This window comes from Lepus europaeus, chromosome 21 (genome assembly GCF_033115175.1).
Source record: "Lepus europaeus isolate LE1 chromosome 21, mLepTim1.pri, whole genome shotgun sequence".
Taxonomy (NCBI): Eukaryota; Metazoa; Chordata; class Mammalia; order Lagomorpha; family Leporidae; genus Lepus; species Lepus europaeus.
In genome coordinates this window covers 60143731-60283421 of record NC_084847.1, presented here as the reverse complement: position 1 = coordinate 60283421, position 139691 = coordinate 60143731, and the positions used below count along the sequence as shown (strand labels likewise).

General features: G+C 45.5%; 1 protein-coding gene across 7 annotated transcripts; it reads right to left on the bottom strand.

Moving 5' to 3' along the window:
• Positions 1-43537: 43537 nt before the first annotated feature.
• On the bottom strand, positions 43538-117928 carry LOC133750580 (zinc finger protein 345-like). 7 transcript variants are annotated; one of them, XM_062180154.1, is made up of 5 exons: positions 117841-117928; positions 116668-116769; positions 51314-51440; positions 50979-51071; positions 43538-47536 (listed from the first exon to the last, which is right to left on the bottom strand). In XM_062180154.1, exons 3-5 carry the CDS (start codon positions 51435-51437, stop codon positions 45312-45314), a joined length of 2442 nt encoding a protein of 813 aa, XP_062036138.1. In that variant the 5' UTR covers positions 51438-51440; positions 116668-116769; positions 117841-117928; the 3' UTR covers positions 43538-45311. The 7 variants fall into 7 exon arrangements, 5 of the variants coding, with proteins under 5 accessions (XP_062036138.1, XP_062036137.1, XP_062036140.1 ...); XM_062180153.1 differs by lacking the exons at positions 116668-116769; positions 117841-117928 and adding exons at positions 99737-99871; positions 100043-100372; XM_062180156.1 differs by lacking the exons at positions 116668-116769; positions 117841-117928 and adding an exon at positions 100043-100370.
• Positions 117929-139691: the final 21763 nt, after the last annotated feature.

Genomic DNA, 139691 nt, shown 5'->3' with positions numbered 1-139691 from the left:
TTGTTTTAGGTCATTTTGCTTTTTTAATGATTTGAAAAATATTTAAAGATACTCTATAGAAGTTTTCTAGTCTGTATTTTGTCCTTTAAAATGGCTTTCTATTTTTTCCTGCTGCTACATGGAAAGCCACTTGATATATATTGATCTTATACTCACTAATATCACTTAATTCTCTTGTCAGTTGATAGTTTGTTTTGGATTACCTCTGTAGATTGTAGAGTCCACCACATATATTGAAAATTTTGTTGTTTAATTGGATGTAGAAGGGACATTCCTCAAGACAATCAAGGCAATTTATGAAAAAGCCACAGGCAGCATCATAGCGAATGGGGAAAGGTTGGAAGCATTTCCACTTGTGAGAGGCCAGGGCCACGCCGTGACAGGCTTCTCACAAGACAAAAAAACTGACTAGGCCCAGGATGCCCCTGGTATGAGAAGATGAAACCTGACACCGGTCAGTCCTTGGTCCTGTCCACAGGACCAGGTGGAGGCAACCAATAAGGTGGGCCATCCTTGCTCCTGCAGGGCCAGGGGAAGGAAGGAATGCAGGTGTAATACTTGTTTGCCTGGGAACTATAAAAACCCTGAGAACAAAGAGAAGGGCCCTTGGTCTCCCAGCACTGCATTGCATGGGAGGCTGGGGCCCCAGCATGCTGGACCTACAAATAAAGTCCCTTCCTTCTTTGCATTACGGTGAGTCTCACTGGTTCTTTCTGTCTGGGCAATCTGGAACACAACACACTGAGATCTGGTACCAGACAGAAATGCCCACTCTCACCATTGTTATTCAATATTGTACTGGAAGTTTTTGCCAGAGCCATTTGGCAAGAAAAAGCAATTACAGGAATACAAATTGGGAAGGAAGAACTCAAACTATCCCTCTTTGCAGACAATATGATTCTTTATTTAGGGAATCCAAAGAACTCCACTAAGAGACTATTTGGAACTCATAGAAGAGTTTGGCAAAGTAGCAGGATATAAAATCAGTGCAAAAAATCAACAGCCTTTGTATACACAGGCAATGCCATGGCTGTGAAAGAACTTGTAAGATCAATACTCTTCACAATAGCCACAAAAACAATCAAATACCTTGGAATAAACTTAACCACGGATGTCAAAGATCTCTAGGATGAGAATTACAAACGTTTAAAGAAAGAAATAGAAGAGGATACCAAAAAATGAAAAAAATCTCCCATTTTCATGGATTAGAAGAATCAATATCTTCAAAATGTCCATTCTCCCAAAAGCAATTTATACATTCAATATGATGCCAATCAAAATACCAAAGACATTGTTCTCAGACCTGGAAAAAAATGATGCTGAAATTTATATGGAGGCGCAGGAAACCTCGAATAGCTAAAGCAATCTTGTACACAAAAACAGAGCTGGAGGCATCACAATACCAGCTTTCAAGACATACTGCAGGGCAGTTGTAATCAAAACAGCATGGTACTGGTACAGAAACACATGGATAGACTAGTGGAACAGAATAGAAACACCAGAATTCAATCCAAACATGTACAGCCAATTTATATTTGATCAAGGAGCTAAAACCAATTCCTGGAACAAGAACAGTTTGTTTAACAAATTGTGCTAGGAAAACTGGATTTCCACATGCAGAAGTATGAAGCAAAACCCCTACCTTACACCTTACACAAAAATCCACTCAACTTGGATTAAAGATCTAAGCTTACTACCTACCACCATCAAATTATTAGAGAACGTGGGAGGCACAGGCAGACTTCTTGGGAAAAATCCTAGAGGCACAGGGAGTTAATGCTAAAGTTAACAATTGGGATTACAGCAAGTTGAGAAGTTTCTGTACTGCAAAAGAAACAGTCAGAAAATTAAAGAGGCAACCAACAGAATGGGAAAAAATGTTTGCAAAATATACAACTGATAAAGGATTAATAACCAGAATCTATAAAGAGATCAAAAAACTCCACAACAACAAAACAAACAACCCACTTAAGAGATGGGCCAAGGACCTAAACAGACATTTTTCAAAAGAGGAAATCCAAATGGCCAACAGACACATGAAAAAATGTTCAGGATCACTAGCCATCAAGGAAATGCAAATCAAAACCACAATGAGGTTTCTTTTTGCCCCAGTTAGAAAGGCTTTCATACAGACATCAACGAACAACAGATGCTGGCGAGGATGTGGGGGGAAAGGCACACTAATCTATGGTTGGTGGGAATGCAAACTGGTAAAGCCATTAGTAAGACAGTTTGGAGATTCCTCAGAAATCTGAATATAGCCCTACCACACGACCCAGCCATCACACTCCTTGGAATTTACCCAAGGGAAATTAAATTGGTAAATAAAAGAGCTATCTGTACCTCAGTGTTTATTGCAGCTCAATTCACAATAGCTAAGACATGGAATCAACCTAAATGCCCATCAGCAGAAGACTGGATAAATAAATGATGGGATATGCACTCTATAGAATACTACACAGCAATTAAAAAAAAATCTGGTCATTTGCAAAAAAATGGAGGAATCTGGAAAACATCATGCTGAGTTTAATAAGCCAGTCCCAAAGGGACAAATATCATTTGTTCTCCCTGATCTGTGACAACTAACTGAGCACCTAAAAGGAAGCCTGTAGAAGTGAAACTGACACAATGAGAAACAATGACTTGATCAGCCCTTGTCCTGACTGTTGAGGAATAGCTTACTGTTTTATTCTTTTTAGTATTTCATTTTTCTACTTAATACCATTGATTGAACTCTTTAATTAACATAGGTGTTTAAATTCAACTGAAAATGATCCCTGTTAAAAACAAGAGTGGGAATAAGAGAGGGAGGAGAGGTACAGTTTGGCACATGCTCACTCGGACTTACCTCTAATGGTAGAGCTAGAAACATGCCATGGGGCTCCAAATCCCATTAAGTTGGCAAGTACCAATGCCATCTTACTAGTCATAATGACCAGTTTAAGTTCATAACTGATCATAAAGATAGGATTAGTTGTTAAAGGGATCACATAAATAAGATCAGTGCCTGCTAATAATATTTGAAAAAATTAAAAAGGAGAGAATGATCCAATATGGGAAGCAGGATACACAGAAGACTCATAGAACCACAAATGCCCTAAACAGCACTCTGGCCTCAGAATCAGCCCTTAAGGCATTCAGATCTGGCTAAAAAGCCCATGAGAGTTTCTCAGGCATGGAAAGCCAAGAGACTGTGGCAAAAAATGACCTAAATGAACGATCTCTGTGAGTGAGATTCCTGTGGAAAGAAGGGGCCATCAAAAAAGGAGGTACCATTCTCTGAAGGGAGGAGGAAACTTTCACTTTGATTATGGCCTTGTCTAAATAAGGTCAGAGTTTGTGAACTCAAGAGCCTTCCATAGCCTTGGCAGCTCATGACAAGAGCCTCGGGTGATAACTGACATCAGAAATAAGAGTGTCAATTGTTAAATCAACAACAGGAATCACCCTGCACTTACTTCCCATGTAAGATCTGTGTCAATGTTTTGTACTATGTGAATTAATGGTAAAACTAGTATTCAAACAATACTTTACACTTTGTGTGTCTGTGCAGGTGCAATATATTTAAATCTTTCCTTAGTATATACTAAGTTGACCTTCTGTGTATAAAGATAATTAAAAATTAATCTTAATGAAGAATGGGATAGGAGAAGGAGTAGGAGATGGGATGTTTTGCAGGTGGGAGGGTGGTTATGGGGAGAAAAACTGCTATAATCCAAAAGTTGTATTTTCAAAATTTGTATTTATTAAATAAAATTTTTCTAAAAACAAAATAAAATTTTGTTGTTTAAATTTTGATCCATTTATCTAATGCTTCCATTTTGCTGTTTCCTTTTCCTGACTATACTTCTAGTACAGTGTTGCAGAAATAGAATGGAAGGAGGTAGCTTTGTCAGGGCAAACTCCCAGGAAAAGAGTTTTCATTGTCTTATCTTAATGGTCTTATCTAACTGGTTGTTATAGGCTCCTCAAAGACAATTTTAATTATAATAAAAATTCTGATATTTTACTTCTCTGCTAACAATTTCTTTAAAGCTTAGATGCTGAATTTAACCAAATGCTTTCTAGCATTAAGCTTAAATATTTATGCATTTTATTCTTTTATTTTTAATGATTTATTTGAAAGGCATACTGATAGAGAACTTTCATCCATTGGTTCACATCTCATATGATGACAACAACCAAGCTGGACTTAGCTGAAGCCATCAGACAGGAATACTAACTGGATCTCACACATGAGTGTCAGGGACTCAAGTATTTGGGCCATTTTCTGCTGCTTTCCCAGGTGGAACAGCAGGGAACTGGGCAAAATGTCAATCATTCAGAATTTCATCTAGCACTGTGATATGGGACTCCAGCATCACAGCTGGTGGGTTAACCCACTGTGCCACAAAGGTAGCCACTGATTTTGAGTGTTTTTCTTTTACTTTTTTTTTTAGGCAGTAGCTTGATGTACTATATATATATACATACATACATATATATATTTGAAAGGCAGAGTTACAAACATACACACATACACACACACACAGAATCTATCAGTGATGGCTAGGTCTGGGACAGATTGAAGCAGGAGGCTTGAACTCCATCTGGGTCTTCCACAAGGGTGCAGAGGTCCAAAGCTTTGTGTCATCTTTCACTGCATTCTTAGGCCTATTAGCAGGGAACTAGATCAGAAGTGCAGAAGGGGCTGGCGCTGTGGTGCAGCAGGTAAAGCCACCACCTACAGTGCCAGCATCCCATATGGATGCCAGTTTGAGTCCTGGTTGCTCCACTTCTGATCCCGCTCTCTGACTGGGAAAGCAGTAGAAGATGGCCCAAGTCATCAGGCAGCTAGCCTTGAGTGGGAGATCCAGAGAGAGTTCCTAGCTCCTGGCTTTGGATCAGCTCAGCTCCATCCATTGCAGCCATCTGGAGAGTGAATCAATGGGTGGAAGACCTCTTTTTCTCTCTGTTTCTACCTCTCTGTAGCTCTGCCTTTCAAATAAGTAAATAAATCTTTAAAAAAAAGAAAGAAGTGTAGCAGTTAGTACATGAAGCAGTCCCTATATAGGGTGTCACCATTGCAGACAGTGGACCCGAGACATTTTTAATAATTGTAATGCTTGATCTCTTGGGGACATTTGAATAGGCAAGCACACACATAAATGGCATATATCCCAGGGTTCATCCTTACCTTTTGGGTAGGGCTAAACATCAATGGCTCCTCAGCACTCCAATTCAGAACCACTCTCAGAGGGCTTATACACTGCACTGATGAGTAAACTTGCTTCGAGTGTTCCACAAAGAGAAATTACTGAAATGTGTCAACTGGACTCTCTAGGGAGCAATAGTTATGTTAAGTAAAACTCCAAATCCAGTGAATTGTTGGCACCTGTCTGTTGGGTCTTGCGCCTACTCATGTGGGTTAAGGGAGCCACAGGAAGGCTGCAAAGACTGCAGCTGACAAACCTGTCATTTGGAGGTTCAGAAAAGGGAGCAGCAGCATCTTTCTGTAACTTGGGGTCCCAGCAGGGAAATCTTGTGATGTTTCCTCCCAGTAGCACAGAGGCTGCTTCGCTCCTCCGGGGTCAGGCCCCAGATTTCAGGTCTCTACAAAATTTAAATGTTCATTTGCACCCCCAGCCAGTGCTGAAGTCTTCTATGACCCCTTGCTAGCTGACAGCTGCTGTCATCTCAGCATCCCTGGTGACCTGGAGGATGGATGGGCTCTTGTGGCAACAGTGTCCTGTTCAGAAACTCAATCTCAGAGGAAACAGGTTTGGAGGAGTGGTGACACGGTTTCAGAATATGAGGGAGACTCGTAACATGTTGAGGTACTGTAGTGTCTGACACATACAAACCCCTTGACAAACACTTGCCATCCCAGAACACTCTCAAAACATTGGGGGAAGGACACTGTTGTGGCATAGTGGCTTAAGCCACTTCCAGTGATTCTAGCACCCCATATGGGTGCCAGTTTGAGACTTGGCTACTCCATTTCTGATCCAGGTCATTACTAGTGTGCCTTGGAAAGCATCAGAAGATGGCCCAGGGGCCAGTGCTGTGGCATAGCAGGTGAAGCCACAGCCTGTAGTGCTGGCATCCCACATACGCACCAGTTCGAGTCCTGGAAGCTCCACTTCTGCTCCAGCTCTTTGCTATGGCCCGGAAAAGCAGTGGAAAATGACTTAAGTCCTTGGGCTCCTGAACTCACATGGGAAGACCTGCAGGAAGCTCCTGGCTCCTGGCTTCAGATGTGTGCAGCTCCAGCCATTGTGGCCAACTGGGGAGTGAACCAGTGGATGGAAGACATTTTTCTTTTCTCTCTCTCTCTGCCTCTCCTTTTCTCTCTGTGTAGCCCTGACTTCCAAATAAGCAAAATAAATCTTAAAAAAAAGAATATGGCCCAAGGACTTGGGCCCCTGCCTGCCATGTGGGAGACCGGGATGAAGCTCCCAGCTTCTGGCTTCAGCTCAGCCCATCCCTGGATATTGCAGGCATTTGTGGAGTGAACCAGTGGAAGGAAGGTCTCTCTCTCTCTCTCTCTCTGTCTCTCTCTTCTCTCTCTCTCTCTCTGCAGCTCTATTTCAAATAAATAGATTTTTTAAAAGACTTAGAAAAAAACCTACCAAACATTCTACATGCTGGGCACAGGATCAGTTCCCAGTGTCTGGGTCCCTGTTCATTGTAGTGTTGTTATCACACCATTGCATTCATTGGCTAGATGATGTCACAGACACAACCAGGAAAATACTCAAAGATTTATTTTTTAAAAATAGATTTATTTATTTATTTGAAAGGCAGAAGGGCTGGCTTTGAGCGGTAATGGGTAAAGTTAGCACCTACGATGCTGACATCTTATATGTTTATGTTCTGGCTGCTCCATTTCCAGTCCAGCTCCCTGCTAATGGCCTGGGAAAGAGAGCAACAGAGGATGGCACAAGTGTTTGAGCTCCAGCCACTCACATGGAGACTGGAAGAATCTCCTGACTCGTGGCTTTAGCCTGAACCAACACCAGCCAATGTAGCCATCTGGAGGGAGTGAACAAGCAGATGGAAGATTTCTCCCTCTGTCTCTGTCTCTTCCTCTCTCTGTGTAACTCTGGCTTTCAAAAGAAACAAATAGGCTGGCGCCCTGGCTCACTAGGCTAATCCTCTGCCTTGCGGCGCCGGCACACAGGGTTCTAGTCCTGGTTAGGGTGCTGGATTCTGTCCCAGTAGCCCCTCTTCCAGGCCAGCTCTCTGCTGTGGCCAGGGAGTGCAGTGGAGGATGGCCCAAGTCCTTGGGCCCTGCACCCCATGGGAGTCCAGGAGAAGCACCTGGCTCCTGCCATTGGATCAGCGCAGTGCACCGGCAGCAGTGCACCAGCCGCAGCAGCCATTGGAGGGTGAACCAACTGCAAAGACAGACCTTTTTCTCTGTCTCTCTCTCTCACTGTCCACTCTGCCTGTCAAAAAAAAATTTTTTTTAAAGAGTTTTAAAAAAGAAACAAATCTTTTACATGTAGAAGGCTGAGTGACAGAGAAGGAGAAAGATAGATAGTTGAAAGATTGAGAGAGAGAGAGAGAGAGATCTTCCATCTATTAGTCTACTCTCCAAATGGCCACAATAGCTGAGGCTGAACCAGAACAAATCCAGGAGCCGGGAACTCCGTTCAGGTCTCCATGTGGGTGTAGGGGCCCAAGTAGTTGGGTGATGACTCCACTGCTTTCCAACATGTATTTATAGGGTGTTGGATTGGAAGAGGAGCAGTGAGGACTTAAATGAATGCTCATACAAGATGGTGGCATGCAGGTTGAGGCCTCATATTTGCACCATAGTGCTGGCCCTGACTTTCACAGATTTCTATTGGTCATGATGGATGTCACATAGAATGCTTGTTTTCTTGGAAATAAGCAGTTAGACATCACTCCAGAGACACCATGCTAATCTGTCATACAGATCTAGATGTACTAGAAATCTCACATCAAGTATGCCCACTGTCACAGAATTTCAGACAATAGTAACATTTACTATGACACTACAATGGATGTTAAGCAATTTAGAGTGTAAACCAAGCTTTGAAAAGTTGATGAATGTTGGTGAAGAATGAAGACCTGGATAGTAGAAATTCCTGTAATTATAGTATTTGTCTAAGAAAGATGCATGCTTTCAACAGCTTGAATTAGAGCACAACATTAGTCTTTTTTTTTTTTTTTTTTGACAGGCAGAATGGACAGTGAGAGAGAGAGACAGAGAGAAAGGTCTTCCTTTTGCCATTGGTTCACCCTCCAATGGCCACCGTGGCCAGCGCGTGTGGCCGGCGCACTGCGCTGATCTGAAGCCAGGAGCCAGGTGCTTATCCTGGTCTTCCATGGGGTGCAGGGCCCAAGCACCTGGGCCATCCTCCACTGTACTCCCGGGCCATTGCAGAGAGCTGGCCTGGAAGAGGGGCAGCTGGGACAGAATCTGGCGCCCCAACCGGGACTAGAACCCGGTGTGCTGGTGCCACAAGGCAGAGGATTAGCCTGTTGAGCCACAGGCTGGCCCTCCCTTAGTCTTATCTTTCTGTTGAAAGGATTCTGGGATGCAACAGTGACATCACTGCTGAGGGTTTGTGATATACTTAGAGTCTTGATCCACAAATCTGCACATCTCAGCTGGATGGTGTGTGACTTGTCTGTGGGCTTTTTGTTGGGTCAGTCCATGTTGGGCTGTTTTGTGGCACTGGAGCTTACCCATGTCATGCAAAAGCTGGAAGTGATAAGTGATATCACATGGAGACTGCTCAGGTAGCATGTGTGGCACTTTTCCTGCACCAAGCCAAAAGCCTATGCCTTCATTTACACAATGAGGAGAGTTAGAGACAGTGGGAGGATGTTAATAGGTGAGGAAACAAGAGCCCTTGGAACACACAATCCAGAGAGGGGAGCACAAGGAGACTAATACATCAAAGACCCTGAGACACTGGAACATCTAGAAGAGAAGTCAACCAAAGAAACAACCTGAGATGTGTTAAATATCCTCCAGGAACAAGTCTGAGTGAAACCTACATTTGTTCTAGGAAAATAAACTTTTCTCTGCCTTCCACTGCAGTTTAGTTCACAGGTTCAACACAAAAATGGAATAGGAAATAATCATCAAGAACATGAACATAAAACTCAGTTGCTGGGACTGGCATTGTGGCACAGCACATTAAACTATCACTTACGATGCCTGCATCCCCTATCAGAGTGCCAACTTGAATCCTAGCTGTGTCCTTTCTGATCCAATCCTCTAAACCTGTGCCTAGGAATTAGCAGATAATGGCTCAATTACTTGACTCCTTGCCACCCACATGAAATACTCAGATGCGGTTCCTGACTGCTAGCTTCAGTCTGGCCCAGGCCCAACTGTTGCAGCCATTTAGGGGAGGGAACCAGTGAATGAATGGAAGTCTCTCTCTCTCTCTCTCTCTCTCTCTCTCTCTCTCTCTCTCTCTCTTTCTGTGTTCCTCCTTCATGTATGTGAATCTCCTTCCCTGTCACTCTGCCTTTCAGCAAAATAAAATCTCCCATCATGATCAAGCATCTGGGGATACTGCACTTTAGGAGGAAATGATTGATTTGCTCAGAGTACTCACAGCAGCTCTTTTATATCCCACACCTATGTTTTTATAGCACTTATTATGGCATCAGTGTGTTTTATTCATTTTCTTGTATCTAGTCTGTGACCTATTAAAAAGCAGCCTTCCTGATAGTGTGTCTTTTTGCTGCTCCATCCCAAATACTTAGAATAGTGTCTAGTGCCTGACATGTAAAGAACATTTGTTGAATGAGAAAACTGAGCTGTTTACTAAATGTTATGGAAGAGCTCATATAAAATATATGTGACTTCACAGTCTGCCTTTGAACTTGGTCATAAACATCAGCATCCTGGTCTCCTAAATTTGTTGTGGGCAGTAAGAAGATTTCTGTCAGCTCTGTTTAAAGATCCCCATGGTTCTCAGTGTTTAAAGAGCTTTTCTGCTGGTGACCTTCCATGTCCACCTGGTTTCTGTTTGTACCCAAGCCTGGAGCTGAATTAAGCACCAACCAAAAATAAAGTTTATATTCATTAAATCCTGAAAAAAAACAGGTTTTTTTAGAGGGGCAGAATCTGACTCACAGAAGAAAAAATAACTCACAGACATTCCATGGGGCTCACAGATACTGCAAGCACCTAACCAGCGACTCATTCGCATACTGAGTGGGAAGAGTGTTTCACTTGTGGCTAATACAGCTCTATGCAACCCTCCCCCCCAGACATAGAATTTTCACTGAGGAGACGTGGGGGGAGTGTTCTGTCCTCTGTGAAGACACTTTCCAACAGCTGGGGGTGAGGGCCAATGCCCAGGCTGCTTCCCCTGGTCTTTGGGGACTCCGGGAGTGGACTTGAGGGCAGGGGCTCCCTCTATTTCTCCACGGGCACAGCGAGCTTCTCTTCCTCCTTCCTACAACTGTGGGGGTTTGACTTTTGTTCTTTTGAGGTTTGCAGCAGGGTCTTGAAGCGGTGCACATAAGTGACGCTGACACTTCAGGCCAGGGCATTAACCCACTGCCTGATATTAAAATTGTGCACTCAGAGAATTTCATCATGACAGCCTCCATTTTAGACTACACCTTCAGCACTGAAAGTTTCTACAGCACCAGCAGCAGTGTGGGCCATTAAGGATTCTTGCTGGGAGAGATAAGAGGAAACTTTCAGCATCAGTGATTCATCCATTAGCAAGACAGAATTTCTTCAAATAATTTAAATCCATAACCATCAGCTTTGTTCAAAACTTCATTTTCCATAACTGTGAAAGTGAAATTAAGGGAGAGATTTGAGATAGAATTCTTAAAGATACATGAGAGAAGGTTACTGAGTGGCATATAAAAATTGGCAAACCTGCAGCAGCAGGTTTTATATAAGGAACAGATCACCCATAAACAGCTTGCTCACACCATCAGAGTGCCAAATCTGTCTTCCTTCTCATCAGCTTCACCCCCCCATCAGCAATTTTATTCCTGTTTTAGATTTTAGGCTCTCTTTAGTTCAATTTGAAGCTATAATCAGAGGATATCACTATTCCCAATCTAGGTAATAGTAGCAAGCAAAAACACAGTGTTTTCAGTGTCAAACACCTTTCAGTAGTATGCCAAACTCATTAAAGAACATGATACAGGAATTTTTACAATTATGAAATAATAAAAATCATTAGAGCAATTTATCAGGTTTATAGTGCACACAAAAAGAAAGTGCTGTCAGTCTGTCAAAAGTAGAGCACAGTGTGCAAATTGTTGAATATTGTCAGGGAGAAGTGAAAAAATTAAGACAAATCATGCTGGGTAAAAGTATATGGGAACAAGATTTCAGCAGGCAATGTTAAGCAGAGAAGCACCACATGGAAGTATGGAATCATTGTTTATTTGTTGGATGCCCTATTCTGTGTTCACAGCTGGGAGGTAGAAATACACTTGGAGATGCAGAGGTGCCTGATCCTCTTCATGAGTTTTACCCAATCAAGACAGTATTCTCAGTCATTCTCACATGGAAGCAAGGGTCTTTATGCCATGATCTCAGCTGTGGGCTCTTTCAGTTATGCTTCCTCCACTGCTGCACTTAAGGATCCTGCAAGTGGAGCAGATTTTCTTCCCCAGCAGAGCAGCTGGAGACAACAGTGGGGAATCAGATGTCAATGACTGTGAAAATGTAATTGACCCTACAGAACCCTCTAGTGGTGAATAGTCACATTCAAATGATTCATGACCCATTATTATAGCCCAATGAGGACACCAGCAACACTCAGACCTCCCAGAGTTAATTAAACCAAAGATGCTCTCCAGTTAGCACACCTTCTCTCACTTGTTATTGAGAGAGGTGCTTGAAGACTTAATCTAGGAGAGCTTCCTTGTCAGATGCTTTGACCCCCAAGAGGAGAGTTCTTGCACACAGTAATCATAAGCCTCTCTCCCTGGTCCATGTCTTTGGATGCAATGTGCAAGCTTCATGACACAGAAAAATTAACAAAAAGAAAGGAAAAGAATGAAGAAAAGAAAAAGAAATAAAGAGGAAGAAGAAAAAGAGAGAGAGAGAAAGAAAGGAAGGAAGGAAAAAGGAAGGAAGGAAGGAAGGGAAGGAAGGAAGAAAAAATTGTGTTGTGGTGCAACTCATGGGTTTACCATAAATTTAGATAAGTGGGGGCCGGTGCGTGCCATAGTCATTAAGCCTCTGCCTGAGGCACTGGTATCCCATACAGGTGCCAGTTCATGTCTCAGCTGCTCCATTTCTAATCCAGCGCTGTGCTAATGACCTGGGAAAGCAGTGGATGGTGGCCCAAGTGCTTGGACCCCTGCACCCATGTGAGAGACCCAGAAAAATCTCCTAGCTCCTGGCTTTGGATTGGCCCAGCTCTGACCATTGTGGCCATTGGGGAGTGAACTAGCAAAGGGAAGACCTCTCTGTCTCTCTCCTGACTGCCTGTCAAATAAGTAAGTAAATATTTTTTAAAAAATAAAGTGAAATTTTTCTGTATAATTTCTGTTCTATAAAGTAAATCAGAAATTAGAGACTAAGTATAATTGGTTTTCCAATGTTCTATAAATCAAAAATGTACCTCTTATAGATTCATGTAGTAAAGAGGGACAATTTTAACAAGAGCCTTCAAAGAATTTTCTATGATGAGCCAAATTTGCTATTGTCAGAAAAAAATTGTAAATTTTAGGAAGGCCTATTAGAATAAATCAGATATGCCTTCTATTCACATGACTTTGTGAGATTGAGAGTGCTTTGTTTCAACCTTTTTTTTTTTTTGACAGGCAGAGTTAGAGAGAGAGAGAGAGACAGAGAGAAAGGTCTTCCTTCCATTGGTTCACCCCCCAAATGGCTGCTATGGCCGGCGTTGCACCAATCCGAAGCTAGGAGCCAGGTGCTTCCTCCTGGTCTCCCATGCAGGTGCAGGGCCTAAGGACTTGGGCCATCCTCCACTGCCTTCCCGGGCCACAGCAGAGAGCTGGACTGGAAGAGGAGCAACTGGGACAGAACCAGCACCCCAACCAGGACTGGAACCCAGAGTGCCAGAGCCACAGGTGGAGGATTAGCATAATGAGCCGTGGCACTGGCCTGCTTCAACATTTTTCTACTAGGCTGATAAATATTGTCACTTGAAATGTTTTCATTTAAAACTAAATTCTAATTACCAATAATCAATCATTCAAATTAGTACATGATAATACATATTATTTTTCTTTTAGTACATCATAGTGACAAAACTGCAGTAGTAGCACATTTATAGTCTGTTCTGGAGTCCTTATTAAAATTTTTTTTCTTGAATCTGTTCTGCTTTCTTAGTTTCTTTTTAAAAAATTATTGATTTACTTATCTGAAAGTCAGACTTTTCAGAAGAGAGAGAAGGAGAAGGCGAGAGAGAGGGAGAGAGGGAGAGTATAAAGTACTGTTTGAAGATTACTTTTACAGTTAATTCTCATAGTACAACACATTAAGGACAGAGGTCCTACATGGGGAGCAAGTGCACAGTGATTCCTGTTGTTGATTTAACAATTGACACTCTTATTTCTGATGCCAGTAACCACCTGAGGCTCTTGTTATGAGCTGCCAAGGCTATGGAAGTCTCTTGAGTTCACAAACTCTGACCTTATTTAGACAAGGCCATAATCAAAGTGGAAGTTCTCTCTTCCCTTCAGAGAAAGGTACCTCCTTTTTTGATGGCCCATTCTTTCCACCGGGATCTCACTCACAGAGATTTTTCATTTAGGTCATTTTTTGCCACAGTCTCTTGGCTTCCCATGCCTGAGAAACTCTCATGGGCTTTTTAGCCAGATCTGAATGCCTTAAGGGCTGATTCTGAGGCCAGAGTGCTGTTTAGGGCATTTGTAATTCTATGAGTCTGCTGTGTATCCTACTTCCCCTGGTGGATCATTCTCTGCTTTTTAATTCTATCAATTATTACTAGCAGGCACTGATCTTTTTTATATAATCCCTTTGACACTTAATCCTATCTTTATGATCAATTATGAACTTAAACTGATCACTTTAACTAGTAAGATGGCATTGGTAAATGTCAACTTAATAGGATTTGGAGTCCCATGACCTATGGCAAGAGAACAAGTTTTTCAAATGCTGTTTAATTAAAAGCATATCCATGGGGTCTTGTATATTTTTTCTTATTTAATCTTTGAAGTATACCTCTACCTATGGATTGAATTCTTGATTCCGTGTGAGAAGAAATATAGGTCAAAGTTTTAGTAATATAACAAAATTGCCTTGCAAAATATAACATGGCAAGAATTTGCATTCATGTGTACTTCTTTTCAAAGCTCAGAATCCTACACATGTACATCTTTAGGGGTACGTATCAGATGCAAATTTTATCTGGAATATCACCTTCTAGCTTATTCACACTATTGTTCTATATGACTCATTTGTAGTACTGCAAGGGGATTCCCCCTCTATTGGACCCACTTCCAATAACACCAACCTCTTATTCATATTTTCCAGTTCACTGTAGTTATTCATTTAATCATACATTAAAAAAGACTCTAAACTCTCATTCACCACGTCTTCTGGTTAAGGATGTAAACTTGGTAACTCCAAACATTTGCAGATCCTGTGGCTGCATCTGACAGAGCATATGACTAGTGTATTTATACTGGTCTAACTAAACTCATCTTTACAAAATCACTTAATATGTGTATCTGTCTATATCTAAAAGTTACACAATTTTTTGTCTATGAATATGTCATATCATCATGCATGGATTGAATATTTTCACATATTCACATCACCATTCCCTGTTCATGTGGAATGGATAATATGATATAATGTCTCTACTGATGCCATAAGATTTATACGTAGGGGCTGGCACTGTGGCATAGTGGGTAAAGCCACTGCCTGCAGTGCCAGCATCCCATATGGGAACCAGTTCAAGTCCTGGCTACTCCACTTCCAATTCATTTCAATAATAATTTTATTTTGCACATTGGAATCGAAGGGTGAACCCAACCACAACTCTCTCCGTTCATCTTCTCTTCCAGTTATGATCATGAGAACATCTATATATTTCCAAGATCAGAGAAAATTAATTTTTCTCCAGTAAGGTGATTACTTAATTATTCTTCAGCTTATTTTCAATCTTCTCATATTTGTAATTCAACTTTCTGCAAACTTTTTGAAGTATGCTTCTTATGTTGATTGCTAAATAATATGGGCCTGGCACTGTGGTATAGTGGGTAAAGCCACTGCCTGCAGTGCTGGAATCCCATATAGATGCTGGTTCAAGTCCTGCCTGCTTCACTTCCTACTCAGCTTTCTGCTATGGCCTTGGAAAGCAGTGGAAGATGACCCTAGTCTTTGAGACCCTGCAATCATGTGGGAGGCCCAGGAGAAGCTCTGGATCCTGGCTTCAGATTTTCTCAGCTCTGGCTGTTCGTAGCCATTTGGGCAGTGAACAAGTGGATGGAAGACTTCTCTCTCTCTCTTTCTCTCTCTCTCCCTCCCTGCCTCCCTCTCCTTCTGCCTCTCTGTAAATCTTCCATTCAAATAAAAAAAAATAAATATTAAAAAAATCCTTTCCTATTCTCATTAGAGAACAGACATGAACTAAATTTAAAAAAATGGGGCCGGTGCTGTGCCATAACCAGTAAGCCTGTTGCTGGCAGTGCTGGCATCTATATGGGCACCGGTTCAAGTCCCAGCTGCTCCACTTCCAATTCAGCTCTCTATGGCCTAGGAAAGCAGTAGAAGATGGCCCAAGCCCTTGAGCTTCTGCACCTGCTTGGGAAACCTGGAAGAAGCTCCTGGCTCCTGGCTCCTGGCTTCAAATCAGTGCAGCTCCAGCTGTTGCAGCCAGATGGGGAGTGAACTAGTGTGTAGAAGACCACCGCCCCCTTCTGCTCCTTCTTTCTCTGTGTAACTCTGACTTTCATATAAATAAATAAATCTTTAAAGAATTTTAAAAATAAAAAATTAATAGTCTCATGGCTTTCTAAAGTTCTGTGCATTTTCCTTCTCTTTTTTAAATTAACAAGATATCCTCCAGCAGATAGTGTTCTGTTTTGTTTTAAAGATTTATTTATTTAATAGGCAATATTACAGAGAGAGGGGAAGAGACAAGGAGAGAGAGAGGGAAAAAGAGAGAGAGAGAGAGAGAGAGAGAGAGAGTATTCCATCCATTGGTTCACTCACCAATGGCTGCTATGTCCAGGGCTGGGTCAAGCTGAAGCCAGGAGTCAGGATCTTCATCCAATTCTCCCTCATGAGTGCACACTCTCAAGTACTTAGGGCATCTTTTGTTGCTTTTCCAGGCATATTAATAAGGAGTTATCAGAAGTAAAGCAAGCCAGGGCTAGAATCAGTGCCCACATAGGATGCCAGCACTCCAGGCAGCAGTTTAACCTGCTAAGCCAAATGCTGCCTCTCCATTTTCCTTCTCTCCTAAAGATGAGAAAATATGTATTGATCTATTTTCAGTCTTAGTCTATTTTGTATTGTTACAAAACCGGTGTACAATGTGTAATTTATAAAGAAAAAGTGTATCTTGCAGTCATATGAGAAGTCAATGATCAAGAGGCCCCATCAGGAGAGGGCCATATTCCTGTAACTTAACTTGGCAGAAGTCATTACATGGTGAGAGAGAGTGTAAGAGATAAAACTTATCACCTCAAGGTCCTTTCAAAATTGGTGTCAATCTATTCCTGAGGGTTGAAACTATTGTCTTGGGGATTTTTTTTAAGATTTTGTTTATTTGAGAGGTAGAGCTACAGACAGAGGGAGAGACAGAGAGAAGGGTCTTCCATCTGATGGTTCACTCCTCAAATGGCAACAATGGCTGGAGCTTGGCCAGTCTGAACCTAGGAGCTAGGAGCTTCCTCCAGGTCTCCTATATCAATGTAGGGGTCAAAGCACTTGGGTCATTCTCCACTGCTTTCTCAAGTGGCAGAGAGCTGGATTGGAAGAGGATCATCCAGGACATGAACTGGTAACCATATGGGATGCTGGCACCACAGGCAGAGGCTCAGCCCACAGTGCCACAGCACCAGTCCCAGGTATTAGGTTTTCAATACATCATCTGGGATGATACATGTTAAAGTCAGACCTTTTTTAAAATTATATTCCATTTTTATTACTATTCCAATTTATTTGGCCTGCAAGTAGAATTTTTTATTGTAGTTATTCTATTTCACAGTTATTGAAGTTAAATGTCAGTTTTTAATTTTTTAATTTAAGGTAAACAGATTTCACATATTTCATATATACAGATTTAGGAACATAGTGATACTTCCCACCCTATCCTCTCTCCCACCCACACATCCCCTCTCATCCTTTCTCTCTAATTCCCTGTCTTAGTTTTCCTTAAAGATCCATTCATTTTTTTATTTGAAAGGCAAAGTTACAAAGACAAAGGAAGGAAGAGACAGAGAGAGATCTTCCATCCACTGGTTTACTCCCCACATGGCTGCAATGGCTAGAGATGGGCTGGTCCAAAGCCAGGAGCCAGGAGCTTCTTCCTAGTTTCCATTGTGGTTGCAGAGGCCCAAGCCCCTGAGTGAGCTGATCTTTTCCAGACACATTAGCAGGGAGCTGGATTGGAAGTGGAGCCTCTAATCATGGGTAAAACACTATTCTTGTATAGGGAGGTTTATTGTTTTTGTTCTTTCAGCTTACATATCCGTTATTCTGTATACATTTCTATCATAATCTTGTTTTGCACAGTGGAATGTAGGTACAATCCTGACCAGTTCTCTCAATACCACCTTCTTTCACTTTCTCTTCCAGATATAGTTCTATTGACTTCTACATGTCTACATGTTTCTAAGACCAGAGCAATTAATATATCTCAGTAACTTGCTTACTTCATCATTCCTCAGCTCATTTTACATTGTGCTTTAGGACCTTTATGAAAATTTGTTAATTAAAATGGAACAGCAAACACAACATTCAGCATTAGAGAATGCACATGAACAAGATAAAGTTGGCATGGTTATAAGATAATAGAGCCATGTAAACTGAGAGCAAATTAATATCTTGTCTTTCTCCCATCCATGTACCAACCAGGCCTGACCCATCTTAGTTTCCAAGATCAGATGAGATTGGGGGTGGGAGGTTCAGGGTTGTATGGCTTTAGACAGCCTCTTGTCTTTCTGATGCTATAGAAAAAGGTATATTTGTTACATTTCATTTAAAAATAATTTAAAAATTAAGAGGATTTTGCTAAATACCTATGAGATGTATTCTGAAACAGAACCTTTATGAGTCATAAAGATGATCTTGTGCATAGTGTTTTAGTTCAAGGCTGGAAATAAACACTCAATATGCTGCAGAGCCAAGAATTACCTTGTGTTAAAATATAAACAGGGGCCAGCTCCATGGCTTAGTTGGTTAATCCTCCGCCTTGGTGCCAGTATCACATATGGGCACTGGAACCCATATGGGTTCTAGTCCTGGTTTCTCTTCTTCCAGGCCACCTTTCTGCTGTGGCCCAGGAAGGCAGTGGAGGATGACCCAAGTGCTTGGGCCCCTGCACCTGCATGGGAGACCAGGAGGGAGCACCTGGCTCCTGGTTTCAGATCAGCACAGCACCATCCATAGCTGCCATTTGGGGGCTGAAACAACAGAAGGAAGACCTCTCTCTCTCTCTCTCACTGTCTAACTCTACCTGTCAAATTTTAAAAAAATAAATAAACAGGTTATTTAGCTTATTTTGGAATTGCTAAAACAGTATGATCTTTGAGAGCTTTTTGGAGCCTGTACAGCCAGATCCAAATGCCTTAAGGGCTGATTCTGAGGCCAGAGTGCTATTTAGGACATCTGTCATTCTATGAGTCTGCTGTGTCTCCCCCTTCCCATGTTGGATCCTTCTCTCCCTTTTTTTGGTTTTATCAGTTAGTATTAGCAGACATTAATCTTGTTTATGTGATCCCTTTGACTCTTAGGTCTATCAGTGTGATCAATTGTGAACTGAAATTGATCACCTGGACTGGTGAGATGGCATTGGTACATGCCACCTTGATGGGATTGTATTGGAATCCTCTGGCACTTTTCTAACTCCATCATTTGGGGCAAGTCCGATTGAGCATGTCCCCAATTGTACATCTCCTCCCTCTCTTTTTCTCATTCTTATATTTAACCGGGATCACTTTTCAGTTAAGATTTAGACACCTAAGAATAATTGTGTGTTAATTACAGAGTTCACAAAAAAATACTAAAAAGGATAAAGTATTACATTGTACATCAACAGTCAGCACCATAGCTGATCAAGTCACTATTTCTCATAGTGTCCATTACTCTTCCACAGGTTTCCCTTTGGTGCTCAGTTAGTTGTCACCAATAAGGGAAAACAAATGATATTTGTCTCTTTGGGACTGGCTTAATTCACTCAGCATGTTGTTTTCCAGATTGCTCCATCTTGTTGCAAATGACCGGGTTTCATTGTTTTTGACTGCTGTATAGTATTCTATAGAGTACATATCCCATAGTTTATTTATCCAGTCTACTGTTGATGGGCATTTGGGTTGGTTCCAAGTCTTAGCTATTGTGAATTGAGCTGCAATAAACATTAAGGTGCAGATGGCTTTTTTATTAGCCAAATTAATTTCCTTTGGGTAAATTCCAAGGAGTGGGATGGCTGGGTTGAATGGTAGGGTTATATTGAGGTTTCTGAGGAATCTCCAGACTGACTTCCATAGTGGCTTAACCAGTTTGCATTCCCACCAACAGTGGGTTAGTGTCCCTTTTTCCCCACATCCTCTACAGCATCTACTATTGGTAGATTTCTGAATGTGAGCCATTCTAACCAGGTGAAACCTCATTGTGGTTTTCATTTGCATTTCCCTGATGGCTAGTGATCCTGAATATTTTTTCATGTGTCTGTTGGCCATTTGGATTTCCTCTTTGGAAAGATGTCTGTTGAGGTCTTTGGCCCATCTCCTAAGTGGATTGTTTGTTTTGATGTTGTGGAGTTTCTGGATTTCTTTGTAGATTCTGGTTATCAACCCTTTATCTGTTGCATAGTTTGCAAATATTTTTTCCCATTCTGTCGGTTGCCTCTTCACTTTCCTGACTGTTTCTTTTGAAGTACAGAAACTTCTCAATTTGATGCAATCCCAATAGTTGATTTTGGCTTTGACTGCCTGTGCTCCTGGAGTATTTTCCAAGAAGTCTTTACCTGTGCCTATATCTTGCAGGGTTTCTACAATGCTCTCTAATAATTTGATGGTGTCGGGTCATAGATTTAAGTTTTTGTCCATGTTGAGTGAATTTTTGTATAAGGTGAAAGATAGGGATCTTGCTTCATGATTCTGCATGTGGAAAGGTAGGGATCTTGCTTCATGATTCTACACTTCATGGTTTTCCAGCACCATTTATTGAATAGACTGTCCTTACTCCAGGGATTGCTTTTGGATCCTTGATCAAATATGAGTTGGCTGTAGATGTTTGGGTTGATTTCTGGTGTTTCTATTCTGTTCCATTGTCTATCTACCTGTTTCTGTACCAGTACCATGCTGTTTTGATAACAACTGCCCTGTAGTATGTCCTGAAATCTGGTATTGTGATGCCTCTGGCTTTGTTTTTGTTGTACAAGATTGCTTTAGCTATTCGAGGTCTTCTGTGTCTCCATATGAATTTCAGCATCATTTTTTCCAGATCTGAGAAGAATGCCTTTGGTATTTTGATTGGTATTGCATTGAATCTGTAAATTGCTTTTGGGAGAATGGACATTTTGATGATGTTGATTCTTCCAATCCATGAGCATGGAAGATTTCTCCATTTTTTGGTATCCTCTTCTATTTCTTTCTTTAAGGTTTTGTAGTTTTCATCATAGAGATCTTTAATGTCCTCAGTTAAGTTTATTCCAAGGTATTTGATTGCTTTGTAGCTATTGTGAATGGGATTGAACTTAGAAGTTCTTCCTCAGCCATGGCATTATCTGTGTATACAAAAGCTGTTGATTTTTGTGCATTGATTTTATATCCTGCTACTTTGCCAAACTCTTCTATGAGTTCCAGTAGTCTCTTAGTAGAGTTCTTTGGATCCCCTAAATAAAGAATCATATCATCTGCAAAAAGGGATAGTTTGAGTTCTTCCTTCCCAATTTGTATCCCTTTAATTTCTTTTTCTTGCCTAATACCTCTGGCCAAAACTTCCAGAACTATATTGAATAGCAGTGGTGAGAGTGGGCATCCCTGTCTGGTACCCGATCTCAGCGGAAATGCTTCCAACTTTTCCCCATTCAATAGGATGTTGGCCGTGGGTTTTTCATAAATTGCTTTGATTGTATTGAGGAATGTTCCTTCCATACCCAGTTTGCTTAGAGTTTTCATCATGAAAGGGTGTTGTATTTTTATCAAATGCTTTCTCTGTGTCTATTGAGAGAATCATACGGATTTTCTTCTGCAGTCCGTTAATGTAGTGTATTACGTTGATTGTTTTGCGAACGTTGAACCATCCCTGCATACCAGGGACAAATCCCACTTGGTCTGGGTGGATAATCTTTCTGATGTGTTGTTGCATTCTATTGGCCAGAATTTTATTGAGGATTTTTGCATCTATATTCATCAGGGATATTGGTCTGTAATTCTCTTTCATTGCTGCATCTTTTTCTGGCTTAGGAATAAGGTGATGCTGGCTTCATAGAAAGAATTTGGGAGGATTCCCTCTTTTTCAATTGCTCTGAATAGTTTGAGGAGAATTGGAGTTAATTCTTTAAATGCCTGGTAGAATTCAGCAGTGAATCCATCTGGTCCTGGGCTTTTCTTTGTTGGGAGGGCCTTTATTACTGTTTCAATTTCTGTGTCAGTTATGGGTCTGTTTAGGTTTTCTATGTCTTCCTGGCTCAATTTAGGTAGGTTGCATGTGTCCAGGAATCTATCCATTTCTGATAGATTTCCCTGTTTGCTGGCATACAAGTCCTTGTAGTAATTTCTGATGATTCTTTTTATTGCTGTGGTGTCTGTTATTATGTTTCCATTTTCATCTCTGATTATATTGATTTGAGTCTTTTCTCTTCTTTTTTTAGTTAGTTGGGCCAATGGTGTGTCAATTTTGTTTATTTTTTCAAAAAACCAGCTCCTTGTTTGGCTGATTTTTAATTTTTTTATTCAATCCTGTTGATTTCTTCTCTGATTTTAATTATTTCTCTTCTCCTACTAGCTTTGGGTCTGGTTTGCTGCTGATTTTCTAGATCCTTGAGATGACTTGAAAGCTCATCTATTTGGTGCCTTTCCAATTACTTGATGTAGGCATCTATTGATATAAACTTTCCTCTTAACACTGCTTTTATTGTATCCCATAGGTTTTTGTATGTTGTGCTTTTATCCTCACTTACTTCCAGAAAATTTTTGATTTCTCTTTTGATTTCCTCTATGACCCATTGTTCATTCAGGAGCATGTTGTTCAATCTCCATGTGTTTGCACGTGCTCTAGGGATTCCCAAGTTGCTAATTTCCAACTTCATTCCTTTATGGTCTGAGAAGCTGCATGGTATGATTCTAATTCTTTTGAATTTGCTGAGACTTGCTTTATGGCCTAGTATGTGGTCAATCCTAGAGAAGGTTCCATGTACTGCTGAGAAGAATGTAAATTCTTTCTGAGTAGGATTATTAGTTCTGTAGATATCTGTTAGGTCCATTTGAGCTATAGCATCATTAAATCTACTGTCTCCTTGTTGGTCTTTTGTCCTGTTGATCTGTCTATCTCTGAGAGTGGAGTATTGAAGTCCCCCAGTACTATTGTATTGGGTCTAAGTCTCCCTTTAAGTCCCTTAACAAGTCTTTTAAATAAACTGGTGCCCTGTAATTAGGTGCATATACATTGATAATCGTTATATCTTCCTGTTGAATGGATCCCTTAATCCTTATATAGTGCCCCTCTTTGTCTCTCCTAATAGTTTTTGTGGTAAAATTTATGTTATCTGATATTAAGAAGGCTACGCCTGCTCTTTTTTCTTTTCTGTTGGCATGGTATATCTTTTTCCAGCCTTTCACTTTCAGTCTGTATGCATCTTTATTAGAAAGATGAGTTTCTTGTAAGCAGCAAATAGATGGGTTTTGTTCCTTAACCCAATCAGCCAATTGGTGTCTTCTAACTGGATTGTTCAGGCCTTTAATGTTTAATGTGACTATTGAGAAGGAGTAACTTTGTCCTACCATTTTTGGGTTTCCTTTGATCTTTTGCTGTGAGGTTTCCTTCCTTTACCTTCTTTCATATTGGTTACCATGTTTCTGTGTTTCTGAGTGTATCACATCTTTAAGCATCTTTTGCAGGGCTGGACGAGTGGTGACAAATTCTTTCAATTTCTGTTTGCTGTGAAAGGTCTTTATTTCACCTTCATTCACAAATGAGAGCTTTGCAGGATACAATATTCTGGGCTGGCAATTTTTCTCTCTTAGTACCTGGGCTATATCTCGCCATTCTCTCCTAGCTTGTAGGGTTTCTGATGAGAAGTCAGCTGTGAGTCTAATTGGGGATCCTCTGAGAGTGGTCTGATGGTTCTCTCTTGCATATTTTAGGATCTTTTCTTTATGTTTCACTGTGGTGAGTTTGATTACGTCGTGTCATGGTGAGGATCTTTTTTGGTCATGTTTATTATGGGTTCTATGAGCTTCCTGTACTAGGATGTCTCTGTCCTTCTCCAAACCCAGGAAGTTCTCTGCTAGTATCTCACTAAAAAGGCCTTCTAATCCTTTATCCCTCTCCATGCCTTCAAGAACTCCTAGGACCCGAATGTTCAGTTTTTTAATAGTATCCTGCAGATTCCTGACAATAGTTTTTAGTTTTCTAATTTCCTCTTCTTTTCTTTGGTTTGCCTGTTTCCTTTCCTGTTCTCTGTCTTCTAATTCCGATATTCTCTCTTCTGCTTCACCCATTCTGTTTTTAAGGGTCTCTAATGTGTTTGTCATTTGATCTATTGAGTTCTTCATTTCATTATGGTTTCTCGTCACTATCACAGTTTCTTGTTCTACTAGTTGTTTCATTTCATTTTGGTTCCTCCTTAATATTTCATTTTCATGAGAGAGATTTTCTATCTTGTCCATTAAGGATTTCTGTAGTTCAAGAATTTGTTTTTGAGAGCTTTGGCTATGCTTTTACACAGAAAATATTAGTCACTCCTTTCATAAGATCTAAAAATCAAACTACACCTTGAGGAATCCCTCAGGACAGAGTCAGTGTCCCATCTTAAAGAGAATAGAGAAATGTGGGAGCAAGTCAGGCTTGCCAGAATGCCCACTGACAATGTCAAATGGAATCTTAGCGAGTGGTTTTAACCATTAAATAATAGCTTATAAAATATTTACTGTAGGTCCAATGCCTTCTATAAATTTTAAGAATACATGTATTTAAATATATCTTAAATATCTAACATGATGTGGCAAGTTTAAACAGCAAACAGAAACATAAAACATTTTTTAGTTCCTTTCTATCAACAAATTTAAAACATCTGACAAAGAGATTAGGTCACATGAATCAAATGTATCTTCAATTGATTTAACTATTAAATTTATGAGCAATCTTTCCTTGGTAAACCAATTAAGACAGAGCTCAAAATATATTTTCCCATGTAGACATACATTATGAACACACACATAACACAACATACAAGATAGAACAATAAAGCAGTTTTAGTAATAGTTTCCTAAAATCTATAGCTATTTTTTTTATTACCAACCAATTAAAATTACTTTCTGTTCTTGGTAACCTTGATTAACCATACTTTCTTCCAGTTGGAACCTGTAGTGCATTATTGACTTCATCTGTTTACAGAACAATTCAAAACTACTGAATTCAGTAGAAGTGGCTGGAAAAAGTCCATCCGAACCTATAGGAGGGCAGCTAAACACAGAAGCAACAATGTTTTAGTTTAGAGCAGCAAATCTGATATACAAAACAGTGGATGAGGAAAGACTTTAAATAGCTATGTTTAAAATGATAAACTCATTAACCAACAAGAGGCATTTGCTTACTTCACACAGTATTTTCAAAAGCACCTGTAGGATTTTACAAAACATTTAATTCTTTTAGGCCTCTGGGCTTTTCTCATTAAGAGTAACACAAGATTGTCTAGTAACACAAGATCATTAAACTTCTTAACTTTCAGACATTTGTATCAGTGGCATTTTATATTATCAAAACTGAAAATTTAGCATGACTTCACATTTTAACAATACCTGTAATATAACCCAAATAGCCTGATTGATTAGCTGGTGTCTCTCCAAGATGAGAGACATATATCCTTTGACATTTCCAGGAACCCAACTGGAAATATCAAAGTCCAAATTCTTTGGAACTTTGATTTTTTTGAATGCCTGTAAAAGATGACAAGAAGGCTTAAAATATCTGGTTGAGAGAGGACCAAGATGGAAGAATAGGAAGGGAGCACATTGATAGTCCAGGGAGAGACAGTTTAATAAAAGTGGAGTTACTGCAGGTTCAAGGAAGAGTAGGGGAAGAATCAGCAGAGGAAACTCTTCTGGAACTAGTGATTCACAGTGGACCTGTGTGGAGAGCGTGGGAGCCCAAGTTTGGGACACCAGCGGCAGACTCAACACACCAGCGCTGGAACGCGAGGTGAGCCAAACCTCAATAGCCTGAGATACAAGCAGGCAAGCGGAAAGAGGAGACTAGAGGGAATGAGGATTGAAACCCCGTGGGGGAAAGTTCATCAAGCTAACTAGAAGAGAGAGAGGGGAAAAAAAGTGACCGATTCAGACACGAGTTTCTCTCTGCTCACCTCTCAAAGGCGAGCAAGACAAAGGGCAGGCGCCTTTTTGGACATACATCATAAGCAGGGTGACCTCAGGTCTGCACCGGCCCTGAGCCTAGCAGAAAAACCTGGCTCTGGGGGAGCTGTGTGTGTGTGAAATAACAGGAGATTAGGATCTAATGAATGTGTGGTGCTAGTGAACTGAGACTGAGAAAAAAGAGACGGTGGGGGAGAGAACTCACCGAATTCATGTGAGTACTCTCCAGAGATGCTACAATTCGGTAACCTTGGCAACCCAGTGGGTGACTGCAAGAGAATTGGAGCCCACACTGAGGGCAGCACAGATTCCCTGTGTAGTCCTTGGGAAAGAGCTTCTGATCTCTGGCTCCTGTGGGTATATCATTCACCTGCTAACTACCTCCAATTCCATTCAGCTGTGTGGAATTACTTCCCTTTTGAATAAAAAAAAGAAAGAAAGAAAGAAAGAGGGAGATTTACCACACCTAACCTGGGAGTGTCACCTTTGGCACACCCTCAAACCTGAGGAACCAAACAGAGCTCTCAGGCCACACCCATCTCAAGCCTCTAAGGCTCCATCAAAAGCAGACAGTCACTTAATCTAGACTCATAGTATAAAAAGAAAAAACACCACAGTGAAGAAACAAAAGAATATCTCCAACATGCCAAACAACAAACACAAAAAATGAGGTAACAAGAACAAGGAAGACACTATGACACCCCCAAATGAACAAGACACCCCAATTCAAGATTATGAAGATGATGAGATAGAAGAAATGCAAGAAGTGGATCTCAAAAAATTTATAAGAACATTAAGAAGTTCTCAAAAACAAATTCTTGAACTACAGAAATCCTTAATGGACAAGATAGAAAATCTCTCTCATGAAAATGAAATATTAAGGAGGAATCAAAATGAAATGAAACAACTAGTAGAACAAGAAACTGTGATAGTGACGAGAAATCATAATGAAATGAAGAATTCAATAGATCAAATGACAAACACATTAGAGAGCCTTAAAAACAGAATGGGTGAAGCAGAAGAGAGAATATCGGAATTAGAAGACAGAGAACAGGAAAGGAAACAGGCAAACCAAAGAAAAGAAGAGGAAATTAGAAATCTAAAAAATATGGTTGAGAATCTACAAGATACTATTAAAAAACCTAACATTCAGGTTCTAGGCATTCCTGAAGGCATGGAGAGGGATAAAGGATTAGAAGGCCTTTTTAGTGAGATACTAGCAGAGAACTTCCTGGGTTTGGAGAAGGACAGAGACATCCTAGTACAGGAAGCTCATAGAACCCATAATAAACATGACCAAAAAAGATCCTCACCATGACACGACGTAATCAAACTCACCACAGTGAAACATAAAGAAAAGATCCTAAAATGTGCAAGAGAGAAATTTCAGATTACTCTCACAGGATCTCCAATTAGACTCATAGCAGACTTCTCATCAGAAACCCTACAAGCTAGAAGGGAATGGTGAGACATAGCCCAGGTACTAAAAGAGAAAAACTGCCAGCCCAGAATATTATATCCTGCAAAGCTCTCATTTGTGAATGAAGGTGAAAAAAAGACCTTTCACAGCAAACAGAAATTGAAAGAATTTGTTGCCACTCGTCCTGCCCTACAAAAGATGCTTAAAGATGTGTTACACACAGAAACACAGAAACATGATCATCAATATGAAAGAAGGTAAAGGAAGGAAACCTCACAGCAAAAGATCACAGGAAGCTCAATTTCTCTTTGACATAGAATTTAAATCTGATTCTCTGTTAAAGCAATGTGTTAAAGTTCTCTTGATGTCTGTTAAATTCTAATTGTTCAAAAACAGCTGAATTTTTATTAAGAGCTATGGGTTATTTAAATATGTGCTTATTTTCAAAGATTCGAATAATCACCTTGGAACAATGATCAGATTTGGTCTATATTATGTCATGATTTTAAGGAATCTTATTTCAACCAGATATTTTGGATTTTGAGCCTTCTTGGCATTCTTGACAGGCATTCAAAAAAATCAAAGTTTCAAACAATCTGGACTCTAAAATTTCCAGTAAATCTTGGACTTTGGTTTTTCCAGTTTGGGCCCAACTGAAAAAATCGAAGGACCTATGTCTCTCATCTTATAGAGACACCAGCTAATCGGGCTATTTGGATTATATTAGAAGTACTGTCAAGATGTGACGTGGTACTAAATTTTAAGTTTCTATAATGGAAAATGCTATTAATACAAACGTTTGAGAATTAAAAAGTCTAATGATCTTGTGTTACTAGACATGATAGTTATCTTAATGAGAAAGCCCCAGAGGCCTAAAGGGTTAAATACTTGTAAAATCCTACAGGTGCTTTCAAAAATACTGTGAAGTAAGCAACTGCCTCCTGTTGGTTGATGAGTTTATAATTTTAAACATGGCAACTTAAAGTCTTTTGTCATCCACAGTTATATATGATTTGCTGCTCATAAAACTAAAGCATTGATCTCTCAAGACCCCTGTGTCCTAGTCGCGTCCAGACTACAGCGGGAAGAGCATCCCCACGGTGGCTCGGCCTTCTCTGCTCTGAGAAGAGGAAGCTGGAGGCTTCGCGAGCGGGAAGTGGTCCAGAAACTGCTCAGGTGTGGATGTAGGTGGTTGAGCAACAGACAGTCCTGCCTTCTTGATTCTCCACAAAGATACAGCCTCAGAAAAGATTCAAGAAAAAACTGCAGAGGAAACGCTTCCGGATCTAGTGGATGTGACACAGAGGACCTACAGGGAGCCCACCGCATGGAAGCCCAGCCACGGGGGCCCAGCCGCAGAATCTCGCCAGCGTGGGAATGAGCAGGAGGTAAGACAAAGGCGTCAGAAACCCGAGACATTGGGGGGGAAAGGCAGAGGCCTCTCTATTCACTCACCGAGCAAAACAAAGAGCAGGCACCATTTTACATATGTAAAGCGCCAACAACGAGTTCACAAACTCAGTAACTTTGGAACTTTGGTGAAACTTGAGAACACATTGAGGGCTGCATAAACTCTTTGTGTGGTCCCAGGGGTAGATCAAACGAATACTCACAGAGGCCAGATTTCAACTACCCTCAATTCCATTCATCTGTGCCGAATAACTTCCCAACTGAGTCAAAAAAAAAAGAGAGAGAGAGAGAGCAATCCAGCAAGGAGCAAGGGAGAGAACAATCTGGGTGAGTCACTTTTTGCACAGCCTTAAACCTGAAGAATCAAGCAGAGATCTCTGGCCACACCCATCACAGCCTCTAAGGATCCATCAAAGCAGACAGCCCACTTAGAGGCATAGTATAATGAGAAAAAAACACCCCAGCCAAAAAAAACAACAACAACAACAACAACAACAAAACCATAAATTATCTCCAACATACCAAACAACAAACGTAGAAACCGAGGTAACAAGAGCAAGGAAGACACTATGATGCACCCAAATGAACAAGACACCACAATCCAAGATTATGACGATGAAGAGATAGAGGAAATGCAAGAAGCGGATCTCAAAAAATTGATAAGAACATTAAGAAGTTCTCAAAAACAAATTCTTGAACTACAGAAATCCTTAATGGACAAGATAGAAAATCTCTCTCGTGAAAAGGAAATATTAAGGAGGAACCAAAATGAAACGAAACAACTAGTAGAACATGAAACTGATAGTGACAAAAAACCACATGAAATGAAGAACTCAATAGATCAAATGACAAACACATTAGAGAGTCTTAAAAACAGAATGGGTGAAGCAGAAGAGAGAATATCGGAATTAGAAGACAGAGAACAGGAAAGGAAACAGGCAAAGAAAAGAAGAAGAAATCAGAAACCTAAAAAATATTGTCAGGAATCTGCAGGATACTATTAAAAAACCGAACATTTGGGTCCTAGGAGTTCCTGAAGGCATGGAGAGGAAGAAAGGATTAGAAGGCCTTTTTAGTGAGATACTAGCAGAGAACTTCCTGGGTTTGGAGAAGGACAGAGACATCCTAGTACAGGAAGCTCATAGAACCCATAATAAACATGACCAAAAAAGATCCTCACCATGACACGACGTAATCAAACTCACCACAGTGAAACATAAAGAAAAGATCCTAAAATATGCAAGAGAGAACCATCAGACCACTCTCAGAGGATCCCCAATTAGACTCACAGCTGACTTCTCATCAGAAACCCTACAAGCTAGGAGAGAATGGCGAGATATAGCCCAGGTACTAAGAGAGAAAAATTGCCAGCCCAGAATATTGTATCCTGCAAAGCTCTCATTTGTGAATGAAGGTGAAAAAAAGACCTTTCACAGCAAACAGAAATTGAAAGAATTTGTCACCACTCGTCCAGCCCTGCAAAAGATGCTTAAAGATGTGATACACTCAGAAACACAGAAACACGGTAACCAATATGAAAGAAGATAAAGGAAGGAAAACTCACAGCAAAAGATCACAGGACACTAAAGCATATATTAGAAAAAATCTGTGCCAAATGGTAGGGCAAAGTTACTCCTTCTCAATAGTCACATTAAACATTAAAGGCCTGAACAGTCCAGTAAAAAGACACCTATTGGCTGATTGGGTTAAGGAACAAAACCCATCTTTTTGCTGCTTACAAGAAACTCATCTTTCTAATAAAGATGCATACAGACTGAAAGTGAAAGGCTGGAAAAAGATACACCATGCCAACAGAAATGAAAAAAGAGCGGGCATAGCCATCTTAATATGGGACATCATAAACTTTACCACAAACACTGTTAGGAGAGACAAAGAGGGGCACTATATAAGGATTAAGGGATCCATTCAACAGGAAGATATAACGATTATCAATGTATATGCACCTAATCACAGGGCACCAGCTTATTTAAAAGACTTGTTAAGGGACTTAAAGGGAGACTTAGACCCAATACAATAGTACTGGGGGACTTCAATACTCCACTCTCAGAAATAGACAGATCAACAAGACAGCAGATCAACAAGGATACAGTAGATTTAAATGACACTATAGCCCAAATGGATCTAACAGATATCTACAGAACATTTCACCCAACATCTAAAGACTTTACATTCTTCTCAGCAGTACATGGAACCTTCTCTAGGATTGACCACATACTAGGCCATAAAGCAAGTCTCAGCAAATTCAAAAGAATTAGAATCATACCATGCAGCTTCTCAGACCACAAAGGAATGAAATTGGAAATTAGCAACTCGGGAATCCCTAGAGCACGTGCAAACACATGGAGATTGAACAACATGCTCCTGAATGAACAATGGGTCATAGAAGAAATTAAAAGAGAAATCAAAAACTTTCTGGAAGTAAATGAGGATAAAAGCACAACATACAAAAACCTATGGGATACAATAAAAGCAGTGTTAAGAGGAAAGTTTATATCAATAGGTGCCTACATCAAGAAATTGGAAAGGCACCAAATAGATGAGCTTTCAAGTCATCTCAAGGATCTAGAAAATCAGCAGCAAACCAGACCCAAAGCTAGTAGGAGAAGAGAAATAATTAAAATCAAAGAAGAAATCAACAGGATTGAATCCAAAAAAAACATTACAAAAAATCAGCCAAACAAGGAGCTGGTTTTTTGAAAAAATAAACAAAATTGACACACCATTGGCCCAACTAACTAAAAAAAAGGAGAGAAAAGACCCAAATCAAGAGGATCAGAGATGAAAAAGGAAACGTAACAACAGACGCCACAGAAATAAAAAGAATCATCAGAAATTACTACAAGGACTTGTATGCCAGCAAACAGGGAAATCTTTCAGAAATGGACAGATTCTTGGACACATACAACCTACGTAAATTGAACCAGGAAGACATAGAAAACCTAAACAGACCCATAACTGACACAGAAATTGAAACAGTAATAAAGGCCCTCCCAACAAAGAAAAGCCCAGGACCAGATGGATTCACTGCTGAGTTCTACCAGACATTTAGAGAAGAACTAACTCCAATTCTTCTCAAACTATCCAAAACAATCGAAAAAGAGGGAATCCTCCCAAATTCTTTCTATGAAGCCAGCATCACCTTAATTCCTTAAGCCGGAAAAAGATGCAGCATTGAAAGAGAATTACAGACCAATATCCCTGATGAACATAGATGCAAAAATCCTCAATAAAATTCTGGCCAATAGAATGCAACAACACATCAGAAAGATCATCCACCCAGACCAAGTGGGATTTATCCCTGGTATGCAGGGATGGTTCAACGTTCGCAAAACAATCAACGTAATACACTACATTAACTGACTGCAGAAGAAAAACCATATGATTCTCTCAATAGACGCAGAGAAAGCATTTGATAAAAATACAACACCCTTTCATGATGAAAACTCTAAGCAAACTGTGTATGGAAGGAACATTCCTCAATACAATCAAAGCAATTTATGAAAAACCCACGGCCAACATCCTATTGAATGGGGAAAAGTTGGAAGCATTTCCGCTGAGATCGGGTACCAGACAGGGATGCCCACTCTCACCACTGCTATTCAATATAGTTCTGGAAATTTTAGCCAGAGGTATTAGGCAAGAAAAAGAAATTAAAGGGATACAAATTGGGAAGGAAGAACTCAAACTATCCCTCTTTGCAGATGATATGATTCTTTATTTAGGGGACCCAAAGAACTCTACTAAGAGACTACTGGAACTCATAGAAGAGTTTGGCAAAGTAGCAGGATATAAAATCAATGCACAAAAATCAACAGCCTTTCTATACACAGGCAATGCCACGGCTGAGGAAGAACTTCTAAGATCAATCCCATTCACAATAGCTACCAAAACAATCAAATGCCTTGGAATAAACTTAATCAAGGACGTTAAAGATCTCTACTATGAAAACTACAAAACCTTAAAGAAAGAAATAGAAGAGGATACCAAAAAATGGAGAAATCTTCCATGCTCATGGATTGGAAGAATGAATATCATCAAAATGTCTATTCTCCCAAAAGCAATTTATACATTCAATGCAATACCAATCAAGATACCGAAGACATTCTTCTCAGATCTGGAAAAAATGATGCTGAAATTCATATGGAGACACAGAAGACCTCGAATAGCTAAAGCAATCTTGTACAACAAAAACAAAGCCAGAGGCATCACAATACCAGATTTCAGGACATACTACAGGGCAGTTGTTATCAAAACAGCATGGTACTGGTACAGAAACAGATGGATAGACCAATGGAACAGAATAGAAACACCAGAAATCAACCCAAACATCTACAGCCAACTTATATTTGATCAAAGATCCAAAACTAATCCCTGGAATAAGGACAGCCTATTCAATAAAGGGTGCTGGGAAAATTGGATTTCCACGTGCAGAAGCTTGAAGCAAGACTCCTACATTTCACCTTACACAAAAATTCACTCAACATGGATTAAAGACTTAAATCTATGACCTGAAACCATCAAATTATTAGAGAGCATTGTAGAAACCCTGCAAGATATAGGTACAGGCAGAGACTTCTTGGAAAAGACCCCAGAAGCACAGGCAGTCAAAGCCAAAATTAACATTTGGGATTGCATCAAATTGAGAAGTTTCTGTACTTCAAAAGAAACAGTCAGGAAAGTGAAGAGGCAACCGACAGAATGGGAAAAAATATTTGCAAACTATACTACAGATAAAGGGTTGATAACCAGAATCTACAAAGAAATCAAGAAAATCCACAACAACAGAACAAACAACCCACTTAAGAGATGGGCCAAGGACCTCAATAGACATTTTTTGAAAGAGGAAATCCAAATGGCCAACAGACACATGAAAAAATGTTCAAGATCACTAGCAATCAGAGAAATGCAAATCAAAACCACAATGAGGTTTCACCTCACCCCGGTGAGAATGGCTCACATTCAGAAATCTACCAACAATAGATGCTGGTAAGGATGTGGGGAAAAAGGGACACTAACCCACTGTTGGTGGGAATGCAAACTGGTAAAGCCACTATGGAAGTCAGTCTGGAGATTCCTCAGAAACCTGAACATAACCCTACCATACAACCCAGCCATCCCACTCCTTGGAATTTACCCAAAGGAAATTAATTTGGCTAATAAAAAAGCCATCTGCACCTTAATGTTTATTGCAGCTCAATTCACAATAGCTAAGACCTGGAACCAACCCAAATGCCCATCAACACTAGACTGGATAAAGAAATTATGGGATATGTACTCCATAGAATACTATACAGCAGTAAGGAACGATGAAACCCAGTCATTTGCAACAAGATGGAGGAATCTGGAAAACATCATGCTGAGTGAATTAAGCCAGTCCCAAAGAGACAAATATCATTTATTTTCCCTGATCGGTGACAACTGAGCACCAAAGGGGAAACCTGTTGAAGTGAAATGGACACTATAAGCAACAATGACCTGATCAGCTCTTGTCCTGACTCTAGATGTACAATGTAATACTTCATCCTTTTTAGTATTTGTTGTTGTTTTTGTTGTTGGTGTTCTAGTACTAGTGGTTGAACTCTGTAATTAACACACAATTATTCTTAGGTGTTTACATTTTAACTGAAAAGTGATCCCTGTTAAATTTAAGAGTGGAAAAAGAGGGGGAGGAGATGTACAATTTGGGACATGCACAATCAGACTTGCCCCAAATGATGGAGTTAGAAATGTGCCAGGGGATTCCAATACAATCCCATCAGGGTGGCATGTACCAATGCCATCTCACTAGTCCAAGTGATCAATTTCAGTTTACATTCGATGGCTCTAATAGGTGTAAGTATCAAAGGGATCACACAAACAAGACTAGTGTCTGCTAATACTAACTGATAGAATCAAAAAGGGAGAGAAAGATCCAACATGGGAAGTGGGATACACAGCAGACTCATAGAATGACAGACGTCCTAAACAACACTCTGGCCTCAGAATCAGCCCTTAAGGCATTTGGATCTGGCTGAAGAGCCCATGAGAGCATTGTAGGCATGGAAAGCCAAGATACCATGGAAAAGAAAAAAAGAAGATGACCTAAATGAATGATCTCTGTGAGTGAGATCCCAGTGGAAAGAACGGGGCCATCAAAGAAGGAGGTACCTTTCTCCGAAGGGAGGAGAGAACTTCCACTTTGACTATGACCCTATCGGAATAAGATCAAAGTCAGCGAACTCTAAAGGCTTCCATAGCCCTGACAACTCATGACTAGAGCCTAGGGAGATTACTGACGCCATGAACAGGAGTGTCAAATTGTTAAGTCAGCAACAGGAGTCACTGTGTACTTACACCCCATGTGGGATCTGTCCTTAATGTGTTGTCTAATGTGCAGTGATGCTATAACTAGTACTGAAACAGTATTTTTATACTTTGTGTTTCTGTGTGGGTACAAACTGATGAGATCTTTACTAATTATATACTGAATCGATCTTCTGTATATAAAGATAATTGGAAATGAAAAAAAAAAAAACAACCTGGTGTTAAATTGGAAATGGCACAGAAAATTAATTAATTTTTTAAAAAAATATTATGTAGGATCTCTGTCTTTAATGTGCTGTACACTCTTATTTAATGCTATAACTAGTACTCCAACAGTATTTTTTTTCACTTTGTGTTGCTATATGGGGGCAAACTGTTGAAATTGTTACCTAATATATACTAAACTGATCTTCTGTATATAAAGAGAATTGAAAATGAATCATGATGTGATTGGAAGGGGAGAGGGAGCGGGAAAGGGGAGGGTTGTGAATGGGAGGGAAGTTTTGGGAAGGGGAAGCCATTGTAACCCATAAGCTGTACTTTGGAAATTTATATTCATTAAATAAAAGTTTAATAAAAAAAAAAGTTAGCCAAAAAAAAAAAAAAAGAAAAACTAAAGCATTGTTGGTTCTGTGTTTAGCTGTCCTCCTAGAGGTTCCTATGGACTTTTTCCAGCCACTTCTATTGTATTCAGCACTTTGGGATGGCTCTGTAAACAGATGAAGCGAATAATGTATTAACAGTACCAACTGAGAGAAAGTATGGTTAACTGAGGTTACTAAAAACAAAAAGCAATTCAAATCAATGGGCAATTTACAAAAAGAGTTAAAGATTTTAAAAGCTATTATTAAAATTGCTATATTTGTCTATTATGTTATATGTGTGTACATATTGTATGTCCACATGGGAAAATTTTATTAAGAATTTTATTTTAATTGGCTTATAGATAAGATTGTCCATGAATTTAAGCTGCTAAAATCAATCAAAGATACATTTTAATTTGTGTGACCTGAATCTCTATATCATATGTTTTAAACTTGTTGGTAGAAACTAAAAACATTTTATATGGTTGTGCTTAAGTTAACTGGTTAAACAAACTACACCATGTTAGATATTTAAGAGGTGTTTCCAAATACATGATTCTTAAAATTTATAGAAGGCATTGGACCTTCTGGTAAATGTTTTCTTAAGTTGTTATCTAATGGTTGAAACTGTTTGCTAAATATTCATATGATATTGCTATTGTCAGCAAGCGATCTAGGACTTGCTCCCTCATCTCTCTATCCTAAGCCCAACTTGTTCTTTCATTTCTCTATTCTCCTCAAGGTAGGAAACTAATTCTATTATGAAGGAATCTGTAGGATGCACAATTTAATCTTTAGACATTATAAAAGAGATGCCTAACATTTTTCTGTAATAACATAGCCAAAATAAGAGCTTAAATTATAATCTCACAGCTAGATTTACTTCACCATCAGCGAAGTAAACAGTAAGTAAAAAAAACCTCTCTTTCAGACCAAAGGGAAAGAAGGTTTAAAAGGATAATATAATTTTCCTCATGGGCATTGTCTACTTGAGAAAAAATACTACAGAACATGCCTGTGACTATAGACTTGTAGTTCAGGCCACCAAAGATTAGAGATAGGACTTGGGCATTCCCTTGACTTGCATCCTCTGGTCTGCTTTAACAAAAACCAGGAGGAAAAGAAAGCTAGGTATCAGAAGCAATGGGTGGCAGGCCTGTTAATGGCTGATCTGTACAGTGATCTGCCCTCAAGGAGACCCAACAGACCAGTCCACTGCAGTGGCTTTCAATGTGGTAAGCCTGGGCTTCAGCAGAGGTCAGCTTATGAAGAGCCCTGGCAGCTCTGCCAGCCAAGAATTGGATCACTGGAAATGGACCTGCCCTGAGTCGAAGGATGCCCAGGTCAGAGCCACAGATCTTATTGGCTCTAAGCTGAAAAGCACTTCACTTGGCCCAGCTTCCAAAGTGACCACCACAGCTGAGGTGACAGCCAAGTAGGGTCAGCAACATTGCAGGCAGAACTATAAATTTCTTGTTAGAGATGCCACCTGCCTTTACCTGGCCAGTTCTCCTCCCAGGCCAGCCAAGTAATGAAAGTCAACAGGGTGCCTTCCCCCAGGAGGTTCACACCTCCCTTAGGATGTACCCTATGTGAAGAGATAGGTCTGGGCCTCTTAACTTACAAGGCCCAAAGCCCAACAGATTATTATCAAGCCCCTTCTGTCAGGTTCTATTTGCCTCTCAATCAGAAAACTTAATTGTAGCTTAGACTGCACCTTTCTTAGCTCCTCTTACAATGATTCTGTCCTTTGTTCTAGACCCTGTCTAGCGCACTTGGGCCTCATTCCTTCGTAATCATAACCTCTACTCTACCACCAATGGCTCTACTCCCAACTTGTGTGTACTGATGGTCCTCTTCCCCACTTAATGCTGTATAATTGTTCAGACCTGGTTAATGCCACTCTTAGGATCATTGGTTACTATCCTCACCCTGTCTTTTATGACCTTGTCTAAATATGATCAGAGTCAGCGAACTTGGAAGGCTTCCATAGCCTTGGCAACTCATGATGACAGCCTAGGGTGGTTACTGGTGCCATAAACTAGAGTGTCAATTTGTTGGGTCAACAACAGGAGTCACTGTGCACTTGCTCCTCATGTGGGATCTCTGTCCTTAATGTGCTGTCCATTTTGATTTAATGCTATAACTAGTACTCAAACAGTATGTTTCACTTTGTGTTTCTATGTGGGTGCAAACTGTTGAAATCTTTACTTAATATATACTAAATTGATTCTGTATATAAAGAGAATTGAAAATGAACCTTGATGTGAATGCAAGGGGAAAGGGAGCGGGGAAGGGGAGGGTGCGGGTGGGAGGGAAGTTATGGGAGGGGGAAGCCACTGTAATCCATAAGCTGTACTTTGGAAATTTATATTCATTAAATAAAAGTTAAAAAATCAACATCAAGAGTCACTGTTTACTAACTTCTCATGCAGGGCTTCTGTCCTTAATGAGTTATGAGAGTTAACTGTAAAGCTAATTCTCAAACAGTCCTTTATATTTTATTTGTGTTTGTGTCGGTGCAAATTGTGGAAATCTGTACTTAATATAGAGTTGGTCTTCTGTATATGAAGTTAATTAAAAATGAATCTTAATAAAGAATGGGATGGGGGAGGGAGTAGGAGGTGGGACAGGAGTGGGCTCAGGAGGGTGGTTATGGGGGGAAAGAACCACTATATTCCTGAAGTTGTACCTATGAAATTTGTATTCATTAAATAAAAAGTTTTTTTTAAAAAAAATCTGGTTGAAATAAGATTCCTTAACATCATGACAAAATATAGACCAGATTTGATCAAATCATAACTTCTTTAAAACTTAGTTGTTTTAAACAATTAGAACTTAAAAGGCATTAAGAGAACATAATAATTACTTTATTATTATTTTTTTTTGACAGGCAGAGTGGACAATGAGAGAGAGAGACAGAGAGAAAGGTCTTCCTTTGCCATTGGTTCACCCTCCAGTGGCTGCCGCGGCCAGCGTGCTATGGCTAGTGCACAGTGCTGATCCTAAGGCAGGAGCCAGGTGCTTCTCCTGGTCTCCCATGGGGTGCAGGGACCAAGCACTTGGGCCATCCTCCACTGCACTCCCGGGCCACAGCAGAGAGCTGGCCTGGAAGAGGGGCAACTGGGACAGAATCCGGTGCCCGGACCAGGACTAGAACCTGGTGTGCCGGCACCGCAAGGCGGAGGATTAGCCTAGTGAGCTGCGGCGCCGGCCTAGATTACTTTAAAATAACACAAAATCTGTCTCTTTGGTTCTTCAAAAGTCAGAAATAAAACGTTAAATTTAAGACCTGGTACATTGAATCAAATCCCATAATTTGGAACAGCTTTAAGAGTCAGAACTAGGAGGCTGGTGCTGTGGCTCAATAGGCTAATCTTCCGCCTTGCGGCGCCGGCACACCAGGTTCTAGTCCCAGTCGGGGTGCCGGATTCTGTCCTGGTTGCCCCTCTTCCAGGCCAGCTCTCTGCTATGGCCCAGGAAGGCAGTGGAGGATGGCCCAAGTCCTTGGGCCCTGCACCCGCATGGGAGACCAGGAAAAAGCACCTGGCTCCTGGCTTCAGATCAGCACGATGCGCTGGCCGTAGCAGCCATTGGAGGGTGAACCAATGGCAAAAAGGAAGACCTTGCCGGCGCCGCGGCTCAGTAGGCTAATCCTCCGCCTTGCGGCGCCGGCACACCGGGTTCTAGTCCCGGTCGGGGCACCGATCCTGTCCTGGTTGCCCCTCTTCCAGGCCAGCTCTCTGCTGTGGCCAGGGAGTGCAGCGGAGGATGGCCCAAGTGCTTGGGCCCTGCACCCCATGGGAGACCAGGAGAAGCACCTGGCTCCTGCCATCGGATCAGCGCGGTGCGCCGGCCACAGCGCGCCAACCGCGGTGGCCATTGGTGGGTGAACCAATGGCAAAAGGAAGACCTTTCTGTCTGTCTCTCACTGTCCACTCTGCCTGTCAAAAATAAAAAAAATAAAATAAAATAAAAAATAAAAAAAAGGAAGACCTTTCTCTTTGTCTCTCTCTCTCACTATCCACTCTGCCTGTCAAAAAAAAAAAAAAAAAAGAGAGTCAGAACTAGGGAAGAAAGAATTGCACCCACAAGGGAGACCAGGAAGAAGCACCTGGCTCCTGGCTTCAGATCAGCACAGTGCACTGGCTGCAGCGCACCAGCCATGGTGGCCATCTGGGGGGTGGACCAATGGAAGAAAGACTTTCTGTCTCTCTCTCTCTCTCACTGCCTAACTTTGCCTGTCAAAAAAAAAATCAAGAAATGACAAAATTGATGAGGATGTGGAAAAACGTTACCTTGGTCCACTGTTGGTGGGAATGTAAACTGGTGTAAGCCACTGTGGAAGACCGTATGGAGATATCTTACAAATCTGATTATAGACCTACCATATGATCCAGCCATCCCACTCCTTGGAATTTACCCAAACCAAAAGAAATTAGCATATACAAGAGTTATCTATAACCCCATGTTCACTGCAGCACAATTCACAATAGCTGAGGTCTGGGAACAATCCAGATATCAATCAATTGTTGACTTGATAAGAAAATTATGGTATAGCTGGTGCTGTGGCTCACTAGGCCAATCCTCCGCCTTGCGGCGCTGGCACACTGGGTTCTAATCCCGGTCAGGGTGCCGGATTCTGTCCCGGTTGCCCCTCTTCCAGGCCAGCTCTCTGCTGTGGCCCAGGAGTGCAGTGGAGAATGGCCCAAGTGCTTGGGCCCTGCACCCCATGGGAGACCAGGAGAAGCACCTAGCTCCTGCCATCAGATCAGCACTGTGCGCTGGCTGCAGCACGCTCGCTGTGTCGGCCATTGCAGAGTGAACCAAAGGCAAAGGAAGACCTTTCTCTCTGTCTCTCTCTCACTATCCACTCTGCTTGTCAAAAAATAAAAAAATAAATTAAAAATAAATTTTAGAAAAAGAAAATTATGGTGTATACACACTATGGCTTACTACTCAGTTCTGAAAAAAAGAAAAGAAAAAGAAACCCTGTCTTTTGCAACAAATTAGATGAAACTGGAAACCATTACACTTAGTGAAATAAACCAGTCCTCAAAGACAGATATCATATGTTTTCCTTGAGCTGAGGTAGCTAATAGAGTACCTAAAATGTAATGTATTGGAGTTAGATACACATTTTGAGATTTGATGGTTGTTTAGAACCCTTGTCTCTTCCATTGAGCAACAGTGATTTTTTTTTATTTCTTTATTTTTTTCTTCATACTATTTGCTGACTTGTTGAACTCTTAATGTAGGGTTAACTATACAACCATTAAGTAAACTGAAAACAGATTTTGTAAAAGTTAAATGAGAATGTGAGAGGGAAGAGGAGAAAGGGTTGGAGTGTGTGTGGGAGGGAGGGTATGGGGGAAGTGTCACTTACATTCATTATTAGTCTGTATATATGAAATATATCAAACTTACATTACTTAAATAAAATTTTAAAAGGAAGTATTTAAAATTCAAAAAATTTTTACCAATAACCAGAATTTTAAAGGTGTTTATATATATAATATATATGTGTGTGTTTAATTTATGACATTACAATATAAATGTACATATATATAATTTGTAATATGAATATAGAGAGCAACATTTTGAAATTTTTATAATGTATTTATCTTCAGAAAAGAATAGCTCAGATTTCTGTAATAATCCAGTTTCTGAAAATTACAAGAATGAAGAGTAAGCCACCAAGTTGTAGCTCATAATCTCTGTTTCTCTGTGTTTCCAAGTCTACCAAACTCTAAAATTAAATAAACATACATAATACTGGATAAAAATAACATTAAGATCCCACTATTTTCCCCCATAATTTTCAGGAAATAGACTAGTATCTAGACACATAGTGGCAAATTTATCTATGCATAAAATATATGTATATTATATATGTTAATATATTCATATATATATATTACATTGAGGAGAAAGAATTATTAAGGAGAGATAAGACTTAACATGCCAAACTTAGGTGTGTTACCTAAGGCACACCCTTAACCCTGGAGACTGAACAGAGCTCTCTGGCCACACCCACTACAAGCCTCCAGAGATTCAGTGAAAGCAGAAAGTCCACTTATCTACAGAGTCATAGTACAAAGATAAAATTCACCACAGTGGAAAAAAAATTTAAAAGAAGAAATCTTCCTGGTCTGGACAAGTGGTGGCAAATTCTTTCAATTTGTTTGTTATGAAAGGTCTTTATTTCACCTTCACTCACAAATGAGAGCTTTGCAGGATATAATAATCTGGAATGACAGTTTTATTCTTAAGACTTGGGCTAGATTTTGCCATTTTCTCTTAGCCTGCAGGGTTTCTGATGAGAAGTCTGCTGTGAGTCTAATTGGAGATCCTTTGAAAGTAATCTGGCATTTTTCTTACACATTTTAGAATCTTGTCTTTTTGTTTCACTGTGGCAGTTTGATTACAATGTGTCATGGCAAGGATGTTTTCTGGTCATGTCTATTCAAAGTTCTGTGTGCTTCCTGTACTTGGATGTCTCTTTTCCCAAACCCGGAAAGTTTTCTGCTACTATTTCACTAAAAATGCCTTTTAATCCTTTCTCTCTCTCCATGCCTGCAGGAACTCCTAGAACCAGAATGTTGGTTTTATTTTTTTATATAGTATCCTCTAGATTCCGAACAGTCTTTTTTAGATTTCTAATCTCCTGTTCTTGTGTTTGGTTTTACTGTATACTTTCCTGTACTCTGTCTACTTAGTCTGATATTCTCTCTTCTGCCTGATTCTATTCTTAAGGCTCTCCACTGCCTTTTTTATTTGTTCTATTGAATACTTCATTCATTTTGATTTCTTTTTAATATCTGTTTCATGTTCTGTTGAATTCTTCATTTCATCTCGATTCCTCCTGATAATTTTTATTTTATGGGAGAGATTCTCTTTCATGTCCTTCATGGATTTCAGTAGTTTGTGCATTTGCTTTTGATTACTTCTATGTAATCTTATGACCAAATTTTTGAGTTCTATTTCTTGCATTTCTTCTACCTCATCATCTTCATGATCTAGTATTGAAGTGTCATGTTCTTTTGGGAGCATGATGATGTTTTCCTTATTCTTGCTTCTTGGATTCTTGCATTTGTGAAGATACTCGTCTTCCCCCCCCCCCCCCCCGGCAGTTTTTATCATTGTATTATGACTGTAGGTAAATGGACTTTCTGCTTTCAGTCAATCTCTAGAAGCTTGCAGTGGGTGTGGCCAGAGAGCTCTGTTCAGTTTTCAAGGGTAAAGGGTATGCCTAGGGTGACACACCCAGGTTTGGCATGGTAAATCTATCTTTTTTTAATCAGAAGGGAGTTATATTCTCTTCAGCTGAGTTCTTCTCTTCAATGGAGACCAGTGCCTGACTACTAAATCAAGTGGGTATAATATTCCCTATGTCCCAAGGACCACATAAGGATCTGTGCTCTCCATGTGGGACCTCTGTCCTTAGTGACAATTAACAGTAAATCTTCAAACACCTGTTTACTGGGAGGCTAGGAAAAAGTGCTCAGGTAAGCAATATTGTAAAAAATTAGTTCTAAGTAATATGAAACATAACCCAGACAAAACAGCAGTCTAGCAAACCATTCAACCTCACTGAAACTACCAGCAGCTACATCATTCATTTTCTATTAAATATGTTTATAATAAGATTGAATTTGATGAACACTTCTAAGAAGCTTTGGGGACTTAAACAGGGATGAAGAGCTATTTCTCATGGGTAGTAATGGAGGTGGAATGGATTAGTTGCACAGCTATTACATAGATGGGAAATAAAAGAGCTACTGAAGCTAGATGCATCATAAAATTTGTAGCCCTGTTATCCTGGGAAGGCCAAGCAACCTAAGAAAAGTGTTCCTCCTGAGGGTATCCTGAGGAATTAACTGAATGTAAATCAGATTTATATAAATCCAGAAAGGACTTTGTAAATTAGAAGGAATAAAAACACACATTTTCAATAAAAATGAGGGCCACCTGCAGGAGCAGGGAATAATACAACAAAAAAAGGTTTTAAAAATTATAAGTTAAATTAATACAAAAGTGTACTACAGGGGCCAGCACTGTGTCACAGCAGGTTAATGCCCTGACCTGAAGTGCTGGCATCCCATATGGGTGCTGGTTCAAGACCCAGCTGCTCCACTTCCAATCTAGCTCTCTTCTATGGCCTGAGAAATAGTAGAAGGCCCAAGTGCTTGGGCCCCTGCACCTACATGGGAGATCTGGAGAAAGCTCCTGGCTTTGGATCAGCACAGTCTGGCCATTGTGGCCAATTGTGGAGTGAACCATTGGATGAAAGATTCTCTCTCTCTCTGCTTCTGCTCTTTCTGTGTAACTCTTTCAAATAAATTAATCCTTTTTTAAAAAAGTATACATTTATGCTCCTGCTTCTCTGTTGCAATGGGTACCACCTGGATAGACTTCATTCCATGTTGTTATCTCAAGGCAATTAGGAATAGGATGAAAAAGTGTAGAAAAGGGGCATCATGAATGAAAAAGGCATTATGCACTCAGTAATATAGGAAAATTCAGATGAGTGTTGCAACTTATAGGGTTTGAAGTTGTCCCTTTAAAGAATGAGGGTAATGTGTGTGACAACATCTACTTCCATATTCAAATAGACCTTAGGTAGTGGAGCCTAATCCAGATGTGCACACAGATAAGTTGAAATTTCTCATGGGTATATAGGTCACCACAAACTCATTCCCTTGTGTTGCACAGAACACTTATGATCCAGGGCTGGGGTACACTATTATGGCTGGAACATGTGTCACTTGATATGCCTATGGTCACATCACTGGTTTGCACTGCAATAATGTGGGGAAAGAATCCTGGGTGGCCAACAAAGCAGCTATAAAACAAATAACTTTGTAATTGATGAAGATGGTATTCCAAATAACTGTTGAAATAACTGTTACTCAACTTTTAAATATTTATTAACAAAATTTACACAAGAGAGCACAGTTCAGTTCAGATACTTGATCCCACTCACAATAATGAGAAACCAAAAGTTCAGGTTGTATAAGAGAAAAATTTGTGAAGAACGGTTAACCACTCTGTCATAATTCATCATGGAAACTTCCCAATACTCACTAAGGTGTGATTCCACCAAAGAATTCTTCCAAACAAATTATATTTCAGGGACTTCTCTCTGTAATCTTCACATGTTTTGTGGAAGTTTGCCTAATAACAAAGGTATTTCCCATTATAATCCAGTCATAGGATTTTCTCTTTCTGTGAGTTGTCAGGTAACCATTGAGAGGTGACGTATGGTACATGACTTTTCTATGCATGTATGTTTTCTCATTTCTGAGTCTCTTCATGTGAATTGATTAATGGCAGAAGAATTTTTTCACATTCATTAAATTGACACTTTGCTATATGAATGCTCTGGTGTTAGTTGATGTTTAATTTCTTGTTTTTTAAGATTTTTATTTGACAGGTAGAGTTACACAGTGAGAAAGACAGAGAGAAAGGCATTCCTTCTGTTGGTTCACTCCTCAAATGGCCACAATGGCCAGAGCTGCACTGATCTGAAGCCAGGAGTCAGGTGCTTCTTCCTGGTCTCCCATGTGGGTGCAGAGGCCCAAGCACATGGGCTGTCTTCTACTGTGATATGAGTTTTGTCTTTTGTCCAAAGGCTTTTCCAAAGTCATTACATCCATGAAGTTTCCTCCCTGTGTGAATTCTCTGATGTTTCCAAAGGATTGACTTTTATCCAGAGGCTTTCCCTTGGTCATTACATCCATGGGGATTCTCCCCTGTGTGAATTCTCTGGTACACGATGAGGTATGACTTTTGTGTAAAGGTTTTTCCATAGTAATATTCATGAGGTTTCTGCCCTGTGGGAATTTGCTGGTGTATCATGATGTCTGACTTTCATCCAAAGGTTTTTCCACAGTCATTACATTCATGAGGTTTCTGCCCTGTGTGAATTCGCTGATGTATGATGAGGTCTGACATTCGTCCAAAGGCTTTTCCACAGTCATTACATTCATGAGTTTCTTCACTGTGTAAATTCTCTGGTGCACCATGAGGTGTGACTTTTGTGTAAAGGCTTTTCCACAGTCATTACATTTATGAGGTTTCTCTCCTGTGTGAATTCGCTGGTGTATGATGAGGTGTGACTTTCCTCCAAAGGCTTTTCCACAGTCATTACATTTATGAAGATTCTCCCCTGTGTGAATTCGCTGGTGTATGATGAGGCTTGACTTTCGTCCAAATGCTTTTCCACAGTCATTACATTTATGAGGTTTCTCCCCTGTGTGAATTTGCTGGTGTACGATGAGGCCTGACTTTCGTCCAAAGGTTTTTCCACAGTCATTACATTCATGAGGTTTCTCCCCTGTGTGAATCCTCTGGTGTACAATGAGGCCTGACTTTTGTCGAAAGGCTTTTCCACAGTCATTACATTCATAGTGTTTCTCCCCTGTGTGAATTCTCTGGTGTAATATGAGGTTTGACTTTCTTCCAAATGCTTTTCCACAGTCATTACATTTATGAGGTTTCTCCCCTGTGTGAATTCGCTGGTGTACAATGAGGCCTGACATTCGTCCAAAGGTTTTTCCACAATCATTACATTTATGAGGTTTCTCCCCTGTGTGAATTCTCTGGTGTAGCATGAGGCCTGACTTTTGTCCAAAGGTTTTTCCACAGTCATTACATTCATGAGGTTTCTCCCCTGTGTGAATTCTCTGGTGTAGCATGAAGCCTGACTTGTGTCGAAAGGCTTTTCCACAGTCATTACATTCATAGGGTTTCTCCCCTGTGTGAATTCTCTGGTGCGCGATGAGGTTTGACTGTCTTCCAAATGCTTTTCCACAGTCATTACATTTATGAGGTTTCTCCCCTGTGTGAATTCGCTGGTGTACAATGAGGCCTGACATTCGTCCAAAGGTTTTTCCACAATCATTACATTTATGAGGTTTCTCCCCTGTGTGAATTCTCTGGTGTAGCATGAGGCCTGACTTTCGTCCAAATGCTTTTCCACAGTCATTACATTTATGAGGTTTCTCCCCTGTGTGAATTCTCTGGTGTAGCATGAGGGCTGACTTGTATCCAAAGCCTTTTCCACATTCATTACATTCATAGTGTTTCTCCCCTGTGTGAATTCTCTGGTGCAGTACGAGGCCTGACTTTTGTCGAAAGGCTTTTCCACAGTCATTACATTCATAGGGTTTCTCCCCTGTGTGAATTCTCTGGTGTAATATGAGGTGTGACTTCCACTGAAAGCCTCTTCCACAATGAAGGCATTTATGAGGTTTCTCCCCTGTGTGAATTTGCTGATGGTTTATAAGGTATGACTTTTCTGTAAAGGCTTTTCCACAGTCACTACATTCATGAGCTTTCTCCCCTGTGTGAATTTGCTGATGTTTCCTGAGGACTGACTTTTGTCCAAAGGCTTTTCCACAGTCATTACATTCATAAGGTGAATTAATACTGACTGATTTTCCACAAGAGTTCCATGTGTAAAGTTTTTCCCTAGTATTTAGTCTCTGATTTATTGCAAGATGTGACTGGTGAATGACAGGTTCAACATACCTAATGTACTTATAAAATTTCTTTCTTGTGTGAGCTTGTTGATGCATATTGAGGCTAGAATTTTCATAGATAGCTTTTTCTATTTGAGTTGCTTTTCCAAAAGTGACAGTTGATTTATTACAGTTTTCTGCCATGTGAACCCTCTCAGATTTACAGAACATCTTTCTTGTGAAGACTTTTGCTTGTCCAGTGGGTCCAAATGGCTGCTTCATGATGTGAATATTGTCATGCTGACCAAGAGGTTCACAGAACTGGAGAGATTTTCCAGGTATCTTAGTATTATCAAATTTCTCTTCAGCCTGTAGTTGACCAGGCCCACTGGGGGGATACACAGTGTGACATTTATTGCATTCCTCAGGATTCAATCGTGAATAGGTTCCCTTTTTAATAATCAGTGTTGGCATATGGCTTGAATTTAAACTAAGGGTTTTTCTTAATTCAACTCTCTTGTGAGCTGATGTCTTGTTATTTTTCATAAAATCCTGATTCAGATTTTTGTCCTTACTTTTCTGGTTGATCCTAATCAGGTCATCCCTTTTCATGACCACTGAAATGAGAAAAAAGCAATCATGTCATGGAATCACGTGTATCTGTTTCTCCTGGCATGCTCATGTAAAGGGAATGAAGTTATTTGTTATCCAAGTGGCATAAGATTTTCACAAAATCAGTATGAGGTACTTATTTGTGACCATTATATGGTTTTTCTCCTTAATATATTAATATACCATGAGGTTTCCCAATGTTCAAACTTTTTACTTCCTTTTTACTATGGGAATTTGTCAAGGATGGTAGAATGACATCTGTGCTATGATGTGTGGACGCCTGCATCTCAAAACAGTGTCAGTTTGAGCCCTGGCTACTCTGCTTTCAGTACAGCTCTCTGCCTTTGTAAACTGGAAGGAAGCAGATAATGGTTCATGTGCCTGGGAACCTGTGAGACACCAGGAAGACTAGAGGAATTCTAAGGGTTTTGGCTTCAGACTAGTTAGACCTAAGTGTTCCAGACATCTGGGAAGTGAGCTAATAGAGGACCTCTTTCTCTCTCTTTCTTCTCTCACTATCACTCTACCTTTCACAAAGATGAAATAACTATAAAATATTTTAAAGAATGGACAAATATTTAATAAAAATATTCACCCACTACCTAGCAACCATTTTTTCCCCTGTCCTTTTTTTTCCAGTTTATTTTTATAAAAATTGTGTGCTTTTTGCTTCTCTGATATTTCAACCATAAACATGAAAAAGTTTTACTGATCATTTACTTGCAGGTGGAAAAGAGTGAAATGTGCCTGTACTTTAAGCAGGACAACATTTAAGGAGTATCATTTGAATCTCTGATTGTCTCATGTCAGTCTTTCTAGGTAAACATCATTTGTGGGATTTTTCAAATGAAAAACTACTTTGTCTCTACTCTATGACAGCTTCCCCAAATTCCTAAGGACACCCAACACCTTCAGCTTCTCAGAAGTACAATAGGTAGAGAAAAGTCCCAATATACCACTTTAGTTAAACACTCCCAATCAGTTTGAAGAATTTGTTTCTGCAAACTGGGATGTGCTCACCTTCTTTGAAAAGTGTTTTCTAGCTCATTCAGAAATCATCAGTGCTGGTTACCTCCTCTCAATTCTTTCTATAAACATTCCTGTGTGATAATTAGAATATCTGGAGACTTTTGATCAGTTGTCTCCTATTTTCACTGCAAGCTTCATTTCCTATGTTTTTCTTATCTTTTTATTTGCTTATTTTGCAATGATACTGAAAAATAAGAGAGAAATCATACTTCAAACTCCACCCTTAGAGAAATCTGAGCCACTCAACATAAACCCATGAGGCTACTTGACCTTGGGTCTCAAAAGCTCATTACTTTCTTGGTGAGTCTAGGATCACTTATTTTCATGTTTTATATAAGTTCATGCTTGGTTTATGATTTCTTTTTTTTCAAAGATTTACTTTATTTACTTGAAAGCTAGAATTATAGAGAGAGAGAGAGACAGAGAGAAGTCTTCCATCTGCTGGTTCACTTCCCATATGGGCACAACAACCAATGCTAGGCCAAGATGAAGTTAGGAGGCAGGAGTGTCTTTCTTCTCTCCCACATGGGTACAGGGGACAAAGGACTTGGGCCAACCTCTGCTCCTTTCTCAGGTGCATAAGCAGAGAACTGGATTAGAAGAGGACCAGCTGGGACTTGAACTGGCACCCATATGCGATGCTAGTGCTGCAGGCTGGAGCTTTAACACACCGCACCACAGTGTCATTCCTAGCTTCATAATTTCTGATGTCACAGCACAGAGGCTTACTCATGACCATCTTTTATTTTTAAAGATTTACTTATTTATTTGAAAGTCAGAGTTACACAGAGAGAGGAGAGGCAAAGAGAGTAAGGTCTTCCATTCAATGGTTCACTCCCCAATTGGCCACAATGGCCAGAACTGTGCTGATCTGAAGCCAGGAGCCAGGAGCTTCTTCTGGGTCTCCCACAGAAGCAGGGGTCCAAGGACTTGGATCATCTTCTACTGCTTTCCCAGGGCATAGCAGAGATCTGGATTGGAAGTGGAGCAACTGCTCTTGACTGGTGCCCATATGGGATGCTGGTACTTCACGCGAGGGTGTTCATTCACTGCACCACAGTGCCGGCCACATGACCATCTTTTAGCATTTACTTATTTACTTACTTGAGAGTCAGAGAGACAGAATGAAAGATAAAGACAGACTGATACAGGGGTTTGCCAACTATAGACTCACTCCTCAAATGTTTCCAACAGACTATAATTTTCTTATTTCTTTGAGAGGCACAGAGGAAAAAAAAGAAAGAGACTAAAAAAGAGAGAGTTCACATTTATTGATTCAGTCCTGAGCAAGTTCTATGCCTGGGCAAAATCATGAGTGGGAACTCAATCTGAGCAATGAGTTAGAAATAAGTTTCCAGGGGCTGGCATTGTGGCATGACAGGTAAAGCCACCACCTGCAATGCCAACATCACTTATGGGTACCAGTTTAAGTCCTAGCTACTCCACTTCTGATCCAGCTCTCTGCTATGGCCTGGGAAAGCAGCAGAAGATGGCCCAAGTCCTTGGACCCCTGTACACATGACAGAGACCTGGAAGAAGCTCCTGGCTCCTGGCTTCAGATCAGTACAGCTCCAGCCATGACAGCCAATTGGTAAGTGAACCAGTGGATGGAAGACCTCTCTTTCTCTCTCTGCCTCTCCTTCTCTCTCTCTGACTTTCAAATAAATAAACAAATCTTTAAAAAAAAAATAGAAACAGGCTGGCGCCACAGCTCAATAGGCTAATCCTCTGCCAGTGGCACTGGCACACCTGGTTCTAGTCCCAGTTGGGCCACCAGATTCTATACCGGTTGCCCCTCTTCCAGGTCAGCTCTCTGAGTGGCCCGGGAGTGCAGTAGAGGATGGCCCAAGTCCTTGGGCCCTACACCCGCATGGGAGACCAGGAGAAACACCTAGCTCTTGGCTTCAGATCACCGCGGTGTGCCAGCCACAGTGCGCTGGCCGTGGCGGCCATTGAAGGGTGAACCAATGGTAAAGGAAGACCTTTCTCTCTGTCTCTCTCACTGTCCACTCTGCCTGTCAAAAATGAAAAAAAAAAAAAAAAAAAAAACCAGAAACAATAAGATTAAAAAAAATAAGTTTCTGTATGTTGCCTAATTAACAAGCACTGAAGGAACTAATAAGTGCATGAAGGAAAAGGTATGAAAGTGTAGAGAAGGACAAGTTAGAATTTGGGCAATGTATCAACCTAGATAAAAGCCTTAGTAACATCAGAAAATGACTGGATTTTGTTTAATCAAAGAACATCTTCACTAAGAACAAAAGTTAGAAAGATACTGGTATCTCTAAATGCCTGTGTCTGATGCACAAAACGAGCTGTCAACAGGAGTAAGACTTGGGAAAAATTCATGGAAACAGCACCAGTCAACATCTGCACACTTTCTGCCTTGGCCTCCCTGTCTCTTATGTGCAGACTGACCTGAAAGGCTCTGATTCAAGCATTCATCCACCATCCATGGCTCTTCTCCTTGCTCCAACTTGAAGATCAAGTCAGGTTTGGTAGTGCAGTGCCCTATTAATGGAAACAATGTAAGACTGTGAAATCACTATCTTGGGTTATTTAAAGGACTACAGCTTGGTCCAGGAGCTATGAAACAAATGTTCCAATTTGAATCTTTTGTTAGATGGTAGATATTCAGATTATTCATGGACTCAAATTCTAATCCTGCCCAATATTAAACATTATAAAGTGTTCCCTTGTTTGTCAAATAGCAAGAAAATGTTATCACTGGGCATGAGATGGGTGTCACTCACCCAAGGAGAAGAGGCTGCTGTAGGTCTCCAGCATCACATCTCTGTACAGGGTTTTCTGAGTGTTGTTCATTTTCTGCCATTCCTCCCACGTAAAGTACACAGCCAGGTCTTCAAATGCTATCATCACCTATAACATTACACTTCCAGTCAACATGTTAACTCTGTCACAAAACAAACACTGACAGTTGTGTGTGGATATGAAGAAAAAGGAAGGCTATGGTTTCACATTAGACTTGTTGAGTGTTTAGAAAGCCACACAGAGCATTCAACAGAGCCAAACCCATGGTCTACAGGCTGTGAGAAATGCCCAAGCTGGAGGGAAACAGGAGGTTCAAATCACAAAGGCCACATCTGTCAAGGGGAATTGCACAGCAGGCTAAAAGAGGGGTAATATTGACTCTTGAATGGGCAATGTTAAGGAGAAGTATGTAGAAGCATTGAGAAAAAAAGGCAAGAAACCATCAGAGAAACTACGATGGGAATGAACAGAAAAGAATTTCCAGGAAAACACCATGCATATCATTTCCAATATGTCAGAGAAAAAATACATTAAAAAACAGGGCAGACATTTAGCTTAGTGCTTATGATGCCACCTCAGAGTGCCTATGTTTGATTTCCAATGCCAGCTCTGGTTCTTAGCTCCCAGATAATGCAGACCTGGGGAAGCAGTGGTGATGTCACCAATGAAGGAGGCCTAGATTCCATTCCTCAGTCCTGGCTTCAGTCCTGCCCCACCTCTGTTTGGTGTGGTTATCTAGGAAGTGAATTAATGTGTCAAAGCTCTCTATCTCAGTCCATCAACTTCTTTCTCTATCAAGCTAATAAATATTTTTAAGTAAGAGAGAAAATACAGGTAAGAAAAAGAATACAAATTAGCTTTTACCCTTGTCCATGATTATTCTACTGATAAACAATTGAAATCACATTATACCTAATTACAGTGAAAGCAATGGAAATACTTGCCCAAAACATTCAAATGATAAACATTTGAAAGAACATTATACATAATTAAAGTGAAAGTAATGGAATTATTTGCCCAAAAAGAGAACCTGGGAATGTCTGCAGTACAATCTGCATTTGTGACTCACTGAGAAAAATGCTTAGAGATTTGTTTAAGAACCTGCAATAGTCACCAGAAGTGTGATCCAGCAGGCTAAGCCTCCACCATCAATGCTGGCATCCCATGAAAACAGAGGACTTGAGTCCTTGCTGCTCCACTTCCAACCTAGTTCCCTGCTAATCTGATTGAAAGAGCAGTGAAAATGACCTGAGTATTTGGACCCTTCCATCAATATGGGAGACCCATGGAGTCCCAGGCTCCTGGCTTTGGCCTGGCCCAGTCCCAGCCATTGTGGGCATTTGGGGAATGAACAATAGATAGAAGATAAATCCTTTTGTCTCCCTGTCTCTCCCAATCTCTGTGAGTCTGCCTTTCAAATAAATAATCTTAAAAAATAATGAGCCTCCAGTAGATTCTTTTCTCCACACATTCCTTATCCTATTCCAGAATCCAATTCAGCTTCTCAAAGGTATTAAGGACTCCATTACTCTAACAATTCAAAAACAAACTTAACTGACTTGTGTTTTAGCACTAGGTAACTCTTCCTCTTGCAGAATGCTAAGTGTTTACTTCATAGGTAGCACTAAAACACTGCTCAGTACATCATCTATGTTTAGACTGTTTCAGACAACATGACCCCAAAAATGTAGCATATTGTGCTTAGTTTCAACTCAATTCATGTAACAAATATATATTTTGCTATAGCAACAGAAAGACAAGAGACCAAACTGCATTATTATAGATGACAGTAATGTTTCATAATCATGCCAGATTCATCATTCATTTCTGTATATACCATGAGAACAAATTTTATGTTCATTTTTCTATTTTAAAATTTTTAAAGATTATTTATTTATTTGAAAGTCAGAGTTACACAGAGCGAGGAGAGGCAGAGAGAGAGAGAGAGAGAGAGGTCTTCCATCTGCTGGTTCAGTCCCCAATTGGCTGCAATGGCTGGAACTGCACCAATCTGAAGCCAGGAACCAGGAGCTTCTTCTGGGCCTCCCACATGGGTGAAGGGGCCCAAGGACCTGGGCCATCTTACACTGCTTTCACAAGCCATAGTAGAGAGCTGGAGCAGAAGTGGAACAGCAGGATCTCAAACCGGTGCCCATGTGGGATGCCAAAGCTTTAGACCAGGGCATTAACCCACTGAGCCACAGAGCCGGCCCCATATTTTCCATTTTAAATAACTAGTATCCTGGGACCAGCACTGTGGAGTAGCAGGTAAAGCCACTGCCTTCAGTGCTGGCATCCCATATTGGTGCCAGTTCAAGTCCCGGTGGCTTTCCTTCCAATCCAGCTCTCTGCTGAGGCCTGGGAAATCAGTAGAAGATGGCCTAAGTCCTTGGGCCCCTGAACCCATGTGGGAGACCCAGAAGAAGCTCTTCACATTTAGCTTTGGATCAGTGCAACTCCAGCCATTGTGGCAAACTGGGGAGTGAACCAGTGGATGCAAGACTCTCTCTCTCTCTCCCCCTCTGCCTCTCTGTAACTCTGGCTTAAAAAAAAAAAAATCTAAAAAATAATAAATAAATAACCTGGCATTAAACACCTAAAATGAGTACTGACAAGCTGGGGAATAATTTTAAAAAATCACTTACAGGTGATACATTAATTTTCTTTCCTCTTAGAAACATGTGGAGGACCCAGAATCATACCTGGGAGAGAAGGTGAATGGCAAGAGTTCAAAGAAAACTCTGGAGGCCAACACTGTGGCATAATGGGTAAAGCTGCTGCCTGCAGTGCCAGCATTCCATACGGGTGCTGGCTTGAGTCCTGGCTGCTCAACGTACAATCTAGCTCTCTGCTATGTCCTGAGAAAGCAGTGGAACATGGTCCAAGTCCTTGGGCCAGTGCACCTGCATGGGAGACCCAGAAGCCCTTGGGTCTTGGCTTTGGACCAGCTCAGCTCTGGCCTTTGCAGTGATTTGGAGGGTGAGCCAGCAGACAGAAGACTTTCTCTCTGTCTCTGCAACTCTTTCAATAAATAAATGAAATCTTAAAAAAAAAAAAAAAACCTCTGCTTTCCTTCTGCACTGAACAGTGGGGAAAAAAAGAATATGATAGAATGAATAAATAACAATAAATACATTAACAAGAAAACATCAGCTTTAATGTGGAGGAATAAACCTGTAAAAATGGAAATACATAGGAAAATGCACCCACCTATATTAAGTGGCATTGGTTTAATGAAAGCATTATCTACAAATTTTGTAAAATAATAATGTAAAAGTAAAAAGAAATGTTAAGAGTGTTCAAATAAATGAGGTTATCAGAGATAAACATTACATTGTTATTAAAGTTTATACTAAAGAAAGTTAACAAATACACATAATGTATATCTAATGCAGTGAAATTTACCAAATAATGATTCTAAATAGACCTTTTCCCTTCACAAATCCCTGCATTGGGGCTGACACTGTGGCCTAGCGGGTAAATCTGCCACCTGCAGACTGGCATCCCATATAGGCAATGGTTCAATTCCCAGCTGCTCCACTTGTGATCCAGCTTTCTGCTATGGCCTGGGAAAGCAGTAGAAGATGGCCCAAGTCCTTGGGCCGCTGTACCCGTGTGGGAGCCCCAGAAGCTCCTAGATCCTGGTTTTGGATTGGCACAACTCTGGCCATTGCAGCCAACTGGGGAGTGAACCAGCAGATGGAAGATCTCTCTCTCTCTCTCTCTCTGCCTCTCCCTCTGTGTGTAACTTTCAAAAAAATAAATAAATCTTTTTTAAAAAGACCCTGAATTTCACTTGACTTACCCCATGAGATACCAGTAAATGTGATAGAAATAGACAACTTGTTAGAAGATTTATTTATTTGAAAGTGTTACACAAAGAGAGAAGCAGAGGCAGAGAAAAACAGAGAGAGAGAGAGAGAGAGGAAGGGAGGGAGGGAAGCAGAAAGAGAGGTCTTTGAACTGCAGGTTCACTCCCCAGATGGCTGCAACAGCTGGAGCTGAGTAGATCCAAATATATGAGCCAGGAGCTTCTTCCAGGTCTCCCACAAGGGAGCAGGGGCCAAAGGACTTGGGCCATCTTCTACTGTTTTCCCAGGCCGTAACAAAGAGCTGGTTCAGAAGTGGAGCAGCCTAGTCTCAAACTGATACCCATATGAGATGCTGGCACTGCAGGTGGTGGCTTTACTTGCTATGCCACAGAACCAGCCCCAGAAATAGACAATTTTTAAAGTATTTGCCTTCTCAGATTTTCTTTTTCTGACAGTTATCTTCTGAAAAACCCTGGGGCCTGCCTGTTGAAGAGATAGTATGTAGGCTGGTGCCACAGCTCACTAGGCTAATCCTCCACCTGCAGCACTGGTACTGCAGGTTCTAGTCCAGGTTGGGGCACTGATTCTGTCCCAGTTGCTCCTCTTCCAGTCCAGCTCTCAGCTGTGGCCTGGGAAGGCAGTGGAGGATGGCCCAAGTGCTTGGGCCCTGCACCCACATGGGAGACCAGGAGGAAGCACCTGGATCCTAGCTTTGGATGGGCACAGCATGCCAGCCATAGTGGCCATTTGGAAGTGAACTAATAGAAGGAAGACCTTTCTGTCTCTCTCTCTAACTATGCCTGTCAAAAAAAAAAAAAAAAGAGAGAGAGAGAGAGATAATATGTAGCCAAGATTCACCACAAACCCCAGACACTTAAGTGAAGCCTCAATCAGTTTCCCAAATGACTAAACTCTCATTTCTGCTCCTGGACTGATCATAGGAACTGCCCAGCTGAGCCAAGCCCATAAATCAGAGTCAGAACTGCAAATCAAATGGCTATTTGCTAAGCCATTGTGTTTTCTGACTTGTCCTACATCAAATGCTGATATGTACCAGAAATATGGCAGAAAGTTGAATTACATGCAAACTACAATGCATACAACTTCAAAATTTCATTTAGAAGTTCCCATAAAACAGGGCCAGCATTGGCACATAGCAAGAAAACCTGCCATCTGCAATGCAAGCACCCATGTGGGCACTGGTTCATGTTCTGGCTGTTCTGCTTTTGACCTAGCTTCCCACTGATGGCCTGAAAAAAGCAATGGAAGATGATTCACTCTCAGAAATAGAAAGATCAACCGGACAGAAGATCAACAAGGAAACAGCAGATTTGATCGACACTACAGCCCAATTGGATCTAACAGATATCTACAGAACTTTCAATCCTACACTTAAAGAATTTACATTAATCTCAGCAGTGCATGGAACCTACTACAGGATTGACCACATGCTAGGCCATAAAGCAAGTCTCAGCAAATTCAAAAGAATTAGAATCATACCATGCAGCTTCTCAGACCACAAAGGAATGAAATTGGAAATTAGCAACTCGGGAATCCCTAGAGCACGTGCAAACACATGGAGATTGAACAACATGCTCCTGAATGAACACTGGGTCATAGAGGAAATCAAAAGAGAAATCAAAAATTTTCTGGAAGTAAATGAGGATAACAATACAACATATCAAAAATATGGGACACAGCAAAAGCAGTGTTAAAAGGAAAGTTAATAGCAACAGGTGACTACATCAAGAAATTGGAAAGGCACCAAATAGATGAGCTTTCAGTTCATCTCAAGCATCTAGAAAAACTGCAGCAAACTAGACCCAAAACTAGTGGGAGAAGAAAAATAATTAAAATCAGAGAAGAAATCAACAGGATTAAATCCAAAAAAAAAAATTACAAAATATCAACCAAAAAAGGAGCTGGTTTTTTGAAAATATAAACAAAATTGACACACCATTGGCCCAACTAACTAAAAAAAGAAAAGACCCAAATCAATAAAATCAGAGATGAAAAAGGAAACGTAACAACAGACGCCACAGAAATAAAAAGAATCATCAGAAATTACTACAAGGACTTGTATGCCAGCAAACAGGGAAATCTATCAGAAATGGATAGATTCCTGGACACATACAACCTACCTAAATTGAGCCAGGAAGACATAGAAAACCTAAACAGACCCATAACTGACACAGAAATTGAAACAGTAATAAAGGCCCTCCCAACAAAGAAAAGCCCAGGACCAGATGGATTCACTGCTGAGTTCTACCAGACATTTAGAGAAGAACTAACTCCAATTCTTCTCAAACTATTCAAAACAATCGAAAAGAGGGAATCCTCGCACATTCTTTCTATGAAGCCAGCATCACATGAATCCCTAAGCCAGAGAAAGATGCAGCATTGAAAGAGAATTACAGACCAATATCCCTGATGAATACAGATGCAAAATCCTCAACAAAATTCTCACTAATAGAATGCAACAACACATCAGAAATATCATCCACCCAGACCAAGTGGGATTTATCCCTGGTATGCAAGGATGGTTCAAAGTTTGCAAATCAGGGGGGCGGAGCCAAGATGGCGGATAGTGAGGACGTGCGCCGTAGTTTGGGAAAATAAAGTTTCATAAAAGTGGAATTACTGTAGCCTCAGGAAAAGATTCAAGAAAAAAACTGCAGAGGAAATGCTTCTGGATCTAGTGGATGTGACATAAGGACCTACAGGGAGCCCACCACGTGGAAACCCAACCACGGGAGACCAGCCGCAGAATCTCCCCAGTGCAGGAACGAACGGGAGGTAAGACAAAGGCGGCAGAAACCGGAGACATTGGGGGGGGAAAGCAGAGGCCTCTCTATTCACTCACCGAGCAAAACAAAGAGCAGGTGTCATTTTACATATGTAAAGCGCCAACAAGAGTTCACAAACTCAGTAACTTTGGAACTGTGGTGAAACTTGAGAACACGTTCAGGGCTGCATAAACTCTTTGTGTGGTCCCAGGGGTAGATCAAAGGAATACTTACGGAGGCCAGATTTCAACTACCCTAAATTCCACTCACCTGTGCAGAATAACTTCCGAACTGAGTCAAAAAAAAAGAGAGAGAGCAATCCAACAAGGAGCAAGGGAGAGAACAATCTGGGTGAGTCGCTTTTTGCACAGCCTTAAACCTGAAGAATCAAGCAGAGCTCTCTGGCCACACCTATCACAGCCTCTAAGGATCCATCAAAGCAGACAGCCCACTTAGAGGCATAGTATAACGAGAAAAAAACCCCACAGCCAAAAAAAAAAAAAAAAAAACACCATAAATTATCTCCAACATGCCAAACAACAAACATAGAAACTGAGGTAACAAGAGCAAGGAAGACACTATGATGCCCCCAAATGAACAAGACACCCCAATCCAAGATTATGAAGATGAAGAGATAGAGGAAATGCAAGAAGCAGATCTCAAAAAAATGATAAGAACATTAAGAAGTTCTCAAAAACAAATTCTTGAACTACAGAAATCCTTAATGGACAAGATAGAAAATCTCTCTCGTGAAAAGGAAATATTAAGGAGGAATCAAAATGAAATGAAACAACTAGTAGAACATGAAACTGTGATAGTGACAAAAAACCACAATGAAATGAAGAACTCAATAGATCAAATGACAAACACATTAGAGAGCCTTAAAAACAGAATGGGTGAAGCAGAAGAGAGAATATCGGAATTAGAAGACAGAGAACAGGAAAGGAAACAGTCAAATCCAAGAAAAGAAGAAGAAATCAGAAATCTAAAAAATACTGTCAGGAATCTACAGGATACTATTAAAAAACCCAACATTCGGGTCCTAGGAGTTCCTGAAGGCATGGAGAGGGATAAAGGATTAGAAGGCCTTTTTAGTGAGATACTAGCAGAAAATTTCCCAGGTTTGGAGAAGGACAGAGACATCCTAGTACAGGAAGCTCATAGAACCCCTAATAAACATGATCAAAAGAGATCCTCACCACGACACATCATAATCAAACTCACCACAGTGAAACATAAAGAAAAGATCCTAAAATATGCAAGAGAGAAACGCCAGATTACTCTCACAGGATCTCCAATTAGACTCACAGCTGACTTCTCATCAGAAACCCTACAAGCTAGGAGAGAATGGCGAGATATAGCCCAGGTACTAAGAGAGAAAAACTGCCAGCCCAGAATATTATATCCTGCAAAGCTCTCATTTGTGAATGAAGGTGAAATAAAGACCTTTCAGAGCAAACAGAAATTGAAAGAATTTGTCGCCACTCGTCCAGCCCTGCAAAAGATGCTTAAAGATGTGTTACATACAGAAACACAGAAACACGGTCACCAATATGAAAGAAGATAAAGGAAGGAAACCTCACAGCAAAAGATCACAGGAGTCTCAAACCATATATTGGAAAAAATCTTTGGCAAAGGGTAGGGCAAAGTTACTCCTTCTCAATAGTCACATTGAATGTTAATGGCTTGAACTGTCCAGTTAAAAGACACCGATTGGCTGATTGGGTTAAGGAACAAAACCCATCTTTTTGTTACTTACAAGAAACTCATCTTTCCAACAATGTTCCATACAGGCTGAAAGTGAAAGGCTGGAAAAAGATATACCATGCCAACAGAAATGAAAAAAGAGCGGGCATAGCCATCTTAATATCGGACAACATAAACTTTACCACAAAAACTGTTAGGAGAGACAAAGAGGGGCACTATATAAGGATTAAGGGATCCATTCAACAGGAAGATATAATGATTATCAATGTATACACACCTAATCACAGGGCACCAGCTTATTTAAAAGACTTGTTAAGGGACTTAAAGGGAGACTTAGACCCCAATACAATAGTACTGGGGGACTTCAATAATCCACTCTAAGAGATAGACAGATCAACAGGACAGAAGATCAACAAGGAGACAGTAGATTTAAATGACACTATAGCCCAAATGGATCTAACAGATATCAACAGAACATTTCACCCTACATCTAAGGACTTTACATTCTTCTCAGCAGTACATGGAACCTTCTCTAGGATTGACCACATACTAGGCCATAAAGCAAGTCTCAGCAAATTCAAAAGAATTAGAATCATACCATGCAGCTTCTCAGACCACAAAGGAATGAAATTGGAAATTAGCAACTCGGGAATCCCTAGAGCATGTGCAAACACATGGAGATTGAACAACATGCTCCTGAATGAACAATGGGTCATAGAGGAAATCAAAAGAGAAATCAAAAACTTTCTGGAAGTAAATGAGGATAAAAGCACAACATACCAAAACCTATGGGATACAGCAAAAGCAGTGTTAAGAGGAAAGTTTATATCAATAGGTACCGACATCAAGAAATTGGAAAGGCACCAAATAGGTGAGCTTTCAAGTCATCTCAAGGATCTAGAAAATCTGCAGCAAACCAAACCCAAACCCAGTAGGAGAAGAGAAATAATTAAAATCAAAGAAGAAATCAACGGGATTATATCCTAAAAACATTACAAAAAATCAGCCAAACAAGGAGCTGGTTTTTTGAAAATATAAACAAAATTGACACACCATTGGCCCAACTAACTAAAAAAAAGGAGAGAAAGACCCAAATCAATAAAATCAGAGATGAAAAAGGAAACGTAACAACAGAAACCACAGAAATAAAAAGAATCATCAGAAATTACTACAAGGACTTGTATGCCAGCAAACAGGGAAATCTATCAGAAATGGATAGATTCCTGGACACATACAACCTACCTAAATTGAGCCAGGAAGACATAGAAAACCTAAACAGACCCATAACTGACACAGAAATTGAAACAGTAATAAAGGCCCTCCCAACAAAGAAAAGCCCAGGACCAGATGGATTCACTGCTGAGTTCTACCAGACAGCTGGAGGCATCACAATACCAGATTTCAGGACATACTACAGGGCAGTTGTTATCAAAACAGCATGGTACTAGTACAGAAACAGATGGATAGACCAATGGAACAGAATAGAAACACCAGAAATCAATCCAAACATCTACAGCCAACTTATATTTGATCAAAGATCCAAAACTAATCCCTGGAATAAGGACAGCCTATTCAATAAATGGTGCTGGGAAAATTGGATTTCCACGTGCAGAAGCTTGAAGCAAGACTCCTACATTTCACCTTACACAAAAATTCACTCAACGTGGATTAAAGACTTAAATCTACGACCCGAAACCATCAAATTATTAGAGAGCATTGTAGAAACCCTGCAAGATATAGGTACAGGCAGAGACTTCTTGGAAAAGACCCCAGAAGCACAGGCAGTCAAAGCCAAAATTAACATTTGGGATTGCATCAAATTGAGAAGTTTCTGTACTTCAAAAGAAACAGTCAGGAAAGTGAAGAGGCAACCGACAGAATGGGAAAAAATATTTGCAAACTATACTACAGATAAAGGGTTGATAACCAGAATCTACAAAGAAATCAAGAAAATCCACAACAACAGAACAAACAACCCACTTAAGAGATGGGCCAAGGACCTCAATAGACATTTTTTGAAAGAGGAAATCCAAATGGCCAACAGACACATGAAAAAATGTTCAAGATCACTAGCAATCAGGGAAATGCAAATCAAAACCACAATGAGGTTTCACCTCACCCCGGTGAGAATGGCTCACATTCAGAAATCTACCAACAATAGATGCTGGTAAGGATGTGGGGAAAAAGGGACACTAACCCACTGTTGGTGGGAATGCAAACTGGTAAAGCCACTATGGAAGTCAGTCTGGAGATTCCTCAGAAACCTGAACATAACCCTACCATACAACCCAGCCATCCCACTCCTTGGAATTTACCCAAAGGAAATTAATTTGGCTAATAAAAAAGCCATCTGCACCTTAATGTTTATTGCAGCTCAATTCACAATAGCTAAGACCTGGAACCAACCCAAATGCCCATCAACACTAGACTGGATAAAGAAATTATGGGATATGTACTCCATAGAATACTATACAGCAGTAAGCAACAATGAAACCCAGTCATTTGCAACAAGATGGAGGAATCTGGAAAACATCATGCTGAGTGAATTAAGCCAGTCCCAAAGAGACAAATATCATTTGTTTTCCCTGATCGGTGACAACTGAGCACCAAAGGGGAAACCTGTTGAAGTGAAATGGACACTATAAGCAACAATGACCTGATCAGCTCTTGTCCTGACTCTAGATGTACAATGTAATACTTCATCCTTTTTAGTATTTGTTGTTGTTTTTGTTGTTGGTGTTCTAGTACTAGTGGTTGAACTCTGTAATTAACACACAATTATTCTTAGGTGTTTACATTTTAACTGAAAAGTGATCCCTGTTAAATTTAAGAGTGGAAAAAGAGGGGGAGGAGATGTACAATTTGGGACATGCACAATCAGACTTGCCCCAAATGATGGAGTTAGAAATGTGCCAGGGGATTCCAATACAATCCCATCAGGGTGGCATGTACCAATGCCATCTCACTAGTCCAAGTGATCAATTTCAGTTCACATTCGATGGCTCTAATAGGTGTAAGTATCAAAGGGATCACACAAACAAGACTAGTGTCTGCTAATACTAACTGATAGAATCAAAAAGGGAGGGAAAGATCCAACATGGGAAGTGGGATACACAGCAGACTCATAGAATGACAGACGTCCTAAACAACACTCTGGCCTCAGAATCAGCCCTTAAGGCATTTGGATCTGGCTGAAGAGCCCATGAGAGTATTGTAGCCATGGAAAGCCAAGATACCATGGAAAAGAAAAAAAAAGAAGACCTAAATGAAAGATCTCTGTGAGTGAGATCCCAGTGGAAAGAACGGGGCCATCAAAGAAGGAGGCACCTTTCTCTGAAGGGAGGAGAGAACTTCCACTTTGACTATGACCCTATCGGAATAAGATCAAAGTCAGCGAACTCTAAAGGCTTCCATAGCCCTGGCAACTCATGACTAGAGCCTAGGGAGATTACTGACGCCATGAACAGGAGTGTCAAATTGTTAAGTCAGCAACAGGAGTCACTGTGTACTTACATCTCATGTGGGATCTGTCCTTAATGTGTTGTCTAATGTGCAGTGATGTTATAACTAGTACTGAAACAGTACTTTTACACTTTGTGTTTTTGCATGGGTACAAACTGATGAGATCTTTACTAATTATATACTGAATCGATCTTCTGTATATAAAGATAATTGGAAATGGAAAAAAAACCTGGTGTTAAATTTAAATGGCATAGAAAATTAATTAATTTTTTTAAAAAAATATTATGCAGGATCTCTGTCTTTAATGTGCTGTACACTCTTATTTAATGCTATAACTAGTACTCCAACAGTATTTTTTTTCACTTTGTGTTGCTATATGGGGGCAAACTGTTGAAATTGTTACCTAATATATACTAAACTGATCTTCTGTATATAAAGAGAATTGAAAATGAATCATGATGTGATTGGAAGGGGAGAGGGAGCGGGAAAGGGGAGGGTTGTGAATGGGAGGGAAGTTTTGGGAAGGGGAAGCCATTGTAACCCATAAGCTGTACTTTGGAAATTCATATTCATTAAATAAAAGTTTAATTAAAAAAAAAAACCAAGGTTTTCAAATCAATCAATGTGATACACCACAATAACAAACTGCCGAAGAAAAACCATATGATTCTCTCAATAGATGCAGAGAAAGCATTTGATAAAATACAACACCCTTTCTTGATGAAAACCCTAAGCAAACTGGGTTTAGAAGGACATTCCTCAATACAATCAAAGCAATTTATGAAAAACCCACGACCAGCATCCTATTGAATGGGGAAAAGTTGGAAGCATTTCCACTGAGATTTGGTACCAGACAGAGATGCCCACTCTCACCACTGCTACTCAATATAGTTCTGGAAGTTTTAGCCAGAGCCATTAGGCAAGAAAAAGAAATTAAAGGGATACAAATTGGAAGGAAGAAGTCAAACTATCCCTCTTTGTAGATGATATGATTCTTTATTTAAGGGATCCAAAGGACTCTACTAAGAGTCTATTGGAACTCATAGAGGAGTTTGGCAAAGTAGCAGGATATAAAATCAATGCACAAAAATCAACAGCCTTTCTATACACAGGCAATGCCACAGCTGAGAAAGAACTGCTAAGATCAATCCCATTCACGATAGCTACAAAAACAATCAAATAGCTTGGAATAAACTTAACCAAGGATGTTTAAGATCTCTACAATGAGAATTACAAAATCTTAAAGAAAGAAATAGAAGAGGATACCAAAAAAATGGAAAAAATCTTCCATGCCATGGATTAGAAGAATCAACATCATCAAAATGTCCATTCTTCCAAAAGCAATTTATAGATTCAATGCAATATCAATCAAGATACCGAAGACATTCTTCTCAGATCTGGAAAAAATGATGCTGAACTTCATATGGAAACACAGGAGACCTGGAATAGCTAAAGCAATCTTGTACAACAAAAACAAAGCTGGAGGCATCACAATACCAGATTTGAAGACATACTACTGCGCAGTTATAATCAAAACAGCCTGGTACTGGTACAGAAACAGATGGATAGACCAATGGAACAGAATAGAAACACCAGAAATCAATCCAAACATCTACAGCCAACTTATATTTGATCAAGGATCCAAAACCAATCCCTGGAGTAAGGACAGTCTATTCAATAAATGGTGCTAGGAAAACTGGACTTCCACATGCAGAAGCATGAAGCAAGGCCCCTACTTTACACCTTACACAAAAATCCACAACATGGATTAAAGACTTAAATCTATGACCCGACAACATCAAATTATTAGAGAACATTGGAGAAATCCTGCAAGATATAGGCACAGACAAGGACTTCTTGGAAAAGATCCCGGAGGCACAGTTAATGAAAGCCAAAACTAACATTTGGGATTGCATCAAATTGAGAAGTTTCTGTACTGCAAAAGAAACAGTCAGGAAAGTGAAGAGGCAACCGACAGAATGGGAAAAAATATTTGCAAACTATGCAACAGATAAGGGGCTAATAACCAGAATCTACAAAGAGATGAAGAAACTCCAAAAGAACAAAACAAACAACCCACTCAAGAGATGGGCCAAGGACCACAATAGACATTTTTCAGAAGAGGAAATCCAAATGGCCAAGACACATGAAAAAATGTTCAAGATCACTAGCCATCTAGGAAATGCAAATCAAAGCCACAATGAGGTTTCACCTCACCCGGGTTAGAATGGCTCACATTCAGAAATCTACCAACAATAGATGCTGGTAAGGATGTGGGGAAAAAGGGACACTAACCCACTGTTGGTGGGAATGCAAACTGGTAAAGCCACTATGGAAGTCAGTCTGGAGATTCCTCATAAACCTGAACATAACCCTACCATTCAACCCAGCCATCCCACTCCTTGGAATTTACCCAAAGGAAATTAAATTGGCAAATAATAAAGCTGTCTGCACCTTAATGTTTATTGCAGCTCAATTCACAATAGCTAAGACCTGGAACCAACCCAAATGCCCACCAACAGTAGACTGGATAAAGAAACTATGGGGGGCCGGCGCCGCGGCTCAGTAGGCTAATCCTCCGCCTTGCGGCGCCGGCACACCGGGTTCTAGTCCCGGTCGGGGCACCGATCCTGTCCCGGTTGCCCCTCTTCCAGGCCAGCTCTCTGCTGTGGCCAGGGAGTGCAGTGGAGGATGGCCCAAGTCCTTGGGCCCTGCACCCCAATGGAGACCAGGAGAAGCACCTGGCTCCTGCCATCGGATCAGCGCGGTGCGCCGGCCGCAGCGTGCTACCGCGGCGGCCATTGGAGGGTGAACCAACGGCAAAGGAAGACCTTTCTCTCTGTCTCTCTCTCTCACTGTCCACTCTGCCTGTCAAAAAAAGTAAAAAAAAAAAAAAAAAAAAAAAAAGAAAAGAAACTATGGGATATGTACTCTATAGAATACTATACAGCAGTAAAAAACAATGAATTTTTTAAAAGCCATACTATTTAGACAAACAGATCATATTACTTTGCTGTAAAATTCTAAATCTAATAAAAGATTCCAGAATTGGCCAGCACCATGGCTCAACAGGCTAATCCTCCACCTAGCGGCGCTGGCACACCAGGTTCTAGTCCTAGTCCGGGCACCGGATTCTGTCCCAGTTGACCCTCTTCCAGGCCAGCTCTCTGCTGTGGCCCGGGAGTACAGTGGAGGTTGGCCCAAGAGCTTGGACCCTGCACCCCATGGGAGACCAGGAGAAGCACCTGGCTCCTGGCATCGGATCAGCACGGTGCGCTGTAAAGTAGGAACAAATGGACAGGAAGGCTGGAGGTCAAGGGGTAAAGACTAGGTTAGGGAAAAAAGCCAGCTTATTAAATCCTTAAAAAGAGAAAGGAAGAAAGAAGAAGGAAATAGAAAAGTATGGTTATGTTCTTCTGGAATTACATTCTTATGCAATCTGTTCTCTTTGTATTAATAAAAATAAAAATGTTTAACAATTGAAAGTTCATTCCTTTATTGCATCACTACTGCCTCATTCCAACACTCTATAAAAACAGAATCCAAAGGCAGGCATAGGTTGCAGGGAGGGGCACAGTGCAAGTGGCAGTGACAGCCCTATTTCTCTAATATCAAATTCTGCACCCCAACTTCTAATCCAGCAAAGTGCTACACATCACCCAAAATCAATTTCAGAAAATAAAACACTTAGGACAAAAGCTCAGAGAAAATCAATGTCTCCATTATCCTTTGCCTGTGAAGTACTCATAAAAATTAGCATGCTGCTAAAGAAAGTGAGACGATGGCCAAGCTATGTATAAAGAACACAGGGCTGCAAAGTCAGCAGGCAGTTTGGTGTTTTATGAGCACCCAAAGTGAACTGCAGATGATGGAAGGGGATGCCTCACAGAATGGGAGCTGAGGAGGCAGCCCAGCCAGCAGTGAACACCAAGCCTTTAACCTGAGATTGATGAGTATTTGTCAAGTGCACAGATGAGGTCTACCTATAACAACAGTAATTACTTTCTCCTTAGGACACAAGGCAAAACACATTTTTTTCCACTTTTTATCTGTTTTTCATTTTATTTGAAAGACAGGGGGAGATGGAGTGGAGGAGAGATTTCTTCCATTTTCTGGTACCCACCCAAATGCTCACAACAGCAGGCAATGTTCAGCCTGAAGCAAGGATCCTGGAACTCCATGCAGGCCTGGGTGAGTTCAGTTAATTCTGAGGACACACAGTCTTCAGGGACACCTGTCTTTATAAAGACACATCTCAATACAAAATAAAACTCCCTACTCAGGACTTTGAAGATCCAAGAGAAAACTCAAATATTTTGAAGATGAGTGCAAAACAGAAATCTGGAGACTTCTGTGAGCCAACAAGTTCCCTGCCTACCTGAGAATCAGCCTGGTCACCAGGGAGATCAAGGGAAGAGAACCAAGCAAACCACTTGAGACCTGTGCCCAGAGTCTTATCTCTTGAGTGAGCATAAAGGCAGCCCAGTCATTGGGCACTGGCAGTTTTGGACCACCTTAATCCTGAAGTGGGTACACAAACTAGTCAACTCCAATTTGGGCTGAGTTATCAGACTGGAAGTCTGGACAAAGATTGTCACCCATTAAGGAATCTGGACACAGGAATGGACAAAAAAGAACCATCAGGAGATGCGCACAATAGGAGTCAGAGTACTAAGTGGGTAATAAATGCACAGATCCTAGACCAAGGCAACAGGCAATGCCAACCCTATCTTTTGTTACAAAATCTTCTTATTTTATCTTAAAGGCCTTGAGAAACAGATCTGCAGACATCTCATGTGTAAGACAAACATGCATCATTCATAATTGGCCTATAAATATTAGCATTCTTGTCCTGATCAATGAGCCTCAAGAACTAGCTCAGGGAGGGGCAATTAAAGGGAATCACTTCAGTCTCCTTTCTAGGGAAGTATACATCCTCCATGAACTGCTTCTTACAAAACATTTCTCCAATTTTCTAGGAGAAATACATCAACTCTGAAGAGGCTACTTTGTTTTTTTTCCATAGAGCCCAATACATGTCTTGGGAATCACCTGTGATACCAGGTAGATGGATAAGAAATCCAATTGGAATAATCTACTAGAAGACAAGATACTTTACCCAAATCACTATATTTCACTCTACAGAAAAATGCAAACTGAATCACAAAGAACTCCAGTCGATCAATCCCCTGGTTTAAGCAAAGGGCATATTTGCGTTACTCCAGATATGCAGGCCTCTCTTTCTGTTGTACCTTCATGTGGACTATCTGCATAGGGATACAGAGTGAGGGGGAGGCTGCAGCTGTAAAAAAGGTCAATGTTTCAATTATGAAACTGATTTTTAATTATCTCAAATTCAGTCATAAAAATTCTGCTCTAAGCAAGACACACATAAAGCCAAGCTCATCCCTTTCTCAACAAAAATTTAATGCTAACTGCATATTTAGGAGTGTACTACTGCATTTAATTCCAGTACTTCTCTACATCTAATTTTTTTAGGATTTTATTTATTTATCTGAGAGGTCGAATTATAGACAGTGAGAGGAAGAGACAGAGGTAAAGGTCTTCCATCTGCTGGTTCACTCCCCCAAATGGCTATAACAGATGGAGCTGCTCTGATCTGAAGCCAGGAGCCAGGGGTTTCTTCTCTGTCCCTCCTTGGGTAGAGGGGCCTAAGCACTTGAGCCATCTTCTACTGTTTTCCCAGGCCATAGCTGAGAGCTGGATCAGAAGAGGAGCAACTGAGGCTAGAACTGCTGCCCATACGGGGTGCCAGTGCCACACTACCAGCCCTTCTACATCTCATAAGCACATCTTATATGTAAAAAGAAAACTGAAAAGTAAAGTGAGTCAACTATATCACAAATTATGTTAGAAATTATCTCTAATTTAAAAAAAAAAAAAAAAAACGGAAAACCCTAAAGTAGAAAGGGTTAATTTTGGCAATCTGCACAAATGTGGAAGATGATACTGGCTCCTGACTTTAATCCAGTCCAACTGCAGCTGTTGTGGCCATTAGGGGTGTGAACTAATGGATAAATGATTTATGTCTCTCTCTCTTTGTAACTCTGCCTTTCAAATAAATAAATATTTTTAATTTTTTAAAAAATTTAACAAATGGCCCTGAATATTCTGACTCATCTTGACATGTAACAGGAGCCAAGAAAGTTGCTGCTGACTTTAGTAGTGCCTCCTCAATCCATTCTATAAGAAAAAAAATATGTATTTCTTTTGCTAGCCAAGCACTCAAATCCAAAAGAAATAATACTACCCAGTACAGCTCTGTTTAAGGCTGCTCCTGCACTGAAGAAAAGTAAAGGAGCAAGGGGCCCAAACCCTGGTGGCAGGGTGACAGTCCCCTCCTCACTCTGCATATGTGTTTCTGGTTAGAGATGGAGACAAAGGCAACTCCAGATACTGCAGCGGTACACAAACAGCCTCAGTCACAGACGCACCTTGTGTGTGTGCAACAGAAGGAGAGCACAGAGCACTATGTAAGGGAGGAATACATTGAACAAAAAGGAAAGGATGTGAATGGATGTAGCAAAGAATTTCCCCACTCTGCTGATCACGATCTCAAGGATGTCCAGACCAGAATTCCATTTCACTTTGGAAAGCCCACTCCATAAAGTTCTCTCCACCTAGGTGTATTCTTCTATGAGGAATCTGTCTTCCTGTGAGAGAGGGCACTACCACAGACTGAGCACCAGTCAAAAAGCAGAGTGATGGCTTTAATTCTCAGAGGTGAATGGACAACCACATCTATGAATTCTGCCTTGAAAAATAAGCTTCCTTCTGCTCTAGGAAGCTATATAGCTTTGGGCTAAAATGAGAAACACAGAGACCAGCTGGTCTGTTAGGCGAGAAGAAAGGAAGCTTGAGTTCCAGTTGTTACTTTGTAGCATGTTAGTTTTGAGAGGATTTCATTTTCCACTTCTATTTGAAGAAATGGAAAGGTAGAATCAGTGCCAGCCTAACACATGGCAGCTTTAGCCACTGATGACATCACAGCTTGCTACCCAAAAGTGGCGGCCAAAATAAACTCAACAAATGACAACCAAAATAAAACAGAAGAGTCTAACATAATACCAACAGTTGTTCAGCAGATATCACCAAGATCTTGACACACAAGTCATCAGAAGGACAAAGGGTGGGTCTGGCTTTGTGGCACAGTGGATTAAGCCACCACAAAATAAAATGCTGGGATCCAATATGTGTGTCCACCCTTTAAAAAAGATTGATTTATTTGAAGGTCAGAGTTTTGGGGGCCAGTGCTGTGGCACAGCTGGTTGAGGCACTGGCCTGCATCCCATATGGTCCCTGGTTTGGGTCTTGGCTGCTCCACTTCCAATGCAGCTGCCTGCTAATGTGCTTTGGAAAGTGGCACAGTATGGCCTAAGTCCTTGGCCATATATCCACATGGCGATCTGGAAGAAGCTACTGGCTTCTGGCTTCAGATCAGCTCAGATCTGGCCACTGCAGCCATTTGGGAAGTGAAGTGAACCAACAGACTGAAGACCTCTCTATCTGTCTATCTCTATCGTAACTCGGTCAAATAAATAAAATAAATCTTTAAAAAAAAAAATGTCAGAGTTATAGAGAGGAGGGAGAGTCAGATGGGATAGCATTGTGGATTAGCAGGTAAAGCTGCTGCCTGCAGTGCTGGCATCTGGTATAGGCACCAGTTCATGTCCTGGCTGCTCCACTTCTGAACCAGTTCTCTGCTAGTAGAGATGGTCCTTGCCACCCAAGTGGGAGACTTGAATGAAGCTCTTGGTGCCTGGCTTGGGCCTGGCCCAGTCTTGGCCATTGCAGCCATCTAGGGAGTACACCAGCAGATGGAAAATCTCTTTCTCATTCTCTCCCTTTCTCTATCTCTGCCTTGCAAATAAATAAATAAATGCTAAAAAAGAGAGAGATCTTCCATCTGACATGGCTGCAATGGCCAGGGCTGAAGCACACAGAATCCAGGAGCCAGGCACTTCATCTGGGTCTCCCACATGGGTTACAATGGCCCAAACACTTGAGTCATCCTCTGCTGCTTTTCTCAGGCCAACAGCAGGGAGCTAGGTTAGAAGTGGAGCAACTGGGACATGAACTGCGGCTCATCTGGGAAGCTGGCATTGCAGATGGTGGCTTTCCCCATTGTGCCACAATGTCAGCCCCATGAGTGCCAGTTTGAGTCACAGCTGTTCCACTTCTGATCCAGCTCCCTGCTAACACAACTGGGGAAGCAGAAACAGATGGCACAAGTACTTGGGTCCTTGCACCAACATGGAACACTGGGTTGGACTTCCAGGCTGGGCCAGCATTATTCATTGCAGTCTCTTGAGTGAACCAGCAGATGCAAGATCCCCATCCTTCTGTCTCTGCCTCTTTCTCTGTAACTCTGCTTTAAAATAAAATTTTTAAATCTTAATAAAATATAGAGAAAGGGTGAGAGAGTAGCCACAGTAAAGTAACAGAGCAAAGCTACAGTTGTGCTGTCCCTCAGCAGCCTTCTGCCTTAAGTGGGAAGTCTCCGGCTTACAGACACTAACATAAAAGACACATTCACAACACATTTCAAAACAAAGATGAGAGGTTTACAAGGCATATTGATTTTATGATGACTTTCATTCTTTAGGTCCACTGGGTTTAGGTATATGCCTTTTGTGCAGCCAAGTTAACCCAGGGACTAATTCAAAGAGAAACATTGAGGAAGATGTGCTGCCAGGGCAGAGAGCGGCAATGTCCCATTGTTCTTGCAGCATCATAGAGAAGGAAAAGGGCTACTCATGTCCGTGGTTATAAGGAGAACAGGAGCACAAACACTTCAGAAGGGGGGAGCAAATTTCAAATATAGCTATTTTAAGAACATAAAATGAAGTAAATTTCAGAATATAATGTGGGGTAGAAAAACGCCATCAGTTCATCAATTCTCACAGGGATCCAGGAAAACTGCCCTACCTACCCGTAAACCAAATGTTTCAGATACATTTTCTGATTAAATTCAGAAGATTACAGGAATCAGCACTCTGGGTGTTCAAATGCCAAATTAAGTTTTAGTTCCACTATGGGCAGATGTAGCCAATTACTCAGATCATGAGAAAAATTTTTCTATAAGAAGGAATATGAAATATTCAGTCACACAGAATAACTGTGCTTGGTGCTCAAAGTGAACCCCAGGATAAGCACCCAGAAAACCTGTTAGGTCTTGGGGCCAGCTCCATGGTGCAGCAGTAAAAGCTTATTTATTTACTTAAAAGGCAGAGTTACAGAGAGGCAGGGCACAGAGAGGTCTTCCATGCACTGATTCACTCTGAAAATGGCTGCAATGCCAGAGCTGGATCTAGCTGAAGCCAGGAGCCAGAAGCTTCTGTCAGGTCTCCCATGCAGTGCAGAACTCAAGAACTTGGGCCATCTTCCACTGCTTTCCCAGGCAACAGCAGGAAGCTGGATCTCAAACAAGCACCCATACGTGATGGCAGCACTGTAGGTGGCAGCCTCACCTGCCATGTCACAGTGCCAGCCCTCAAAATAAACCTATTTTAAAAAGCATTTTAAATGAGGGATGGGAGAGAGTTTGTTTATCCAAAGCAAGGATAACATAACATAACTACTACACAGAAGCTCCTGGCTTTGGATCGGCATAGCTGCGACCACTGTAGCTAATTGGGGAGTGAACCAGCAGATGAAGACTTCTCTCTCTCTGCCTCTCCTCTCTGTAGCTCTTTCAAGTAAAATAAATAAATCTTAAAAAAAAATAAGGTAACTACTAGTACTCATTAACTTAAAAAATATAGAAATTTAATGAAACTCAAAATATAACCAAAATCATCATCTACTACAAATTATAATCTTTACTCTGAGAGTCATATTAGACAAAATTTAACCCCTCCCTTCCTTTGAAAAATGCACATGGGACTGGTGTAGTACGTTAAGCAGACCCTGGCAGTGCCAGCACCCCACATGGGCACTGGTTCAAGACCTGGCTGCTCCATTTCCAATATAGCTCCCTAATTCACCTGGGAAAGCAAAGGATGATGGCCCAAGTGTTTGGGCCCCTGAAATCAAGTGTGAGAACCAGAAGAAGCTCCTAGCTTCTCGTTTTAGCCTGGCCTAGCCCAAGTCACTGTGGCCATTTGAGGAGTGAACCAATGGATGGAAGACCTCTCTCTGTCTCTCCATCTCTCTGTAAATCTGCCTTTCAAGTAAATAAAATGAATTAAAAAAAAAAAACCCTATACAATGTAGTGTTTTGGTTATTCCCTCATACAAGGAAGGCTCAGATAAACTGTAATGAATCCTCCTGGCTTGATGCAATTCAGAAGGAGGATTGCTTCTGCCACCCTGTGCTAGACATCAATGAGAGTTATTAATGGGAAGATGAGTGGACACATCAGACTGCTTCCTCACATGGCACCTTTTCTTAAAGACATCACTGCTACATTATCAGATTATGTCTCTCATGTGAAACATCTCTCTCCTAAAAATTTTAAAGAACTTGCCAGAAACTTTAGCAGAGCAGGGAATGATGTCCCAAGGACAGTGAGTTAGCCTGAGTAGTCCAGGAATCCTGTTCTTGGCTGTTTTCAAGTTTGTATTGAAGGACCCTTATGGGAGAGAGGGACAAGAAACTAGGCCTGGGCAAATATCAGGGGCTTCTTAAGAGGTTAGATGTTCCCCAGAGTCTAGCGGGCAGGACGTTCTCTGGGAAGGAAAAGTCAATCCCCTTCAGAGAACCTCTAGGCACGCCCAGAGCAGAGCTGCCCCTCCCCTTCGGAGAGTCTCTAGGCGCGCACTTATGATGTCACTGCGACCAGCCAATCCTGTAACACCTCAGCACTCTCCATCAGCATTCTCCGGTATGCTAATTGTCCCTCCGAACCAGCCAATCCCGTGCCACCTCTGCATTTTACACCAGCACTCTCCACCAGCATCTTCGCCAGCATTCTCCCATATGCTAATGGTCCCTCTGAACAGACCAATCCTACGCATGCGCATTAGGAATATGCTAATTCGTTGCCTATATAACCTGTGTGAAACTGCTGCTCAGGGCTCCTCACTACCTGAGGTGGGGGCCCATTTGCGCAAACGTTCAATAAAAACCTCGTGCTTTTTGCATCAACTGGTCTGGAGTCTGGATCTTTGGGCGTCCTCCCGAGCAAGTGGGCATCTCTGCAACTGAGAGGTCCAACAGTATTAATGTACACACAACATAGTTACTGAGAAAGTGTCTTACGGTTGTTTCCTGGGTGTGAAGCAACTCTTTTCAGCAGAAACACATAACAGCTTGTCCACTCACAAGCACTGTGATAGGGAGTACATGGGAGAAAAGGTCAAAAACACACTGGGTTTCAGAGGAAGAATGCTGTGACCCTAGCAACCTCTATCCAGGATTCCCTTTCTATTTTTACTTCCTAGGTAACCTCACTATGCTAAATGAGTTTCACAGATTATTAATCTGGTGACAACAGGACTCTAACAGAATCTATGAATCACTCAGTTAATCAAGTGAAAACTTCATTATACTTAAAGTCTATAGAAATAGTTTTTAAGGCCACATTGCTTTTTTTTTAAAAGGTGTTTTACTTATTTATTTGAGAGGTAGAATTACAGATAGTGAGATGGATAGACAGAGAGAAAGGTCTTCCTTCTGCTGGTTCACTCCCCAGTTGGCCAAAATGGCCAGAAGAGCTACACTGACCTAAAGCCAGGAGCCAGGAGCTTCTTCGGGATCTCCCACATGGGTGCAGAGGCCCAAGGACTTGGGTCATCTTCTACTGCCTTCCCAGGCCACAGCAGAGAGTTGGATCAGAGGAGCAGCTTGGACTCGAACTGGTACCCATATGGGATGCTGGCACCACAGGCAGAGGATTAACCTACTGAGTTACAGTGCCAGCCCAAAGCCACATCTTTTACCGTACTGTGTGGGCATCTCTGTGGGGGGAGAGGGGCACATTTTCTCTTTTCTTCCTTACCCCTCTTCACATTAACACCTTGTACAAAGGCTTCCACAGACCAGTCATTTTGAAAATCTACCACGAATATCCTCCCATGTTGAAAATGTCATGGGGTTAAACACAGAACCCAGAATAAGAAAAGCAACTTGAAGCTGGTGTTGTGTCTGAGCGGGTAAAACCATATGGGTGCCGGTTCAAGACCTGGCTGCTCCACTTCTGATCCAGCTCTCTGCTATGGCCTGGGAAAGCAGTGGAAGATGGCCCAAGTGCTTGGGCCCCTGTGCCTGTGTGGGAGACTTGGAAGAAGGCCCTGGCTTCTGGCTTCAGATCCATGCAGTTCTGGCCATTGTGACCATCTGAGGAATGAACCAGCAGATGGGAGATCTCTCTCTCTCTCTCTCTCTCTCTCTCTCTGTGCATCTTTGCCTCTCTGTAACTCTGCCTTTCAAATAAATAAATAATTTAAAAAAAAAAAAAGTAATGGGCCGGCGCCATGGCTCACTTGGTTAATCCTCTGCCTGTAGTGCCGGCATCCCACATGTGCACCAATTCTGTCCTGGTTGCTCCTCTTCCAGTCCAGCTCTCTGCTGTGGCCTGCAAAGGCAGTGGAGGATGGCCCAAGTGCTTGGGCCCCTGCACCCACATGGGAGACCAGGAGGAAGCACCTGGCTCCTGGCTTCGGATCAGCACAGCGCACCAACCACAGTGGCCATTGGGGGGGTGAACCAACAGAAGGAAGACCTTCCTCTCTCTCTCTCTCTCTCTCTCTCTCTCACTGTCCAACTCTGCCTGTCAAATTAAAAAAAAAAAAAAAGTAACTGGCCCTCTTAATTAAAAAAAAAAAAAAAAAAACATGTGGACTGTAAGATAATCAGCTCGGTGGAGCACTGAGTGACTGTAAAGAACTAGACAAGAAAAATTGATGCTTTTCTGTATTTATGTTTTCGTAGCTCTCCACTATGAAAATCCAGATTGAAGTAGTTCATTATTAACTCACACGGTAGACTTGTATTAATTGCAGTTCATTACTCACTTTGCAAAGGGGTTAGCAGCAGGTAATAAAAGTTGACATTCCTAATAACATGAGAAGAAAGAAGGGTTGAAGACAGAAATCGAAAAGCAGGAAAATAAATCAACTACGTTTTCATGGCCTCAAGCTCCAGATTGAAAAAGGGTCTGTTAATTAAACATGGAGGAATGAGAGTATTGTAGGCATGGAAAGCCAAGATACCATGGGGGAAAAAAAGACCTAAATGAAAGATCTCTGTGAGATCCCAGTGGAAAGAACGGGGCCATCAAAGAAGGAGGTACCTTTCTCCGAAGGGAGGAGAGAACTTCCACTTTGACTATGACCCTATCGGAATAAGATCAAAGTCAACGAACTCTAAAGGCTTCCATAGCCCTGGCAACTCATGACTAGAGCCTAGGGAGATTACTGACGCCATGAACAGGAGTGTCAAATTCTTAAGTCAGCAACAGGAGTCACTGTGTACTTACACCCCATGTGGGATCTGTCCTTAATGTGTTGTCTAATGTGAAGTGATGCTATAACTAGTACTGAAACAGTATTTTTACACTTAAGTTTCTGCATGGGTGCAAACTGATGAGATCTTTACTAATTATATACTGAATCGATCTTCTGTATATAAAGATAATTGGAAATGAAAAAAAACAACCTGGTGTTAAATTGGAAATGGCATAGAAAATTAATTAATTTTAAAAAAATATTATGCAGGATCTCTGTCTTTAATGTGCTGTACACTCTTATTTAATGCTATAACTAGTACTCCAACGGTAGTTTTTTCACTTTGTGTTGCTATATGGGGCAAACTGTTGAAATTGTTACCTAATATATACTAAACTGATCTTCTGTATATAAAGAGAATTGAAAATGAATCATGATGTGAATGGAAGGGGAGAGGGAGCGGGAAAGGGGAGGGTTGTGGGCGGGAGGGAAGTTATGGGAGGGGGGAAGCCATTGTAACCCATAAGCTGTACTTTGGAAATTTATATTCATTAAATAAAAGTTTAATAAATGAAAAAAAATACTTAAAAAAAAAATTAAACACGGAGGAGCGATCAATCCACAGAGCTACTGCACGCGCTTCCCGTGCTGCTGGGAAGGAACGTCAGCCAGACACAGAGCGCCCCAGCTGTCAGATTGTCCACAGCTCCAGCATGGGGGCCAGGAGCCAGATCCTACTCTGACCTTCCATCCCCACCTCTCCACCGCCTCGGGCTCCAGCTGAGGGCCACCGAGCCCCGCCCAGCTGGAGCTACCCGGGGATATAGCCGGAGGCCCAGCCACAAGGCATTCTCTGACCCACCCAGAGTGAGAACTGGGCTTAGTTAAATATAGGGGATGGGACTCCTTCCTTCGCGTGCTCTCAACTGCCCTGCTTGTGCCATTGCTCACCCAGTGTACTTTAAGACTTTGAGCGCGGCAGCCCGTGGGACCGGCCGAGTGTCGGGAGACCGGGAAGCGGCGGTGGGAGACACAACACCTGCGCCCCAGCCTTGACTCTGCCGGAGAAGCTCCCAGGATCAGAGAAGCAAGTGATCGAGGTCTGGGAGCCGCCACCCGCCATCGCACCCACCCCTCTCCCACACACGCGCAGATGCCCCTGCTGGTCCCCATACTTGCCGTGGAAAATCTCGGGAGCAGGTCCCCTTTCTTCAGGACACACGGGGAGCAGAGCTGAGGGTGGGACAGGAGAAGTCGCTGGAACTGGGGACCCACGGTGGCAGAGGCAGAGGCACAGAAGCGGCGGGCGGCAGGTCTGGGGCTGCGCTCCCGAACCGCCTGCAACTGCACTTGCAGAGCAAGACTCCCCAGTGAATGCGGGAGAAGGAGCAGCGCAGCCTCTCAGGGCCCTCTCTGATCAGGAAATGAGCTTCTGCTCCCAACTCCGAGCCGCGTGGAAAGGCACGCGCATGCGCACGTTCTTCCGCATGCACACGCACAGGCGTCCAGAGAGGAAAACGGTAGAGCCCCGGGTGCCTCTGGGAAATGGAGTCCAGGCCGGGGCATCCCTGGATAGACTGACTGGCCCTCTCCTAGGGCTGCAGTGTGGGGTGGGCGGAGACAGGCTGGGAACCAGAGGGCGTTGGCTGTTGTTGACATCCCTCCTTCCCTTCCTTCCCACCCCAGACCTCAAGGGTCAGCTGCTGTTCTTCCTTTCTTGAACAAAATCTTAAGAAGTGACAGCCACTGCTGGGAGTCCCAAACCCCGGTTCCCTCACACACGCTGTTTCCCTCAGAAAAATCCTACTGGCTGCTTTATTCCTGGACAGCTTCTCTCAAGTAATGAATGACAAGGATTTCAATGTAACTCTTAGCACAGGTGCACACGGCATAGTTTAACATCTAGATTTGAGAACACAATTTTATTTGTGTCTTTTATTTGTGGTTCTTTTCAAAGCATTTTACACCACCCTCTAATTTACCAAGTACAAAAAAAAAAAAAAAAGAGAGAGAGAGAGAGAGAGAGAGAGAGAGAGAGAGAACTGGATACAGGACTAACATTGCCAAGTATCTTCTAGGGGCCAGATTACCAGAGTAAACGCCTTACTTTGTATCAATTATACCTCAGGTTAATTCTGGAGACAGTGTTCTCAACTTACAAAGAGAAAGCTGAGGTGGAAAGAGATTAGAATTAAATTTGCCCATGGAAGTATGGAAAAAAAAAAAAGCCTAGGTTAAAGGCCAACCAAAGTGAAATATTGGTTTAAGAAATCTTTTGGGACCAGCACTGTGGCATAGTGGGCTAAGCCTCTGCCTTCAGCACCGACATTCTATATGGGGGCTGGTTCAAGTCCCTGCTGCTCCACTTCCAATCCAGCTTTCTGCTCTAGCCTGGGAAAGCATTCGAAGATGGCCCAAATGCCTGGGACCCTGCATCCACATCAGAGACCCAGAATTTCCTGGCTCCTGGCTTTGGATCAGCTTAACTATGGCTATTGCAGCCATTTGGGGAGTGAACAAGTGGATAGAAGACCTCTCTCTCTGCCTCTGCCTCTCTGTAACTCTGCCTTTCAAATAAAAAAAATCTTCTTTTAAAAAATAAATATTTCTTTTATCTTGGGGCCCAGTTTCTAAAACCCAGATTTCTCATCTCAAAATAAAAAGTGAGGAAGAGGAAGAGTATCTACAATCCTAGTCTTCACTGTAGAAAAACACATAGGATTATAACTTCTCTAAAAAAGAAAGGAGGTTCAAAGTTGCTATTACTATATGGTTATTTTTCTCATGTTTAATATCAAGATAGCATATAAATATTATACATTCTTAGGTATATGTGTGGTGTTTGATTTTTAAGATTTTAAGTGGAAATGTAAATGGAAGCAGGATGACAAGGAGTTCTGTTTGTGATGACTTCTGTCAACTATAATTCATGGGATTAGAATTGCTGGATTAGGAATGCTTAAATGTATCCATTCATTTCGCACTAATGTTTATTATGTCAGGCAATATTCTTTATGTAGACTGCTTTTTCTTGCCAGATTGAAAATTCAGGAGGGCAGGAAACATGTTTGCTTTGACATTAAAACTCAGCATCTTGATAGAGTCATTCTTTTAGTTGAATGAATAAATGAGGCTATAAAAATTAAACAAATGCAATTTCTGATCCCCAAGAACTACCTAGTTGAAGAGACAATGAAATAGATATCTATTTGATGACTGCCACGATTAGATGACTGTATAATTTGTTGCTCAGAGACAACTTTGATAATAAAAAAGACATGTTAATGATGACACAGGGCTGAAATGTATAAACAGAAACCATCCAGGGCCAAGCAGGTTAAATGTTCACCCTAGCTTTGTAAGGCTTTCCATTCACTATTTAGTAAGCATTTACTGAGCATTCTTTTGTGTGGTGTGTTGAAAGAACTACCAGCCACATGATTTTCCTAGATATTGGAATAAGAGAACCTGAGCAATCAGAAAATGGTTGGGATGAACTAAGAGGCTTTTGAAACAAAGGTAAGAAAAACAAAAAGCAGAGAGGTCAATTAAAAAGTATATCAAAGGTAATTTAGTAGGACCTGAACCAAGGTATGGTGGTAGTAGGAATGAAGAAGAGGCGACATTACAGGGAGATCCAAAAGGCAGAAACAACAGGATTTCAGTGGTAGATGAGGCAGGAGGGAACTCATGTGTAAACCTTCATTTGGATTTTATTATTTAATGGACAAGGTCTTCTCAGTACGTTCATGTTCATCAGTAATAAAAGGCTACCTCCAACTGACTTATAAACTTCCCCTAAATCCAGGACACAATCTCATGGGTAGCTACGTATCTATAAGCCTTATGTTGATCATCAAGCCAAATATTTTTAACTGCTACAATCTACAATGGTCCTCATTATGATGCAGTTACTTAGAAACTAGAACACATAATCCATGTCTATAAGAAAGGTCTAAATAAAAAAGTAAAATTCAGGAGTTACTGCTGTGGCACAACAGGTTAACACCCAGGCCTGAAGTGCCAGCATCTCATATAGGCCCCTGTTTGAGACCCTGCTGCTCCACTTTCAATCCAGCTCTCTGCTGTGGTCTGGGAAAGCAGTAGAGGATACTTGGTCCCCTGTACCCGTATGGGAGACCCAGAGGAAGCTCCTGGCTGCTGGCTTCAAACCAGCACACCTCTGGCCATTGTGGCCAATTGGGGAGTGAATCATCAGATGGAAGACCTCTCTCTCTCTCTCTCTCTCTCTCTCTCTCTCTCTGCCTCCCCTCTCTCTGTATAACTCTGATTTTCAAATAAATAAATAAATGAATGAATAAATATTTGTAAAAAGAGTAGTAATGGTCAATATTTATAAAAAAGTTAAGTTAAAGCACCCACAAAATCATATAATTCAAAGCTAAATTTGGAATACCTCGCTAACTCACAATTTATATATTCACCAACCTTAGGTAACTAAAGCACAATTAAGCAGAAAAGAAGTAAAAAAAATTTTCCCTGGGGAGGGGCCAGCACTATGGCATAGTGGATAAAGCTGCCACCTGCAGTGCCAGCATCCCATATGGGCATCGGTTCAAGTCCTGGCTGCTCCACTTCTGATCCAGCTCTCTGCTATGGCCTGGGAAAGCAGTAGAAGATGGCCCAAGGCCTTGAGCCCCTGCACCCATGTGGGAGACCTGGAAGAGGCTCCTGGCTCCTGGCTTCAGATTGACACAGCTCTGGCCATTGCAGCCAATTGGAGATGAACCAACGGATGGAGGACTTTTCTCTCTCTTTCTTCCTCTCCTTCTCTCTCTGTGTAACTATTTCAAGTAAATAAATAAATCTTTAAAAAACAATTTCCTGGAATAGCCAAAATGCACATTATAAAGTCCAAGTAAGGTGTCTAGCCACTGGCTCATCATCATGACACATAAAAAACTCACTCTGTCCTGGCTACTCTGATACGAGCGGATGGACACAAGGCAGAATAGAAAGCAATAGGTTTGAGCAGTGAATAAATGGAAAGGGCTCCAACAACAATGCTGCAGAGCTCTGTGGCTCCTAACTGAATGTGATATGCAGGCAGGCATCTCCTTAATTCCTGCCATGCTCTCAGTTTTCATAGGACCATAGAACTGAGCACGACAATCAGAGCTTTCAAGTCCAACATCCACAATTCACTTAGTGATAGTGGAGCACTGTAGCTTTGCTTCATGAGTACAACTAAACCTCCACACTTGATATGTCATCCCATTTGGATCCATTGGAACTGGAGAGCATATGGGGTCAGAGGGAGTAGAGGAGCATGGTGTGTGAGGGTCTCATGGTGGTGGTAGCTGTGCAGAGGGAGGGGTGGAGGAGGAGGAGAAGAGCAAGAGCCCCTAACACTGTGGGAATGAGGAGCAGAGGATGAATGGAGACAGGGGTGACTTGTCTGTATTATGCCTGGTACTCTCCTGGGTATAATTGGTGCAACACAAATAATGTAAATATCATGATTACCCTAAAGGCAATTTCAGTCCTGGTGGATGGATGACAAGGACATAGATAATTAAAAACAATGTGATGAAAGTTGTAGGTGCACAATACAATCGCCTACATCATTTGTGGATGCCATGCCCATCAGGCAGGAACCACCAGGTTAAGGTCAGATCTCAGGGCTGGCATTGTGGTGTAGAGGGTAAAGCCACCCCCAGCAGTGCCAGCATCCCATATGGGCACTGGTTCAATTCTCAGCTGCTCCACTTCTGATCCAGCTCTGCTGTGGACTGGGAAAGCAGATGGCACTAGTCCTTGGGCCCCTGCACCCTCATGGGATGACCTGGAGGAACCTCCTGGCTCCTGGGTTCTGAGCAGTGCAGCTCTGGCTATAGCAGCACCAACTGTGAAGTGAACCAGTGTACGGAAGACCCCTTCTCTCTCTCCTCTATCTCTGTGTAACTCTGACTTTCAAATAAATAATTTTTTTTAAAAAAGGGTCAGATCTCAGAGGTAGCAGAGCCCAGAAATGACACCATTATATGACATGAAAATAGGCAGATGGTAGGTAGAAGCTTGGTAACTGAAGCTGGGATCAGCCCATGGATCTTGACTGGCAGGCTGTCAAACCAATCATTAACCTGGACAAGGCTGGGATCTCCCAACTTCTATCCTAGTGTCCATGTCTTTGCAGAGAGGCATAACCAAGAAAGAGAAAATCATCTCTGGCTTTGGCTGAGGGGACTGTGGGAGCTCCCCACATTGGAAGCCGGAATCTTTTTAATCCTGAGATTCCCTCTTTCATAGGAAGGCTTTTCTGTCCTTGTCTTCTTAGCATAAACCTCTCAAGCCACCAGACCTCCCATAGCCCCACATCACAGGGCACATGTGAATGGAATGGCTGAATGAACAGAATCTTGAGGTGTCATGTACATGGAAGACTCATGAATCTATTCTCACCTTATGGGTGTACTTGAAGGGGAGAAAACTGAGACAGATGACTTTGATCATGTTCAACCAGAGAGTCCTCCTTACCAAGCCAAAAAAAAAGAAAATCCTGTTCACACTTCAGAAGTGCCCAGTCTCCCACCCCTGAGTACGTGCTCTAACAATGACAAATCCCCTAAGACCAGAGTTGGGCAGGCACTGTCTTGACAGTGTAGAAAACATTTGGGGAGGGAAAGCCCCAGAGACATACAGACGCATCCTAAAGGTGGATGTGAAGTTTCCTGTAACAATGTCTTTGGGAGCCCTAGACTTGATATCCAGGCTTCTGAGATAGCAGCCGTCAGAGTGGCTGTGGCGTCGATGTGGCGTCCGCATCCACCCACTGCCCCTGGCCCAGATCCTGAGGCACCCCTGGGTCCAGGCCCACTACCAGAGGGTGCTGCCTCCTTGTGCACATCCAGCTTCCTGAATCCTGTCTGCCTCTGTCTGCATTTGTGCAGGGAGCTCTCCTTGCTCTGCTAACTCATCTATTTTTTGTTTGTTTCCTTTTTAAGATGCAAGATATAAATTAACAAAAGCTGAATTGTTTAGTACCAGCTGAAAAAAAAATGCAGAGGATCTCTACAGCTAAACCCAAGACTAGGAACTTTATTTAAAGAAATGCCTACAGGGCTGGTGTTGTGGTGTACCAAGTACAACTGCCATCTGACTCAGCATCCCATATGCTGCTGATTTGAGTCACAACTGTTCCACTTTGATCCAGCTCCCTGCTAATGGCCTCGGAAAGCAATGGAAGATGGCCCAAGTTTTTAGGCTTCTGCATCCATGTGGGAGGAAGCTTTTGGCTCCTGGATTCAGATCAGCACAGCTCTGGTCATTGTGATCAATTGGGGAGTGAACTAGCAAGTGGAAGATTCTCTCTCTGCTTTTTCTTCTCTCTGTGTGTAACTCTTTCAAATAAGTAAATCTTAAAAAAAAAAAAAGAGTTGTATATATACTTATTTCAGAATATGTGACTGATCACCTAATGAATATTTATCAAAGTTATAAAATAAAAATCATCAGATTTATAATTTATACAATTTATAAAATCATCAGATAAAATAAATCTGGTTTATAACTGGTTGGATCACTCTAAGTGGATGGATGTTATTTCAAAATTAATAGGGAGTTTATTTTGACCAAACATTTTAAGCCCCTTTGGCATCCTTAACAGATTTCTCAGAATCAAGGTTCTAAATTTTTTCACATTGAGATTTCCAACAGGAACCCTTGATGTTTCAAAGGATATATCCTATCTTGTAGAGGTAATAGCTGATTATGCAATTTAGATTGTATGTAAAGTACTGTCATGAAATTATGCTCAATTTTAAATTATATTAATATAGATATACCATTGATATATAAATTTCCCAAAAGTTATATAAGTTTTAAAATCTGATAGTTCTGTTGTATTGTTATCAGTCATGATGGTTATCTTGATAAAAAGGAGACCCAGAGGCCTAAGAGAGACAATAGGTTTGTAAAATCATTCCGTTTCTTTCTTTCCTTTTACAAAGATTTATCTATTTTTTTGAGAGGCAGAATTCCAGAGAAGAAGAGACAGAGGGAGAGAGATCTTCTGTTGGTTCACACCCCAAAGGGACACAATAGCCAAGGATGGGCCAGGCTTCGGTGATCATGTCTGCTTTATTAACAACCATGTATACTTTTTAAAGGGCAGGCAACAGGAGCATAACTAATTCAGGGCAATACTAATTGTATAGGATGAAGCTGACATTGGCACTGCTATGCTTCTCCATTCAGCTGGAAGAGTAGATTTCCAGGTGGGCCTGGGCCACACCCAGGAGCAGTTTACCTGATTGGTGTTGGTTAGGGGAAATGCACTCAGGGATCCCATTGCCTGCCAGGAGGGAGGCCGTGGGGTCCCTCCCGGGAGGCATGGTGCACCATGCCCTTTCAACCTCCTGCATGGGCAAGGCAGGCAGTCTGACAGGATCACCCATATCTCCCAAATGGGTGCAGGAGCCCAAACACTTGGCCATCCTCTGCTGCTTTCCCAGGTGCATTAGCAGGGAGCTGGATCAGAGTGGAGCAACCAGGACTTGAAGTGTAACCCATATGGGATGCTGGCATCAGAGGTGGCAGCTTAACATGCTATGCCACAATGCTGGCCGCCTCTTTAGTTGCTTTGTTACATGCTGTATGGGAGGAATGTAAATGGCTCATGTTAATTAATCAATTTCATTTTAACCATGTATATTTAAAGACTTGTGCCATCCATAATTTTGTATTCTCTAAAAACACTTGAAATCAGTTTAACAGAAAATATTCTTAGTATCTTAGGCTACTTTAGACACTAATTTCCAGAATGCTGAGGGAAGGAAAAAAACTAAAAACCCCATTAAACTGCTAGTAGGGGGCCATGCTGTGGCACAGTGGGTTAAATCCCAGGCATGAAGCTCCAGCATTCCCTATGGGCACCAGTTTGAGTCCTGGGAGCTCCACTGTTGATCCAGCTCCCAACTAACATTCCTGAGAAAGCAACAGATGCCTCAGGTCCTTAGGCCTCTACATCCACATGGGAGACCCAGAAGAAGCTCCTGGATCCTAGCCTCAGATCAGCTCAGCACCATCTCTTTCAGCCACTTGGGGAGTGAACCAGCAAATGGAAGTGCTCGCTCTCTGTCTCTGTCTCTGTCTCTCTCTGTAACTGTCTTTCAAATAAATAGAATTAGTTACATGAGATTGAATTAATCATATTTATGGGTTTCTATGCTCTTATTTAAATTTTTTTGGTTCTGCATTTCAGTGTTTCATCTAGATTCAGGAAGATTTCTACAATTTCTACTGGTTACTATACTTTAGTATAGTTTTGTAACTAGATGGAAATGTTTACCTTTCCACCTACTTGATTCCTCTAAAATGCAAAACTTTTTTGATTTCTTGTGGCAACGTTATTGTATGAGCTCAGTAAGAATCCATTATCAGGGCCGGCACTGTGGCATAGCAAGCAAAGTCACTACCTGTGAAGAAACATTAAAGATAGTAGACCCCCCTCTCCCTATTCCGTAAGTTTTACTTTTTGATTTTACCCTTCATTTTTACAGCAACCTTTGACCTGCTTCTAATTTCTGGCTCAAAGAGGGTCGAGGTCTGCTTCTACTGACCAGGCATAAAGGAGCCAAGGCAGGAAGAGATAACATCGGAATGTGGGAAATGGCCCACCAAAACCTGTTTACCTCTACAGGTGCCTGGTTGGTGAAACACAGGAGCAGCCGCCTCTCTGATCTTCATGTCTGTTCCTAAAATGTTTAACTTGGGATTTATTCAGCCTTGGGAAATGTATGGTGAGAGGGACCCCTGCCCTACCCTGCTGTAAATCTTGTCTTTGCCTGATGTTATCTGTACTTTGCATATGTATACCTTCTCACCTTATGCTTGTAAAACGCCCTTACCCCCTCTGTGAACCAAATGGATTAGCTTGAAAGGCCCAAGTAACTATAAAAAGCTGATGTAAATTGTACTTAGGGTCGCTGACTCACATTCATGACATGACCCCAGCATGCTGGTGAATAAAATACTCTACTTGCTTTTTGCATAAGCGCCTGTCTCTTGGTGTGTTATCTGCTCGGGCACGGCCATAACACCTGCTGTGCTGGCATCCCATACGGGCAATGATTCAGGTCCCGACTGCTCCACTTCTGATCTGGCTCTCTGCTATGGCCAGGGAAAGCAATGGAAGATGGTCCAAGCCCTTGGGACCCTGCACCAGTGTGGGAGAACCAGAAGAAGCTCCTGGCTTCAGATCAGCCCAGCTCTGGCCATTGTTGCCATTTGGAAGAGTGAACAAGCAGATGGAAGACATCTTTCTCTCCCTCTTGCCTCTGCCTCTTTGTAATTATGGCTTTCAAGTAAAAATAAATGAATTTTTAAAAAGAAGAATATATTATCATCATGCCAAAATATCATTGAAAACATTAGCAAACACAAAAATTATGCACAGAATATCTGGCATCATGAACTCCTAGCCTTGCAATTAGTGAATAGAGTTGTCACTTCTTAGTGAACCCCAAAACTTGAAAATACCAGATATTGCAGTTAAAAAAGAAAACATAAGCCTATCTTGGATTCGATTTTTAACTTTCAGAATTTCTGGACCAGACATTATACGTATTTAATGTAAGTAGTTAGCACACTGTATTACTCCTTCTTTCAGATCACAACTCTGTTCATTGTTTTTGTTTTATTTCAAAGATTTAGTTTTTCATTTATTTGAAAGGCAGAATTACAGACAAAGAGGGAGAGACAGAGAAAGAAAGGTCTTCCATCCATGGTATACTCCACAAATGGCTGCAATATATGGAATGGGGCAAGGCTGAAGTCAGGAATCAGGAACTTCATCTGAGTCTTCCCCATGGGTGATGGGGTCCAAGCACTTATATCATCCTCTACTGCTTTCCCAGGTCCATTAGCATGGAGTCAAATCAGAAGTGACTCAAATTGGCACTCATATGGGATGTAGGCATCAAAGATGGCAGCTGAACCACTGGGCCACAATACCAGCCCATGTTCATGGGCCTGAAAACTTTCACTGAGGTTAATAAGCATTTCCTGTGTACTTATATGATGTTAATTATGCTATTCTGCTATTCGCTTGCAACCTTGTTCATTGTTTTAACATATAACTTCTGCATAGCTTATATGCATAGATGTAACTCAATTTGTTATCATCTTGTTGGTTTGGTTAAACACTTTTATTTTGAACTTTGGGCCTATTGAATGGCATACTTCTACAGAAGTACAATTCCCAGCAAAATAATCCTGGCTAGGTACTTCAGGGTGACGACTTCTGTATACAACAGATAGATCTAAGTTTAACAATGGACTACAAATAAAGGTAGCCTGAAGACCACTCCTAAATCGTCATTGTTAATCAAATGTGACTAAAAACATATCTACACTGACATCTTCTCATCAAATGTTTCTATCTTGACATGGGTCTGCATGAAAAACCAGGTCAAATACAACTTTGCAACAAGAGACAGATGGAACATGATTGATCAGCTGTGATTTCAGAAATAGATCTTGATCACAAGGAAGAAACAAAAGTCAAGATGTAGTGAGTCACTGGTGTGAACTCTAAAGCAAATTCGATAAAGCAAAGAAGCTATAAAGATTTTTAATGAATGATGGATAGTAACTGGCACAAAATGACTCTGCTAGAACTATAACCTCTAGAGTGCTCTCCCATTTTGAAAAAGAGATGGGAACTAGATATGATACTTAATATTCTCACATCTGCTACATCTATATGCTATTTAAAATGATTGTCATTCTATGAGTCTGCTGTGTGGACTGCTTCCAGACTCAACATGTCTTAAAATGCAATGTCTGGCCTCATTCTAAGTCTTGTTTATTTTTGCTAAATATTTATTTATTTATTTGAAAGATAGTTTTACAAAGAGAGAGAGGGAGACAGAGAGATCTTCCATCTGCCAGTTCACTCCCCAAATTGCTGCAACAGCCAGAGATGGGCCCACCCAAGTCAAGAGCCAAGAGCTTCTTCCAGGTCTCCCAAGTGGTTGCAGGAGCCCAGGACTTGGACCATCCTCTGCTCATTTCCCAGGTGCATTATCAAAGATGGATCAGAAGTGGAGCATCTGGGACTCAAACCCATGCCCATATGATGCTGCCAAGGCAAGCAGTGGCTTTATCCTCTACACTAAAGTGGAAGCCCATGCACACAAAGTCTTAATCAATGACTCTTCCTGGTTTGAAACTGAAAGTTTTCAGGCAGAAAAATCACTGATTTCTCTGGTTTCATTTGAGGTACAGAAATGCTAGCATGTTGCGTTTATTGCTGCTGTAGAATGGTGATGCACCTGCAAGATAAAGCTATGCAGAAGCTGGCTGTGTAAACCTTCTATTTATGCAGAAGATCACTACAGCTAAACCCAGAACTAGGGAGTTTTTTCTTAAAGAAACACCTACAGCAGCTGCTGTTGTGGTGTAACAGGTGAAATTGCCAACTATGACTCCAGCATCCCATATGAGTACTGGTTTTAGTCTTGGCTGCTGCACTTCCAATCCAACACGTTGCTAATGGCCTTGCAAAAGCAGTGGAAGATGACCCAAGTACTTGTGCCCCAGCCACCCAGTCAGGAGACCATGAAGAAGCTCCTGACTCCTGGATTTGGCATGATCAAGCCCCGGCTGATGCCGCCATCTGGGGAAGTGAAACAGCAGGTGGAAGATCTCTCTCTCTCTCTCTCTCTCTCCCTCTCTCTCTCTCTCTCTCTCTGTTAGTTAATAAGTAAGCAAATAAATAAATTAAAGAAATGCCTACAACCTCCTCTCTTTTCATCCTTAAAATACCCTCACATTACTCCATAAATTTCATGAAGCACTCTAGGCTCTCGATGTTATCCGGATAATTTCTCTTCAAATGCAAAAAGAATAGGTTGACTTTTCCAAACACCTTGTATTGAAGAGACTACTCATTTTTCATCATCTGTTCTAGACACCTTAAAAATCAATTGGCTATAGGTTAATGACTTGTCCTCTATTCTGCCCCATTGCTTAGTGTATCTGCTTTAATGCCAGTGATATGCTATTTTGATTACTATAGCTTTGTAAAATATATTAAGTAGTGTGGCCATTCCAGCATTCTTCTTTTACTTCAATATTGACTTGACTATTCATTATCCTTCACAGTTCTGTACAATTCTGGGGACTTTAAAATATTTTGTTAAAGAGGGGCTGGTTGGCACTGTGGTTTAGTGGCTAACACCACCACCTGCAGTACCAGCATCCCATAAGCGTGCCAGTTCAAGTACCGACTACTCCACTTATGATTCAGCCCTCTGCTACGGTCTAGGATAGCAGTGGAAGATGGCCCAAGTCCTTGGATACCTGGAAGAAATCCTGTTTCCTGGCTTTGGATCAGCACCCTGCCCCAGCCTTTGTGGCCCTCTGTGGAGTGAACCAGTGGATGGAACACTTCATTCTCTGTCTCCGTCTCTCTGCAATTCTTTCAAATAAATAAATCTTTTAAAAAGTTTTATTAAAGAATAACACTGAAACTTTGCAATTGCATTGAGTCTGTATATTGCTTTGGATAGTAAGAATATCCTAATACTATTCTAATTGATGAACTTGAGTAATATTTCAATTATTTCTGTTGTATTCAATTTCTTTTATCAATATTATAAAATTTTCAGCATTCAGGTAATTATCTTCCTAGATTAAATTCACTCCTATATATTTATTTTTTTCTGCTAGAATGTTTTTCAAAAATTGGTTCTTAGGTTATATAAATTCTTAATTTTGAATCTATAACAGTTGCAAAGAAAAAAGCATCTGGCAAAACCAACCCAGATTCATTATTTAAAAACTTCAAGAGACAGGGCCAGGGGCTGATGCTGTGGTACAGCAGATTAACGCCCTGGCCTGAAGCTCCAGCATCCCATATGGGTGCCAGTTCTAGACCCAGCTGCTCCACTTCCAATCCAGCTCTCTGCTATGGCCTGGGAAAGCAATAGAAGATGGCCCAACTCCTTGGGCCCCTGCACCCAACTGGGGACCTGGATGAAGCTCCTGGCTCCTGGCTTTGACCTGGCCCAGCCGTGCCATCAGTTGGGCCTTCATTTGGGGAGTTGAACCAGTGAATGGAAGATCTCTGTCTCTCCCTCTCTCTGTAATTCTGCCTTGTAAATGAAGTATATAAACTTTTTTTTTAAAGGCTATAAAAACTGCAAGAGGGGTCAGCATCGTACAAAGCAGTTAAAACTGCTGCCTGTGATGCCAGATTCCCACATGGTGCTGATTCACATCCCGACTGCAACACTTCAGCTACCACCTTCATGGGACACAACAAAGAACCTCCTGGCTTCAGCCTTTAGCCTGGCCTAGCCCTGACCGTTGTGGCCACTGGGGAGTGAACCAGTGGATGGAAGGTTTCTTTTTCTCTCTGTCTCTCTCACATCTGCTGAATCTAACACTTAGATTCACATCAAAGCAATTGGATAACAAAGTAAAAACTTGCAAATAAAAGGGCTAGTTTTCTGCTTACTGATAATATGATCTTAAACATATGAAAAATAAAAGGATCATTTACCACAACTTTTATTCACAAAACACAAGCACATTTCAAGATATACAAATCAATAAGTGTTTCATGGGGCTGGTGCTATGGCACAGCAGGTTATAGCCCTGGCCTGAAGTGTCGGCATCCCATATGGGTGTGAGTTCTAGTCCCGGCTGCTCCTCTTCTGATCCAGCTCTCTGCTATGGCCTGAGATACCAGTGGAAGATGGCCCAAGTCTGTGGGGAATCCCACAGGAGTCTCAAAACAAGTCACAGATCACCGCTGCCTGGAAAGGAGGTGAACTGTGGAAACTCCACAGTAAAAAGTAAAAAGTTACCACTAGCCACACAAGAAAAGTGGAGTTGTTCATAATAAGTCAGGAGCTGAGGCAATACCTAACGGCTGTTAGGGAGACGCTCCTAATCATACCAAGCAGACATCTCTGGTCAGTCAGGTAACAGTGAGCTACAGGCAATACCCTCCTACCCACGCAGACTGCACTGTTCAAACATAAGCAAGGAGGAAACAGCACTGATTGGACAACAAGTCAGAGGATGGCAAGCTGGAGGACTGCCAGAAAATGGGGATAAAAAGGGGAGCCCTTGCACTGCTCTCCATCCTTTCAAGGACCATGGCCTGGTGCGTGTAAACCACCGAGAGCAGAAGAAAGAGCGGAGCGGAGCTGAGCTGAGCTGTCACTGATCTGTCACTGACAAGTTCCTGACCTGTTCCTGACCTGTCCCAGCCACAGCTTCCTGAGCTGTACCCGTTCCTGAGCCATTCCAGCCACAGTTTCCTGAGTGGCCTTAGCCGCATGAGCTGCCCTGTTCCTGTCTAATAAAAGTTGCTGTAACACTTTCGGCTTTGCCACCAAACCAAGGGCCTGGTGTGTGTGAGCCTCTGGATCTCCTCACATCCGCAGCTGATGAGGCTGTGTTCTAGACCTTCCTGTGCCCTGACCACTGTCCGACATGGATGCAGCGTGTGAGGGGATGAGATGTGTTCTAGACCTTCCTGTGCCCTGACCACTGTCCAACATGGATGGAGCGTGTGAGGGGATGAGATGTGTTCTAGACCTTCCTGTGCCCTGACCACTGTCCGACATGGATGGAGCGTGTGAGGGGATGAGATGTGTTCTAGACCTTCCTGTGCCTGACCACTGTCTGACATGGATGGAGCATGTGAGGGGATGAGATGTGTTCTAGACCTTCCTGTGCCCTGACCACTGTCCGACATGGATGCAGCGTGTGAGGGGATGAGATGTGTTCTAGACCTTCCTGTGCCCTGACCACTGTCCGACATGGATGGAGCGTGTGAGGGGATGAGATGTGTTCTAGACCTTCCTGTGCCCTGACCACTGTCCGACATGGATGCAGCGTGTGAGGGGATGAGATGTGTTCTAGACCTTCCTGTGCCCTGACCACTGTCCGACATGGATGGAGCATGTGAGGGGATGAGATGTGTTCTAGACCTTCCTGTGCCCTGACCACTGTCCGACATGGATGCAGCGTGTGAGGGGATGAGATGTGTTCTAGACCTTCCTGTGCCCTGACCACTGTCTGACATGGATGGAGCGTGTGAGGGGATGAGATGTGTTCTAGACCTTCCTGTGCCCTGACCACTGTCCGACATGGATGGAGCGTGTGAGGGGATGAGATGTGTTCTAGACCTTCCTGTGCCCTGACCACTGTCCGACATGGATGCAGCGTGTGAGGGGATGAGATGTGTTCTAGACCTTCCTGTGCCCTGACCACTGTCTGACATGGATGGAGCGTGTGAGGGGATGAGATGTGTTCTAGACCTTCCTGTGCCCTGACCACTGTCTGACATGGATGCAGCGTGTGAGGGGATGAGATGTGTTCTAGACCTTCCTGTGCCCTGACCACTGTCCGACATGGATGGAGCGTGTGAGGGGATGAGATGTGTTCTAGACCTTCCTGTGCCCTGACCACTGTCCGACATGGATGCAGCATGTGAGGGGATGAAATGTGTTCTAGACCTTCCTGTGCCCTGACCACTGTCCAACATGGATGGAGCGTGTGAGGGGATGAGATGTGTTGTAGACCTTCCTGTGCCTGACCACTGTCTGACATGGATGCAGCATGTGAGGGGATGAGATGTGTTCTAGACCTTCCTGTGCCCTGACCACTGTCCAACATGGATGGAGCGTGTGAGGGGATGAGATGTGTTCTAGACCTTCCTGTGCCTGACCACTGTCTGACATGGATGCAGCATGTGAGGGGATGAGATGTGTTCTAGACCTTCCTGTGCCCTGACCACTGTCTGACATGGATGGAGCGTGTGAGGGGATGAGATGTGTTCTAGACCTTCCTGTGCCTGACCACTGTCCAACATGGATGGAGCGTGTGAGGGGATGAGATGTGTTCTAGACCTTCCTGAGCCCTGACCACTGTCCGATATGGATGCAAGATGGAGCATGTGAGCTGGATCAGAAGTGGAGTAGCTGACACTCAAACCGGTGCTCATAGGGATATTGGCACTGCAGGTGGTGGCTTTACCTACTAAGCCACAGTGCTGGCCCCATTAGTTCACTTACATTCATAAGATTAACCTGACACTAAGTAAAGTTCAACATATACTTCAACAAAGAAGAATAAGGGAAAAAACTGCCTCCATAGTAGAGACAAGGGCTATAAACAATCACTGAAGCTGAGGTTTCCTACTCTAGCTACAAGAGTCACTAGTAAGCAGTATGCTTTTTATCTGAGTGCAGGACTTGTCTCCCCCCACCCCCCGCCCTTGGTGGGAGTGTCTAAGAACCAAGAAGACGTTTGTCCTCTGTGTCCATGCTACTGAGTTCATCACTCAGCAAATATCTGTTGAGCACTGAGTGCCATGCCAGGTGCTGGGACCACGTGAACACAGTAGACAGAGATCCTTGCCCTCACAGCACTTTCACAGTGCTGGGAGGAGACAGGCAGTGACTACAGACATGCAACTAAGTCAGCTGCATGTGTGCTGGCAAGACACGCTGTGAAAAGGCTGACGGAGCGTTAGATTCTGTGGTGACTCGGGCTTTCTCTGTCAATGAGCATGACTAATGAATACATGCCATTAGCAGCAAGAAGACTCACGGCTTTGTAGAAGGCTTAATATCCACACCTTCTGTAGGCTATAGTCCTAGAATGCACCCATAGGTTAAGCATGGTACCAATGGGACCAACAACCCCACTGGAGTAAATGACACATGGGGGCGCTATGGGGTTGCAGAGTTACAGCCTGAACACCACCACAGCTGGGTGAGTAATCCAGGTTGGGTGTCAGCACAGTCCACTGAAGAACCTCCATTTGAATTTTCAGTACGCAAAATTGACCAGCACCTCTCCCACTCCCTGTGTCCTAGGCTGAAAGACACTGTGCTGAGAAGTCGATTGGAAATGTCTGCTCTGACAAGAGCTGCAGAGTAAGCATGAGGTCGTCTCTAGAGTTTGCCGGGGGAGGTGGAGGCAAAGACTAAAGCGTGCCTGGGTCCCCAGTCCCAGGGACAGATATGCCAGTGTTTTCGAGAGGCAGAGGCACAGCGGGACAAGTGTGGACTGGGAGGCATTGCACCTGAAGGTCCGATCTCAGACCCCCTCCCTAAAGGGAGAGAGAAGATGGAAGCAATTAAGTTCTGTACTAAAATTTGGTCTCCATATGAACTGGACAGTGGCTCAAAATGGCCAGAATTCGGCACTTGGGTTCCTCCAATTCTCTGTGACCTTGATAGCTTTACACAGAGAAACAGTAAGTGGTCAGAGGTCCCTGTCCAAGCTTTCCTCCTCCTTCAGGGTCAGTCTTCTCACTCCAGCTTCTCAGAGAGGAAGAAGGCTTGGATCCCTCCCCTGTCTCCCCTCCTGAGAAGCTGGCACCTCGGGGACCCGGCCCTTTGCTCACTCCGCCCTTACCCCTGTCTCGCCCCTCCTCTCCCACCCCACCTGTGGCAGCAGGGGTGGATGCTGCCGTTCCACCCTCTTCTACCCCGGGTTCTCCTTACCCAGCTCTCCCCAAGGAGGAGAAGGTTCATTGTATGCCTTCTGCCCCATCGTCGTTCCCTCTCATCTCATCCGCTCTGTGACCCTGATCCTGATGGTCCCCCACCCCGAGGACTCCTCTCCTACAACCCCCCCCCCAATCCTCCATCAGATCCCACTCCATCCCGAACCAGGAACCATGTAACCGAAACCCCTCCTCCCCTTAAGGGAGGTGGCCGGAGTGGAAGGTCCGGTTAGGATCTGTGCGCCCTTCTATCAGGCCTTAGCCAGACTGACGACCATCTAGGCTCATCCTCAGAGAATCCCTCCAAATATCGTAAGGATTACCTGACCTCACCTGACTCAGTCCTCTACTTAACTTGGAATGATCTGTGTTTAGTTCTGTCCTCTACCCTAACCCCAGACAATGCACCACCAGGCCCCAGACAGACATCCAGAGGCAGCTAGAGCCGTCCCCAGAGCCAGCCCTAACCCAGATTAGATTTACCAACCTGGGGACCCGGGCTACAGGCCCGAGACCATATGACCTCATGCCTGCTGGCGGCTATGGACAGGTTAATTATGAGAAGATGGGAGAGGTCACTCAGGAACCCAGTGGAAACCCTGCCTTACAGGGGCAATGATGAAGTATACTAACACCAGTCCCAATTCCCCAGAGGAATGGCTGTAGTTAAATACCCACTTTATGTCCCAGTCAGCTCAAGATATCCATCACAGACTCCAAAAATTACAAGATGGTCCGCAGACCCCACAGAGAGACCTCATAGACGTGGCTTTTCGTGTTTTTAACAATAGGGATGAAGAATTAAGGACTCAAGAGGAAATAGAAACCAAAGTTTCAGATGCTCACCTCTGTACCCCAATTGCCGGCTAAGTCCCCCCCTCAGGGGCCTGTTACGCACGTGGCCATGCTGGGCACTGGGCCGCGGCCTGCTCCAAGTCGAAGCCCACCTTGGTTAAAGGCTCTGCCCTCCTGGAGCCTGTATTAAGTGTGGCAATACCGGACCCTGGGCCAGGAGCTGCGCTAACCCGAGGCCTCCCCCACCTCGTGTCCCAAGTGCGGACAATGGGGTCACTGGAAGATAGACTGCCCCCAGGGAGGGAAACCCCCCTTTCTGGAACAGCCCTCTGCTCCGCAGAATGAGGGGGCCCGGGCTCCACAGTCCTCCTTGCAGATGAGTCCAGGGACCATGGGTAATAGGACAGTGTCTGGCAAGCGAGTTTCTTTCTTGGTGGACACTGGGACTGATTATCTGTTTTAAATGAATACAGCAGCCCATTGCTGCCTTCCTCAGTCTCTGTTGTTGGCATGAAAGGTCTAATCGAAAGGCCTGACGGGACCCCTGACATGCTCCTGCGCAGATGTACCTCTCCCGCATTCCTTCCTAACTGCCCCACCCCCTCAGGCAGGGACCTTCTCCACCGCGTGGGGGCTTCCGTCTCCATCTCCACCGGGAATAAAACACAAACTTTTACACTTCACATCACTGACCTTCCTCTCCCCACCTCTCCACCCCAGACTCTCTCCCTTCCCTTGGTTAATCCAGTAGTGTGGGATACCGCCCACCATACCCCCGTTCATTTCTCTACAAGACCCTACAGAACTGTTGCTGTTCCCCACTAACGTTTAAGCCCAGAAGTGATTGAGGTCTAAAACCTATTAGAGACCACCTCCCCCAAGCTAACACACTCCCTCCCTCCAGGAGACGTCTTCCCTAGAGACCCGTTCCAAACCCTACAGCAGGCTCTTCTACAAGGACCCACCTAGACCTTCCTAACCCACTTCAACCATTCCTCCTCTATATTCATAGCTCGAAGGGCAAGCACCCGGTCTCTTGGCCAAAAAGGTAGATGACTCTTAAACCTGGGGCCTATTTCTCGAAACAATTAGATGGGGTTGATCAAGGCTGGCCCCCATGCCTAAGGGTGCTGGCCACGGCAGCCCTTCTCCTATCTGAGGGCCAGCAGCTAACGCTGTATCAGCCCTTCCAAATCTGGTCCTCTCATGGGTGCAAGACCTCCTCGGCCACCAGGCTTTTCAATCTGCATCGCCATCTCGTGTCCAAGTTCTTCACCTTCTCCAGCCCACTACCTTTTCACCACTGCTCTTCTCAGCCCAGCTACTCTCCTCCCCACCACTGTCTAGGATCCCCTCACAGCCCACTCCTGTCCTGACTTCCTTGATGTTTCCCTATTTCATCACCTCACAGACACTCCTATTCCCAGAGCCCTGGAGTGGTTCACTGATGGCAGTGCTTCCAAAACTCCCCCTTTTCCCGTGGGATGTGCAATAATTGAGGGGCATCATGACGACACCTCCTCCTCTCCCCTGCACAGGGTGACAGAGGCTGGGCCCTCCCTCAAGGCACTACCTCCCAACAGGCCGAACTGTTAGCCTTGATTCGAGCCTTCACCTTAGCCAAAGTCACTATATACAGATTCCCGCTATGCCTATAACATCCATTCCAATGCCCACATGTGGCAAGAAAGGGGCTTTCTGACAGCCCGAGGGAGCCCGATAATAAATGGCACGCTGCTTAAACTGCTCTTGATGCTGCCCAGCGGCTAACAAAAGCCACCGGTACTCACTGCACAGGACCAGAAAGGTCAACAATGCCTCTCTGAGGCCAGCAGCAGCAAGGCTGATCGGACAGCTACAGCAGCGTCTCGGCGGGAGGCGACCCCATCTCCTCTGCAACTCAGCTCCTGTGTACTCAGTTCCAACAACAAGGGGCACCTAGAAAGGACACAGGGTGGTTTCTAGATGAAAAACTAATACTCCCTTCTCTCCATCACTCAAACTCTTCTCCACTTCCTGAGATCACACATACACCTACCTCCTGTCACAAGAGAAACTCTGCATAACAGATCAGACATGTAGCGCCTGTCGAACTGCTAACCCCAGTGTAATAGCAGCCACCCCTCCCCACTCACCAGGCCCGTGGATCACTCCTGGGAGAGGACGGGCTGACTGACTTCACCCATACGCCACCAGCTAGGTGAACACGTGACCTTCTGGTGATGGTGGACACCTTCTCGGGGTGGGTGGAAGCTTCCCCCACTACTAACAAGAGCGTCCACTGCTTCCTCTGTATGATTAAATGATGGATATTAGCCTAAGATTTGGATTACCTGGCTCCATTCAGTCAGACAATGCGCCAGAGTTTACTGCTCAAATTACTCAAATAGTTTCTGCCTCTCTCTACATCTCATGGCTTTTCCACATTCCCTATTGTCCCCCCCTCTTCAGGTAAAGTAGAACAGATGAATGGAATTTTCAAACAGGCTCTAAACTCTCCGCCCAGGTCCAATTACACTCGGTGAAACTCCTCCCTTTAGCTCTGTTAAGAATCCAATCTCTTCCCCGGAAGCCCTTAGCCCATCTGAAATTCTCCATGGCAGCCTCTCCTCTCCCCTACAGAACTCTGCAGCTATTCCTCCTCCTCGTGCTTTTCCCTCCTCGTACTGAAACCTGCTCTCACTCACAGGCCTAACAGACCCACACCTCCCCAAACCGCACTCTCTGCCTCCTGACTGGGTTCATCTAAAACAAAATGAGGCTGCTCTAAAGCCAAAGTGGAGCAGGCCCTACCAGGTGATACTGACTACCCCCACCACAGCCAGACTCAAAGGGCACCGCACTGGGGTGCATTTGACTTCATTAAAACTAGGAACATCTCCCCCAGATCAGTCTACTCCCACAGGACCCACCTCTCTGGTGCACTAAGGAGGTGTATTTACAAGGCAACTGCCTCACTGTGGCCACGTTTACCTCTGTGGGCATTGTCTCCTTTGTTCTCATAATCACAGTGCTCCTGTTTCTGCCATGTAGAACTAACTTACTCCAAAGGTTCTTGCAGGAATGAAGAACTGCTCTATCTCAAGCCATCTTGCAAGAGCAACACTAGATTGCTCTTCAATCAATCCAATCTGGAGTAGACCACCGACCAAGTCCTGGCTCCATGGCTATGCCCCGTATCAGCAGGAAGTAGCCAGAGAGGAATCGGCACCCCTTCTCCTTAACTATACTCAGAGTCAGGATTGATGGAACAACAACATAAGGCTCAGCCATTCTCCCTCACTGCCCACAAGAGAGAAACTCTACTGGGTCTCGCACCCTATTGCCTCCATCCTCCACCCCTTACAGCCACCTGAAAGACCAGTTCTAGGAATTCCCCTCTGCCCGCTGCCCCCTACCCCCACACCCAGCCCCTGGGGTCGGGGCCACACAGGCAGTTGGTCACCTCCTCTGCGGATTTATTTTCTCTGAATAAATGTGGTCTGGCTGTAAATTCACACACTGCCTCCTCTCTGTGCTGTGCCTCTTTTCCTGACTTTGGTGCCCCATGGAAGGAGGCACCCATCTGCAACTCTTCCTAACACTTAGTTTGCATTTTTATACTATCACATTAATACTTTTTAGTATCATCAAAATAGTTATCTTCAATATATTGAGTCATAGGATTAAAATTTATTTCACTTATTACCTCTTGGTTCCTCCTGTTTTTCTTCCCGCCTGGAAGAGTAGATAAATCCTGATTCCAGTTGCCTGTTCCAAAGCCACCTCATCCAAGTGTCCTCCCTTGACCGTTGCTCTGAACAGCAGTGTGGCCTTGTCATGCTGTCTTCTCTGCCCGCCTTTCTCACCACACTTACCTGATGCACGCCAGGGCTCTTCATTATGGCTGTCTCCTCACTGAAGGTGAAGCCACTGTGCCCACTGTTCCCTTACCTTTGAGTGTGCTTCTGTCTCCTGGGTCCACAGACCCTGCCTGACCTGCAGCGGGCACGCAAAGATGACCAACGAATGAACAAGTGTGGATGGGCTCTCAGCAGTCACGAGACGGCAAAGCATTCATGCACAGATCTGAAAACGGCAGAGTCCAGGCCGGAGCCCCACCCGTGAGCACAGAACTGGGCAGCAGACCCGGGGTGAGCTAGGTGGCGGCAGAGAGGCCAGGCCGAGAAGGGATGTGGGTACGCCCAGCAGTGGCGCACAGAGGTCTGGGCGATGCAGGAGGAGGTAATGAATACTGACCAAGCCAGGGCAGAGGCATGTTTCCTTCCTGACGTCTAATCCAGTGGAATCAGCCGGAAGGCTGTGATCAGCTCAGGGGCAGAAGGAAGTGGGGCTCCTGAGAGAAAAACCCGACGCCGGAGATTGTTAGAAGTGTGCTGAATTCCTGGCAGGGGTCATTTAGGCTTTGTGCTTCCGCTGTGTGGTTCTCCTCTCTCCCAGTGGGGCTCTCTGCTCGCTGCATGCTGGTGTGAGAAGTTCCCGTAAGCTTGTGAAACAAAGCTTCCCCTGCCAATCTTCATCCAAACCATGAGAACAAATGGGGTGAGGATGGCTCCTGGGGCAGGACCCCTGTGGGTGCTGGTCAGAGGGGGACAGCCCCCTCCTGGAGCAGGACCCCCTGTGTGCTAGTCAGATGGGGACCGCCCCCTCCTGGAGCAGGACCCCCTGTGTGCTAGTCAGATGGAGACCGCCCCCTCCTGGAGCAGGACCCCCTGTGTGCTAGTCAGATGGGGACAGCCCCCTCCTGGAGCAGGACCCCCTGTGTGCTAGTCAGATGGGGACCGCCCCCTCCTGGAGCAGGACCCCCTGTGTGCTAGTCAGATGGGGACAGCCCCCTCCTGGAGCAGGACCCCCTGTGTGCTAGTCAGATGGAGACCGCCCCCTCCTGGAGCAGGACCCCCTGTGTGCTAGTCAGATGGGGACAGCCCCCTCCTGGGCAGGACCCCTGTGTGCTAGTCAGATGGGGACAGCCCCCTCCTGGAGCAGGACCCCTGTGAGTGCTGGTCAGAGGGGAACAGCTCACTCCTGGAGCAGGACCCCTGTGTGCTGGTCAGATGGGGACAGCCCCCTCCTGGGCAGGACCCCTGTGGGTGCTGGTCAGATGGGGACTGCCCCCTCCTGGGCAGGACCCCCTGTGGGTGCTGGTCAGATGGGGACTGCCCCCTCCTGGGCAGGACCCCCTGTGGGTGCTGGTCAGATGGGGACAGCCCCCTCCTGGGCAGGACCCCTGTGGGTGCTGGTCAGATGGGGACTGCCCCCTCCTGGGCAGGACCCCCTGTGGGTGCTGGTCAGATGGGGACTGCCCCCTCCTGGGCAGGACCCCTGTGGGTGCTGGTCAGATGGGGACAGCCCCCTCCTGGGCAGGACCCCCTGTGGGTGCTGGTCAGATGGGGACAGCTCCCTCCTGGGCAGGACCCCTGTGGGTGCTGGTCAGATGGGGACAGCCCCCTCCTGGCAGGACCCCTGTGAGTGCTGGTCAGAGGGGGACAGCCCCCTCCTGGAGCAGGATCCCCTGTGGGTGCTGGTCAGATGGGGCAGCCCCACCGTCGGGGTCTCCTGCAGGCCTTTATGCAGCCCCTTCCCCTGTCCGACTTCAGTTTCTGTTGCTCCTCTTACTCCCCAGTAGCCACATATGTTCTAACTCAGGAATCCTACTTTGTCCTGGATCTCTTCTTGCCCAGGAAGCTCTTGCCCCCACACCCTGTCCTTAAGGTCCATTCCTGTAGGGCAGCCCCACGTCGATGTCTAGCCCCCCACACCCATGCCCCTAGCTCTCTCTGCTCAGATCTTTTCATCAAGCAACACGCTGCCTCCCGACCCTGTCCTCTCCTCCTGCTAACAAGGACGCCTCGGCAGATCTTGGCCTGTGCTCACGGTCACAGCCCTAGCAGCTGAACAGTGCCTGGAATGCACGCACGCGTGAGCACAGGTTGAGCGCATGCTGGCTGCAGGAGGGGTCCAAGATCTTGATTCCCATCAGAGTATGGAGCTCAGGCCCACGCTTGGGGTACACCATGATAATCCAACATGTGTATGATATACAATCAAATCAGGGCAGTTAGAGTTTTCCATAAACACAACAGCAGACTTTTTGATCCAAATATATTTTAAGTCATTTTCCAACAATTAACTAGAGAATTCAAACATTTTGATTTGGGTCAATCTTGAAAAAGTGAAAAACTTGGCATTTTGGGCCCAGCACTATGGGACACCAACACTGAAATGGAGCTGACATTCTGTCCTTGGGAAGATCGGCTCCTCCCACGTGGCCACGGCCCACACTGCATGGTGTTCTCGTTTGTCTCCCCCGCCAGCCTTGTCAGCACCTGAATTCCCAACCCTGAGGATTACAATTTGTAATTACAGAAAATGTCAACGATAGCAAAGCAGGGTGTATCATGACACAGTGTATCATGTAATAGCATTACATAATATCTTGGTTATATATATTACTGTAGATAGGAAAGCAGGGTGTATCATGACACAGTGTATCATGTAATAGCATTACATAATATCTTGGTTATATATATTACAGCAGATAGGAAAGCAGGGTGTATCATGACACAGTGTATCATGTAATAGCATTACATAATATCTTAGTTATATATATTACAGTAGATAGAAAACCAGGGTATATCATGACACAGTGTATCATGTAATAGCATTACATAATATCTTGGTTATATATATTACAGCAGATAGGAAAGCAGGGTGTATCATGACACAGTGTATCATGTAATAGCATTACATAATATCTTGGTTATATATATTACAGCAGATAGGAAAGCAGGGTGTATCATGACACAGTGTATCATGTAATAGCATTACATAATATCTTGGTCATATATATTACTGTAGATAGGAAAGCAGGGTGTATCATGACATAGTATATTATGTAATAGCATTACATAATATCTTGGTTATATATATTACAGCAGATAGGAAAGCAGGGTGTATCATGACACAGTGTATCATGTAATAGCATTACATAATATCTTGGTTATATATATTACAGCAGATAGGAAAGCAGGGTGTATCATGACACAGTGTATCATGTAATAGCATTACATAATATCTTGGTCATATATATTACTGTAGATAGGAAAGCAGGGTATATCATGACATAAGCCTGTGTATGTATTGTCCAGTTTCAGCAATTGTTCATAGACAACTGTCTCACATACCCTAACCCATTTCTGACACACTTGCTTCCCCCCAGGATGTCTCTGATGCAAATCTGGATGGTGCATCGTTAACACTTCAGTGAGTCTCTCCTGAAGAACCCCAGGTGTGGTTCCTCATCAAGTCTCATTGTGCTATAACTGTGTGCCACAGTTTAGTGTGGTAGTAGGACACACTATGGGGAACCAGTAGCTAATACAGCAGAGGACTTCTGCTTGGTGTAAAGTACTGTGCTAGATATTTAGGGAGATTATATCATGTACCCTCTCATCAATTCTCTGACAAATACACTGCTTTTATTCCCAAGTCCTTAATATATCCGTGTATGTATTTCTATACACAAATACAAATATGCACATAACATATGCATTTATATAATATACAGCATAATATTACATGTCTATTTTTCCATTTACTTTTAACTGTACATAGTAGCTAACTTTCATAGTTTGGTTCTATGTTCTTCTATTTATACAAAGCTATTTAGGGGGCAGTGCTATGGTTGTAGTGGGTAAAGCCACTGCCTGCAGTGCCAGCATCCCATTTGGACAATGGTTCAAGTCCCAGCTACTCCACTTCCAATCCAGCTCTCTGTTATGGCCTAGGAAAGCGGTAGAAGATGCCCAAGTCCTTGGGTCCCTGCACCCACATTGGAGACCTGGAAAAAGCTCCTGGCTTCAGATCAGCACAGCTCCCGCCGTTGCAACCATATGGGGAGTGAACCAGTGGATGGAAGACCTCTCTCTCCTCTGCCTCGCTATGTAAAATAAATAAATAAATAAATCTTTAAAAAAAAAAAAAACTATTTACATCCTGCTAGTGGCAAATTTCCATAAGCTAGATTTGTCTTTTCTGATTTCCATGCACAAACATTTCAGAATTCACAACTAAGTCCTGAGATGACAAAGACAACACAATCTCAAGACTCAGAACACTGAGCACCCAGGGGTTGGGCAGTGAACCTTTGGATGCAAGACCTCTCACTCTCTGCTTCTCCAGCAGCCATTGTTGGAGTCCCCAGGAAATGGGGCGGAGATGGCTGGGCCCTGGCAGGCAGGTTCTTTCCCCGGCTTAAGACCAGAGATGCACACGGACAGCACTGCACAGGGCCGGTGCTCAAGTTCCTGCTGGCTTTGCACACCATGCGTGAGCCTCTGGCTCAGAGACTATTTTGCCCACAGTCTTCTTTGCACAGATCCGTGTTCACACTTAGAATGGTGTGTAGGCCAGCACCGTGGCTTAACAGGCTAATCCTCCGCCTTGCGGCGCCAGCACACCGGGTTCTAGTCCCGGTTGGGGCGCCGGATTCTATCCCGGTGGCCCCTCTTCCAGGCCAGCTCTCTGCTATGGCCCAGGAAGGCAGTGGAGGATGGCCCAAGTACTTGGGCCCTGCACCCGCATGGGAGACCAGGAGAAGCACCTGGCTCCTGGTTTCAGATCAGCGCAATGTGCCAGCCACAGCAGCCAATGGAGGGTGAACCAATGGCAAAAAGGAAGACCTTTCTCTCTCTCTCTCTCTCTCTCTCTCTCTCTCTATCCACTCTGCTTGTCAAAAAAAAAAAAAAAAAAAAAAAAAGAATGGTGTGTAGAGTTATACACAATGCATCTTCCCATATCTAACACCATAAGAAGTGCAAGCCTCTAAAATGCCACTGAGAGCTGGCACTATGGAGAGGCCTGGCTCTGCAGAGGCCTGGGCATCAGGCCCTGTGTGACACCAGGTGACAAGGCCCACCCACCTTCCACCCACAGCAGGAGATGCTCCAGGTGCCCGACACTGATCATGAACACCCTTCCTGACAGGGCCGCACAGGTGCAGAGCTAGGAGGGGCCAGTATTAGACATTGACCCAGGTCACGCACTGGGTCAAAGAGGCCATGAGGAAGGGCTCATGGATTTGGAGCCAGGGAGCAGAGTGAGGGGAGGGGAAATGGGAGGGAAGGGGTCCTGTGCAGTGAGTGAGAACGGAAGCCATCAGAATGAAGGGGATCAGAAGGGACAGCAGGAACTGCCGCTTGGCACAACGTTACTGGTCTCTAAGCAGGGTCACCATGTGACCAATGCGTGACTGACTCCTGAGGGCAGGTGCACAGACCACATGCACAGGAATATCCCTAGCAGCCGTATCCGTAGTAACCCCAAATAAGAACAACCAAGCGCAATCCCACGGAGACCTGGCTAAGCAGACGGGAGTTAGCCACACTGAGTACGGCTGCAGAATGCTAGGAATGAAGCATCGGTGACGAGGGTGAAGAATGGAAGCAGGACGTCTCCACGGGCAGAGGTGGCCGGGGGGGGGGGGGGGGGGCAGCAGGCCCAGCCCTTCCCTGCTGCATGAGGTGCTCAGGTGAGTCTGAGATCGAGTGAGGGATGCACGCTCCTGCTGCTTCCTCTCAGTCAGTCTCCTTGCAGTCTTCTTCATGGTCTTTTCTCTTTTTTAATCTATTCTCCTTTTTTAGCAAAATAAAATCAGAACTCATCTAGGATTTTTATGGGAAGAACTGCTGCTCCAGCTGCCCTGCTTCTGAGAAGACCCAAACAGCATGGATTCGAGCAGGCGTTTCCACTGGCAAAGGCACTGGGCAAGATCCATGGGTTTTCTGCCTGGCTACATCACCACCAAGAAACGATAAACTGATAGGTATTTTAATTATCCCCGCATAGAAGGATGTCCAAGATGGCCGGAGAGTGTATAGCCATGCTGACTTCTGGCTTCAGCTACCCTAGGGGATGAAAAGAACAAAAAAAGTGCCATGTTTCTTAAAAGAGACAAACATCCAGATACAAGAAGCTCAAAGGACCCCAGTCCAGAGATGATTTTATCCAAGGCACATTAGTCACATTCTCAAAATACAGGGACAAGGAGAGAAGCCAAAAGATTCTAAGTAACAAATCACCCAGTGAAAAAAATCAATAAAGACATCAGGGACGGGTGCTGTGGAATAGTGGGAAAGCTGCTGCCTGCAGTGCCAGCATCCCATATGGGCACCGCTTGGAGCCCTGGTTGCTCCAGTTCCAATCCAGCTCTCTGCTGTGGCCTGGGAAAGCAGTAGAAGATGGCCCAAGTCCTTGGGCCCCTGCACCCACGTGGGAGATCCAGAAGAAGCTCCTGGCTCCTGACTTTAGGTCTGTCCAGCTCCAGCCATTGTGGCCATCTGGGGAGTGAACCAGCGGATGGAAGACCCACCCTGCACATGCCTCTGTAACTCTGACTTTCAAATAATAAATAAATCTCTTTTTAAAAAGATAGATTGGAGTTGCAGCATGGCACTGACAGCTTCTTGGTCTCTGGCTAAGATCCAGTGAAACACAGTATTGAACAAATGGACTGAACAGACATGTCACTCAACAGCTACAGAGTACGCATTCTTGTCATCAGCAAAGAACGTTTTCTAGGATGGAAATGGAGTCTCAGTAAATTCTGGAAGGTTGAAATACCACCACAGGGGGTCACTATGGCACAGGTGCTAAGTCTCTGGCTGTGGTGCAGACATCCCATATGGGCACGGGTTCGAGTCCTAGCCACTCCTCTTCTGATACAGCTCTCTGCTGTGGCCTGGGAAAGCAGTGGAGGATGGCCCAAGTCCTTGGGCCCCTGCACCCACGTGGGAGACCTGGAGGAAGCTCCGGGCTCCGGCCTTTGGATCAGCACAGCTCCAGCCATTGTGGCCATTTGGGGAGTGAACCAGTGGATGGAAGACTTTGCTATTTTTCCCTCTGCCTGTCTGTAACTCTGTCTCTCAAATAAATGAAATCATACCATGTGTGTTCTCAGACCACAAGGGAATAAAAGCAGAAGTCAGCAACATGAACAACATGGAATTTATAAACACATGAAAATCACCCACGCTTCTGAAACATCGATGGGTCACTGAAGAAATGAATCACGAAATGAAAAACTTCCTTGAAATTTATGAGAATCAAAGCACAACATATGAAACCCTATGGGATATAGCGAAGTTGTTATGGAAACATGAGAGCCCAAACAGCTAAAGCAATCTAAGCATTCTTAAAAAGTAAAAATAAAGCTTAAGGCATCACACTGCCAGGTTCGAGACATATTACAGGGCGGTTACAAGCAAAACACCCCATTACTACCATAACAATAGGCATGTGGATGACTGTAACACATTAGAACCCCACAAGTTAATCCACACATCCACAGCCAACTAATATTTGGCAAATGAGATAAAAATCACTCCCTGGAAAAGGACAGACTCTTCAACAAATTATGTTGGTAAAATTGGATCTCTGTATGCAGAAATGTGAAACAAGACCCACTCGTCACATCCTGTATAAAACCAACCACAGTGGATCCCTGAGCTAAACCTAACACCTGGAACCAGCAAGTCAGCAGAAAACATAGGAGAAACACGGCAAGGCACTAGCATACAGGACTTCTTGGATAAGACTCAGAAGCACTGGCAATAAAACTCAAATACAGACAAACGAAGCTCCAGGAAGCACAGCAATGACTCACTCAGCAAAGTGAAGAAGCAACCGGCACAATCAGAGAAAATATCACTATACCTGTGATAGAGGATGAATTCTAGAATATGTAATGAGCTCAGGAACTCAACAAAGACAAAGCACTCCAGTTCAGAAACAGGCTAAGGGATTAGCAGGCATTTTTTGAAGGATGAAGCACAAACAGCCAATAGACACAGGAAGGATGCTTAGGCTCACCAACCATCAGGGAAACGGAAATAAAAGCCACTGTGTGGTTCCACCTCATCTCAGGCAAAATGGCCATCATCCCACAGCCAAACGTAACAAATGCTGGCAAGGATGTGGAGAAAAACATATCCCAACACACTGGTGGATGGAATGCTACCTATCTCAACCATTAGGATTCCTCACAATTTTAAGTTTTTAAGCTTTTATTCAGTGGGAGAAACGCACAGGAGCGTGAGATCCCTATCTAAAAGAGCAATCTGGGTTCACAGCTTCCTCACAACTTTTAAAACCGACCAACCACATGGCCCAGTAATTCCATTAATGGGAAGTTACACAAAGGATAAGAAATTTGCACATAAAAAAATTCTGTACCCCCGCGTTTGTAGCAGCTCAAGTCACAGTAGCTAACATATGGAAGCAATCCAGATTCCCATCATCTGATGATTGGACAAGGAAATAAAGTGTGAGATATATGTATGTATATGTATATATAATGAGATGTTATACATAATATATGTAATAGAATGCTGCTCAGCCATAAAAAGAATGAAACCTTGTCTTATGCAACAAAATGGATACAACTGGCAACCATTGCTAGTGAAATAAGCCAGTCACCAAAAGGCAAATTTGTATGTTTTCTGCGATTTGTGATAGTTGATACATAGAATACAAAAAATTAATGTATATGGGTGAAACCAACATCTGGAGATCTGATTATTGTTTATAGAGTTTGTACATACACTTAAACAGTGGTCTTTCTACTTCTACTTGGATCATTAAAATGTCTACACTGTCAAAGCCAATCTACCAATTCAATACAACCCCCCTCAAAATACCAATACTGGGGACGGTGCTATGGTGCAGCAGGTTAAAGCCCTGGCCTGAAGTGCCGGCATCCCATATGGCCACCAGTTCTAGTCCCGGCTACTCCTCTTCCAATCCATCTCTCTGCTATGGCCTGGGAAAGCAGTAGAAGATGACTCAAGTCCTTGGGCCCCTGCACCCACGTGGGAGACCCAGAAGAAGCTCCTGGCTTCTGACTGGCACAGCTCCAGCTGTTGTGACCATCTGGGGAGTGAACCAGCAGATGGAAGACCTCTCTCTCTCTGTCTCTACCTCTCTCTGCAACTCTGTCTTTCAAATAAACATAAATCTTAAAAAAAAAAAAAAAAACAAACCACATTATTTTCAGAATTAGAAAAAAATCCTAAAATCTATATCCTTAGCAAGAAAAAAAATCCATCTGGATGTATTACAGTATCTGATTTCAAAGCATACTAGAAAGTTACTAAAAGACATGATACTGGCATAAAAACTGATGCAGAATAGAGATCCCAGAAATCAGTCCACATTCATGCAGCCAAAAGTGCTCTTATCACACATGGTGATGGCAAACTTGGATGTAACAGAATGAAATGAGACACAAACCTCTGATCATATACAAAAATGGAGTGAAGATGCAAAGACCAAATTTTACACCTGAGACTATGAAGTTGCTTGAAGAAAATGTAGGGAAACACTCCAAGACACTGGTGTCCTAAACAGCACTCTGGCCTCAGAATCAGCCCTTAAGGCATTTGAATCCAGCTAAAAAGCCCATGAGAGTATTTCAGGCATGGAAAGCCAAGACACTGTGGAAAAAAAAAAATGACCTAAATGAAAGATCTCTGTGAGTGAGATCCCAGTGGAAAGAACGGGGCCATCAAAGAAGGAGAAGAGAACTTCTGAAGGGAGAACTTCCACTTTGACTATGGCCTTCTTCCAGGTCTCCCACATGGGTGCAGGAGCCCAAGGACTTGTGCCACCTTCCATTGTTTTCCCAGGTAGATTAGCAGGAACTGGATCAGAAGTGAAGCAGGGGCCAATGCTGTGGCATAGCAGGTAAAGCCATCGCCTGCAGTGCCAGCATCCCTTATGGATGCCAGTTCAAATCCCGGCTGTTCCACCTCCAATCCAGCTCTCTGCTACAGCTACAGTGTCGGCATCCCATATGGGCACAGGTTCAAATCCTGGCTGCTCCACTCCTGATCCAGCTCTCTGCTGTGGCCTGGGAAAGCAGTAGAAGGTGGCCCCTGCACCTGCATGGGAAGACCCAGAGGAAGCTCCTGGCTCCTGGCTTCAGATCAGCTCAGCTCCAGCCATTGCAGCCAACTGGGGAGTGAACCTGCGGATGGAAGACCTCTCTCTGCCTCTCCTTCTCTTTCTGTGTAACTCTTTCTTTTTTTTTTTTTTTTTTTTTTTTTTTGACAGGCAAAGTGGACAGTGAGAGACAGAGAGAAAGGTCTTCCTTTTTGCCGTTGGTTCACTCTCCAATGGCCGCCGCGGTAGGCGCGCTGCGGCCGGCGCACCGCGCCGTTCCGACGGCAGGAGCCAGGAGCTTATCCTGGTCTCCCATGGGGTACAGGGCCCAGGAACTTGGGCCATCCTCCACTGCACTCCCTGGCCACAGCAGAGAGCTGGCCTGGAAGAGGGGCAACTGGGACAGGATCGGTGCCCCGACCGGGACTAGAACCCGGTGTGCCGGCTCCGCAAGGCGGAGGATTAGCCTAGTGAGCCGCGGCGCCGGCTATCCAGCTTCATGCTAATGCATACATGAGAGTCAACAGTGATGGCACAAGTACCTGGGTCCCTGCCACTCATGTGAGAGACCCAGACTGGGTTCCCAGCTCCTGGTTTCAGCCTGGCCCAGACCTAGCTGTTGTATTTGAGGGGTGAACCAGCAAATAAGGGATTTCTTCCTCACCCCCCAAAAATAAATAACATGTTTTTAAAAAGATATAATTCAAGGTACTTTTTTAATGGTTATACCATCAAAAAAAAAAAAAAAAAGACCTAAAAAGTGATGATGGTTTAAGATGTAGAGACTGTACTGTGGAAGACAGTATGGAGAAACCTCAGAAAGCTGAATACAGACCTACCATAGACCCAGCCATCCCACTCCTGGGAATCTATCCGAAGGAAATGAAATCAGCATATGAAAATGTTATCTGTGCCCCCATGTTCACTGCAGCACAATTCACAATAGCTAAGATATGGAATCAACCCAGATGTCATTCAACTGAAGACTGGATAAAGAAATTATGGTATATATACACTATGGAATACTACACAGGGGTAATGTTATTCGCAACAAAATGGATGCAACTGGAAACCATTATATTTAGTGAAATTAGCCAGTCACAAAGGACAAATACCATACAGTCTCTGATCTGTGGTAACTAATAGAGTACTTAAAATGTAATCTATAGGAGTGAAACTGACACTTTGAGATGCAATGATTTTGAACAGCTCTAGCCTTGACTGCCAGGGAACAATGTTTTCCTTGTTTTTGTTCTTTTTCTTTTCTTCATATTAATCAGTGAACTCTCTACTTGGTGTAGGACTAATCTTATGAGTATAAAAATTAACTGAAAATTGATCTCTGTAAAAAATTAGAATGGAATGGCAAGAGGGAGAAGGGAAGGAGTCTGGGTGTGTGTGGGGCGGAGCATCATGTTCCCAAATCTATACGTATTAAATGCATGAAGTCATATTCCTTAAACAAAAATAAACCATTATATATATATATACATATATATACATATATATGTATATATATATATATATATATATATATATATATCACAACAGATCTTTATAAAAAAGATGTGTAGAGGCCGTCTGAGGCTGTGAGCAAGAAGCCAAAAGAGCAGCCCAGCCTGAAGGCTCTGAAGAGCCTTTGCCGACGAGTCCCAGGTGAGTAACGGGAAAGGAGGAAACTTCAGAGGGCCACGGCTCAGAAAGCAACAGACTGAACAGCAACAGGATGCAGAGTCAAGGCCTCATCAAAGAATGTGCCCACCTGCAGGTCACAGGTCACCGACAACCCCTGCACCCAGGATCTCCTGACTGCAGAACTGCCCTGAGACGATGCACCTGGTGGTCCCCACTGCCTCACAGAAATGCTCGCTGCCGGCGCTGCGGCTCACTAGGCTAATCCTCCGCCTTGCGGCGCCGGCACACCGGGTTCTAGTCCCGGTCGGGGCACCAACCCTGTCCTGGTTGCCCCTCTTCCAGGCCAGCTCTCTGCTGTGGCCAGGGAGTGCAGTGGAGGATGGCCCAGGTCCTTGGGCCCTGCACCCCATGGGAGACCAGGAGAAGCACCTGGCTCCTGCCATCGGATCAGCGTGGTGCGCCGGCCGCAGCGCGCCTACCGCGGCGGCCATTGGAGGGTGAACCAACGGCAAAAGGAAGACCTTTCTCTCTGTCTCTCTCTCACTGTCCACTCTGCCTATGAAAAAGAAAAAAAAATAAAAAAAAAAGAAATGCTCGCTGATTGTCCCATTCATGCTTATCCTTGTAAACTGTGCACAGAGAAGGACGGTAACTCGGCTTTTTAGCTCACAGGTAGGTGGGACCTTAAGGATGATAGCACACATGGGGGAGAAGAATTCCCGTATATGGAGACCGCTGCCCACTCATTTTAGTGTTGTTTCTTGTGAGACAATCACACACCCCCACTCCCACTGCAGAACATATTAGGCAAGGCCAGAAGACTCTGCCCAAGCGAATACCAGTGGGAACAGTTTGTGTCACTTCTACACTTGGTTCACCAGCAAGGTTCCAGCATAGGCCATTCAATCAGCCTGGGGTTGCAAAGATTTAAACACCTTGAACATATACATACTACAGAGGCTGGGGGTTGTTACCGCAGCGCACCCTTATTCACTGCACCAGTTCTCTGAGACACCCAGAATAAGAGGCATCAGTAAGAGAAGACGACTCTCAGAGAGAGAAGGCACTGAAGTTTACCAGGTGGGCCCTCAGACTTTGCAACACTGGGTGACTAACTAGACAGGCAGAAGAAAGTTAATGTGGAGTCCCCGGGTCACATCAACTGCAAAAAACCGGAAAACCACCTGGACTGCTTGATTTATAATTGGGATTAGGAAGGCATTTGAAGGTCACCATCCAGAAGCCAAGTAAAATTCAAGAAATCGGAATACGTAACTATCAAACTTCTCATAACAGAAACTAACACAAAGCAAAGTCAAACAAAGATAACAAGAGACGTCACAGAAAGCTCACCTTTCTAGTAACAGAAATCACCAGATATTCGTAAGAGAAAACATGGGCAGCATCAGCATGCCAACAGAAAAATGAAATTCTCCAGAAACCAAGTCTTTACAAGTATGAACATATTCAAAGTGTCCAGAAGATGAGGAATGCAAGTTAAAGCTACACTGCAACCCATCCTTTCCCCTGACAGACTGAAGGTCAGACAAGACCTCGCTTGGCAAAGCAACAGGCTCACCCCTCACTGGACCAATCCACCACAACTGCTCTTCCACAAACAACCGAACTGCTACCTGATTGCAGGAGCGTCCTTTAAAACAAACAAAAAGATCTGTTTCTTTGAAAGGCAGAGTTACAGACAGAAGAAGAGACAGAGACAGAGATCTTCCACCCACTGGTTCATTCCCCAAATGGCCACAATGGCCTAGGCCAGGCCGAAACCACGAGCTTCCTTTGGGTCTCTCTTACGGGTGGCAGGGCCCCAAGCACTTGGGCGTGGCTGCTTTCCCGGACCCATTAACACATTAACACAGAAGTGGAGCAGCTGGGACTCAAGCCTGCACCCACATGGGATGCTGGCACTGTAGGCGGTGGCTTTACCCACTGCGCCACACCAGGCCTGTATTCTTAAATGGATTTCCTGCTTCAGAACTTTCCTTGAGAGAAACCCCAAGTATAAAAAAGCCTGGAAGGGGCCGGCGCTGTGGCACAGCGTGTTAAAACCCTGGCCTGAGGTGGATAGAAGACCTCTCTCTCTCTCTCTGCCTCTCTAACTCTGCCTTTCAAATAAATAAATCTTTTAAAAAATTAATGTTACTAAGAAGAAATCTTAAGAATTTTAAGGATTGTTCAAAGAAATTACAGAGACAAAGGAAGAAACATTATATTGTCACTACAGTTAACCTTACAGAAAAATATTTACGCAGCATTAACCATGGTCCTATTAATGCAGACATCCCACACAGGACTTCGTATTGGCAACTTCCTCCTTTTATATACCTAAATTCCATAGAACGTGTGCATCCTGTAACCTCACATTTTCACCCACAACTGCATGGGGAAAAGGTAAGTAATGTTTTAACTGTAGCATCCTTTTTCTTTAATAGTTCCAATAATAGGCCAGCGCCGTGGCCCAACAGGCTAATCCTCCACCTAGCGGCGCCGGCACACCGGGTTCTAGTCCCGGTCGGGGCGCCGGATTCTGTCCCGGTTGCCCCTCTTCCAGGCCAGCTCTCTGCTGTGGCCAGGGAGTGCAGTGGAGGATGGCCCAAGTGCTTGGGCCCTGCACCCCATGGGAGACCAGGAGAAGCACCTGGCTCCTGCCTTGGGATCAGCGTGGTGCGCCAGCCGCAGCGCGCTACCGCGGTGGCCATTGGAGGGTGAACCAACGGCAAAAAGGAAGACCTTTCTCTCTGTCTCTCTCTCTCACTGTCCACTCTGCCTGTCAAAAAAAAAAAAAAATAGTTCCAAATAATACAACTGCTTCTACCCTTCACCCAACAATAACCTTTGGCTTTGCTTTTTGACCTGCATGAGCCAACAGGATATCAGTAATCGAGATACGTGGTTTGCCTTCACGGAATACCATTATTTTGTGAAGATGAGAGCTGGCCTGGTGGAGACACAGGGCCTAACCAAGAGCCGGCACAATCACCAGCCATATGAGTGTCGCCATCTGCAAGGAACAGCCTTGTCACGGAAACAAGTGAACCCTTCTTTGTGATCCTAGAAAACACCAGTGCAGGACACCCAGCTAAGCACACCCCATGATGCTGTCTCAGAATTAAAAATAAGGTGCAGGCACGTGGCAGTTCAGTCACCAGTTGGGACACCTACATCCCATACAGGCGTGCCTGGATTCGAATGCTGGTCCACTCCCAATCCCAGCTTTTTACTAACACACCATGGGAGCAGCAGGGAATGGCTCAGGCACATGATCCCTGCTACCCACATGCGAGACTTGGGCTGAGTTCTCAGCTTCTGGCTTCAGCCTGCTCAGCCCCTGCCACTGCAGGGATTTTCGGAATGAACCAGTAGATGGGAGGTCTCTCTCCCTAGCACGTCTCTGCCACCCAAAGAATTTTTTTCAAAATTCACAAAATGCCTTTTAGCCCAGTAAGCTTTTTGTTGATATGTCAGGCTGAGACACTTTGATAAGTAAGGGGAAAAGAATCGAACTTCATGTCAAATCAATCATTGTAGCCTCAACACCAAATGTAGTTTCAAAAAGTGGAATAAAGGTCAACCAGATGAGTCTCCTGCTGGCACTAAGCTGTGTGAGTCACACAAAGAAACTGCGGAGAGATCCTAAGACTGTTGAAATGTTTCCGTCCATGCGGGCATTGGATTGTGCACTTTCATAATGAACTTGCCGCGACTGAAGTGTGACTCACCCTAGTTCTCCCATTCCAAATAGTGGAAAATAAGCTCACGGTAACTGGCTGCAACACGTATGACTTTGGAGAACGGACAACCGCCATCAAGAGGGGAAATGTGTATTATAAACCCCTCTGGCTCCTACACTCCATGGCAAGTGCTGGCAGGGGGAGAGGGGGATGGCAGGCAGTCTTTAAACCAGGGTGAACCAACGGCAAAAGGAAGACCTTTCTCTCTGTCTCTCTCTCACTGTCCACTCTGCCTGTCAAAAATAAAAAAAATAAATAAACCAGGTTTGCTCAATGTTAACTGCAGCTGCTGAAACTGAAGTCGGAAACAGCACGAGTTTCTGAATGCATTGTGGCAAAGCAGAACCCACTAGTGGAAAAGCCAGGGTGGTGGACATCTACACATCAGATGACCCCAGGAAACCCACTTGTTCCCTGAAACTCAGCTGGCTTCTGACCCCGCAGAAAACCTCCAGCAACCATTCATAAGCTATCAGGGAGAACCATGAGGACAGACGCCAACATTAGCCCATCTCTAAACCCTACTGTGGGTGACAGACGAGGATTGAGAGGGCTTGGGTTCCGGAAACAGGGAAGGCAGAAAGTAGAGCAAGTGTGTACACAGGGGCTCCGAGAGGCGACAGGTTACCCTCTGTTGCAGTCAACACCATTTTTTTTTTTTTTTTTTTGACAGGCAGAGTGGACAGTGAGAGAGAGACAGAGAGAAAGGTCTTCCTTTGCTGTTGGTTCACCCTCCAATGGCCGCCGCGGTAGCGCGCTGCGGCCGGCGCACCGCGCTGTTCCGATGGCAGGAGCCAGGTGCTTCTCCTGGTCTCCCATGGGGTGCAGAGCCCAAGCACTTGGGCCATCCTCCACTGCACTCCCTGGCCACAGCAGAGAGCTGGCCTGGAAGAGGGGCAACCGGGACAGAATCCGGTGCCCCGACCGGGACTAGAACCCGGTGTGCCGGCGCCGCAAGGCGGAGGATTAGCCTATTGAGCCACGGCGCCGGCCAGCAGTCAACACCTTTAAGACCCCGCTAGTAACAGTCCCCGGCGCTTGCATACCCTTCTAAATCCATTCACTCATGTCTCCTTAAAAAAAAAAAAAAAAAAAAAAAAAAATTCTATTTGAGAGACAGTTACAGACAGAGAGGGAGAGGTCTTCCAACCACTGCTTCGCTCCCCAAATGGCTGCAATGGCTGGAGCTGGGCTGATCCGAAGCCAGGAGCCAGAAGCTTCTTCCAGGTCTTCCAGGTGGGTGCAGGGGCCCAAGGACTTGGGCCATCTGCTGCTGCTTTCCTAGGCCACAGCAGAGAGCTGGATCAGAAGAGGAGCATCCGGGACTCGAACCAGCACCCATATGGGATGCCAGCACTGCAGCCGCAGCTTAACCTACTACACCACAATGTGGCCCCCACACCTTTCTTCTGATCGTGCACCAAAATTCCAGTGTCACCAGGTCTATGGCAGTTCGTGGAGGCAGCAGGAGAACATCACTCAGTCCTCGATCCTGCTGGCAATACGTCAGTCACTGCTCGGCCCGTGCAAAGCTCCGATCCCTACCTCTGTGGGACTTCTCAGCGCTGCTCTGCAGTGCGGCAAAAGCGTGGGAAGCAAACGGGGCCGCCATCCACGCCCCAAGTCTCCCGGTGGAGCTCATTGTCCCTGGGAGCAAGGAGAGGACAGACGTCACGTGAGGACCACAGAACCCGCACACCGGACGGCCCCTCACTGAGGCTCAGTCTGCACACACTCCAGTGACTCCTCTGGGAACCGCACGCGTCACAGACGGCCGGACTGACTGACGTCACACAGGTCAGGGCCAGGACGCCAGCGCTGGAGCAGAGGTGCGCCCACGCCACTCCCAGCGTCTGATCGCGCGCAGCCATCACCGCTTTCTGGAAAAGACCGTCTGGGCGCGGAGCTCCAGGAACCACCGTCTGTCCACCCGCAGGCACGCCCGGGTGTCTGGCAGCGCAGGTCTCCTGACCCCGCCCCCGCCCTCCGCACGGCCCCGCCCCCCGCCCTCCGCACGGCCCCGACGCCCCTCAACGCCCCCGCCCTCCACACGGCCCCGCCCCCGGCCCCCCTCCCCGCCCCCGGCCCTCTGCACGGCCCCGGACGCCCCTCAACGCCCCCGCCCTCCGCACGGCCCCGGCCCTCAGCACCGCCCGGACGCCCCTCCCCGCCCCGGCCCTCCGCACGGCCCCGGCCGCCCCCTCCCCGGCTCCGGCCCTCAGCACGGCCCTGGACGCCCCTCCCCGCCCCGGCCCTCCGCACGGCTCCGGCCCTCAGCACGGCCCCGGACGCCCCCTCCCCGCCCCCGGCCCTCCACACGGCCCCGCCCCCGGACGCCCCCTCCCCGCCCCCGGCCCTCAGCACGGCCCCGGACGCCCCTCCCCGCCCCGGCCCTCCGCACGGCCCCGGCCCTCAGCACGGCCCCGGATGCCCCTCAACGCCCCCGCCCTCAGCACGGCCCCGGACGCCCCCTCCCCGCCCCCGGCCCTCCGCACGGCCCCGCCCCGGCCCTCAGCACGGCCCCGGACGCCCCTCTCCGCCCCCGGCCCTCAGCACCGCCCAGGTCGCCTATCCCCCTTCCCCGGCACCCAGCATCCCCACTACGAGGGTCGCCTCCTGGAGGGGTCCCCGTCGGGGCCGCGCCGCGCCTCACAGCCCATTCTGTTCCCATCCCGGGGGGCGCCAGGGCCGCGGAACCCCGCTCGCCGCCTCACCCACCTGCGGCGATGCGGCTCAGCCCGAGTCCAGTGGCTCGGGAAGACAGCGGCGACACACAGAGCTTCTGGACACATGCGCAGAAGGGACCAAGGCGCCTTCCTGTCGTCGCGCGGTGATGACGTCACGGTAGCCATGCCTACATTTCCCACAAGCCCCTGCGTCCCGCCTACCCGCGAAAGGAGCCGCCCGGTCTGTGCCACGTGACGTCCGTGTGGACGCCGATTTTGGACTGTGCGCGGAGCACGTGATAACCGAAGCCAGATTTGAGATTTGATTTTTACTTCTGGTGATTCTGTTGCGTTTACAGAACCCACGTCTGCTTCCTACAGGTGCTGCCTAACGCGTGGGGAAATCACGCATTTACTTTAAATTTTAGAGTTTAGGAAACTAAAAATAACCCAAAAAATAAAAACTAACAAAACTTAGGAAACTAATACTCTTAAAAACTCACTTCGGGGCTGGCGCTGTGGTAGCCGGTAAAGCCGCCACCTGCACTGCCGGCATCCAAGTGGGTGCTGGTTCGAGCCCCGGCTGCTCCACTTCTGATCCCGCTCCCTGCGGTGGCCTGGGAAAGCAGTGGAAGATGGCCTGCACCCACGTGGGAGACCCGGAAGAAGCTCCTGGCGCCTGGCTTTGGATCAGCGCAGCCCCGGCCACTGTGGCCATCTGGGGAGTGAACCAGCAGATGGAAGACCCCCCTCCCCCATAACTCTGCCTTTCAAATAAAGTAAATCTTTAAAAAGGAAAAACCTTCGAAGTGAAAAATGTTTGATTTTTTTTTTAAGATTTATGTATTTATTTGAAAGGCAGATTAGAGAGAGGGGCAGAGAGATCTTCCATCTGCCGATTTATTCCTCACATGGCCGCGACTGCCAGGGCTTAATCGCAACACTAGCCCTTTGATCTCCTCTATTAAATAACTTGTATGGGGCTGGTGTGGAGTAGTGGGCAAGGCTGGCCTCCCATATGCGTGCCGGTTCCTGTTCCAGCTGCTCCAGTCCAGCTCCCTGGTAAAACAGGGGAAGATGGCCCAAGTGTTTGGGCCTTTGCCACTCACATGGGAGACCCAGATGGAGCCCTTGGCTTTGGCCTGACCCAGTGCTGGCCATTGGGGCCATCTGGGGAGTGAACCAGCAGATGGAAGGTATCTCTCTCTCTCTTTCAAAATAAATGTTTATTTTTTTAAAACTTGTGATCCATCCCTGGATCATACTACGTGCTTGGGAGAACTAATCTAGTGTATGTACCAGAATAAAAAGCTGTGGCCTAGGGCAAGTGCATTCTAAGTTGTGCAAGTTGAAAGTTTCTGCTGTCTGGTGGTCGCTTACCTAGAAACTCCTGAAGTCCATCTCTCTGTCTATCTATCAAACCCTTATTTACTTCCTGGGACCTGAACTGGAACCTCATCCTCCCTTTGGTGGTTGTGTTAGTGGAGTTGAGTGGAACCGGTTCTTGTCTTTGCTCCAGAATTCCGACATGAGACAGGAGTGGTCAGCAAGGTAGCAAGGGTTAACAGGGTGGGACATCCATCAAAACAGCTGGGCACCTCTCACACGGAATCTGAGACTGGAGTTTTAAGGGCATGGGGGCGTTATTCTGGCTGCTTCTCCTCTCCTCCTCCTTCCTCTGGACAATTTGCTGAATATGGATCGGTACATCCCTCCCATGGTTTCACTGCTCAGTGCTGTCACACTGGGCGGCCCACCTGGCAGAGGAGGGTCCCCTGGGGTGCCTCCCTGGGAGAAGGCTGTGAAGGTTTTACTGCCCAAGGCTATCAGGCGAGGAGAGTCCTTTGGGGAGCCTCCTTAGGGAAGGCTGGGACTGCAAAGTTATTGGGGTACAGGCAGGGCTTTGCAGTGTAAAATACTGGGCTGCTTCTAAGGTGAGCTTCCAAGGCTGCTACACTCCTTTCTGAAGAAACTTATTTTTCTCAGGCCTCTCACACAAACAGGATAATTTCCAACTTCCTCCCTAGCAATTTTTGCAACAAACTAGGTAATCAAGTCAATGAAAGAATTTCACACTTGGGGCATGGTGGGCTGAGGTTCCACCTGCGGTGCGGCATCCCATGTGGGCACCGGTTTGTGTCCAATCCAGCTACACCTCTTCCAATTCAGCTCTCTGCTATGGCCTGGGAAAGCAGTGGAAGATGGCAAGTGCTTGGGCCCCTGCACACGCATGGGAGACCTGGGGGATGCTCCTGGCTCCAGGATCAGCCTGGCTCCAGCTGTTGTAGCCATTTGGGGAGTGGGCCAGCAGATGGAAGGCCTATCTTTCTCTTTCTCTCTCTGTGTAACTCCACTTCTCCAGCTCCCTGGTAAAACAGGGGAAGATGGCCAAAGTGTTTGGGCCTTACAAAAAGACTTACAAATAAGATTAATGTCACCTTTCCCCACAATTCTAAGGACCTGCCCTCTGTGTTAATCATTATCTCACACACTGATATCCATACCTGCATGTGAATATAGACTGTATCATATAGAAGGCTCATCACATTTTATGTGGATTTGAATTAGGAATATTAACATAAAATGTCACATACAAATTTGAAATTATTCATTATTCACGTTGAAAATTATCATGAATCATGTATCTTTCTTAAACAGATTTACTGATACAAGTATTTATTGCTATTCACTGGTAGAAATATTTACTGATACAAATACAATTTTCTTACTATGCAATTAATCTTTTTTTTTTTTTTTTGACAGGCAGAGTGGACAGTGAGAGAGAGACAGAGAGAAAGGTCTTCCTTTCGCCGTTGGTTCACCCTCCAATGGCCGCCGCGGTAGGCACGCTGCGGCCGGCGCACCGCGCTGATCCGATGGCAGGAGCCAGGTGCTTCTCCTGGTCTCCCAGGGGGTGCAGGGCCCAAAGACTTGGGCCATCCTCCACTGCACTCCCTGGCCACAGCAGAGAGCTGGCCTGGAAGAGGGGCAACCGGGACAGGATCGGTGCCCCGACCGGGACTAGAACCTGGTGTGCCGGCGCCGCAAGGCGGAGGATTAGCCTAGTGAGCCGCGGCGCCGGCTACTATGCAATTAATCTTTTAAAAATCCACAACTCAAACATGTGCAATAATCACCAAGAAGCACTTTTTTTAAAGATTTTATTTATTATTTATTTGAGAGGTAGAGTTACAGACAGAGAGAGGGAGAGACAGAGAGAAAGGTCTTCCATCTGCTGGTTCACTCCCCAAATGGCTGTGTCGGCCAGAGCTGGGCCGATCCGAAGCCAGGAGCCAGGAGCTTCCTCTGGGTCTTCCCATGCGGGTGCAGGGACCCAAGGACTTGGGCCATCCTCCACTGCTTTCCCAGGCCATTAGCAGGGAGCTGGGTCAGAAGTAGAGAGGCTGGACTCAAACTGACACCCAAATGGGATGACGGCAAGGCCTCAGGTGTGAAGCAGTCTCTGGGTCCCTCCCCTGGAGCCTGGGGCCGCAGTGCCCGGGCTCTGACCCCGTGCAGCCTGGGGCCGCAGTGCCCCGGGTCTGACCCCGTGCAGCCTGGGCCGCAGTGCCCGGGCGCTGACCCCGAGCAGCCTGGGACCGCAGTGCCCAGGTGCTGGCAAACCAAAGGCAGCACCCAGGCACATTCCTGAGGCCTGGCTCTGTCTTGGCACAGCCTGACATGAATGGCTGTCTTGACTTCACGGTCCCCAGCTATTCTGTGTGTGTGTCTGCTTGTTTGTGTGCCTGTGAGTAATTCCTTATAAAATACATTTCAGTAAAAACGTGAGTGAAGTGAAATGCAAGAGTAAATAGTCATAAAATTCAGGTAAATAAGAAAGTCAAATATAGGAAGAAATGACTCACGGTAATGGTGGCAACACCGAGGAGGCAGCCCGAGGGGGTATGTGGAAAAGCTGGTAGTGAGAGGCCACGCCTGGGGCAGGGTTCCAGCGCACCTGCAGGCTCTGGGCCCAGGGAGAAGCCAGGTGCTGTGGGGGGCTGATGTGCTGACTCAAATCCACAGCAGCTGCTCCCAAGCTCTTGAGCTGTGTGGCCTCGTCCACTGAGACGTCCTCCCCTCTCTGGCCACCCCTGTGCTCCCAGAGACTAGCATGTGAGCAGGCGAGGGGGTGCAGATGGAACAGCGTGCGAGCTCAGAGCTGGCCAGGCATGGGGGCACTAAGTGCGCTGTTGGGCCATCCTGTCCACTGTGGCTCTGACTGAGCTGCTTGGTGGCTGGTGACATAGCCTGCCTGTGGACAGTCGGGTGAAGAAGGTTCTCTGGAGGGCGTGGGCAGCCTGCAGGGTTCAGAGGCTCAGGGAGAGGCTATGGTCACTCCGTGGAGGCTGCCCCTCCCTGCATCCAAGTTCCTGGAGAGGTCTTGAGATGGCCCTGCTCGGATCACAGGTACAGCCTCCTCCCCTTGGCTGGGGGGCTGAGACCCAGTGACTCCGTTCAGCAGCCTGCGGGGGTGGGGAGGGGAGGGCTGTCCCTGGAAAACAGGCTGGGCAGAGGGGCTGTCATTGAACCTGCGTCCTGCTGGGCAGTCTGGGTGGTGCCAGACCACCTGTGTTTGCATTTACTGCTTTGACCTGGACCCAAGAGGGGACTGCTTGCCTGCTCATCAGAATCGCAGGGCACTGACACACGGGGTCTCCAGGACCTCGGCAGGAGGCTCTGAGCGCCAGTGTCTCAAATGAGCTTCCCACAGAAAACGCTGACTGTCCTTGGCCACGCTGGGCCACGACTTGCTGCAGGAGGCGGCCGTCAGGCCCCAGGCCCGGTGGGGCAGCTCCACACTGATTGTTCATCCACTGGGCCTGCTGACATCCCAGATCCGCTTTCCAGCGCCCCCAGCTCTTCCTCCCTGACGCTGCCGCCAATCTCGTGGTTCCTGCTGTCAGAGAAGCACCTTCTCCCCCCATTTTCTGTGCCTTCAGCCTTAGTCCTGCAGAGCTTTCTAGGACAGACTGCAAAGGACAGCACACATGCCGGCAGCCCGAGGGGCACTTGTTTGTCGAGTCATGAGCCTCAGTGATGTCACGTCTTCGCCTCCCGTCTGGGATTTGATGAGCACTCCAGCGAGGGGAATTGCTGGATGTTTGCACAATGACGCCTGGGTGTCACCCCACCCTGTGCACAGCTGAGAGCCCTGGGCTGTGTCTGACTCTTGTTGGCCCAAATCAGGGACATAGCTGGTGAGAGAGATGCACACGGGGTCTGCTTGCTGGGACTCGATGCCTCCATGACAACACCGGCCCAAGAGACAAGAGGGAAGCTCACGTTCCACCTCGGAGTGTGGGTGTGTGCATGTGCGGGTGCAGGATGGGAACAGCCCACACAGCCGCCTCTCCATCCAGAAGAGAAATGTGATCAGGTGAGGCAAGATCACACCTACTTCTCAGACGCCTTCATCACCAACACTACTGAGGAATGGCAATGTCATCTGTAGCAGCCCACCTGCACATCCTACGGCACGACAACGGCTCAGTCTGTGCATGTTACCTGTAGCAGCCCGCCTGCACATCCTACGGCACCACACTGACATAATCTGTGCCGGTTACCTGTGACAGCCACCTGCACGTCCTACAGTGTGACACTGACATAATCTGTGCCCGTTACCTGTAACAGCCACCTGCACGTCCTACAGCACCACACTGACATAATCTGTGCCCGTTACCTGTAACAGCCACCTGCACATCCTACAGCACCACACTGACATAATCTGTGATGTTACCTGTGACAGCCACCTGCACGTCCTACAGTGTGACACTGACATAATCTGTGGCTGTTACCTGTGACAGCCCCCTGCAATCCTACAGCACCACACTGACATAATCTGTGCCCGTTACCTGTGACAGCCACCTGCACATCCTACAGCACCACACTGACATAATCTGTGCCCGTTACCTGTGACAGCCACCTGCACGTCCTACAGTGTGACACTGACATAATCTGTGCCTGTTACCTGTGACAGCCCCCTGCAATCCTACAGCACCACACTGACATAATCTGTGCCCATTACCTGTGACAGCCACCTGCACATCCTACAGCACCACACTGAATAATCTGTGCCCGTTACCTGTAACAGCCACCTGCACATCCTACAGCACCACACTGAGTTAATCTGTGCCTGTTACCTGTGACAGCCCACCTGCACATCCTACAGCACCACACTGACATAATCTGTGATGTTACCTGTGACAGCCACCTGCACGTCCTACAGTGTGACACTGACATAATCTGTGATGTTACCTGTGACAGCCACCTGCACGTCCTACAGTGTGACACTGACATCATCTGTGATGTTACCTGTGACAGCCACCTGCACGTCCTACAGCACCACACTGACATAATCTGTGCCCGTTACCTGTGACAGCCACCTGCACGTCCTACAGTGTGACACTGACATAATCTGTGATGTTACCTGTGACAGCCACCTGCACGTCCTACAGTGTGACACTGACATAATCTGTGCCTGTTACCTGTGACAGCCCCCTGCAATCCTACAGCACCACACTGACATAATCTGTGCCTGTTACCTGTGACAGCCCCCTGCAATCCTACAGCACCACACTGACATAATCTGTGCCCGTTACCTGTGACAGCCACCTGCATGTCCTACAGTGTGACACTGACATAATCTGTGCCTGTTACCTGTGACAGCCCCCTGCAATCCTACAGCACCACACTGACATAATCTGTGCCCGTTACCTGTAACAGCCACCTGCACATCCTACAGCACCACACTGACATAATCTGTGCATGTTACCTGGGACAGCCACCTGCACATCCTACAGTGTGACACTGACATAATCTGTGCCCATTACCTGTGACAGCCACCTGCACATCCTACAGCACCACACTGAATAATCTGTGCCCGTTACCTGTAACAGCCACCTGCACATCCTACAGCACCACACTGACATAATCTGTGATGTTACCTATGACAGCCACCTGCACACCCTACAGTGTGACACTGACATAATCTGTGATGTTACCTGTGACAGCCACCTGCACATCCTACAGCACCACACTGAGTTAATCTGTGCCTGTTACCTGTGACAGCCCACCTGCACATCCTACAGCACCACACTGACATAATCTGTGATGTTACCTGTGACAGCCACCTGCATGTCCTACAGTGTGACACTGACATAATCTGTGCCCGTTACCTGTGACAGCCCACCAGCACATCCTACAGCACCACACTGACATAATCTGTGATGTTACCTGTGACAGCCACCTGCACGTCCTACAACACCACACTGACATAATCTGTGCCCGTTACCTGTGACAGCCACCTGCACACCCTACAGCACCACACTGAGTTAATCTGTGCCTGTTACCTGTGACAGCCCACCAGCACATCCTACAGCACCACACTGACATAATCTGTGATGTTACCTGTGACAGCCACCTGCACGTCCTACAACACCACACTGACATAATCTGTGCCCGTTACCTGTGACAGCCACCTGCACACCCTACAGCACCACACTGAGTTAATCTGTGCCTGTTACCTGTGACAGCCCACCTGCACATCCTACAGCACCACACTGACATAATCTGTGATGTTACCTGTGACAGCCACCTGCATGTCCTACAGTGTGACACTGACATAATCTGTGCCCGTTACCTGTGACAGCCCACCAGCACATCCTACAGCACCACACTGACATAATCTGTGATGTTACCTGTGACAGCCACCTGCACGTCCTACAGCACCACACTGACATAATCTGTGATGTTACCTGTGACAGCCACCTGCACGTCCTACAGCACCACACTGACATAATCTGTGCCCGTTACCTGTGACAGCCACCTGCACGTCCTACAACACCACACTGACATAATCTGTGCCCGTTACCTGTGACAGCCACCTGCACACCCTACAGCACCACACTGACATAATCTGTGCATGTTACCTGTACCAGCCACCTGCATGTCCTACAGTGTGACACTGACATAATCTGTGCAAACCACTTGGTGTGGATGGTGCAAAGACTGCAGGCTGCCACGAAGAGGCACACGAAGCCAGCTCCACGAAGGGGTGCATGGTTAGGCATGCAAGCTGGCTCCGTGAAGGGGTATGCGGTCAGCCACATGTAAGCTGGCTCTGTGAAGGTGTGTGTGGTTAGGGATGCACAAGCCGGCTCCGTGAAGGGATGTGCAGTCAGGCACATGCAAGCCGGCTCCTGTTCTTCCCTGAGCCTGGAGCCAGCGCAGGAATCTGTCAGAGAACATCAAGTAGGGACCGTGCTCCCCTGGGTAACTCCATCCACCCCAGCCTGGGAAAGGTGAGCAGTGACGATGATGGAGGGGACAGAACCCACTCCCCAAGGCCACCCGGGCTTTGCCTGGTGGCCAGAGACAGCACAGCAGGTGCTCAAGAAAGAACTGTGGAGTTTGTCGCCCCCAGCTGGAGGCCCAGTGAGGGATCAGACACATCTTGGAAAGAGAATTGCTGAAAATGTCAGCCCTCGGACCACGAATACTGACATTTTTATTTTAAGAGGCAGCATTTGGCCGGCGCCGTGGCTTAACAGGCTAATCCTCCGCCTTGCGGCGCCGGCACACTGGATTCTAGTCCCGGTTGGGGTGCTGGATTCTATCCCGGTTGCCCCTCTTCCAGGCCAGCTCTCTGCTATGGCCCAGGAAGGCAGTGGAGGATGGCCCAAGTCCTTGGGCCCTGCACCTGCATGGGAGACCAGGAGAAGCACCTGGCTCCTGCCTTCGGATCAGTGCGGTACGCCGGCCACAGCAGCCATTGGAGGGTGAACCAACGGCAAAAAGGAAGACCTTTCTCTCTGTCTCTCTCTCTATCAACTCTGCCTGTCAAAATAAATAAATAAATAAATAAATAATTTAAAAATGAAGTTTTTTAAAAAAAAGGCAGCATTGGCACATCTGGGTAAAGAATGTGAAAATGTGATATACTCTTTGTTAGACAGATCGACATGCAACACAGCTTCTCCTGGGAAGCGAGCACTCCCCAGAAGCCAGCATGTTAGCAACATGTAAACATGCACACTTGCTGCCCTGCCGGATCACCAACACAGCCGGCCAGCTAGAAGCATCAACGATGCCCACAAGAGATGCCGGTTTGCTTCCAGACCTTCACAGTCGGGTTGCTGGGGCAGATGGCACAGCAGCCATGCTCACCCTCATTCCTGCTGCACCGGGTGTACCTCCATCACCGTCCTCTGCGGGGCGGGAAGAGAACCATGTTGGCCGCCGTCGTGTCCCAGGAAGCCCCTGGTACAGCCGACTGTGGGAAGCGAGACTCAGGAGGAGACACACGGCCCGTCTCGTCTCTCCAGTCCGCGTGCCAGCCGCCACTCTGAAAGCAGGGCAGTCTCCCTGGTGGGTGAATATGCCTGGCCTCTGTGAACCTCACGCTCACGTAGCACCCCCTGAGATGCTGCTGGGGCAGTTTAGAACTGCTTACTAGACTCCCACTGAAACTGAGGTTACTAGGAGCAAGAGATAATTCTAATGGATTAATGACAATTTGTAAACAGGAAGTAAAGGGTAAAAAAACCTGCTATTGGGGGGCCAACGCCGTGGCTCACTTGGTTAATCCTCCCCCTGCAGCACACATCCCATGGGCACCAGGTTCTAGTCCCAGTTGCTCCTCTTCCAGTCCAGCTCTCTGCTGTGGCCTGGGAGGGCAGTGGAGGATGGCCCAAGTGCTTAGGCACCTGCACCCACATAGGAGACCATGAAGAAGGACGTGGCTCCTGGCTTCGGATCGGCGCAGCGCACTGTCCATAGTGGCCATTTGGGGAGGGAACCAACAGAAGGAAAACCTTTCTCTCTGTCTCTCTCTCTCACTAACTTTGCCTGTCCAAAAAAAAAAAAAAAAAAACACAACCTGCAATTGGAACAGCTTCATTCTCCTGTCTTCTGACATATGTTACAAGTATGTACACGTTGTATGTTGTGTTACATGTGTGTATTTGTATGTTGTGTGTACAGGGTACAAATCCCTAAGAGCTCTGTTTTAACTGACTTACAGATAAACGAGCACTCATATGAATTAAGACTGTTAAAGGAACCCAAATGTCTTGTACATCATGAGACATAAGTCTTTCAGAAATAAACTATTTTAAGTTTGTTGATAAATAAAAGAAGACATATTCAAAACTGTTAGCATACATTTGTGCCTGGGTTTGCTGGCCAGACAGGGTCATACTGATCTCTGGTGTTTAAGATGATAAAAATATAAATTTAATCTAAATATATGTTGAAGTACAACACATTATCTATGTATCTTGTGTAACAATTTAAGTTTAAAAATAACTTTTTGTCTAATATCTCAATCATCAACAAGCTAGTATAATTATTAAAAATAAATTGGGTGAATATAAGTGAGAGAAACATTTCTGAATATAAATTAAACCATTTGGGGGCCGGCGCTGTGACATAGCAGGCATCCCATATGGGCACCGGTTCGAGTCCCCACTGTTCCACTTCTGATCCAGCTCTCTGCTGTGGCCTGGGAAAGCAGTGGAAGATGGCCCAAGTCCTTGGGCCCCTGCACCCGCGTGGGAGACCCTGGTGGAGCTCCCGCTGCCCGCTCCTGGCTCTGGGAGTGAAGCAGCAGACAGAATACATCTCCCATCATCTAGACTCTTCCCCGTGAGGGGTGCTCATAGCACAGGCAGGCCCTCACCTAGGCCCTCACTGCCATCATTGCCACGTCTGCCCGTTGTGGCTCAGAGGGCAGGCGGGGTCTGTCCCGTGCACCGGATGCTTCTAGAATCCACACTCTGCAGGATCAGGAGACCAAGTGTTGCCCTGATGGCCAGAGCAGCCGACCCCAGGGATCCACTGCCGGGTCAGGGGAGCCAGTGTGTAGGGCAGATCTCCACTGTGCTCTTGAGGGGCTGGGCCTGGACAGCTGTCGTTCCAAGAAAATGACCTGTCCCTGGCCTCGGGTTGGCCTGGGCAGAAGGCTGCTGGGGTCTGTGTTCTCCCCTGACCACTGCATTCAGGGCTGCCCGGCTCACCCTGCTGCTGTCTCCCCTCAGGGTTTCCTCCTTCTCCCGAAACACCAGCCATTGCTTCCTCGCGTGCTGGTGGGTCAGGAGCTCCTCCTGCAGCCTGGGCACTGCACACCCTAGGGGCTCCTCTGCGCGCTGTGGGGGCACGGGGTGAGCTGTGAGTGACGTCAGCTCTGCCTGGTGTTCCGCGAGGCCCAGGGTGAAGTCAGAGCCAGGGCTCCTCCCTCCGGGCAGACACCGGGCTCCATCCCTGGGCTTCCCGGCCCTGCCTGTCCTCTCTGGGCTCCTCTCCCCGTGAAGGGAACTTGGGCCACCAGGGGGCGCTGGTTGTCACAGTCTGGAGGTTCCTCGGCCAGCATTAACATCACCTTGCTGGGCAGGCCGAGGCCTCCGGCTCTGGGTGACTCTCCAGGACCAGGAGGGCCCACAAGCCAGGCTCATTTGCTCGGGGAAAGTGCGTGCGCAGGGAGCCCTGTGCTGTCTCAGGCTGGGCCACCCTCCCCTGGCCAGTGAGGCCCCAGTGTGCCAAAGCATCACGAAACACAGAAATTGAAATTAAAAATTAAAAAAGCTTGGCTAATAAGCTCAGGGGCAATCCGAGACCCCACGCCTGCCCAAGCATCCTCCTGCGAGCTGTGCCTGCAGCCTCCTCCCAGGCCTCGCCTCCACCTCCCCACCAGGTGAAAATCAGCAGCTAAGACCAGGCCGAGGTGGTGCAGAGAGGGGGTACAGCAGGCCCTGGCTCCACCCACCCAGAGAAAACGATCCGGGCAAAGAAACGGACTCCAGGCAGGTGGAGGCAGCGCGGCACAACCTCCAGCCCCATCGCTGTGCCCTGTAAGCCAGCCCCTCGCCCTGACAGCTTCCACTCCCAGGGCCACCTACCAGAGAGGCAGGTGCCCACTTCCCAGAAGCCACCACTGCTACCTCGAACAAGAGCGTCCTGCCCACACACGAACACACAGGGCCCGGCACTGGGGGCTGCCCGCAGCCTAGGCTTTGTGCCTCCCTCAGTGAAACTCTGGCTCGCGGCTGATTTCTATTTCACCAACGCCAAGGACTCCCTGAGGCTGCAGGGCCCCCAGCTCACCTGTCCCAACACTCCTTTCACCCTGGGGGAAGATCTCCGAGGAGCCGTTTTGCTGGCTGGGGGAGGCTCAGGGCTGTCTCCACACCTCTCCCTTGCTCATCAGGGAAATGAGATTTTAGGCAAACTCAGTTCAGCGAAGCCACACTTACCGCGCAGGTGCGGCTCACGTGTGGCATTGGCATCGACCGAGGTCCTGCTTTATAATGCCGAAGGCTCTGGAATCCCGGACAAGGGGCCCGAGCAACCACAAGACGCTCCGGCCACCTCTCTGGATGATTCCAAGCTGCCCCAGTCCTGTAGAGACCCTGGCTGCTTTGTGGGGCGGCCACGGAGTGAAACACACCAGTTCCCTTACTCTCCACGTGGACAGAACCCGCCTGCCTGCAGGCCTAGAAAGTGGCCCTTGCCAACGGGCCTGTGTGGTGTGGGGGTGGCGGGGTGCTGAGCCGGGCCCTGACAGGCACCTGGGACCTTGTAGGAAGAGCAAGCAGGCTGGGACCGAGGAGGGTGGCAGTCACGGTTCTGGGGAGGAAATTATGGTCTCTCTGCCTCGCTCCAATGGCCCGGACTTGCGCAAGCAGATACCGGGAAAAGGTAATTTGAGCGTTTCTGTGGCAATTAAGTGTTCACATGGAGAGGGAAGCACAAAGTGGAATTCAGAAAGATGCAACTCGCTGCTTCTTTGCAATCCATCTGCTCCGAGTGTCGGGCCGGGCCACCCACGGAGTGGAGCTGCTGGCCCAGCACAGGCAGCCGCGGGAGCGGGCAGGCGCCCCGTCTACGTCTGCACAGGGCTGCTGGCGTCCCAGGTGAAGCCTCTTTGCAGAGAGGCTACCGATCTCATTTTCCTTTGAATTAATTAAAAAATTATTTGAAAGGTAGAGGGGGTGGGGGAGGGAGAAGGAGGTGGGGAAAGAGAGGGAAGGGGAGAGAGAGAGAGAGATCTATCTTCCATCTACGGTTCACTCCCCAAATGTGCAGCAGCCGGGGCTGGGCCATGCCAAAGCCAGGAGCCAGAACCCCATCTGGGTCTCACAAATGGGTGGCAGGGACCTCATCCATGGAGCAGGGAGCTGGACTGGAAGTGGAGCAGCTGGGGCTTGAACAGTTACTCCCACACGGGATGTGGGCATCCTAAGCACTGGCGTAACCTGCTGCACCACAAGACCCGCCTGCAGTGAATTTTCAGGGACTTTTACGTCAGCCCAGCCCCCGAGTCATGGTCCTTCTGCCTCAGTAGTGGCTGGGCCAGCTCTGTCTCTAGTCCACAGGGCTTGGGGTTGAGGGTCCTGGGAGCAGTGAGTGGAAGACAGGCAGAGGGAGGGGAAGGAAGGGACACAGCAGAGGGCCTGCCCGGGTGGGCATCGACCAGCCCTCTGCTCTGACCACGCCGCGTCCCTCCACAACCCCGCGAGGACTTCCTCCCGTGGCTCCTGGTGGCCGCTGCATACAGGGCCTGCGTGAGCCAGCAGCAGCTGCCGGTGCTCGGGGCAGTGAAACCAGTTCCCCAGAGAGGGGCCACCCTCCGCCCTGCCAGGCACGCGCTCCGGGCCCGCACTGTGCCTCCGCGTCTGAGCTCTGGACCTCCTCCTTCCAGGATGACTGTCCCGGCTGCAGGCAGACTCACTCCCGCGTCCTGTGTGCCATTTTCTCAAGCTCTAATTACGGAACAGGAGCTCGGAAATGAAAAGTGCCGGCGCTGGGCTGTAATTCCTGGAGTCTGGACGGAGACGGGCCTTCAATTAGGCTGTCCTGACTCCGGGGCACACGCTCGGAGTCCCTTCCGCTGGCTGCTGAGGGACAGCGAAGGAGGGGCCGTCTCACAGACACCAGTCACGTGGCCACACGCACAGACACACAGACCCGGCCCTGCTAAGTCTGGGCTCAGAGATGGGGAAGAGAGGTGCTGTGGCCAGGACTCAACACTCAGTGCAGGCTGGGCAACTCGGACAAGGAAAACCCTCCTGCAATCCCTCCGGGGCTGTGCTCACCTCCAGGGGGCTCTGTTCTCACCTCCAGGGCTCTGCTCTCACCTCCCAGGGTTCTGTTCTCATCTCCAGGGTTCTGTTCTCATCTCCAGGGCTCTGCTCTCACCTCCCAGGGGGCTCTGCTCTCACCTCCAGGGCTCTGTTCTCACCTCCAGGGCTCTGTTCTCACCTCCCATGCTCTGTTCTCACCTCCAGGGCTCTGTTCTCACCTCCAGAGGGCTCTGTTCTCACCTCCCAGGAGCTCTGTTCTCACCTCCCTGGGGGCTCTGTTCTCACCTCCAGGGCTCTGTTCTCACCTCCTAGGGGGCTCTGTTCTCACCTCCAGGGCTCTGTTCTCACCTCCAGAGGGCTCTGTTCTCACCTCCCAGGAGCTCTGTTCTCACCTCCCAGGGGGCTCTGTTCTCACATCCAGGGGCTCTGTTCTCACCTCCCAGGAGCTCTGTTCTCACCTCCCTGGGGGCTCTGTGCTCACCTCCAGGGCTCTGTTCTCACCTCCTAGGGGGCTCTGTTCTCACCTCCAGGGCTCTGTTCTCACCTCCCAGGGCTCTGTTCTCACCTCCAGGGGGCTCTGTTCTCACCTCCCATGCTCTGTTCTCACCTCCAGAGGGCTCTGTTCTCACCTCCAGGGCTCTGTTCTCACCTCCAGGGCTCTGTTCTCACCTCCCATGGCTCTGTTCTCACCTCCCAGGGTTCTGTTCTCACCTCCCAGGGTTCTGTTCTCACCTCCCAGGGGGCTCTGTTCTCACCTCCAGGGCTCTGTTCTCACCTCCCAGGGGGCTCTGTTCTCACCTCCAGGGCTCTGTTCTCACCTCCCATGCTCTGTTCTCACCTCCAGGGCTCTGTTCTCACCTCCAGGGCTCTGTTCTCACCTCCCAGGGGGCTCTGTTCTCACCTCCAGGGCTCTGTTCTCACCTCCCAGGGCTGTGTTCTCACCTCCAGCGGCTCTGTTCTCACCTCCCAGGGGCTCTGTTCTCACCTCCAGGGTTCTGTTCTCACCTCCCAGGGCTCTGTTCTCACCTCCCATGGCTCTGTTCTCACCTCCATGGCTCTGTTCTCACCTCCAGGGCTCGGCTCTCACCTCCCAGTGGGCTCTGTTCTCACCTCCAGGGTCTGCTTTGGCATTCACTGCACATCCACTTCCCCCATGCCAGTTCCCCTGAACCTGTCGTCCCCAAGTGCTCCCTTCCCTGAGTGACAAGAGGTTTCTCTCTCGGAGGTGGGACCTTCTAACAGCGCCCCTGGGGTCTGGGTCTCCCAGTGGAAAGGGGTGGAGACCTTCCTCAGCTCTCCAGCTGGTTGTGGCAGCCGTGGGGGACCCCTGGAGGGCACTGCAGGTGAGGTGGGCACCAAGACCTCTGCCTCAGAGAGCCCTGGCAGGGTGCACCCCCCAAGGGCCCACTTCAGAACCCAGCTTAGAGTGGAAGCTACTGGAAAGCCAATGGGCAGTGGGGCAGCCCAAATGCTGAGCTGTCCTGCACAGTGGGGAAGGAGGAACCTCTGGGCTGGCTCATGTTGCTCCAGATAAGCAGAGTGCAGGGAATAGACCGGCCGCCATACTGGAGGAGGAGGACCCTGCCCGGGCACCACAGTGACCACAGGCACTGGCTACTTCTGGAGTGACCACAGGCACTGGCTACTTCTGGAGTGACCACGGGCACTGGCTACTTCCGGAGTGTCCACGGGCACTGGCTACTTCTGGAGCGTCAGTGGATGTGCTTTTGTGCCTGGCATACTGTATAGCTGTGTTTCTGCTGGTGGTGCTGGGGGTTGGGTGGGTGTGAGGGTACCAGGTGCCCACATGTCCCCAGGAAGACATGTCTGGTGCCACGGGCACCACCAAGACAAGCCAAATGCACAGAGGCCATGTGGCCTATCTCCACCCCGCAAACCATGGGGGCTCCACAGACCCTGTGCTATCTGCCCACGGCGTCAGTCACTGATGTGGCTGTCAGGTACCCTGAGGGGGAAAGGGCTGGGTCACAGCACACACTAACCCAGGGGGCAGAGGCTTCCCTGCCAGTCCCTCAGTGCCCCCTCCCTGCCACGGCCAACTGGACCTGGCCCCCGTGTCCATCAGAGCCTGGCCTGGTGTTGTGTGGAGAGGGAGAACTGTGCGGTTCAATGCTGAGAGCTGGGCTGCCCCGATGCTGGGCTCAGGCCTTAGAACCCAGCCCCAGCCCGAGCTCCCTGTGTTGGCTCCCAGGGTGCTCCCCCCACACCCCTCACCTCCTACAGGACGTGGTGCAGGCCACGGGCAGGAGGGAGCAGGTGGTCCCCAGGCTGACCCACACTCAGACACGCAGCCCCACTTGCTCAGTCCTGTCCACGAGGGAGCAGACAGGGGCCTGGGAGTGGGCAGAGTGGGCACGAGGGAAGCAGCACCAGGACTCCCCCTGCCCGCCCCCTCGGCTGCTCTCACAAGGTCCACACGCCCGCTACTCAGCAGTCTGTCTGTCACAGCCTTGGTCATTCTCTGCTGCCGAGTGCAGCCCAACAACACAAGAGAGGGAGACAGGAGGGGAGGCGACAGGTGTGGCAGCGCAGTCACAGCTCGGACGCCCGCAGCCCGTTTCCAGCTTCTTGCTGACACACACCCTGCAGACAGCAGGTGGCCCCTCGGGCATTTGGGTCCCTATCAGCTCACATGGGAGACCTGGCTGTGGCAGGCATTTGCGGAGAAAACCAGCACACAAAACAGCTCTCTATCTCCTTGCCTTTCAAATAAAATGAAAACTTTTTTTTTTCCCCAAAAAAGGGAGAGAGAGGCCAGTGCTGCGATATAGTAGGTTGAGCTCCACTTGTGGCAACAGCATCCCATATGGGCGCCGGATCAAGTCCTGGCTGCTCTACTTCTGATCTTGCTAATGTGCCTGGGAAAGCAGAATTTGGCCTAAGCCCTTGGGCCCCTGCACCCACGTAGGAGACCCGGAAGAATCTCCTGGCTCCTGGCTCAGATCAGGCCAGCTCCAGCCATTGTGGCCATGTGGGGAGTGAACAAACTTTCTCTGTCTCTCCCTCTGTCTGTGACCCTGCCTCTCAAATAAACAAATCTTAAAAAATAAGAGTGGGGGAGAGACAGGAAAGGCAGCCTGGGGAGGCCCAGCCACGGAGGCCTGCCCACCGTCTCCTGCCTCCTGCACAGCAGCCTTGCAGAAGGCCCCCAGGGGCCTGCAGCCACCCAGGGCACAGCGTGGTCCTGGGCTTCCCTGCCTTCTGTGCCAGGAGATCGCTCTCCGCACGTGGCTGGCTTGTTAAAGGTGCAGGTACCCAGCTGCTGCTCAGGAACAGATCCGGGAGCTGACTACAGCAAGGGGGAGTGAGCAGTGTGTCCGTCCCTGCACAGGGATGCCAGGAGCCAGGGAAGCAAAGCCCCGGCCTGAGGGGCAGGGTCCAGGTGGGCCCTTCCGTCCTGGGGACAGCAGGTCATGGGCAGGGGACCAGCGAAGGTGTCACCACTGGGGTCTGGCAAATTCCCCTGTGACAACTTCGTGGCCACCATGGGCTGGGGCCTCTGCTATGTGCAGCTTCTGTGTGCAGGTGAATCTGCAGCCAGCCCGAGCCTGCAGTCCGCTCTGCAGATCAGCTTCCAGAGGGCAGCTCTGTGACGCAGAGGCCAAACCCCTGTTTTGTGGGGCCTGGAACCACCTGTTCCCTGATTTCTCTCTAGAAGGAGCAGCTGGGGTGGAGGGGCTGTCACCATCTCTCTGGGGCTCCCCAAGTGTCCATGCCCCAGACCCAGGGTGATGGGCTCTGGCTCCTGCAGAAGCCCAGGCCGCTCTGCTGCACACACACAGCCGGGGGAATCTGACTGCTGCCCAGCGGAGCCTCCAGCCCACCCAAGGGGCTCCATCCTCACATGTGGGGACATCTCCTGCTCACACCCCTTCTCCCAAAAACGTATTTTCAATTATTTCTTATGAGCATGTGTGTATAAAGCTGTATACCACTCAAACTGGGTTTATTATTATATATCGATGATTACATTCACGTTCTGCTAATTTTAAAAGAGAAATTGAGAGTAAACATTTCTGGGCTGGCATAGTAGTGCAGTGGGTAAAGTCTCCACCAGCGACACATGCATCCCATACAGCTGCTCCTCTTACGATCCAGCTCCCTGCTAACGGCCGCGAAAAGCAGTGGAAGATGGCCCAAGTGTTTGCGCCACTGCACCCATGTGAGAGGCCCAGACGAAGCTCCTGCTTCAGCCTGACCCAGCGCTGGCTGTTGTGTGGTCATTTGGGGAACAAACCAGCACATGGAAAATTCTCTATCTCTCTCTCTCCCCCTCCCTCCCTCCCTCCCTGTCTCTCTCTAACTCTTTCAAATAAAATAAATGAGCCCTTTTTAAAACTTATTTATTTATTTGAAAGTCAGAGTTACACAGAGAGAGAAGGAGAGGCAGAGAGAGAGAGAGAGAGAGAGAGAGAGAGAGGTCTTCCATCCTATGGTTTAATCCCCGGTTGGCCACAATGGCTGCAGCTGCGCTGATCTGAAGCCAGGAGCCAGGAGCTTCTTCCGAGTCTCCCATGCGGGTGCAGGGGCCCGAGGACTTGGGCCATCCTCCACTGCTTTCCCAGGCCACAGCAGAGAGCTGGATCACAAGTGGAGCAGCTGACACTAGAACCAGCGCCCATATGGGATGCCAACAACGCAGCTGGTGGCCCCACCTGCTATGCCATAGTGCCATCCCTAAGCCTTCTTTAAAAAAAAAAAAGATTTATTTATTTATTTGAGAGGCAGAGTTACAGAGAGAAAGGTCTTACATCCACTGGTTCACTCCTCAAATGGCCACAACAGCCAGGGCCGGGCCAGGGCAAAGTCAGGAGCCAGGAGATTCCTCCAGGTCTCCCACGTGGGTGCAGGGACCCAAGCAAGCACTTGGTCCATCTTCTACTGCTTTCCCAGGCCATTAGCGGGGAGCTGGATGGGGAGTAGAGCAGTTGGGATTCGAAACGGCACCCATATGGGATGCTGGCACCACAGGCAGAAGCTTAACCTACTACACCCCAGCACACCCCCCAGTAAGTGAATCTTTAAACAAAACGCCACATTTCCCTGGGGTCCTAAAAGCATCGGGGGCTTCCCTGCTGGGCTCACTGCTGAACGCAGAAGTGGCCTGAAGGCTGACCCCAACCCTCGGCGGCTCTGCCCTGACTGCGTTTCCTGTTGTTGCTGCGACAGATCACTGCACATTCAGCGGCTCTAAACGGCAGACACTCGTTGTCTCCTAGTCCTGAGGACAACACGGGGACACACGGGAGGCACTGTGCATCCCCGAACAGCACCCGTCTCACAGACCCTGGCTGAGCCCTCACTAGGGTCAGGCGCGCGTCAGGGAACAACCAGGCATAACACTGCCTTGGGGATCCCTCCTGGGGACAATCCCCAAGGGAGGTGCAGCACACCTGGGGGAAGGGTCTGGGAGCCATGCCAGGTGCAGAGAGCCTGGGGAAGGAAGCTGCATCTGGGCTGCAGGGCAAGGGGCTTCTGGGAAGGGAGCCAGACAGAGCCGTGGGGCAGGCGTGGCAGGGCTCTGCCGCTTGCCACCCCCAGGATGCCGGCTGAGTCTTGTCTGCAGGGCCTCCGGCCTGGAACAGCTCCTCTCTGCCCTTCTGTCCCACACACCTGTCGTGTCCCGGCTGCCCCCCAGTCCCCGGGCCCCAGCAGAGCCTGACTTAGATCTCGGGTGCAGTCCCGGGTCAGCTCCGTGCTGCTGTCACCAGGAAGGGTGCGCCTGACACTTGGGACTCCATCTGCCCTCTGACCACAGCCCTGAGTCCAGCCCCACGCACGGGGCCCACAGCAGAAAACTGTGCAGCCCAAACAGGAACAAAAGAAGTCTCTATGGGCCGCTGAGACGCCATTTGAACCAATAAATTGGCAAAGACGGTTTTCAGATGAGGGCATGCAACATTAGCCTGGATGCCAGGCGTCCCGGGGCCTGGTTCCCTCCTCCCCTCACCCAGCTGTGGGTGGGGCAGACCCATCCCCTGCCTATAGAGGGCAGGCAGGGACTCTGCATGGCTTAGATCCCATCAGTGGTGGACTAGGGCGCCGAGCAGGCATGTGTGCGATGGGGATCCGGTCACCGAGTGTAGGTGGAGGTGGGAGGGCAGCTTCCTCCCAGCCCCAGCCCTCTGCGCACTGCCCTTCCCTATACTGACAATCAGAGGTTGTGATACTGAGCCTTGGCAAACAGTTCTTTCATGGAGCTTTCTGGTCAATGGTAAAATTAGCAAAACCCCAAAAAACAGGAATGCAAGCTAGCTCATTAGTGCAGTAATTAGCTTGTAATAGCACCGCCGGCATTAGCTGTCCCCTTGAGAGGGTAATACAGCCACACGTCGATGAGTCCACTGGGACAGAGCCGGTGAACAGAGCCGCAGACAGCTCAGGCTCCGTGGGGTTCCCAGGAAGGAACCGCCTGCTCCCCACAGAGAAACGCCCCAGGCTCCTGGCGGCTTGCCCCTCCTCCGCCCCGTGGCTCTGCCCAGGTCGCAGGGACAGCCACTGACACTCCTCTGCCCCCCTGCCCACCCCTCCCCACGCCTGGACTGTCAGCAGGGGCTGTTCTCTTTAAGGAGGAACCTGGGCGTTTGTAATGCCGGCTTTCACGACTCCCTAAAGAAGCTCGGAATTTCATTCCTGGAATGACCTCATTTCCCTGACACTCAGCCCAGCTTCTTTCCTGTTTGGAGCTAATGTGGCCGTGCAGCCACGTGGGTGGGGGCTGAAAGCCACTGTTCACGGCCCACAGTTCCTATCCGGGTTCCTCTCAGGGTGCAGGGGGGGCTCTGCACTTAGCAGGGGCCTCTCTCTGGGGCAGCACTTGCCACCAACCTCAGCGGGTGACTAGCAGGAGGCTTCGTGGAACGTCTGCTCTGCAGGAGGCAAACCGTGCCCTGCTCGGCGCTGTCCTTCCACGGCCTAGGGCTCTGCTAACTACGTGTGGCGACCTGGCCGGGCTACAGATGCCCCGAGAGCTGGAAGCACGTGACCGGGGTGTCTGCCTGGTGTCTCCCTGTGCCAGCAAGGTGCACTGTCCCCAGGGCAGGAGGCGTCACCCAATCTGCTGAGGGCCTGGACAGACGATAGGCGACTTCTCTCGCGCGTGTCCATCTTCTCTGCCTTCATTCCTGGAACACGCACCAGCGGCTGCCCCGGCTCCGGGGTCTTCCACCCTGCAGGTCACACGTCCTAGACTTTTCCATGCCCCCAAGGCAGTGCCTGTCCGTGTCTGTGTGTCCTGCTGGTTCCATCTCTCTGGAGACCCTGGCTCGTCCCTGTGTGGCTTCTGCGTGGCTGGGAGCTTTGGACAGCAAGGCCTGGTGCTGTGTCCCTCTAAAGGCCCGTGTGGGAGGCGGATAGCAGCAGAAGGCCGGAGCACAGCCTGGAGTACCCAGGCCCACTCTCCCACTGCCCCGTGATGCACTGGTCAGAGCCCAGGGAACCACCCCGCCTGAAAACCAGAGGGGCGGGAGGCTCCCGGCTTCCTCGCGTCCTTGCCTGAGCCTGGTCCAGGGGTGACTGACCACACATGCAGTGCCAGCCCTGCCACGTCCTGACTGCCACCCTCCATGCCCTCTTCAGCCCCTTCCACCGCCTGCTCTTCTCATGTCCCTTTCTAGAACCTTCTTTCCCACATGCCCGCTGGCCCTCAGGCTGTCCCCAGCAGCTGGCACAACCCTCCTTCTCCTGGATTTCCACCTCCCCTCTGCATGAGAGGCCGCCCCGTGCCTCCCCTGAGCTTCACTGTCACTCCCTTCCCACAGCTGGGCTGCACGCAGGGCCACGGTTTTCAGTCCCCTGTGCC

Coding starts and splice junctions, on each gene's coding strand:
- LOC133750580 (XM_062180153.1), bottom strand. CDS start 99,859: ATGCTTTGCCGTCTCGTGACTGCTGAGAGCCCATCCACACTTGTTCAT. Junction 51,441..99,736: donor AGACAGAAGCACACTCAAAG/GTAAGGGAACAG, acceptor GTAATGTTATAG/GTGATGATAGCATTTGAAGA. Junction 47,537..50,978: donor CTTGAATCAGAGCCTTTCAG/GTCAGTCTGCAC, acceptor TTCTCATTTCAG/TGGTCATGAAAAGGGATGAC.